This window comes from Strix uralensis, chromosome 4 (genome assembly GCF_047716275.1).
Source record: "Strix uralensis isolate ZFMK-TIS-50842 chromosome 4, bStrUra1, whole genome shotgun sequence".
Taxonomy (NCBI): Eukaryota; Metazoa; Chordata; class Aves; order Strigiformes; family Strigidae; genus Strix; species Strix uralensis.
The window spans coordinates 33903207-34043940 of record NC_133975.1 but is presented as its reverse complement, the minus strand read 5'-3'; the positions used below and the strand labels follow the sequence as shown (position 1 = coordinate 34043940).

At 39.5% G+C, this 140734-nt stretch overlaps 3 protein-coding genes across 8 annotated transcripts; 2 read left to right on the top strand and 1 right to left on the bottom strand.

Moving 5' to 3' along the window:
• The first annotated feature begins 45335 nt into the window (after positions 1 to 45335).
• Positions 45336 to 94431, top strand: MTMR7 (myotubularin related protein 7). Its single transcript, XM_074866294.1, has 14 exons — positions 45336 to 45587; positions 62364 to 62486; positions 63523 to 63685; positions 65670 to 65827; positions 67415 to 67543; positions 72337 to 72471; positions 77511 to 77643; positions 82424 to 82533; positions 84621 to 84746; positions 85522 to 85571; positions 87246 to 87446; positions 88641 to 88781; positions 91066 to 91192; positions 91667 to 94431. The coding sequence occupies exons 1-14, from the start codon at positions 45564 to 45566 to the stop codon at positions 92024 to 92026; spliced, it is 1980 nt and encodes a 659-aa protein (XP_074722395.1). The 5' UTR covers positions 45336 to 45563; the 3' UTR covers positions 92027 to 94431.
• VPS37A (VPS37A subunit of ESCRT-I) lies at positions 91903 to 113904 on the bottom strand. Of its 4 annotated transcripts, XR_012628682.1 has the most exons (13): positions 113670 to 113903; positions 109538 to 109612; positions 108560 to 108674; positions 107538 to 107638; positions 106834 to 107050; positions 105722 to 105792; positions 103677 to 103804; positions 103532 to 103590; positions 103374 to 103442; positions 101245 to 101388; positions 100432 to 100512; positions 98521 to 100211; positions 96334 to 98154 (listed from the first exon to the last, which is right to left on the bottom strand). XR_012628682.1 is itself a non-coding variant. In XM_074866296.1 (12 exons), exons 1-11 carry the CDS (start codon positions 113795 to 113797, stop codon positions 100432 to 100434), a joined length of 1188 nt encoding a protein of 395 aa, XP_074722397.1. In that variant the 5' UTR covers positions 113798 to 113904; the 3' UTR covers positions 91903 to 92123. The 4 variants fall into 4 exon arrangements, 3 of the variants coding, with proteins under 3 accessions (XP_074722397.1, XP_074722396.1, XP_074722398.1); XM_074866296.1 differs by lacking the exons at positions 96334 to 98154; positions 98521 to 100211 and adding an exon at positions 91903 to 92123 and having other exon boundaries at positions 113670 to 113904; XM_074866295.1 differs by having other exon boundaries at positions 96334 to 100211.
• Positions 113905 to 114089: 185 nt separating this feature from the next.
• CNOT7 (CCR4-NOT transcription complex subunit 7) lies at positions 114090 to 134532 on the top strand. 3 transcript variants are annotated; one of them, XM_074866292.1, is made up of 8 exons: positions 114177 to 114317; positions 114860 to 114920; positions 115188 to 115394; positions 115713 to 115906; positions 118987 to 119148; positions 125250 to 125394; positions 130033 to 130143; positions 132821 to 134532. In XM_074866292.1, exons 3-8 carry the CDS (start codon positions 115278 to 115280, stop codon positions 132947 to 132949), a joined length of 858 nt encoding a protein of 285 aa, XP_074722393.1. In that variant the 5' UTR covers positions 114177 to 114317; positions 114860 to 114920; positions 115188 to 115277; the 3' UTR covers positions 132950 to 134532. The 3 variants fall into 3 exon arrangements, with proteins under 3 accessions (XP_074722394.1, XP_074722393.1, XP_074722392.1); XM_074866293.1 differs by lacking the exons at positions 114177 to 114317; positions 114860 to 114920 and adding an exon at positions 114090 to 114151; XM_074866291.1 differs by lacking the exon at positions 114860 to 114920.
• The last annotated feature ends 6202 nt before the right edge of the window (positions 134533 to 140734 follow it).

Below are 140734 nucleotides of genomic sequence, written 5' to 3'. Positions count from 1 at the left end.
GGAAATGGAAATAGCCTTTGATTCAACTATTTTGCAAGAAATGATACAACAAAGAAGAAGATTGGTTATCTGCAGTGCTATAGGCTCCATGCAACTTAATTTTTAAGGTAAGTGAAATTTTACCTAATGATAATATGATTAAAAAGCAAGCCGCTTCTTAAGAGCTAGTTAACTATGTAATTTTGTATCCACACTGACTGAGGCTCAGGCAGAAGAGCTGTAAGATCCATGAGAAGTTTGTGCACAGTTTCTAGCAGTCTAGCACAGTCTGACTAGCTGGAGAAAGAAGAAAAAGAGGGACGAGGGAAGAGACATTGTATTCAACTTTTACAGCATTCTCACTACAGCTACAATTTTAGCTTAGAATTAGGTTTTAAAACTTAGCTCTAACATACCTTGGCCTTACTCCATTCTGGCCTGCCAAACTATGTTCCAAAACTGGTTTAACTGGAACTGTGTTCAAACACTGCTGCCAAGCTGTTTTAGCTCCAGAACAGGAGGGGAAGGAAGAGTCAGCATTTATTTCTTTAAAAAAGAAAAAGAAAATACTTAATTGTTTATCCTTGATCCAGAAATTCAAACAGTTATGTATAATCAAAAAGACCGAAATCCCTTCAAAATTAAGGGCTTTGTTATAAAAGCACTTGAATTTACTACAGATTGTAGCCACATGGCAAAATTCTTTCCATAAATACACTTTGAGTCCTAGTTAGTGAAACAAAAAACTTTTCAGCCGTGCTAAGATAAAAAATATCCCTGCAATTATTCATACTGCAGTAACACCCAGCTCAGAATCAAGGCCTGTCCAAGAGCTTAATCTAAGATTAATCAATAGTATGAGAAAAGTAGAGGTCAAACAACCAAATAAAAGTAAAGTGTGTGGGATGGTGGGTTCATCTGTCTTCCTACTGATGTGCAATCAATCTTCCTGACTGCCAAAACACAAGAAGCTCCAGTGTAGCCATTGCTGCTAATACCTTCAAATAAGAATGGAAATGGTTTGTAAAGTTCATCTTTCAAACAAAGTTCAGTTGATTCAGGCCAGAAATTGTTTTTCTTCATCTCACAATTCAAGCTTGGCTGCTTCCTGCAGAATTACTTTTTTAGTAATCAACTGTTTGTCCAAGTGGAATCCAACAGGATTGTTTCCTGCCTAAATTCTTATATCCAGGTTTCTTTCTTTGGTGCTTCTTAGGTTATGCAGATTCAATGTTTTCCATTACACAGCAATGCAACTCTTTCAAGCACTGTCTTTACACTTCCCTCTTTTTGGCAAAGCTCCATCAGCTGAAGATCCACAGTCAGCCTGGAATAAGAAAATCCCCTTTGGGTACTAAATTTCATGAGAGCACATATGCACACCAAGAACAGTCCAGTAAAAGAGTTTTTATTTGACTTAGACTTCATGGTGTCATACTTAGCTCAATTTTCATGGACTACTGCCAAGGTAGATAGAGACAGGTAATGAAATGGTGCTAGAATCTTATCTCTCTTTCTGACCATTACCACCAACACAGAGTGAATGCATCAGTCTCAGAGCTTGAGGAGCAACAGCGGGACATGATTTGTTCAAGACTAGCTGCAGAACTGACACTGGAACAAGTTTTGAAATGGAATCTGAAAGAATGAGAGAGTCATATATGACAAGTGAAACCCCATCGATAGCACAGTCAGTGCAATGATCTGACTGCAGCATGTATAGGCAGAGCTGAGTCACCCTTGGTGTGTTTACATTGGCTTTTTTGTTCAGATCAGATGCATATTATCAAAGCTATTCTCCCAGCCATCCTGACCATTCACTGTGCTTTGGTTCACTCCATGGAGCAATCTGGAACCATCCTTTTGGATTAAAGGAAATTTGAGTATATGCTCCAGACAGCATCTAATACACTCTAACTGGCAATGGAAATTCAGTCCGCAGGACCAGACAAAAGCTAAGCTGAAGTCCTCCCAGTTCTCCCACACATACCAAAACATAAGTGGTACGGTCAGTGAATCCACAGCACCAGAAGTTTTCCTCTGCAGCTTCATTCCTGCAGAGCTGCTCCAGTTGCTGAAGTAGACGCTGCCACTGCACGCAGATAACAGTCAGTCCTCAACTGCAAAGGCTGCTGGCTGGTCTGCCAACCCACCTGAATGCCCTGTGCTGCCACCGCTTCGTCAGCAGTTATGGAATAATTTGAACTAACACCTCAAGATGGCATTTCCACCAAAATAAGTGGTGTACCCTGACTGGATGCTCACTCCTGCTTTCTTCCCTTGGGCCAACATAAACATTTCTGTGGCTGCGAATTGAATTAAACTGGGGAATGGAGCCACAGTAATACTGAGCAGGTACAGAGAAACAGTCCATTTTGACCCAGATTAGTTTCCTGATAGAGCTGCACTACAGAGCTGCACAAGTTTTTGTACCAGCATTACTGCAGGGTACATATGGAGAACTGCTGTAGGCAAGTGGCATTGCTTCTTTCAGTGGCCATGCCAGCTGAAACCTTTGTGAAATGACAGACTTAAAATATAATTCCTTTTTGGTGCAACCATAAGTGAGTAAGGACAAGTTTATTCTCAAGCAATGCAGAGCTGTCAGGCAAGCTAAGAACCTGTAAATGCCACAACAGTCTGAATGGCAAGATTAAAGTCTAGAATGTAACACCACAGCAGTGTTGATGGTGGATGACTCATAATAACACGTCAAATCTGATCCCTTCACTGGCAGAAACACCTGCAAAAGACAAATCCATTTTGAGTAAACTTGGACAGGTCAGTTGTTCTGTTTGGAACATTACTGGTACATGTTAGGGAAATAGAAATATTTAGAGAATACCGGTTACAAAAGTTACTTTTAAGTCTTATTCCATTCCAAGTTCTGTGTAATGAACTGAATACTGACACCACACCCTGCACCCTGATGTGGCATTCACTGTCTGATGGGAATGCCAAATGAGCCTCTGACTCCAAATTATTCAATCTGAAATTCAAGAAGTATAATAAGGCTTCTACAGAAATAATATAGACACTAATAGTTCTGCTTTACTTCTAAGAAAATACTTCCCAAGTTCTATTTCAGCATCCCTTTATTTCAGTGTGAATACTCTTATTTCAGTGCAAACTGGAGGAAAAAGCAGCTGAGAAAGACAAGAACAGCAACCTACAGAGGCTGCATATGTATAGGAGGGGTTTATTTACTTATTTATTTCAGTGTTCAGTTTCCACAGCTGTGTTCTCAGTTTCTGGAGGAGACTGTTATGAAAGCTCATCCCCACTATGTGCTGAGATGATCTTAATACATGAAATTAGAATCCAGATAGGAGGTACTGTTGAACTATAGGGCTCATTTATCCAATTAATACTAAGTAGACTTCTCCCACTTCCCTTTTGGTATAAATTTCATACTGATAACTGTCCACCTAGTTCAAAGGGCCTAGTATATGCCTTTTAGTACACAGTATATGTCTCAGCATAGCAAATGGGCTGTGGCAGGCATCCAGGCAGTATCTTCTTCCTACCATCCAAAAGCAAACTGGTATACCAAACAAGCCTGAAGTCACACATAAAACAGTCACACACTCATCCTTGTTCTTTGGATAGTTTGCTCTTTGCATGCTGACTTTCTTGCCAACTTAAGATTCACTACAGAAAACAAAACAAAAAAAACCCATTCTGTATCAGCCAGGATCTCTTTTATTTGTAAAATTCTCCAACACTACATTGCTACATTCCCATGGTCTATAACACAATACAATGCTGCCATATTATGCTTGCTAGCGAGCAAGATCCTAGAAGTGGCTGAAGGTTCAGACATACTTTCTTGATACAGGTCTTCAATGATACACACAAGGAATGAAAGAACCTCTCTAAATAGTCAAATCAATACCAAAGGCCAGCAAAACAACCCACACAGGATGGAAGCAACATTTTTTTGATTTCCATTCTTTACTGATTAGGATGGTCAGCTCCTCCTCACTCTGCAGCCTGGTGTGGGATCATTTTCTGAAACATCAATTTGAACGCATGGTATATACTGCTTCACATTTTGCAACCTTGAGTGGGATTTTAACACTAGCATTTTGCTCTTCTTGGTCTGAAGCATATCCCACTTCTCTATTTCTCAAAGGCTGATACAATATCAAGCTTTGCCTCTTCAGGCAAGAAAACATGTTTATTGTAACGGCTTCTACCTCAGAGTCTGTGCTCAAAAAGTGATCTTTCTGTTCTGCCCAGTAATTTACCCAATTTACCAGCAATACTGAACCAAGACAAATAAATTTCAGCAGAACTGTATCAGTCACAAAAAAATGCTAATGTCAAGGACTGCAGTATTTCTGATGGGGCAATCCAACCTTTCCCCTCCTGGACTTCTGGGGTAGAAATCTGTGATAAAATATTCAGCCTTATGCAAGTTCCCTGGCTGATCCAGTTCCACATCCAGGCAGGCAATTTCTATAGCCTGTCCAATTCACAGATTTATTTTCCAAGTTGAGTTTTGTGGAGGTTTTTTTGTTGTTGTTCCTGAAATCCTGCTTGCTAAATTTGCTAAGAGAAATGCAAAAGTTCTCCACTTTCAAGCCAGTGGCCATGCTAGCTGTTTATGAGAAAGACACTTCACAGAAGTAGGACTGTGAATAAAATTGCTATATACCACTGTTTCAGGTTTTCCTCCAACCTTTGGGTGAAATTTTCAAGGGGTTTGTTTACCATCACGGAAGATTCTATGTACAGCACTTGTAAGCTTGGCTCCCTAGAAAGCAGATGCTCCACCAACTACTACAATTTTCCCTTTTGACTCAGATGATCTGTTTTCAAGGGTTTGCAATCTCCAGTGAGGTGGAGAAATTCAGTGTCGCGTATCTCACATGCCCTGCTGTGTGTTTCCAGAGTCCTGTTTCCCTGAACATAGCAGGAGTCAAAGTACAAATCTTTGCCTACAGTTCCAGGCTTCTTTCCAGCCACCACTTCCAACCCCAAGCTGTCCCTCCAGGGAACACTATCATCACCATTCACATCATTCCATGTTTCTGCTGCCTTTCTGCCATTTGCAAACAGTTGCAATTAAGCCAACTCAACATTTGACTGTGTGCTACCAGAAATGTTTGTTAACAAATCCTTAGAAACCATATGGAACATGGAAACCCACACTTTTATTAGCCGTGTTTCAGCCATGCTTTAGCATTGGAAATCCAATACTGTATTTCATTGTTCCCTAATGTAGATTAAAGGAAGATACTTATCCCACTCACCATCTTCTACAGGAGTAATTTGTACCTATCATCATGAAGTTGTTTGGACAAATACACTGTAATATTGCATGTTTTCATAAACAGGCACAAGAAAATAATTTTGAAGAACTCTGATCACTCATAATAGCCTACTAATAAATGCAAATGAGAGTTGAGAGAGTATTTGGGGGACGGGGGGAAGAAGAGCAATGTTTTGCAATGTCAGTAATTTCATTGGTTCCTATGGAAATATTCCCTATTTACAATGCCAAACAGAGATCAGAATCAGGTAAAATACGCTGTAATGGAACTACAGTTATAATAAAGATGTAACAGATGGAAAGTAGGAACTATCCAAAATCCTTCACATAAAATCAGTTTCACATACAAGTCATTTACCAAGCAAGTCTAAAAGAGCAAAAATGCACTTTTTGGTAAGTGATATCTTCTTGATTAAAAATTTATTACTTTCTTGTAATAAAAGTCCAAAGGAATGAAACTATGGAACTCAACTCTACAGGAGTCCCTATGTTGCAGGAGGAGTATGATTCTAAATGCCCAAACTTATTTCAAAAGTTTGAGGGATAACATACTCCTATGACCAAAGTTTTGCAACTAATGCTTTCTCCAGTAAAAAAAGAGATGACTATCTAAAAGGAAGGACAAAAATCAGAGAGGATAAGATAAATTACTGTATGTTTCACAGCCATGTGGAGCATATTTGATAGTTTCTCCCAATGGTGGTGCAATTTAAGCTTAGTCTATTCTCTCCTCTGTGTCTATCCACCAGTTGTGGCTGCGCAGCCATGTGTGTGGCCATGTGATAAACTGGAAAAGGGAACTGGTCCTTAATCAAAAGTATCCCAAGGACAAAAATGAATTAGTTTCCTAACCCAGTTCACTGAATGGTACCACAAACAGCTGTGCAGGCACAGAGGGATGGTTACTGAAGCAGGAACAAGAGACAGCAGCCTGGAGCACAACACAAGAGCTGCTCATGCTGACATGGCTTCAGTAAGAAATGCACAAACTATACCGATGAGCCCATCCAGACTGGGAAAGCTAGTTGTTTCACAGAGCAGAGTGGATACATTTTAATTAGTTACAATGAAATAGTGTAAACATTCACTTTATACAATCAGAAAGCTGACTTAATTTATTGTGTGTGGATAAAAATGCAACATCAACAGTATTTTACTGCAAATTTGGCTCTTTTTGCATCTGGTTCATTGAACTAAGTGCAACCCATCTGTTACCACATAAGACAGAAAAACAGTCAAAGAGGAAAAAACTCTCTTATTTAATACAAATCCAAAATTATTTGCTTAGACAACTAATGAAGTGGAGTATATAGGCAATTAGACACCATAGAAGGCTTTACAGAGTACCACAAAATTGCAGGAAGGTTTATAAAAGTTTATATCTGGGACAATTAGAAATACAAAATGGGGTTATTAAGCCTGATGTTGAAACTAATTGCCTCAGAATAAGGCACATGCGTGTAATAAATTAAAATGGTCTAATAAAATATTTCTAATAGTTGGACATTGCATGGGAGACTGCAAACAATTCTGGACTGGATACCCAGAAGCAGTGTCCCACTAAGGAATAAATGTTGAAACAATTAGAAAGGATTTCCTTCATTTAGGGAAAGTATGTTACAGGGCTGATTTTTCCCTCTCAGACAGTTTCTTCTCTCTCTACCATGCAAAAATCAGACAGTGAACACCTCGCTTCTGTAAGATAGTCATTCTACCAGAACACCTCATAGCAAATGATAACTTGGTACCACATAGTATTTTTCAGTATTGGGCTCTACAACCATGATGAAAGTTGCGTTTTCATGGGACAAATGAGATTTCTCCAAATTACATATGAGCATCTAGTTTTTAACTCCTGAAAACTTCTTCTAATTGTCTTAAAAATCTAAAGGAGTCTCGGCAATAGTTGGTTGATGTGATTCCCACAAAAAGAATGTACAACTTCAGAGGTTGGACATTCAGAAGAAAGCAGGGGAAACTAAGCAGAGGTGGAGAAATGAACAAAAAGCAAGACCTGTAGAAAAGTCATATATGAAAATCATATTGTAATTGGCAGAGCTACAATAAAACTAAGCCCTAAAATCCAAATGTATGATTTTTGGGAGTGTGGAAAATCACAGGTTAGTCTTCATGATGATCTTGGCCTAAAGCATCGATGAACTCAAGCTCTAATGTGACTGTCATGCACTTCAGCAGAATAAAATAATTATTATTATTGTTGCTAAACAGGCAAGCAATATCTAACTCTAACACTGTATTGCTTTTAGTTTAAAAAGATAATAAAATATACTTGACAAAGAAAGAAGCTGAGCACACATTAATTGTGAAGTCACACCTCCCGTATGGGAAAACATATTTATGAACTCATTCCTGCTGCATTTGAATAATTTTGGTGTCCACTGTGGCATTGTTCTAAGCTATTTGTTTTATTGTCAAGGAAATTTCTGCTAGCAAGTCAGCAAGAGTAAAACCAAAGACCACAAAGTATGCTCTTCTTCCTAAAGTTCTGAGTATGCAAACAAGCCAGCACTGAATGTTTTATTTACATCGCATGTTTAGTTTTCATGCAAGCCAGAGAACAATGCAGATCTGATACGGTTCATAACCTAAGTTCTATGCAGCACAAGAATTTATGCAAAATTTGACTAAAAAATTGAAGCTCTCAGGTGATTTGGATCTACCACATGCCTTAAACAAACCTGTTCAAACTCTCAGGAGCAAACACCATGTGAATCACCCTTGCTTCCCTATGCACCATCTCATCTTCAGCCATCACTGCTACAGAAAACAAACTACCACAGAGAACATCATAATATTATTTTTTTTGCCACATAAGTGGCATAAGTTTGCCACTGTTCGGCCTCCATATGGCCCAAAAGGTCTTTCATATACAATGATCTCTCTCAGTTTTTTCCTAGATGTTGTCTGGCACCAACCACGTATTTCTCTGAGCAGAAAACAGAGAGCTTGGCGATATAGGTAGCTCTGCATATTGTCTCAACTAAATATGATTAATGTGCTTAAATTCCACTCAGTTGTTTAGATGCCAAGAAGAGTCCGACTAGATGTGCTAGGTTTGGTTTCAGGCATTTGGATACTGAAAAACAAGAAGGATGTTGACTTTACTTTCTGTCAGGTATTTAGATCTTTCACATAAATGAACAAATGACAAGCATCCATTTGGCTCTGGACAAGAAGGCAGAAAAATACAAATACTGGGAGAAGGCAGTTATGGACCTTAGGAAAAATACTTCATCTCTGTAAATCTATTTCCAAACATTTTTTTAGCTCCAGCATGGTCAGGGTATGGGGCTGTAGGCATAGTTTGTTTACACCAGCACAAATCTCTACAGACCATCAAGTTATTCCACACAAAGTGATGTAATCATGAAGTGTAGCAGTCTCTATGGAACTGAAAAATAAGTTGGGAAATAAGAAAGACAGTACTGTGAGAATACAAGGAACAGCAACTCACCTTTGAGATTTCCTTAGGAGTCAAAGTACTTTATGAACTAACTTGAAAAGATATTTTAATCTTTATTCATAGTAACTATGTGGGTCAATTCAGAATGGGGCACAGAATTAAACTAACAGAAAGGATAAGATACTCTTCAAGGGATGGCAAGGACAGGTACACAGGTGACCTTAAAACAGTGAAAACCCCAAAGCAGTACTTCTTGTTTTAAGAAGTACTAATTTCAACTCCTCTGGACTTTTCCATCTGACAGTGAATATTATAAATGCAAATTTTATAGTATTTCTAACCAAGCACTCTGTACTTCTTGGTAATTAATATCACTGAATTTTACATAGAATTTTTTTATTGGTCTTGTTCTAGATAATGGCAATTTTTCTCTTACTAGTTTGTAAGCATGGTAATTTACCTAGTGCATATTCATGCCTTATTGAAAAATAATTTCTCTGAAAAACAAATTCATAGATGTATGAGGCGCCTTCTACAAACAGGCCTGAAGGAAGTCCCCAGCTCAGGACTTCCCTCTTCACACAGGAGGAGACCTCCTTACACCTGCAGAATGGCCGCTCCTTAGCAGTAAACTTCCAGGGCCCGCCCTTGAATCGATGTAAAGAAAGAGAGGTGGACACAGTTTGGTCAGCAGTGCATAGGTATAACACATCCAGATTTTCTAAAAATGTATTGCTGAGTTAAAAAAACAACTGCAGAACACATAAATTACCATGTACCTATTATTGCAAAAACATGCAAGAATTTTTGCTGGCTTACGATTTCCACACAATAAACCTGATGTTTCATGAATCATACTTCTTCATCACTACCCTTAAAAGTTCTCCCTCTCTTTGAATCCTTACAGCAGAACAGAGCAATTAAATTTTGCAACTGACTGCACTCAAATACTTACTGTTAGCTTTAAACTTTAAAGCAAGTTAGACTATCATTACAAGGATCAAAAATACTGCCTAGTCATCTAAACTACTGCTTCTACAAAGCACACCGAAGCACTTTACCTTTGAAAAGAATCACACATTCATGCTAATTCTATATATCCACAAGCTTTGTCATCTAATTCACAGCGCTGACAGTATTTCGTGGCAAGTCACATCCCATTGTTTTCTCTCAACTGCATGATAGTCCAAAAACATTCAAGGGCAGAATAAAATCCATATTACACCAAATCAAAATCACTCATAAACAGTGAATTCGGAGGAATTAATTTAAGTCCTCATGGGAGTAATCAGATATCTTCACGATATCCAAATGTTACATTTTCCTTAGCTAATATGGAGATGTTTCTCAATCTAAGGAAACTGAGAAGAGGACAATAAATAATCCCTTCCAAATTCCATTTCAATTATTATTTATTCCATAACCACAATGCACATGGTACTGCACAAACAAAATAAAATAAACACAATCTTTTCCCATCTTGTCAAATGGTTTGCAATCAAACTCCAGACAAAGAACTAACCTCAAACAAAATCGGCAAGGACCAGGGATTAGCTACATGAATCCACACAGCTATAGAACAGGTTATCCACATCATTCACTGTTTTCACAGTAGAGGAAATGAAGATTAGATTGCATTGAATCCAACTCCCTCCCCCCGAAAAGAGTCACATAAAGAAGAATGTTCTTTAAAACAAAAATAAATTTATTCCATATATTTCACAAAATAATCACTTTATTATGGAAAGCAAAAAACACAGGTGAAGATAAGCTGTATATTAAACACAGAAGACAGTACTAAAGTTTGGCAAAATCATTTGGTACAGTTTGTCTTTTCCTTCAGTCCAATCTCCACTGACAAATGATTCCTAGTCAAGTTCCCTGCAGAAGATCTATGAAGAAAATTTCATTTGGATTTTGACAGTTGACACCTTTCTACATTTTGTCACCTTTCTACAGCAGATAAACTGCTGCTCGTCAAAATTCCAGCAATCACTACAATTGGATGAATCTAATCAAGCACCATCCCTTTCTGGTGGTACATCTGACAAAATCTACAGCATAACTGAATCACCAACACTGACTCTGCCCATTCTGATTTCTTATCAGAAACACCAGCTGTTGTTGCACTCCGCTGCATTTCTGATGAGTTGTCACAGGGAACTGAGGTCGCCAAACACTACCTTTCTCTAGCAACTGCATGGAGGTCTTTACGGGTCACCTACATTAATTACTGGGGATGATAGGAAAAGGTAATTGAAAAAATGAGATGGAAGAAGAACTGGAGTCTGTGAACAAGCATAACAATAATGTGATGGTTTATATATGATTGTTTCCTCCATTTTTTTCCTGTGTGGCTGTTTTGCTTCTACTTGTCAGATGTGTGCAGCCATTCAGTCACTAATGAGAGGTTCTACCCTTCCAAAATAAGTTTTGGAGAAGTCATCCTATGGCCTGGATTCTTATGTAAACTAGTTCTAGATAATGTCATGCTGTTTCTCGAAGCCATAACCCAAACTAGAGTAGCTAGCTGTTACCAGAGCTGCAGGGTTCTTCCCATTGCTATTCCATACTGTTCAAAAGTTCACTGCAGTCTGGGCTACACTTTGAGAGGTTAGATCTTTCTTTGGGATTCTATTAAATTTATGATATGTGAATGGACATATACTTTATTTCTGAGGGCCTCTGTTATTGAGTTTAAGCATACTAATTACTCTAGTTTAATGCTCAGTTCTTCATAACATACGTTGGGGCTGTGTGTACATATATACACAGCCATCACACATACATGGGAGTCTATGCAGTCTAGGACAGAATCGTAATGGCCACAGTGAAGAAAGCGTAGATATGACAATTGTCTACGTGTGCTATTCCCGTAGCACCTCTCCCCTAGTTACATTCAATAAACACAGACCCAACACCAGCCCTCAGACTATCAACTTTTTAAACTGTCACAGCCTGCCCACCCTCATTTCTGCGGGGGTTCATGGTCAGGTGAGACTGATGGAACTAAAGGATATCCATCTACAAAGTTGCTGCAGATCATATCTCGACATTAAGAGATCTGCAACAATCATCTCACAAGCAGAATGCTTTATTCAAGGTAATGGTGCATTTCTTCCCCAGCTGTGTAGAACAAGATGACCCGAGCTAACTGCTCATGCTATGGTCAAGCACATGCAATACATTTCCCATCAGTATCCTATATATACATTCAGAAATCTCTCATTCCACACATATGCAAGCCCATGCAGGAACCCAGGAAGACAATGACCACATTCAGTGCACCTCTAAATGATCTTCCCCTTGGAGTGCATCCACTCAGATAAATTACAATTTTGAGATCAGGCAAGATAATATTGCGGATCTTGGATGACTGTCAGCAATGACTAAATGTAGGAATCCCAGAAGCCACTCCTACTAGTAACCTTTATAACTCTCACTGGAGTTGTACTGGCAGATCACTTATACAAATGCTTTTCCCAGCAGAGAGGAGGACACGTTTTTCATTTTCTGAAAGCTCGACTGTTTCCTTCCAACCGCTCTGTCACTGGCCTTACCAATACTAAATTGGTTAGCTACTAAACCAGTGGAATAAGGATGATTCATACTCCAACTGGATGATGCACAGAAGGTTGAAGAACTGACAAGACTGAGCATTAGAATTGTATTGTGACACTGAGGGATCAAAGGCGATGTGATAAACAAGCAAAGGTGTCATGAGGGTGGGAGCTTTCAGATACATGAAAACTTTTACACACAGAAACATGACTTCAAGTATTTTTATATACTTTTTAATGATTTCAGCAGCATACAAAATAATTTTAATATCTTAGTATGTAAAAAGCTAATGTGAATACATGAAGTTCTGCTTTAAAGTCACAAATATGCATACAAATGGCATTGCAAACTGTTTTCTACATCTTTGGCTATACAGCATTAATAGATCACTAACTGTCTGGAAAGTACCTGAGGGAAGAAAGGAAAAGAAATGGCAGAAGATTGCTCATTTTAGTATAAAAAATGAACAATAAGTCAAAGACGGGACTGGTAGCCTACAATGCATGCTATATTTTACGTTAATGCCCTACCCAATAATGCCTATGTAAAAGAAAAATTCCCTAAAGGGTTCTACGCTGACGAATGTCATCCTAGGAGCTGGGGAGAATTCTGGTTAAAAACAGTACAGCAGACAAACCAGGAAAGCATGCCATGTTTTGTTGGGGGCAGGGGCGGGGGTGGGTGTGTGTGTGTAGTGTTTGTGTCACGTATATCTGTATCATGATGGACAGATGCCAAAATATTTATAGAACACAGGTGAAAGTGATCAAAAGGAACATGAGTAAAACTGAGAGAGCTTTATGATCTTATAACCTCTGTGACAACTTGGGGAATGAGATTAGCTTAAGCTCTTTTTTGATCATTTGCAGTCTTTCCCCTTTGTTCGCCTCTGTTTTAAGCATAAAATTAACTGCAAAATGAACTAAAATCTGCCAAGGCACGAAAGGAGGAACTGAATCTTCACAGCACCTTTCAATACATCTCATTTTGCAATGAATGCATGTCACAACTTTTCTCAGATACTTTGCAGTGTGTGCAAGTTGAAAGGTAGAAGCAACGTGCATTTTCAAGCAAGCTGAAGACCGCACTGACTGAAGCTGATGTGTGGTTTTTTCCTCACAGCTGCAGAGATAATCTCTGTCCCATTTCTGGTCCCTAGACTTGCAAAAATAAAGTTTCACATCTTCTCACTTAAGATACAGGGGTTTTTGCAATTATCTCCACCTAGAGGAATTCTAAACCACTGGATCCTTGTATCCAACACACTTACCCAGGAGTGCTGTCTGATTTTAGTCATGTAACAGCCATCTGAAACCACTGATTTACAAACAGAAGCCTCCTCCTTCAAAATACATTGTTGCCAGAACACTTAGAAAGTGAAAAAGTAAGTTTTTAAAAAGTTTTAAATTATTATTCTCCTTTTGTCTTACCTGTTTTTTCTGTACTCACTGCCACTTATTATGCCAACATACTCATAAAGCAAATATCCCCATAAAACAGCTAATAAATGGCATCAATAACTTAAGACATTGACTCTGAATTCATTGACATCCTTAACTACCTTGTTAACTAGAACCTTAAGCTTAAAAAAAAGTTAGAATTATATACAGACAGGATGAAAATATGCTAAATACATGAAATTATTAAGAAAGTTGAAACTGATTTTGATTTAATCCGTAAGTGTGTACAAAGCTAGAAGCAGCTACGTATTAATGCATCTTACCAGGTACATTTTTACTGAGGTCAAGAACCTTGACCAGACCATTTATGCATGTTCACACTAGCCAGCACATTGAGCCTCATGATGAAACCTTCATTTGCATTAAAACATCACAAAGTGCCAGTCTTCATCCAAGTTTGAAGGATCAAAAGTTGTATTTTAGAAACATCAGTTAGATAGAAGATTACTCCATGCTTGGAGTAATCATCATCTTCATCGCAACGTGGCAAAAGAATAAGTGTGTGTCATTCGTACAAAAAGTCACTGCACCTTTCAAAAGATATCATTATGGTTACTTATGTCTCTGTGGGGTTGTTTTATTCATGAAACAATTTGTATCAGAGCCCAGCAGGGTTTAGAAGAATTGTGTGGACAGGAGGAGTGTCAAAGGGAATCAACTGCAGCAATGGACACCTGCTTACAGGAGTTGGGCAGGCACCATGTCTTTTCCTGTCTGACTATACAATACATTATAGATGTCAATGAAAACAAGCTTAGTTTTTGTATAGGCCTTACGCCTATTTTTAGTGTCAATCTTAATGTTTTAATGCCATTAGGTAACACAAACCAGAACTCAAAACATTTTCCACACTGTGTAATCCAAATTCTAATCCAAGTTCCATTGTGCACTGAATCTGCACAGTGTCTACATGAACTTTTCATAGAATTTGTTTTGTCTTTGTAGCATAAACAAACTGCCATCAGCTTGTTTCAATATATAGAAGTTCTATATGCCATGATCCCTTGTCTTACATTGCCCATCTCTGAAACATCCGAATGCCTCTCAATGTATTTGTTTTGGTTTTAATTAGGAAGAATACAAAGAGAAATGTGTTTGAAAGCTTTTAAAATAAATACATGTATTAATATACTTGAAGCAGAGGGTGAGCTTGACGGAGTGCCTTTCACAGGGCCAAACTTCAGGAAACTTCTATCCCTTTCACAGGTAAGTTACTTTTGCTGGAATGATGTGTTAAGCACCGGCATAACATCAGCAGAAACTACACTCACTGTCAGAACCAAGTGGTGTGATATCCCTCATCCCCCCAAACTCATTTAGTTCAGCCAAATTAATGGAGTTCACCCAGATTCAAGACTTGCCTGAGATACACAACACTCTATCATCCAAATGGTATCATAAATCTCAAGTGATAACCAATATTTTAAAATGAAGGATTTTGTTCTGCTGCTTCAGATACGTTAAATTTTAAACATTATTTTATTGGACGAGCTTTCTCCAGCTGCCAGTAGCATTACACATTGGATGACATATACTTCAAACACATTTCTATATTTAAACATGCAAAGTTGGCAGAAGGGAACAGTTAGGGACCTACACACTTCACGCTCTCCACTGAAGCATGATTCCCCCAGCTTCTCAAAATGCACTGAAGAACTGAGGTTGCATTGCGATTGTATCCTTTGATTCAGTAACAACCTGTGGGGATAGCACCTCCAGGTAAAGCCAGCGCTTGAGCGAGCTTGTCGGAGATCCAGGGTGGGCAGTTTCACCCATCCATGTCTCCAAACCCTTACTGTATCAGCAGATGCTACCCCAGGACCAGCAAATAAGCTCCCACACCTCTCGCCCACCAGCCTTCAGGTGCGTCTCTCCCCTTGTGCCCGGCACCCACTCGTGCCTCTGCCCGCGGGTGCCAGACCCCCGCCACCCCCTTCCCAGCTGCAGCAGGCAAGCACTTGCAGGGACGGCGACCAGGGTCAGCAGGGAAGAGCCAGCGCCGTTTCCCTCACGGCGGACTTTAAAAGGCAGCAGGAAAGCCCTTGGCCTCCCTTCCCCGCGCAAGTCGCCTGGCAAGTCCCCTCAGAGGCGGGGGGCCAGAGCCCCTCCAACCGCACACCGGGGCCTCTCGACTGGCTCGGGCGTGGGGGCGAGGGTTCCCCCTGGCCCTCACGTCCGAGCCAGGCGAAAGGCCCCGGCAGCGGCGCTTCCCCCAAGCCCTCGCCCACCCGGTCCCGAGGAAAGGCAAGGCGGGAGAAGGGCACCACTTACGGGGCCCGGGCACGGCTCCCTGCGGCGGCGGCGGGTCGGGCTGCGCGGAGGTCGGGAGGCAGCGGCGGGTCTCCCTCCGCGGCAAAAGCCGGGGAGCTCCTCCCCTCACGAAGCCCCCATGCCCGTCCTTCCCACACGTGCGGTGCCGGCAAACCCCACCCCGCCCCGCCGACCCCTGCCCCGCCCTCCCCTCCCCTCCTCTCAGGAGCCAGGCCACCCCCCCTCAGCTGAGCGGCGCGGTGGAGCGGCTGGGACGTGGGGGTCTTCCCTGAGGGCTCGGGCCGTGCTTCCCGCCGTGTCCCTCGGGGAAGGGGAGGCCGGGCAGCCCCGACCCGCGGCTGGGGCCGGGGCCCGCCTCGGAGCCGTTACAGACCCCCCCGGCTGTTACAGACCCCCCCCCCGCACCTCCCGACGGTCGAGGAGCGGCCGTGAAAGTCCCACTCGCGATTCTGTCCCGTTTCTCATTACCAACAATCACCGGGGTTTTCCAACCTAGTTTTAGCCCCGAGTGCTCTGAAGTTCTGCCGATGAACAGCACCCGCGGGGGGTTCAACGACCCGCCCTCAGAAACAATTTTCCACACAGTTTTACGCAGGCGAGCATGTGGGTGGATGCCTCCCCTGGCCTGGCTTTAGGAGGCGAGCAGGGCGGCTGCTTGAGTTGGCCACCTTCGAACTGCCCTTTACCACTTGCTGGATGTGTTTTCCCAGACTTGCCGGCTGAGTTTTCCAGGGTAGTTTTCAGGAGGGAGGGCTGGGGTGGCACGTCACGCACCCCTCCATGTGGGGTTTCGTGGCAAAGCTCCAGGGAGCGGTGGGAAAGAAAGGAGAAAGAGCCGTTGTGGCTGTCCTACCAGATAGTGCTTCGGAAGTTGCTTTTGAGATACATCACTGGCAAAAATTTGGCTGAGAACAGCAAAAAAGTGCCACAGGATGGGGTACAGCACCAGCCTGTCACATGTACTGTGCGTGTTCTTTTCACTCCGGTGTTGTCAATCAGCTTAATAAACCACCTCTTCCTACAAGCCTTGGCATATTGGTTTGAGATGCCTGGAACCTGGCAGCTCTATCAGTCCGCAGGTTGGAGAGTTTTTGTGCCTCCCTCTCCTTCAGCCTAAATAATTAAAATCATTCCCCTGGGCCAGATATCTTAAAAAACTCATTTTAAGGCTAAGAATAGTCTTAGGCTAAGAATAGCTAATGCTAAGAATAACTGACGTTAAGAATAGCCAGAATAAATCTTGCAATCTTCATCTCTTTCTCCCTGCATATATTCCACTTACATAAGTCCTTTCCTTTCAACACTATAATCTGAAAACATCAGATGATTGGGAATTCTTCTAAAAATTTTATTTGTGGATCTGCTCATCTCTTTTCTGTGATATTCCGTCACCATATATGGTGTGTGTGTGCATATATACATGCATACATACATTATATATACATAGACATAAATACAGGTATCCCTGCTGTAGGCTTTAAGAAAACAGAAGTTGTTCCATGAACATCAGAACTAATGATACAACTCACTTGTGAAAAAAAGTCTTCATTGTCTTTTGTGTGACATTTTTATGTGACATCTTTAAACCTAATTCTTGCTTAGATCACAACTTTCCAACAAATTTTTTATCATGATACCCAAACCTTGTGCTATCAGGGATCACACATAACTAACTTTTCACTGCTGGGGCAAATCTTATGTAAATTTCTATGAACAGGCCTTCAAATTTGTTTCAGATAATACCTGAAAAAGACCAGCAATCACATATCATCACCAACTATTCTCGATTCAAGCTAGCTACTTAGATTACATTTCACAAAAAATAAAGCTAACATATTTCTATAAAGATTTTATACCAGCCCTCCAGTGCTTCTACCCACGCCACATCCATATGATTTCCTGAAGAGACCAATGCCATGTTCTGTCAAGGATGCAGGAAAAGCCCATGAAGGTCTAGCACCCCTAGATCTCTATCTTTTTCCTATAGAGGATTTACAGATTGAATATATTCCCTTCTGTTTAATTTTTTTTTGATCTAAATGTCATTTGCTCTTTGGGCAAGGAGTTGTCCATCTTAAATATAGTTATTTCCACAACAAATAATAATATTAATTGCAGCTAAAAAATTAATACTTAATAGTGTAGGTTTCAGCTATTAGATCAATGAACTTTTCTTCTGTGAAGATTGCATCTGAAGTGGTCATGTGTATGTGCATGTCTTCCTCTGTCAATACTGCCTGTAAAGTGTGAAATTAAATATTTACCTCCAGTATTAATGGGGTTTTGAAATGCTGCCACCTAAAACAGGAGAAATGGCCAGATATTATCTCAGCCCTAACTATACGACATTGTTCTGTTAACAACTGAAGTGTCTTTCCCTGCTCTCTCAGTCACTGTGGTGGCTTTGAAATGTTGACAGATCCATAACTGTTTTTATAAAAAGCAGCAGAGTGTCACAAACCTCAGCAAGCATGTTTCTGGGAGGCCTGGTAGTCCTGCACAGCCACAGCTTTCCTTTTCTTCAATGGAAAGTCCTTTCCCACTGACTGCAGCCAAGGTAAAGTGCCTGCTTTTGGAACAGTTCCCATTTTGGGGGGCTCAAACTCAAATTGTCAGCCTTCAATTCATTGCTAGCCAGTTGTAAATGCATCAGTTCTGATCCGGATGTTTAGTACGTACTAATGTATCACGTAATTAAAGCAAATATCAGTTATTCCAGTTTGCTGGCTTTGCAGCCTCACAGGGAATGCATGTATTCTACAGTCAAACTTGCAACTGCAGCTTACAAACACAATCACAGTCCAGCTTTAAACCAGCTAGATCAGAAACTAGTATAGTCATGGAGTTAACATTGTTAACTTACCAAAGCTTCCTGGGCATGTTTGGAGTCAGCAATGAGCTCCATATCTCCATGACTACAGGTAAACAGACAAGAATTAGTCCAGGTGAATGGGATCCCTGCTGGATCACTATGCTGTTAGATACTGCCTGGACTGCCATATGAAAATACTCAAAAGTACCTTTGTTGTCCTTGTTGAGACTAGGACATTGTATAGCTCCTTTCAAAAGTAGATCAAATTCCGTCTTTAACTGGGCTAGGTTTTGCCTTTCTCCTTCTACAGGGAAACTCTCTCAGAACTACAAATCATCTATAACACTGCCAAGAATCTGTAACACTGATTCAACACTCATACTGTGTGTCTCTTACTTCATATGATCATGCAGAGGGCCAGTCTGATGAAATAAGAAGAGCAGAAATGTATTTGGGGAGTGACTGTTTAGTGACTTAACACTACGTAAGTGAACCTACAGCTCAGAGGAATGAACGATTTTCTGTTCATCTACAGAAGAATAAAACATGGACCATTCTCTTAAACACATGTTGTGTTCCCATGTTGTTGGACTACTTTTACTTTTAAATTCTCATTAGAATTTCTCATCTTCTCTTTTCTGGAGATTTCAGGAGTGTCATCAAGCCTACTAAGAAATAGATACATCATTAACATAAACAATACAGTGAAGATTTTTTTTCACAATGCACATCAATTATTCAGAGAAATTATGTTACTAATGGGAAGCCTATTCGACCAAAACATTGGCAATCAGAAAGTTATCTGCTCTTGCCCTTGCCATGTGTGCAGAACAACAATTTTGGCTAAATGTTCTAATACATATTCATAAATGATACGTGAGATGCATAAAATCTTCTGAATGCTATTGAAGGATACTTTTAGAGTAACTGGATTTGTAAATACGAAAGTTGTACTGTCTTCTATGTAATTACAGTACTTTACATGTCAGAAGTCAGAAGCTAAAATAATTAAGCACAGAAGTTAGTCTCACCAAATCTCTGATACAAAATTAGCTTTGTGAAATTTCCCGTTACCCTGCCTATTATTGCTGCACTGTATGTGCTGTTACTGCACAAATACAAGATGATCATTTTCCACCCCATTCTTTAGTTGATAATAGCAATGAGATTTTTATCACAGGTACAAAATAAAGGAAAAAATTTATGGCTCATCCTCTTTTTTTCCCCACTGTTCAGTCTTCTAATTGAGTGATGCAATAGAAATGTAGGATTGGGTTCTCATTCTGTAAATTACAGTCTTTCCCCTGTTAACATAGTCCTTTCACCTCTCTGTTTTTCCCTAGGTTGTTGAGGGTTTTTTAAATTGTTTCTATTCTCGGTATTGATTGTCCTGTGGGGTGTATTGACAGGAGGAAATGTTGAATAGATAAATATTAATATACATAATGAACACATGTTGTAAACTTAAAGTCTTGAAGTTTAAGCATGTAGTTTTCCTTTTAAAGACTTAAAGTAGCCTTATTTTCCTAGTTTTCAGTCTCATTGGGTCAGTCTGCTATTAAGCGGTTTTCACCAAATCAAATAACTAGATAGAGATCTAAAAAAATAATGGCCAGCCAGTGAGAATGAATAGACCTATGTCTATGGTGATACAGGAGATGAACCTGGAAATCCATCATATTGTGCAGGCAGTATGTATAGAGGTATCCACCTCTTTTTCTCTGAATTTCAGACTGCTCTGTACATTTCTGTGCAATTTTGAGAGCTGTGCCATATTAACAGGTGTCAGTACTACCAATTTCTACAATCTCATCATAAGTCTTAAAATGCTTTCTTCAACACCTTGAGTCTAAGTTTGGGAGAAAATTTCCTCTTGTATTGTAAAGAAAAACAGGGAAAACATATACCTTGATCCAAGTGAGGCTCAGAAAACAAGCTCTGAGCATAAATAACATAAAAGTTAACACTGAAAAACCTGATGACTTTTAAATAACTACTGCAATTTTTGGAGTCTGACATGCTTTTATCTCCAATTCATGATACTGATTGTAACTAATGTGTATAGCAGAATATAGGATATTAGCCCAGACTTATAGGTATATTTGTATTTATATTTGTATAATACATTATACAAAAAGGCTCAAAAAAGCAGAGGCAAGGTGGTAAAGAGGAAAAAGAGAGGGAAAGAATACATTTCTCTGACCAAGCCAATATTCCTAATGAAGGTATCATACCTTATAAAATAAGGTTCCCTTATGGGTACTTTGCCATGGGAGTAGGTACATTAATTCTATTAATAATGTTTCCAGGGAAAGTTTATCTGAAGAAAGGTACTTAGTGGTGCCTTTAATGTCCTTGTGAGACGTGCTGGCTAGTGATTTGGGGGGAGAAGGCTAGGCTTTAGCCTCCTCCCACTTCTCCACCTAGTTCATGGCAATGTTATTCATAGTCAGTGATTCTGTCAGGAATGTAAATGCTGTAAAAATGAAGGCGTTCTTCCTTGCAAACAGGTTAATACCCATCAGGTCATGACAGAATTATTTGGCAGAACAGAAGCTTCACGTTTTGGCTGCCTGGAATACATCGCGCCACTGGACAAATAAGGGGTTTTATTATGCAGGACAGATTGTCCTTTAAACTTTTCAAATACAAACACAGAGGGGAAAAAAGTTTGCAAAGGAAAAAAAAAAGCCAAGAAGTATTTTAAATCTGTGTTAATAAATAAAAAACACTGTCTTATATTAGACTGAACAACAACAATAAAACATTTAAATAAATCACAGAAAAGTGTATCTCTGTAAATAATTCATTACCCATTTGCAGAAAAAAAAAAAAAAGGTATAAAGGTTTAAAAGTATATTTACATGAACACTGGATTTTTATTCTTTCCAACAGTTTGGGGGTTTATTTTCTTTAGAGGTCTTGGCTATGTAGAGTCAGAAATGAATTATTGCTTTTCCATAACAGTAGGAAAAAAGTTCTGGCAGGACTTGATCTTGAGTTGCATAAAGCAGGCCTGCCATTTGAGACTTCAAGGGGGCGTACCAAGGGGCGTGTAAGGGGGAGTGGTAGGAGAGCTGCAATCATCTTCTGTTTTCCAGTGAACAACGTTGAGGTAACCAACAAGTACCTCCAGCAAGCTATGGCAAGTCTCAGCTGTTGAGCAACTGAGGCCATGTCAATGAAACTTCTAAAAGTAGAAGGCACGCATGCTAAGAAACTTGTCCAATCTCATCAGCAAAGAAAACATACTTTTTGTTACAGTTATCAGCAGGTTGCTTACATATTAACCACTGCTTTACAGTCTCATGTACACAGGCACTGTTCACAGGCTCAACATACTCCCTTCTGGGGTCAGAATTTGCCTAAGTACTTAAGGTTTGATTAGCCATAATGAATCACATGATTTGCCTCAGTAAGATATATTAAGTGACTTGCTGAAGCCGAACCAGACAACATGAGTTTTGGCACATTTAAAGAATGAAATGTGCCTTATGGGATTGTGAGGGTTGGCTTCTTTTCATTTCTTCTACTTTTCCACATGAGCTGTGCATCAAATTGACACCTTAATTTGTCTGAAAGAAATGGAGGAGGTAATCTCTTAAATTAGGATGGGGTTGTGATTCTGTGTTTTGAGTCTAAGACATGAAATAGGTGCAAGTTTTGCAGTCTGATCTGTGTAGATGGGCTTGTTGAGTTCAGAAATTGTATGCATTATTTATGCATATATGCATTACATCTATTACTTGATGGAGTTCTGCACAAAAGTAGCATCTGCCAATGGAAGTTTTTCTGGCATTGGGAGCAGCAGAAAGAGAACAATAACGTGTTCCAGCAGAAGAGAAATGCTAAGGTTTAAACTGGAACTTCTTTCTAAATATGGCCCTGCAAAAACAATGCGGTGGGGTACCATTATCGTTATCAGTTCTGCAAGCTCAGAATAGCTTCTGAGCCATAAACTTTTCTTCTTTCCCGGCATCAACAGAGCCCATAGACTGTATGACTTAATGTCTTCAGACACTTAGCTGTCTTGAACAGTCCGAACTTTCAGTTTAGAAGAGGGGAAAATATCTTGCCTGTGATTTATAAAAAAAGCTCAGATAACCAGAAACAGATGCTGTCTCACTGAGCTTCCGGGATTCCTGAAAAAAAAGTTCACACTTGAGAACAAAGCTCTATGTAAAGATATTCAGGTTATCTTTTAACAAACAAGTCTTTGATTCTGGATTCTGGTAACTATTCATGTAGAACTTTGTGTCACTGCTGTTAGATTTTTCCTGACATGCAAACTTGGATATCTTAAAGTTTGGACGGGCTCTTCTGCACTACATGCCAATTGTGCAGTGTAGACACATTGTGAGAAATACAAGCTGCTCCACATGTTTCAGTCAGATAGTTTTAATGCCAAAGGAAATTCTACATCAAAGGCATTGGTCTTCATTAATAAATAGTCTATTACTTTGACTTTCACCATATGTATTAATTTTAGTTCTGCATAATTTTACTGTATTCTAGAGTTCCTACCTACCAGAACCTTCAGCTTTCCCAAGTCAGTTCCTGTGATTCAGTATGCTTCAGTCATGCAGAGAACTGACCAAAATTTTTACAAAATCAGTTTTCAGAGTAAAGCAATATTTTTAATCAGCTTTCCCAGGAAGATTCCACTGACCTTTGGGTTGCTGTGTAGTCCCCCACGCAGCTATTCTTCCCATTCTCTGTGGCCGAAGATGTGAGAGAAGAGCTTCCCACAGGAAAAGGGTGGGAGAGAGCAGCCAGATGTGGAAGACTTAAACAGCCCTTCTGCCCTTGGAAAAGAAGGATTATAAATATATACTGACACATTTTTAAGTTCAGCTCTGCCTAGTGTGGTGGGAAGGAAGTTTTCTGAATCATTCAGTCACGGTTATACCACTGGGGAAATCATAATGTCAGCACACTCTGCTCCATCTCTGCACAACAACAGCATTCATTAATTACTGAAATATTCCCTGAGGAAAATAATGTTTACAACTTGGGCTTGTAATTGACTACAGAGAGGCCACAGATTCTATGACTAGGTACATTGTGTATGTCTTTGCTCATCTGTGTTTGCATGTGTATACTTTATATATAAGTATACGTTATACATATACGTACTCTGAAGCTGATGAAAAGGACAACATGTTTGCAGCTACTTTTTGATGAGACAAAGCTAAATTTTTAAGGGGTAAGGAAGAATGCAACACGTTCTAGATATTGCACATAATTTCTCTTCATATTTTATATCATTTGCTCTTTTGAAGTTGTTTCTTCAAAGAAAAATATCACCTAGATAACTTCCTACAACTGTCACTAGATTTTGCTTTTGACCTTTTAGTTCACTTCCTCTTCTAAGCAATGTAATATCACCAAAATGGTTGAATTGTTCCATTCCTGTGGTTACTATTCATCAATAAGAGATGACATGATCATTGAAAATGTATCCTGCAAAATTCTTTGAACCTATCAGAGGAAAGCTGGTAGTAAATCTAGGGTATTATTCATATGATGGATTTGTATGAACCACCTTTCTTCACACTGCTATTCATTTTCATGAATAACAAGTGTGATTCATACACTATTATTCTTTTCTTCTTTTGATACCTAAAATGCGGTGAGCTTAACTGAGCAACAAGTGATGGAAGACTTTATTTTTCTCATGGCATCAATACTTGTACTTTATCCCCTTTGACCATCCACATGTGTAACTATCGTCCTTCAGGATGAGGGGAGCTAATGTCATTCTTTATGCTGAGGGAAATCTGTCTTTAATCAATACTTATTACATTCATTAATCAATATGAGAGACTGCTGAGAAACTGGATAAGCTGTATCTTCTTCTAGGCTTAAATCTGGTAACTCTGGTGAACTCCTAAGTTTCTACTGGGCTCTGAAACAAATATAAGACCTGAAACTCTAGCGAGAACTTAGATTGCTTGTTTTAACCAAATAAGCTTATTTGAGTAAAATGTTTTGCTGAAAGCAAACTGTGATCGGGAGTGAAAGAACCTCATCTGAGTTCAGAGTTGCAGGCACTGAAAAGGTAGAGGACGTGATTCTGGTAATGTTACAAGATTTGTTTTGTCACTTATGCTGTATTAATGTTAAAAGTAATGTGTCCAGTGATTCAAATAGCAGAGGGAAAGGCTTAATTTGGAACATTTCCTATCTACAGTGGTACAAACAGATGCACATTCTTTAATGATGCGTTTTCACATTCGTAAGGACCTCTGTAGGACTCACGGGAAGAATGTCTCCCTCAGAGCTGATTCACAAATGTAGCCACTTATGCAGGAGGAATAAGCACTCTATAGGGTAGAAAGCATTGAATCTTGGCTTTAAATGTGAATATGGAAAAGCCTCCTCAGCACTGCGGTCACAAAAGCTGAGATTGCTAACTTTCTCAACACTGACTTTTTCATCTTCCAAATTAAGTTTGCTTGGTTTAGTACATAAATGAGTTGTAATATTTTATATGAATCTTCTTGCACATAGTAATCCAATCACTATTCTAGCCCCCTTAATTGGTTAGTGGACTATACTTGCACAGAAAGGCAAAAATATATGAATATTTGCATTATACATTTGTGTATATCTAAGTTTGCATTATAATTTCTTATTCTTTGGCTGATCTTTACACTTGTTAAAATGCTGATGCACAAGACACAACATAGTAAGCATACTAAATGTATGGAAACTGCAAAGAGGAATCTGGTCAAAGAGACTGCAGAGAGCTGCCAGCTGTCACAGGAAGATTGCCCTCATCAAATGCTGCCTTGTGATGTATATATACTGTACTGCAATCTGCAGTGTAAATACTCCCAAAAGAGTTTTGTCCTGCAAATGGAAGGCTGATGGAAGGTATGATTGCAATATATATTTCAAAGGGTAAGTTTTGGGGAGAGAGAGGAACTGTTTAGATTGGCAAAAGAAGATGCTGGCACAAGAACCCATGAATACATTTTAGCTGGGACATATGAGTCAGTATCTAAATCTCTGTAGGAGTGGTGTGTAGGGAGAAAATAAAATAACTGGTCTTAAAATGGAGCTAGCTGAATTTATGAAGGAGATCATATAATGGAGCACTTCACAATAGCTGGGGACTAAACATGATGATCCAGAAGGTCCCCTTCAGTCCTTTGTCTTTCTGAAAGGGTGAATATATTTTTAATTACTAAAGTACTTTTGGAGAGCATTGCCTATGTTTGTAACATTGCCTGGGAAACATTAGGCCTGAGCACAAGGATTTAGAGACAATTCGTATTTTTATTTTTTATGTATGCTTTTTATAAGAATGAGCACACATGGATTGGATTTATTTCCCAACAGAAAGAGCGCAAGAAAAAGGGGTTGTGTTAGTACTACCCAAAGAAGCAAGACATCCAACACAGAACAGAACTAAACTAGTTATAACAACACTATAACTATTGGGATTAGCAGCTGGGCTCTAAACGTTATTTAAGACCTAGAATTTAGCACCCTTGCAAGTTACTGTTGGACAATGGCTGTTCTGGTCTAAAAGCAATTCTTTGCAGTGTAATTTGATTCATCACTGCTCACTGTCAGAACTAATATAGAGCATGACCTATTAATCCTGGTATTGAAGGCCTTCCAGTCCGACGCTTTGTGTGTATCCAGTTTGCTTAAAAATGGCAGATTTCTAGGGCTAAAGCTAATGGCAGTAGCTAAGATGCAGTTTGTAGTCATGCAGCTATTGTGGTACCCATAGTGTCTGCAGATGTACAGGCCAGAAAAGCTACAACTCTCTCCCTGTAACTTATGACTTTTACTAAGAAATCCTGAATTTATGCAGCTTTCACAAAACTGAGAAACTGTGATCAAGAGAGATGCTTCAGGCTACATGATGCAACACAAAAACTCCCTACAATCAGATTCATATAAGCAGCTTTTCTGTCATTGGAGAACAAAAGCTCTGAGTTATCCCTCTGGACGTGTATTTCAGAACCTCACTACTCTGATGTCTGGAGATATTCCTGTTTCGTCCTCAGGTGAATCCACAGACAATTTATACTTTTTTTTTTTTTTGAGTGCCAGTACTATTCTCTAGTTTGAATAACATTCCCCCTCCCTTTTCTCCTCAAATACGTTTGCAGAAAATAATCATATCCTCTCTCCACTTTCATTTTGCCAGGCTTAACAAGCAAAGAGCTTTCAGTCTTCTCCTGAGTGGTAAGTTCTTTGTATCCCTGATCAAGCTAGTAGCCTTTTCTTACCCTCATTCAAGGTTAGTTCTTATTTCTTGAACATGGATTAACAAAATTGTAGACTGTTTCATATAGGACGTCACCAGGGCCTAGTACAGGGCACTAACACTGTGTATTTTTACATGGAATTCAAACTAGGATTGTGTTGGCTTTTTTGTGTCTGAACCACAGTTTCAAGAAGTTGATTTAATAATTTTATATGCAATTTCAGATTTGCAAAATGTTTCTCCTATAGACTGCTGGCTCATGGAAGTGTGAAAAACGGAGGGTGATTAAACCTTTGTCTTTTATTCAAGCATGAGGACATTAAGACAAGGGGATAATTGAAGCCTAGCTTCAGGCAAGATTATTTAAGGGGAGAAATTGTGAGTCTGTGCTAAAATAATGGAAAAAAGAGTTCAAACTGTTGATACTGAACCTTCAATATGACAGAACTTCAGAAATTTGGTAGGAAAATATTACAGAAAGCCTGAGTAGTGGTAAGTGAAAAAGAAACAGGATTTCACAGCAGAGTCATTAAGTTTTAGCTCTGCCACCGTCCAAGTGAAAGGAAAACTAGCTGCAGTAGAGAGAAAGCAAGAGAAAGTATATTGTTTGGTTTAGAAATCTAACTATGTTCAGGAAGAGACACCTTGGATTGCTTCGAGGAATGTTATTAGAGACAAGCTGTGGTGAGGAAGGAGAGACAGGAAACACAGAGAGTGATGTGATCTATATCTACACATCCCTGATGCTATCTGAAGTAAGGACTGGTTACTTTTGGAATCCTTAAGGTTGTGTTTATCTACTTTAACTGTTATAGTTGAACTATAAATCCTGAATCCTCCAGGATTGTAGCTCTGGGAAAAGGTGTACCTCAGGTACTGGAGAATCTGAAAAGTCAGTGGTCCTATGAGGACTAACACTCTCAGAAATGGATTATAAGAAAAAGACCCCACACCCAGGAAATGTGTGAGAGGGTGGAGAGAGGAGGGAACAAATGAAAAAAATGAAAATAATGAGGCATCTGACTGAGCCAGAATCTGTGAATGTCAATGGGACTTAGATGCAGAAACATGATGAGTACCCAGCCAAATGCCCTCAGGGTTGTATGACAATCAACCAGTAGTGTTTAAGAAATAAGCTAAGATGCTATAAAAGTTTATTAACGTTCATAGAAATTGCCACAAATGTGCTACTTTACAGGAGAGTAACATTGATAGCCATGTATTAAAAAGCCATAAACTGGGATTTTTTCATGATCCTCTCAGAGCACAAAGAATAATTCTGCTTCACACTGTAAATTTATAACCTTGGCCATCCAGTGTGATGCTTCTGTATTCCTGCTGTTATTCTACAGTGATAGGATTTCAGGAGGTTCAGTGGTAGAGGAGACATTTCTGTGGCTATGTTTCTTCTAGTAACCTCTTGCCAAGTAGCGTGAAGCTAGATTTTGAACTCTCCCAGGTTCAGGAATGTGCTGAACAGGTAAATTCCAAACACTTACTCTTAGTGGTAGTCAACAACTTGTCCCACACCAAATTATCTATAACTTCTAACACTGAAATGTATAAATTTGAATTTGACTGTTCGCTGTCAGTGAAAAGAAGGCATTATGTCAGCACCAAAAACATTTGCATCCAAGAATTTGGCAAAATTTCCTTGCCAAGTGCCATCTGTTTACTCACATCACTAGCTCTTTCTTCTCTTGTGACACCTGGAGAGCAGCCAACATTCTGGGTGTAAATTTGCAGTAAGTCTTTAAGTTCACAGTAGCTGGTGAACTATCATTGTATTTCTGTAAGAAGTTCCTGCTCTGTGAATACGGAGTGTGGCTTTTTCTGCTTTGAAAACATTTATAACATCTCTTGTGTACAGATTCTCTGGTCTCTAGTAGAAGTTGTGCTCACATTGCAGCGGCCAAAACTTCTGGGAACCAAATGATCTCTCAGAGCTCTACTGTTTTGTTTTTCTTACACCCACCCTCCCACTCCCCCAAAAGAAATCCCATTACCACATTCACACCTTGAGATGTTAGTGAGGAAAACTGACTGCCTTTGTAAATCAGACCAGGTACAGTTCCTGTCCATTACACTTTTTATAATTCTTCAGTTTTGTGGGAAAAATCTACCATCAGAGTACATAGAAATTTGCCAAAAAATCAAGAATGCTAAAAAATAGAATAGAATAAAAAAGCTAACAAAAATTTAAGACTTTCTGTATTGCTAGGCACTCTTCCAACACATCAGACTATGCAGTGTGGACTTTCCCATGCCCGGTATAGAAGCCAGAAGTGTTACTGCACATTAATAGTTAGCCTCTACAAGCTGTGTCAGTCTTCTTGTCCGCAGGGACTGATGCTCACATATGGGGGTGGGGGTGGATCTGGCAGTGCAATGTGGGAGCCAGCTCCTCTGAGAGAAATCTGAAAGTGGTGAAGGTCATCCAAAAGTGGCTCAGACTGTCACTGTCACTCCAGCTTGCAAGAGTAGCTTCCCACTGAATTTGATGCCAAGTCTTGCCTAGCTTGTTATCAGAATACATTCATAGAAGTGTGATTTAGCAATGTCAGGAAATGGATGGATGTTATTCCTCTTTTAAGCTACAGGGGACAGTATATGGGACATCCTACAGGATTCTAATTTAGCTAGTCTTCATCTCTCAGCTCCTCCAGAGCATCAGTCAGAGCAGCAGTGTAATTTAAATGCACTGAATGGATCACTCCCGCCTGTACTGGAGCTTTCCAACTTGGCCCCTTAAATCCTGGGTCTAAAGTGGGGTTGTGTGAAGTGTGGCATGGAATGATTTGCTGCAAGTTAGTTGTTTTTCTTTTCTTTTTGGAAAGGAGAGAGTGTTGGACTGACAACAAGAGCAAAAGAGTTTTGCCTGCTGACCCTTCCACCCCCACGTCATAAAGATACAAAAAGAAGTTCACTGTTGTTCATTCAAAGACTAAAGATGTAACATGCAAAGACTAAAGATTGAGGTTTGGTCACTGAGCACTTGTAAGAGCTATTAGATGAAACCTGCTGGTAAAAACGTGTCAAAGATTGTACATATCATAATACTGAAGCTGCCAACTCAGAAATCGTCATTCATTGAAGAGATGTACTAACTGCAAATGTATTCAGAGGGGAAAAAATGCCTTTTAGTTACGTTTCAATTCTGTGAGGTGCTGCATGTCCCCTAGAAAGTGCTGATACACTTAATCCTCCCATTTAAAGCCTCTTGAGTCAGGGTGAGATCAGTGTATTGTAGAATTATATTTTTTATCAAGAATAGTATCTTTCATTAAAAGGGAAAGAGTAGTTTAGGATGAAGGAGAGTGTGGGATTTTTCTGAGAGGCGAAGACTTGAAGCTACCTTATACAGTGTATCATCCAGCAACAATAACAGAAACATATTTTCTATTCTTAGCACTACTTAACATACGTCTTTTTTTTTTATTTTATTTTTTTAATACAGCTTGGAAGAGACTATGGTGTACTCCCAACAATACTCTGATGCATTTGTTATGACTCCTTCTGCTGAATAGGAGCTTTCATCCTGTTCTCATTTGCACCCTCCAAATAAGGCTAATTTTAGCAAGATGCTTTTAAAAAGAGGTCTCAGACTTGCCACTATTTAGTTCTATGCCAGAGGTTACATTTAAGAGAAGAAAGGGTGGCAGAAAACATCTGGAAAACAGCTATTTTTTTACCAGCTTTCTCTTTTTAAAAACTAGAAATGTCTCAGTTGTACAGATCAGAAACACAGAGAAAAAGCAACTACTTCACACACCACTGCCAGTAAGAACAAGCACGTGAAAACTCCTGTGCCTTAAACTGCCTTGTTGAATGCAAAGTTTAAAAAACCCCAAACCTCATAGTAGTCAGAGTACTAGATAATGCATTTTACAAAATGGGTAAACAAACTCTACCCCAAAAATGGGTATACTAACTGGTTATCTCTGACTACTGCATTTTCCATCCTTTGAGTGATATGACAGCTATAAACCCTCCGGGGAAAAAAAATCATAATGTGTACCAAACTCCAACAAATATCTAGCATTGAAATTTGTAGAAAAACCTGTTAAGTAGAAATCTGGATTTAATTCAATGTTATGAAATCAGCTTCTTGGGTGGAATCCTGGTCCTGTTCAACTCAGTGGGAGTTTCACAGGGGGAGGGCATACTTCTATCATTTTTACAGTATTTAAAATACCTGCTCCAAGATCTACAGTTACCAAGGTGATGTAGAACCTTAGTAAGAAGAAGAGAACTATGGACGAAATTATGAGAAGCAATCTCTGCTATAACCTGGTTACACCCTGGAGCAGAAAAGCTGTATGTCTCCTTGCTTACTTTTGCTCAAACCTGTGGAATAACAAGATTTGATAGGCTGAGTTTCTGCAGTAATTTTTGGAGCAGAGCTTGGTCTCAGGCAGTATGGTTTACATATACCTATGTGGAAATTGTTTTTCTGGACAATGCTACTTCAGCGTACCTTTTTCTGAAGACTTCTAGCACTTGCACCGTGCTAGACCTGCTAGCCGTGCATCTTACTAGTTTTTGAAACTTGACTCCTGTATCCATTCGGTAAAGAGGGAATTATCACACTTTTCAAGTGCAGAAGGTTACTGGCTCAGAAATCAGTTAATCCTGTAATTTGTTTCTAGTTAATAATACAAAAGCCATTTAGGAAAAGAAGAATCTGACTGCACAACTTCTGAGTACCTGTTAAGATCTCCAGATGACAGACAGAATTCCTAATCCCTTCAATATACATCAACAAAGAACATAAAACAAAGAAGAATTTGGCACTCACAAGTGGACTTCTCAAAGGTGTGAAAAAATTCCAACCTTCTACTCTTAATTTACTTTGTAATTTACTTTCTCATGTTAATAGTAGCATTGGATCATATGGCAAATAGAATTGATTGATGAATTATTAATGCTATGAATGCTGGAAAAATGAGTTTATGATGGAAGTCAGTGTAGGCTGTGAATATTTTATTTTCTAGAAATGATGGGGCACAGAGTTTATTATGTTTTATGCCTATAGTTATTGCCATATCAAAATCTAACCAAGGTCACTGTTGTGAGGGAGAACCACATGTGATTTAACAACTGGAAAATTACACAAGGTTCAAAATTACACAACCTTGGATTGCTACTCTACTAAATCCACATCACATATTTCTATTTAAATAAACCTTCAAGGGCTTGTTTGACTGGTTGTTTTTTAACCGTGAAACATACTGTTGTAATATATTTGCCAATATTAAATATGGAAAGAGATTCAGACAATAGAAATTAAGACTCTATGTAGTTTCATTTAGGCATCTGCTGATCATATTTTCCATTTACCTTTCCTATCAGTTAACAAAACTTATGTTTTGATGGTCACATTAAAATGATCACAAAAAAGTCACAATAACATATTATCCTTCACACTAAAAATAAACTTGGGTGTTAATAAGTGACAATGTAGCAAAAACATCATGTCTTCCCCAAAAGTGCATTTCTGCACTGTTTAATCAACTCAGTTAATTCTCAGACAAATCAAAGGAGGGGCCCCTTAGCTTTATAAATTTAACAGATTTTTTACTGTCATGCTAAAAAAGTTCACTTCTGAAGAGAGATCTTTGGGATCTTTCAAGTTTCACTTCAAATAAAAGTTTAACCATAAGATATCTGGAGTTTTTTTTCTACAAGTATGTTTTCAGAGGTTTGTGGCTCTTGTAAATTCCATGTACTAGGAATATTTCTTATTGTCTCTGTGTTTCGCTCATCTAGTTCACCTTTCTTTTGTCCATTTCTGATTACACTGAGAAGAAAAACAAAAGCCAAACAACAATATAACTATACTTTTCAGCAATTACAGAATTAAGGATGAAAATTTTAAGTCATTGGAATATGAAAGAAATGAATTAGCTCCTTTGCTTTGGGAAATATACCAATAAAGGTCTTGTCCAACAAAAAGTAGATACCTTGCCAAGAAAAAAGAACACCAAAAGCCAAAACTTCTAAGAGAGACAAAGTTATCTTGAATCCCAGTATTTTCTTGCATGATTCTGCAAACACTTGCTGAACTTTCCCTCTTGCAAAATACAACAGTAAGATTAAGACTGCAAATAATTCAATTAAACATAAATATTTTCTAAGATCATGAAGATTGTAATACAGAAGCTATGCTTGTACACTTGGAGATTTAGAGAAATTGTTCTCTGAAATTTATTTTCCATGTAACAATATGTAATGAACACTACAAACAGACATTTCTGAAGTTCAACATATGTGAAACAACAAGGCAGGGAATCTGTTCCCTCAACACCAGTCTGTGAAAGCACTTCTACCTTGTCAGTTTGGCAATTTGTTTTGCTCTTTCTTCCTCCCTCTTCCCCTGCCCATCAGATGTAGTCAGAGACAGTAGAGCTAGATCCACCCTCAGACTTACTGTGGGACTGCAGGGAGGAAATTTCTGTAGTGGAGCACTCCTGGACAGCGGAGAAACATGTATTGCCAAGTGCTATTCTCTTCCTCTCTGAAACAATCCCAAAATTTTCCCAGAGCATTCTGTTCTCAGGAAATCCCTGAGATGCCCTCATTCCTCTTGAGAACCACCAAACAGTATGCTATAAAACTTAAGTTCTGCATGCCAGAAAGCAGCCAGTTCAGGGTTTGGCCCTTATCCTTACTGTGCTGTTCATTCTCAGCAAGAAAGAAGGTGCCTATGGGACACAGAAGAGTGACCTGGGGACTAGACAAAAACTCACATAGTTACTCAGTTGTGTTAGGAAAAGGTTGAAGATGTTGACAGGAGATAGTCAAATAGCTTTATATTTTTGGGCATGTCAGGGTCACCAAGGGGTTCAGATTCACACTGAAGAAGATAAAGGCATGTCAGAAATCATAGCAGGTGTCCTGGGGCAGCTTGCCAAACATTCACAGCACAAGAAGCTGTGATACCATATCTGCAATAAGGAAGACACTACATCAGAGGGTTGATGATCTTTATATAAGAGTCCAGGCTGACAACTCTGGCCCATCTGGGATGTCTTCAACTTTGAGAGGCTATCACAGCAGCTGAATCAATCCCAAACACTGTCCCTGAAACATCAGAGGACAGAAAGAGGAAGAGACAGGCACCCTTTGCTGGGCAGGGCATGAATACCCCAAGCAGCCTCCAGGACTAGCTCTTCTATATACAACATGTTGACATAGAAGAGCAGGAGCTTGGCTTTGTGGCAACTATGAATGAAGTCTATAGTCACACTGGTAATTTCCTCATGAAAAATGGTCCATATAGGCATGCATGTGTCCTCCCTGACCTGATAATGTGCTTCCCTCTGCCAAAGTGACACTGTACCTTGGGATTATGGAAAATGGCTTTGCATAAATGGAAAAAAAACGCACCAGTTACAACTGGAAGGAATGCCATGTGTTCTGCTTATGAGTAAAAACATGGTGAAGTAGCATTTGCAACATCTTTCCTTTTCAGCAATGTTTTCACTAACATTTCCTGATCACACTGGGGGCTTAAGTCAGGGGTATCTTTACCCATAGTCCTACAAGAAAGGGAAACATCTGCCTGCAGTTCAATCACATTGACAAGCTCCTCAATCCAAAACTGGGTCACTCAAAGATTGTCAGAGTCCTTGCATCATTGATAGTTCAGCAGAAAAAAAGTTGAGCGTTTTGCATAGCTTCTAGCGGCTACATGACTGATGTTCAGTTGCTTGTTTGTCATGGCGGGAATGGCATTGTCCAGACAACACCCTGTATAGATTTACAGAAGGAAGGACCTGGAATGAAAGAAGGAGCAGGCCCTACGGAAGCAGACCATCTTCCTTAGGGAAGTGGCCCATCTCTATCTCTACCAGTGTGTACACTTGATGGGATAAAAATTTAAGTGTGGCGACTCATGGCAAAGATTCTCAAAGGAGCCAAAGAGGAGACAAGGTAAGAGATCAAGGCCATTGTGGAAAAGACACATGAGTTTCATGACTCTGCAGGTTAAGGCACATCAGGTTCAGTTTCCTAATCTGGGTTTATGTTAACCTTCCTCTTGGGGCAGCCACCAGATCCTTCAGGCCCTCAAGAGTCTAGAGACAGCTTTGCTACAAGCACCTAACCCCACACCAGCTGAGGAGGAGGCAATGCCAGACCATCCACTCCACAGCCCAAATGGAGTGAAGAACAGCTGTTTGGAAGTCACCTAGGACACAACACTTAGTTAAATCCTTTCGAGAAGAAAGTTTCTGTTTTCCTTTTTCTGTTCATTGGACACATAGGCCTTTGTTTATTTTACTTGGCCAGTTTGGTAGCATCTTTCTTTAATTCTGCTGACTGGACTAATATTTAATATGGTATTACATTCCTGACAGCACTTATTGGCCATGTTGGTCAAGGTATTGTTATGCAAGTACCAAACATTATAAAGTTTTATTTTGTGACTAAGTTCTGCAGTCTTATACGTATAAGGACGTTGACTCTGCTTAGGCTTGCTCCTGCCCTAAGATTCAGCTGTGGACAGCCCCTTGGGAAGGGATGTCTGAGGCCGATAAGCAGCAACAGATAAAGCGCAGTAGGCAGATATAATTTTGCTGGCATTGGACTACCAGCACCTAGTTTATCCTTCAGAGTCCTCCAGCATAAAGTGCAGTGCTGGAATATATGCTCCCTTTTGGCTCCAGAGGAAGTTGGCCATAAGCTTTCAGGCTGTCTAAATACCTCTGCTGCAAGAGTGGCTAGCTCATTGGATGCTGATGTAGCCCAGAGGGAAGAGAGTGCCAGCTTCTTGTCTCTGAAAAATTAAAACTTCAGAAGACTTGCTATCACAAGCCTATAAATGCATCAGTTAGGTGGGAACAACATGGGTGAGAATGCAAATACTGCTCATGTTCCCACTGTGAATTTTGGCAGTGACTGAAAGTTGACGTGTTCTTGGGAATGCTGCCAATTCTGACCAAATGATAGTAGGAGCTGTCCATGATGATCACACCGACAACGACCACACTATTGTGGAAACTGACTGGCCAGCAACAAGCATGACTGGGCAGTAGTGAAGGTCTACAAACTGATGTTCACCCTCTTTTCCACAGAGATAAAAGATGAGAAGGGAGTATATTGGTGCTGAAGGGCAGGCAGTAACCAGAAATAGAGGCTTTCAGATGTGAACCTTCATATCTGAAAGTTCTGTTCCCCCGATAGTCAGCTTTGGCTACAATGATACAATCCCATTCCTAGCTTTATAGAGGCAAAAACTTTACTGACTCTGAGGAGACCACAGTGGACTCCAACCAAAGCCCAGACCAGGACTCAACATTCTGCTCTTTAAGGAGTACTTCCTCAGCAGATTCTTCCAGCTGCACTAGCAGCAGTTTCTGCATGATGATCAAATCTGGATATGTGTTGGGGTCCCCTTTGGCATGGTCCAACAGCATTGGGCCAGTTGCCATAGCCTGACTTGCAATACAGCAGCAGTGGGCAGTAGCATCTCTGAGGCAGAGGGAAGGACTAGAAAGGACAAGACTCTGGAGCATTGCTCTTATGTAACTTAGTGATGTATAATGTGTACGAGGCAGATGGCTGGCAAACATAGACAAAGAGAGGTCTGCCCTGTGCGAGCACCAAGACCATGGAATAGCTATTGAGCCAGCAGGATGTGAATGCTTCTCTTGAGACTTGTACAGATGTAGACCAGCATCAGAGATGTAAGCTGGCAAGTAACAGTTTGCTCAGTTCAGTGGTTCATGTTGTGGCATGCAACAAAAGTACAGTGTAGACATATGCTTTTGTGTTGACTATAATCATTAAGTTAGTTAACCGTTAACCTCAGAGTGAACAGTTATGTACAACTGTATCTGTAGCTCTCTGCAGTTAATGATACATCTCATCTCACACGTATTTTTTTCTAGAGATTGCATCCTTTCCACTCAGATGAGGACCTTCCAAACATGAAAATTCATGCACACTGCCTATGACCAGTGAGCAAAAGTACGTTGGAACAATACTCTGGACATTCCACTCTGAGAACAGATCACGTCAAACACTGTCTTCTCATGCATAACCCATGAAAATAATTGACAGACATCAAGAATACAAATCTAATACTACACAGGGTGAGAAAATTTCAGGAGTTAGAGAAAAGACATTTCCTGAGTCTCAGAGCTTTCAGCCTGGGAACACCAGAAGCAGTCCAAACTTTCTTCAAACCCACCCCAAAATTTAATTTTTTTCCTAAACCCAAGAAGCAGTAATGGAACCTGAAAAACACCAACTGGGTGGAAGTGAAACAAAGTGAATTCAAGCATAAAACTGAACAAAATTTGGAAAAGCACACGTGAATTCAATTATAACACCCTTTCAGTCTGAACACTGAGGTCTCTATGACCCTTACTTAATCAGCTATTTCTCAAAAACTAAATTGCTTGTCAGTAGTTTAAAGATTATCATGTAATCTGAACCTCCTTTTCACAGAAGGTTAGTAAGCGAGACTTCACTGACAACTTTCACAGTGTCAGTTTATCGCCTTAATACTACGGTAGATAAGGGGCCTAGGCAATCAATTGAAATTCAGAAGGATTTCAAGAGGCACAAGTCAGCCAAAACTGATTCTGGCCACTTACTGTGATGGCTGCTTGTCAGCAAGATGGTAGGAATCACATCAGTTCAGTTCTTCTGCATAGACACTGAAAGAATCGTATTTCACTTTAGCACCTTATTTAAAAAAGACACAAAATCCTAATCTTAAGGTTTCCTTTTGAAGTGCAGAGAGAAACAAATTTTTTATCTCAGAAATATGCTTTCATATGGTGTGAACTTGGGTGATGATGCAGCATTTCAGTGAAGTTTTTCTTATGTATTTTTGGGAAACAAATGCCATCTTTTTGTTTCCCTACATTTGGCATTGGAGCTTCTGTAAAATTTGGAGAGTAATCAAAAATAATTTACTGCCATCACAAACTCATGCATAAATCTCATAACTGAAAAGGCCACATTTGCTTCACTGAATTATGGTCATCGTAGGTCAATGGGGAGTTTCAAGATAAACTAACTCTTCAGTATTTTAAACACAGCTTTAGCTAATTCTTATACAAAGACCATGGGATACAACTCTGTTATCCACTTTTTCTTTCTTCTCTGTTCTTTTTTCCCTAACTCAGATATACCATGTCCATTTCTTTTTCTTCATGTTGGGAAAAATGCTCTAGGCAGGCCATTAATATAGTCCCATAAGTTCAGAAAATTTTCTTTGTGAAAATGTTGGAAGCTGCCTTGCTATCATGATTTTATTTTTCATTGAACAATACTGCTTCAGATTACAGACAGTTGTGGTCTGCTTTGAACTCAGTAGTCTTATTTTATTCGCCTAAGTTGTTGCTGAGCCTGTGACTGAATGTTTCAATGGAAAGGGTCTGAGAAGATAAAAATGCATTCTTTTTTTAAAAAAAAATTTTTAATATCAGTTACGGGAATATTTCCTGCCTAAGATTCTGGATGAGATATTGTAAAGGTAGTCAGAGTATCATAGGTGCTACAATTTGGAGAATCCCTACATGACTCTAGGAGCTGGGATAGCTTCCTAACGCTTCTTAAAGAGAATTCAATTACTCACTGTCACGCATGGCTGATACCTGACTCTGTAGTAAAGCCCCTTGCAAAATATCCAATTCCCATTTTTAAGTGGAAGAAACACATTTTTCTGCTAGATTTTAATGAAAAATAAGTTCTTTAAAAATTAGTAAATCAGTTTTTCTTCTAAATTTTTCTACATAGCTGGAGATTTAACTTAGGAGCAGACCTGCTCAGATATATGCAAGCATAGCTAATGTATGGGGGAGGTGGGGGCCTTTCTTACAGATTTTCTGTTCCCAGTATAGTGATCCATTACAGCAATGTCCTGCTGAGAAGCAGTAAAGGGCAAGATGAAGCAATTGCTTTTCACTGGACTATCTAAGTGGCAAAAGACTGTAGGCAGAAATATATATACATGGATTTACAGAATGAGGTAAATCTCTAAGCAGTATTTACACTACTTCAAGAGATTAGGAGCTTTGAAACATCTTGTGGAAGAGTCTGTTTCTCTGCTGGCTGTATTAAGAAGCACTTCTCTCCATTTTCCCTCTACGTTCCCTGTTGTAATAACTGACCCCTTCCTTTAACTTATATACTTTTCTTTAAGAGCTATGTATGGTATGACATATCCCAGCTCAAGTATATCACAGCTGACCTTCCAACACTGTTCTCTCCAGTTGGTTGTCCTAACATGCTTTGTTATGAAAAATGCAGTATTCTCAGAGTAGCCGGATTAACTATTCTAATCTTTTTGAAATGGTCTCATGTAACAGACAGTTATCACTTTGCCAAAATCTTACCAGTTTCCTCAGTTAGGGGAATCCTCATGTGAGTAGCTGGACACATATCCTGAGTCATTGCAGAATTTTATCTGGTTTATTCTTCTACTATGCATTTCAGGCCAGTTATCATATATCTGGCCAGATATCACGTATCGTGTATCATATATCGTGTATCATATATCATATATCAGTTCATCTATCTGCAGAATAAGATCAAAACCATTCCAATTTCCAGAGATCTGCTGGTATTTTTTCCTACATGAATTTGCTTTCATAAGAATTCAATGATGTTTTATAACAAGGCAAAATCAAAGATTGCTTTGAGTAATTCTTGAAGGAAATGTTAAAAGGTCAAACCTAGTAACAGTTAGCTGAGTTAAACAATAAAGTGAAAGTTGCTCCCTGCATCCTTTACCTTGTCACATGCAGCTCCTGCTAGATTAACTGGGGGAGAAGTTTGTGTGTCCAAGTGCATTTGCCCCGAAAAACTTGCATGTTCCCTGGAAAAGTTCAAAAGTTATGAAACAAATATAAACAGACACACTGTTTCTGAATCCATGGTACTGATTATCCCGGGTGTAAACACTATTAAGACACCTACAAACTGCATGTGTGCATTTGCACGTTTGGCTGCTATTGGTAGTGGCGATAGGCAATAGGTAACAGGCAAACAGGAGTTTAGATGCTAGTGTATGAATGCCTGCCATGCCTCCTGAGTGAGTGGAATTACCCTGCCTCACCAGCCCCCAGCCCAGCTCTTCTGGGCTTGTTTTCTCATGTTTTTCATTTCCCCCTTTTACTCTTTAACTCACCTGGTTCACTGTCACTGCTCACCTTCAGCTGTCACCCTTGCCTCTGTATCATACAGGAAGCCAGTTCATCACACAAAAATAACTGAAAACTAGACAGCAACAACAAAGCAAACAGTGCAGCAAGTTCACTTTGCTTACAGACACCAAAGCCAGATAAACACCAAGTCAGAGCACAAGCAGAGAGAGCTGCAGGGCTGGAAGCAGAGGCAACAAGAAGAATAAACAAGCCAGTGCTCTGCCTTGTTTCACTGGCAATAGCTAGTTCAGCTCAGCCATACTGTGAGCCTGTTACAGATCCATACAGTGGTGTGGGGCTGAGGCATCTCTTCTCTGGGATCTTGACACCAAAGAAAACTCACCTGGAAAGAAGCTGTAGCACTGCAAAGCTACAGTGCCTGCTAAAGGCATGTGCTCTTAACGTGGTTTTGTGTTGGAAAGAGGATGGCTAAAAATCTTTTTCAAAAGGCTTCTTGTTTCTTCAGCAACATCCTTGTACTGTGGGTCTCACTAGGATTCTCATGCATTGGGATATTAAAAAAGGTGAGAACCTGGTCTGTATTAGGTCATGCAGCTCCTGTAACAGACTTCTGCTAGGAGGTTCTGCCACTCCCATTGACATCAGTGTCCAAGGTCCTTAAATAAACAAACATGAATTTATGGGGTTTTGGCATTTGTATTTCAAAAGGCTGTGATAATATCCTCCACTAGCATGTTCCTGAATAATTAATCTTTACCATTTGACAAGTGGCGTGAAAATCCTTGACAAAAGGAAACAAGAAATTACAGTTTTGTTACCTTATGAAGGAGTTAAAACAGTAGAGCAGCACTGTGAAAATGGTGGAAGAAAAGAATTTCCAAACTACAAAGTAGATATGCCTAAAATGTATATTATTATGAAGTGCTGGTATTGTTAATCCATAATTACCAATCTACAAGTCACACGATTCTTTAGTGTATTACTGGTGTAGACATATTATTTTCAAAAATGTATTAATGTATTGTACTTTATGGTAAAAAACAGTATTGTTTCCCCTTTTTCTAATATAAAAAGTCTATTTTGCCATGGATCTTACTGAATATTACCATTAGAAGAAGACTGATAAAAAAGTCAGTTGACTTTGATCCTATTTGGTTTGTTGTTTTCAGCAAATGATGGATGAAGAACTGTATGCTGAATTGCAGCAGAAAGTGTTGCTGCTCACAAATCACTTCTTGCCAGCACTGAGTCCAGAAGCATTTCCTTGGTGAGATGCCAGACAGATTTTTTTGCTTCATTCCTTATCCACAAACCCAGGGCTGCACTCAAACCAGTACTGTCTGCCTCTAGCCCCCAGTAACATGGGTTGACCTCAACCTCCTTGTCTTCATCCCACACACCAGACTGTAGGTGGAAGATTCTGTCACACTGGCTATAGCTGTCCCAGCAACAAAGCTGTTACATCACCAATTTCTTCCCTACATTATAGTATTTAATATGTCTATAAAGCTGAATGATCATCCATAGACTACACTTCAAAATAAGTATTAATACAAGTACATAATTTTATTCTTTGAATTTGTATTATATTAAAATGCAGCCTACAGGAAACCACCTTTAAACTAGTAAAATATGATTGTAAAACACAAATAAATCTATAAAGCCCTCCAGATCTAGTAGTAACAGATACAAAAATGTCTGAGCATTCAGGTGACTCCATTGACTACAATCAAAATTTTTGCCTATTGGAAGTGAAACAGGTGCTTTCAGGTTTTACTGGACAGGGCTGAAAGCTGACTCTACTGCTTATGGATATAGAAATAAATACACTGGTATCATTCTAGCGTCCTCAGTGGCTGGCCTTCTTCATGTGACATTAATCAATAACTATGTTGGCAGTTGCAGCAGATAGGCCAAAACCTATGTAGGCATGGCAAGTTAATTTTTCTGCCTCTACATCTTAGTTGAGTCAGAGAAGTAGACTATGAAGTGTTAAGGTTGTTACCCTCACTCTACCTCTACTGTGGACAGAGGATTTAATTTCCAGGATTGTTAAGACAACAGCTTCCATGAGTGTGAAATGCAAATGAAAAATGTTATTTTTAGAAGGTTGTGCTTACTGCAGCTTTCCATGACAGTTGCAGTAGGCATAACTTTTATCTAAACCCAAGTTCTGTTCATAGCTGCACTTGCCTATTAATTATTTTACCAGCCCAAGACAGGTCAAAAACTCTGGAAGGATGTTGAGTAACTGATTGCTACATAAACAGTCTCCTCTGAGCAATGATAAAATGCATTCTCACTTAAGCCTGAAAGTCTTCTTGCCGTCAACAGTAGGACTTGAACTTGTCTGTAATGAATCACAAGATGTACCAGAGAAAAAGGAACTATCTCTGGGGACTGAAAGGATAACTGTGCTTTTTTCCAACTTTACTTACTCACTGGTGGCAGCAAATGCCAAAAGATGATAATGTATGCAGTGAATCACATCAGCCATAACTACAAAGGAAACATATTTCATGGTTGGTTAATTCTTAATTTATTCTGATAGCTCTGGCCTAAAATAGAGAATGAAATATGCCACTGATCGAGAGTCTTGTGAAGTCCACACTGTATGCAATTCATGCACTTTTATGGATGCTAACCAGTGAATTTTCAAACAGCAAATGGTATTTCCAACCCTTATTTCAGATCTGAGTGAACAGAGTGGAATGGAATGACTAAAAACTCCAAGAAGAGAAGAGTTTTCATCCAGATGATGGTGTCTCAGATTATGTATGACCATACAAAACCTCATGATGCTGAATGAGCTAGACATTCCTTACCAAGAAAGTGGCAGGATTGGAGAAACATTGGCAGGACTGGAGCCAGTGCAGCTATACCTATTGTTCCTTTTCCCTTGGGGTAAAATGCATTCACATTCTTTGATAATCCCATGTTAATTTCAGCCCATATTTTACCTTTCACAAAAAAATCAAGCTTGCTCTGTTCTCTGCATGAAGGAGGATATGTAGGGAGCAGAGCACTCTTTGTGTGGCCTTTGTGTGGTTTGACAGGTCTCTCTGTGTCTGGTAAGATCATGGAGCAGATTCTCCTGGAAAACATGCTAGGGTACATGGAAAATAAGGAGGTAATTGGTGACAGCCAATATGGCTTCAATGAGTGCGAATCATGCCTGATGAATTTGGTGGCTGTCTATGATGGGGTTACAGTGCTGGTGGATAAGAAAAGAGCAACCGACGTCATCTACCTGGACTTGTGCAAAGCATTTGACACTGTCCCGCACGACATCCTTGTCTCTAAATTGGAGAGACATGGATCTGACGAATGGACCACTCAGTGGCTAAGGAATTGGCTGGACAGTCACACTGAAAGAATTACGGTCAATGGCTCGATGTCCAAGTGGAGAGCAGTGACGAGTGGCATTCCTCAGGGGACGGTGTTGGGACCAGGGCTGTTTAACATCTTTGTTGGTGACATGGACAGTGGGATGGAGTGCACCCTCAGCAAGTTTGCTAGCGACACCAAGATGTGTGGTGCGGTCGACACGCTGGAGGGAAGGGATCTGGACAGGCTTGAGAGGTGGGACCGTGCAAACCTCATGAAGTTCAACAAGGCCAAGTGCAAGGTCCTGTACATAGGTCAAGGCAATCCCAAGCACAAATAAAGGCTGGGTGATGAGTGGATTGAGAGCAGCCCGGCAGAGAAGGACGTCAGGGTATTAGTGGATGGAAACCTGACTATGAGACAGCAATGTGCACTCGCAGCCCAGAAAGCCAACTGCATCCTGGGCTGCATCAGGATAAGTGTGGCCAGCAGGTCGAGGGAGGTGATTCTCCCCCTCTACTCTGCTCTTGCGAGACCCCACCTGCAGTACTGAGTTCAGCTCTGGGGACCCGCAACATAAGAAGGACATGGACCTGCTCGAGCGGGTCCAGAGGAGGCCACAAAGATGATCAGGGGGCTGGAGCATCTCCCTTGTGAGGACAGGCCGAGAGAGTTGGGGTTGTTCAGCCTGGAGAAGAGAAGGCTCTGGGGAGACGTTATAGAGGCCTTCCAGGACTTAAAGGGGGCTACAGGAAAGATGGGGAGGGACTCTTTATCAGGGAGTGTAGTGATAGGGTGAGGGGTAATGTGTTTAAATTGAAAGAGGGTAGATTTAGATTAAATATGAGGAAGAAATTCTTTACTGTGAAGGTGGTGAGACACTGGCACAGGTTGCCCAGAGAAGTTGTGGCTGCCCCCTCCCTGGAAGTGTTCAAGGTCAGGTTGGACAGGGCTTTGAGTAACCTGGTCTAGTGGAAGGTGTCCCTGCTTATGGTGGGTGGAACTAAATGATGTTTAAGGTCCTTTCCAACCCAAACCACTCCATGATTTGTTTGTATCCCTTCATGAAACTAGTCCCTGTTTGTGAAGAATTGCTGGAATATGTTGATCAATATAGAACACCTGGGCATTTTATAAGCCTCAAAGGCTATGGTTGACCTGAAACGATATATTATCACCTCTAGTTATTTGCACATTGGCATAAACACTGAAAAGTTTCTCTTTTTGCTCAGAATATGGCAGCAATTCAGAAATGGTTGGATACCTGTTCTTCATCTTCGTGCAGGTAAGCTGGGGAAACTAGCTCTGTAGCATTTCTTTTTGCTCCAAGAGGCAACACATCTCTTGGACCAAGCAAGGCAACAGATGGGACAAGGAATTTCAGGCATAAGACTGAAAATTGTGTGTCACAAAAAATCACTCCTTGAGCAAATCTGAGGATGCAACAAAATCGTAAATTATAGAAAAACAGACATGCAGAGCTTGAGAGAAATGAAATTCAGTGCTTTAGCTTGAGTAAGTGCAGCTTTTGTCTTTGAGATATTGGACATGCTGGTCCAGGGAACAAAAAAAAATACAAATAGGGGGAGGCGATGTCAGACAGAGCTGCCTTTTATGTTTCTGATCTTGTCTTTCCTGAAAGAAAGGACAGAGCGATGTAATTTCAGCTAAGACAGCAAACCGCTGAAGAGCCAGGCTGTGCCTTTCGGTGCCCTGGGAAGCAAACCCCCGCCGCCGCCGCCGCGGGGCAGGGTCCCGGCGGGCCGGGGGGCCGGGGCCGGGGCCGGGGCCGGCGCGGGCAGGCGCGGAGCATCCCCGCCGCCGGGGCAGCATGGCAGCTGCCGGGGAGGTGGAGCCAGCCACTGACCTGCCAGCATCGAAACACGGGCACGTTATCTGCTTTGAATAAATCCTCCCTTTTTCCTTCCTACCTGCGCCGGAGGAAAAATCAAATCAAAGATTATGAAAAAAAAATAATATATATATACATTTAAAAGCAGGGCTGGCAGGAGAAAGCAGGAGGGCGGCCAGGTGGGTAGCGCTGCCTCTCTGCCGGCGGCGGGAGGTGCATGAGGAGCTCGGCGGGGCGCCGCCGCCATGGAGCACATCCGGATGCCCAAGGTGGGTCCCGGCGGGCGGGCAGCGGGGCCGGGCCGGGGCCGGCGGGGAGCGGCGGCGGGGCCCGGCCACGGCAGCACCGCCGGGCCCGGCCCTGACAGGCGGCGTTAACAGCGGCCCGGCGGGCGTGGAGCTCGGCCCGGCCCGGCCCGGCCATCCCGGGCGCGCTTGGTCGCTGCTGCGGGGTTCGGTCTGGGGGCAGTTTGCGGTTAAATCCGCCCAACTACGCCGAGGGGTGGACGCGCTGTTCTGCCCTGTGGACTGAGGATTTGTCGGGCATTTTAGCTGCGTTTTCTTCAGTCCCTCCTGTTAGCGCAGAGTGTCCCTGAGTTGCAGGTATCCAAAATGAGAGGCGTGTGATCTGCGTTTCAGACGCCTTTATTTTACCCCGGTATTTCAGACCTGGTGATGAATGTGTTTGGTGTTTGTATACCGACATTTGGCTAGTTTAATCATTCTTTTTATACAGCTTTCTAAGCATGAGGCCTGTGTTTGTTAACAAAATTGCCATCTTGCTCTAAAAAAGAAGATACAGTTTTGACACATACAAATTTTAGATTAAAAATAATAAAAAATGAACCAGAGCAATATGTTAATTTGAAGCGGGGGTGGGATATCTTTTTGTATTTGTTTATTAACCCAAACCCCTGTGATTAACTGTTTTGATTTGTGCCTATTTGTTTATTATCAATATTTAGCATGATGACATGAATTTGAGGTGAGGGCCTCCTCTTAGTTTATTTAGATTTTTGGGCCTTCAGGTGTTAAGCTGCAAATATATTAAGAAGATAGGCATTTATAACAACTGCCTTTCCTCTCATTTCATGATCTATTACCTGCCTTTGTGGGAAGGAAGAGTATCAGAATAGTAAGAATGTATCCTACTGCAGGTAAGAAACAATCAGTGAAAGTTGTCTGAACAGATGTTTCTGACCATTAGCTGAATGTTGGAAGCGTGAATGAGGAAAATAGTGAAAACAAATTATTAAGGGTAGAAAAAATCCTAAAAAGAAATGGTTATGTTTGCTGTGAATGGAAGGCTCTGGCAAGTCCTTGTTGCAGGCAATGGAAGCTTATCTGTTAGCTTTTCTACAAGCAAGTCCTTACAATGTTGCTATGCACATGTAAACCCATTTCTGTATCTGACAGCTGTGAGAAGGTACTGTACTGATGACTCAAAACATTGAAAATCTTACTCAGTGTGAGGTGATTCTGCAGTCTTGGTTCCTGGCATTCTCTTATATTATAGTTCATTCATTCATATACATAGTTCATATATATTCTCTTATAGCTATGCTAAAAGTTCTCTCTAATATAATAAAGCAGTTTAGAAGACATGATTTAAAGGTACAAGTGATACAAAAATCCTTTAAAATTTCTTACATAAATGTAGAAAATCCAGGACATTCAGCATGAGTCAGTTCTCTCCAGTTACTCCTAAATTCAGTGGCAAGACTGTATCTACAGTCACCTAGCAGAATTGGTATCTTTGTCAAAAAAACACAGCTTAAAATCAACCACCAGAACAGTGTTGGGTTGTTTTGGTTTTGTTTTTACTGTATTTGATTTTGATAATTTGGAATTTAATGTTAAATGATTTCCAGCGCCAGCAATGTAAAAATAGGTAAGGGAAAGCTGTGTGGATCTAGGGATAGTCTCACTGTATCATGTGGCAGTCTCTGGTATCACATTTCCTGACTCCATCCAATTTTGTCCTGAGAGAAATTTGACAAGCAACTACCCTACTCTTTAAAGGTATTAATCTTAGAATGACACTTTCCTTGATTTGCAAACCCAGCAAAATGGAAAATCAATATAAATCCCATACTTAGAACATTAATAAACTTAATAATATCTGAAAACAAAATTCCTACCCCAAGTAAACTCTTTTCTTTCAAAAGGCAGTAAAAACCATCTGTATCACATGATGTCCATTAGGACTTGGCAATTGCTTTTTATTTTAATTGAAATACAACTGTAGTGAGTGATGGTTCATAAATATTAAAATAAATCTTGTAAAACATAACTGTCATTTAAATTCCATGGCAGTTGGACCAGTAGTTCATTTAGGTCACTACTCTGTGTCTGACAGTGACAGAAGGAGAGTATGTAAACCTGGCCACATTCTGCACCCTTTCAGCATCCAGAGTCGTATTAGTGTCCAACCCTTCTTAGTTCAAATAGTGTCCATTTATGGGCCTCTCTGTGTGAGTTTGCCAAAGCTCCTTCTAGACATGCTGACACCCTCTGCCTCCACAGCCTGCATGGAAGCAAGTTCCAGAAGAGCATGGCTGTACAAAAGAATTACTTTCTTGTATCTGCTAAAAAGTTCATAGTAATTTCATTCAATACTCCAGGCTTCAAGAATTTGGGGAATAACAGTTCCGTGTTCATTTTATCCGTGCCTTCACCGTAAATCTTGATCACAACCCACCAGATTCTGATAATTTCAGAGAAATGTCAACAATGACCCCGAGACCTCTTTCCTGTGTGGTAACTCAATTCTGAGTCTGTGGTTGTGTAGGTGTGGTTTAGGTTGTTTTTCCTATAGGTACACTAATTTATGGCTGTCTCTGCTGAAGGTTTTCTGTGTCTCTTTTGACCACACACTCTGTTTTGCAAGGTTCTTCTTGAGTTATTGTGCCACAGATTTAGCATTTGGCTACCTAAGACAATTTATGATCATCCAGACTTGAAGATTCCACTGTTTATTCTTTTCTTCAGGTCACTGAGAAAGTTGAATAAAACCAGTCCCAGCACCAGACTCTGTAGGACTTCACTGTTGACTCTTCTCCATCCTGAAGAGAGAGCATTAAGCCTTAGTCTTTGCTTCCTGTCCTTTAACCAACTTTGTAAATGGACCTTTCCTTCATAAGTAGCATGGGAACTTAGTTTCTCTAATAACCTCTGATTGTCAGAAGCTTTTCTGGAACTCTAAATGTATTATGTCCTCTGGATCACCTTTAGCCTTGTGCTTTGTGGCAGCATCACCGGACTTTGGCAGAATTTCTCTCTGCAAAAGTCATTCAGGTTCTTTCTCAGCAGCCTGTGTGTATCCACCTGCTCAACAATCCTGTTCTTTCACATGTTGTCGACATAACTATGTAATTTTGCTAATGATACATTGTCTAATATTTCACCAAAAGACGTGATGCCTTTAAGTCTAGTTCTGAAGAATTTAATGGCTGTCTCTCCTTAGCAAGTTAAAGTAGGAAGTCAACAGCAGAAATAGAAATCAGGTCTCTTGACAGTTGTCTATTAGACAAAATGACTTTTCTTCATTATTTTTGAAATTATATTCCCTAGACCTTTCGGACCTTCCCTGGACTTTCTGAATATCCAAGTCCCAAACACACTATTTTATGTACCGAACGCTATTGTTCTATCATTATACTACTGGTAGAACAGAGTGCCTGTATGATGCGTGCTTATACATACATACATGTGCAGTAACGATGTTTTCACAATGTTAACGTCATCCTATGTATACAACATTTAAGAGTTGCTAACAGTCACTCATTGCTAAATAGAATTATATGTTATATAATTGTATATTATATATATTTTAAAAATTAAAAATTAGTAAAACCACTGTCTGCCATGAGTACGGATTGAGCAGCGAGATAGTTTAGGATAACTGCCAAAACCCAAAATGTGACAAATTGCTCATAACAGTTATAAAAAACTAATAAGCAATACGTCTCACAGACTAGAAGCACATCTTGTTAACGTGTAGAGATATGCCTGGCCATGGAGAGATTGACAGATAAAGAGCTCTGAAGATATGTTTACTTCATAGGGGAACTTTATGCATTGTTGCTAATCAGTTACTTTATTTTATTTACCGGTGTTCCGTATCATTTGTCTTTGTATATTGGCAGCAGTCCTTCTGAATGCCCTTCTTACAATAAAGAATACATCAGATTTATCCCTGGTGTAACAGCTGTCTTCAGTGGAGTTAGCCCAGAAATTAATTTGGCTCAGTATGTCTTGTTAACACAATACTTGGGATGACTTCAGTTGCTCGAGTGCTTCAATTTTTGTGATGTTATGGTAAGGTATTTCCTTTCAATGATCCCTTTCTCAGGCAGAATTTAAGATACGCTGCCACTTCTCATGATAATGACAGATCTTTTTACCAGATGTATTATTTTCCAAAACAAATTTCCAGCGTGTGTAAATGAGTGTTGTTTCCTTTTGTTTTCAGTCTATTTTCCTTTACATAGTTCTTCCTCTTCATTCAAAAAGCTTTATAACACAAGTCAACTTTCCCACTGTCTCCATCAGGAACCCTGTATCATTTACATCCACTTTATATATGACACATGTAAATGGCAAAAAATTTGTCCAGGTGCTCATCTAGGTCAAATAGCAAAACTAAACCCAGCAAGCCTAATCTTTACTCTCCAACTACATCTGCTGGTTTGCTGGATCTTCATCTACTTTTAAGCTAAGCTCTCTCTGTGCCTTCTGTTGAGATAGGAGGTGATACTAGTTAAGTTCTCCATATTCAGGTTACCATTCTTCCTGGAAAAGTTTGCTTTCACTTCAGTGATGTAGGAAAGTAGCAGCAGTCCTGAGGCACTATCAGGAACCACCTGGGGATGTGGGCTGGTTGTTTCCCCAACAAGTCAGGGAATGGAGTACCACAGGTACTTCGCCATAGCTGTCCTAGCTCTTCGCTAAACTTTTCTTTAGTTTGCTATTTAGGAAATGCAGAGAAGGTGAGGCTGACATGGCCCTTGCCTTTTATTGGTGTTTGGGGTCATCAGCTTATGGTAGACACTCTACTGCATCCTCTTTTGAGTGCCAAGTTGATTTTCTGCTTTTCAAGTGTTGTGTAAAGGTGGACAGTATTCACTTTTCTGTTCTAAGTATACAGCTTAGAGCAATGTACCTTACAGCTCAGCTGGTGCTTTCTGATTCCATAACTGTTTTCTAACTTTACATCATGGTTAGGAAATGTTTAACCTGTTATGAGGCCAGACACATTTAATGACTTCAAACATGTCATTCTACTTGACTGCTTATACTCGAAGTGATGCATTAAAACATCTACACTCATTCTGGACATTTTGGACTCTGATTTTGTGCATTATAGATTTTTTCTTGTTAATAATTTTTTCCTATTTAAAATGTGATATAGTTTTCTTTGGGTTCCATTTATTTCATCTTTGTGCTGTGGAAATCTGAGCACAAATGATAACTTTAATGCAAATGAGCTTTGTAACATACTATGCTGAAAAGTGTTCTGTGGTTTGGCATTCAAGAGTGGAGGTGGATAAAATTAAAACAGGAACTGCAGAGGATATCTAGGTGATGTGGGATTGGATTTAAAATCTCAGTTTGGAATTTGCTCCTAAAATATTTGTTTTGCATTAGAGTCATCAAGGGACCAGTTTATTAGTGTCAGTTTAGATTTAAACAGAATCTTGTAACAGCCATTATTCTCAAAAAATTTAGTCAGAAAATGGTCAAAAGGTCATGCAAATCGTGGTTATTGTGCAGTCATGATACCAGTTTAATTAAATTCCAACTCAAGGGTTTGCTTTTTTTTCCTAACCCACCTCAGAGAATTGCAGACTTTTAAACTTTAGCTACATTTGACTGGATGTCAGAACCACAGCCTGATTACAGTATGGACCACAAACTTGATACAAATTATATTTACAGTTTACCTCACCCATAGATCATATTTTCATAGCTAACCTGTCTGACCTGCAATCCAGCTGGGAATTGCCCATCTCAGCCTCAATTTTCTCATCATCTTTATCATTTAAGTCACTTAATATGTCTTTTTGCAACTGGAGGAGATCTAGAGCTGTCTTTGATTTGGGTGGGTTTCAAGATGATTTCATTATTAGTGAAATCAAACTAACTCCTGCTAAAAATAACTATTGCGGTGTAATTTCAGTGAATCACATAGCCAGAATTGCTCTTTGGGTCTTGGACGTCCTCTTCCTCCACATCACGGGTTTAGTTTGGCTCATTCCCATTGTATATATGTGAATACGAGACTTTGTCTTGTTATATGGGAAGATTTTGGCTGCTGTTTTATTCGCTGGCAGTATTTCCTTTTCCTTGTTCAGTGATTTGGATTTTTTTTTCTTTCTCCCAGGCTTGTCAGGTTGTAGTGTTTCTATTTCCCTTATTTTGGAGTGTTTCTGTTGGACTCCACCTTTCCATTCTTAATTCTGTTTTTCCTTACCAGGAACTTTTCAATTAAATAATTTTAAATTGACATGTTTCTATTTACCAGACTAAAATGAGTCACAGAAGGCTATTGTTGCTGAAGTTCTGTAAAAGCATCAGCAGGGTTCTGGTGAAAATTTGCTTGTTTTCCTGGCTGTCTACCCAGGAGATTACTGGGGATCTGAGAACTGTCCTTCCTTCAAGTCAGCAGAGAAATTGGAGACTTTGGGGTTTCCGAGCTCCACAGTCCTATGTCAGGTCTTCAATCTGGAGACCTAACAGTAGATAGCTCTTGGTTCCTGGGTCCACAGTCAATGTCCTGCAGGTCTCACAGCCCACACGAAGCCAACACATCTTAAAGATCTGGAAGACTTGCTTTTGGCTGTGGATTTGAGAACTGTGATTCACCCTGTAAGACCAGGAACCTGAGAACTTGGGTAATTCAGGCTTGTTCACTGTTAGGATGCTAATTTGGTCTTCATGTGGTAGAGCTGAAGCCTTTCTTTTTTATCTACTAGATCAGACTAGTGGTGCTTCTAATTTTGTAACCAAACATTTGATTCAGAATACTGACTAACAGGGAATGTAAAGAAAACTGGGAAAAGCATGATCCATCTGGGAAGATGCTTCCAAATTTATGTGCTGAAGCACGAACACTGATGCAGCCAGTGGTCCTAATCCAAAGGTCATTTAAGGCAATGAAAGAATTCCTCTGGCTTGAAAAGACTCAGGATCTAGCATTTTGGCTTTTATGGTTTTGGTTCTGTTTTCACTTGGTTTTCTTTATTGTACATTAACCTTAGAATTAGGGCCCTTCTATTCCGAATGCTTTTTCTTTTTTGAAACTTGGTTTTCATACGTATGCCTGTTCCCAATATGCACTTTATTTCTATTTTCCTTGTAGTGTTGTTTAAAAAAAAACTCAAACCAAGTCTTTCTCTAAATACCTTGTTTTTCCCACGTTATGTGAGTGGGAAGGCATTTGTCTTTTGTGGGATCTGTATACCGACTCATTGTATTAATTGGAAAGGTAGTTTTTCTTTAGATTTCTAGTTTTGTGTCTATTCCTTCTAGATTTAGATTGCTCTGTTAAGTCCATAATAATATAATATTTTCCTAATCCTGGAATTGGCAGATGTCCTTTTGATTTTCTATGCCAGACTTTCATATTTCAATAATGTGACCGTCAATAAAGAGGCAGCTGGATAAAGTCATAAAACAAGCTCTAAAAACCATGGAAAACCACATACTTTAATTTGCTGTCTTGGTATCCGTGTCTAAACCAGTAACTCTAAAACTTATTGCACTTAAAAATGGTACTGAAAATCATTTAGACAGCATGTCTGCAGGGTACTCTTTGATTTCTGTTTATGCATAGTAGGAGACTGAGGTTGGAGTGGAGGATTTGGGAAGTTTGGCTTTGGAGTGGTCAAGGCTGGAATCCCTAAGCCTGCTGTTAATGAACTCAAGTGGGTGGTATTCGATCTATCAGTGTCTGTAAGCTAAAAGCATGATCTATTTGCAACAGAAAATACACACTGATATTTCCTGGTGTGCAGGTGTATTCTGCTGAGAAAGACAGATCACTACCATGAGAAAAGGGAGTCCTACAAAGCATGTTTAATGCAAATTTTTTGTGGCCTGCACAGCTGAAATGGCCTGGTACTGCTGCTCTGAAATAGGCTGCTGAACAGGGCATAATTCTGAACATGCAACAGAAAAGACTGTATCAAATGGAGGAACTTAAACGGACATTTCTTTTCAGTGTCCCTTGGCTGCATGCAGAATTTCTTCACCCTACTCCAGCTTACTGGTGTGAGCAAAACAATAATTTTCTGTATATTTTTTCAGAACTAAATCTAAACAATTTTGGCAAATGTAGTAAAATTTACTGACTTGAGGAAGCACATTTTTCCCTAAATTAAAGCTGTTAGATATTTTTTTAATATCTATGTTTTTTAATAGAACACACAGAAAAATTAAGAAATTCCTCAGTTGCTCTCTTCTTTTCTAGATAAATGAGATCTAATATAGACTGAAAGAGAAAACATGGATGAGCTTTGTGTTAAAATGTTGACACCATATTGCAATGCTATATACACTTAATAGGTTCACTGCATCCATTATACAACTGCTACTCAGCTATATCTGATAATATGGTACTGACCTCCCACTTTTTATAGATCTTAGCAGACAATAGGGGGTTTTAAGCCAAATTGTTAGGTAATTTGTTCACTGTCTTGCTAACATTATGAGTCATTCCTTATATTTTTTCAGCTCTTTTCCAGTATTCCCGTTTCACTTTAGTCCTTTAGTAAATTTGACTTGCTTAGATTTTTCTTGAATATTTTCCCCCATCCTGTCAGGTTTGCCCTGAGGAAACTTTTTACAATGCAGAGCTTAAGGTGTCTTTACTTAAATTTAATGATTTTGGTATTTTTGGCTTTGGTTGATTCTTTTGACATATGCAACCATCCGACTCTGCGTTACAGATTGATTGTGCAGTATTTTACTGCACTTGGGAAATCTTTTCAGAGATGGAAATACAAAAAAGTTACATGGATCAACTACAGTTTTCATGATTCTTATGAAATAGAATAGAAACCACATTAAACGGCAACATCAATTGGCAATTCAGTTTTCCTTTATTCTTGTTCCAAGATTATGCAAAAAGGTCACTTACTGTATATTTTGTTAAATGAGTACAACACTATATCTTTGTGTGAAAAAAAGTTGTAATAGCATTTGGTCTTCTGCATGTTGTATTTTTTCACCCTCAGGAATTATGCTAAACACATGGATAGCTGGGGTCAACCAGGGTGAAGAAAGCTCAAATATTCCACTTGGCCTCATACCATACCAGCTGTGCTCCTTTTTTCTCATTAGACTCAGGCTTTTGGCTTGCACAAGCTCTTCCCTTAGCTTTTGCGTGCCTGCAGTGCTGAAGCTGGTCAGAGTCCTGTCACTAATTCCCAGGATTCGGTTTCTTCGTGCTTTTACTTCCATGTATAACATCACAAGGTGAGTAGGGAGAGGCAGCTGAAATCCCCAGGAGGTCTAGGAGCCCAAGGGAAATCGAAGTCCTGGACAGACAACAAGAAGCCTTTCTAGGGCTAAGGGGGTGCCACTAACCTAACAGGGGCCCAGCCCTGTTCCTTGGCTTTGGGTCAGCCTTTTCAGCAGCACAGACCGTTGTGAAAGCAGTCTTTTATTGCCCTTGAAGAATCATTGAAACTCCTTCATACAGTCAAAGGTCAAGGTACTTGATCAGCTTTTATCTGGATCTTGCTTTGAAAGACTTTTGTTGTAGACCAATGAATTTTAACTGGCTGAATAACGGAGAAGCTCCTGAAGATGTGGCCTGAGCTAGGACATTCCCTGCTTAGCTTTAATTAGCAGCTTTGTCCTGTCTGGGAGGGTTTTCTGGCCTTTCTTCCTTTTTTGTGATAAGGAATTAGAGAATTTAGTAACAGTTCCTCCTAAAGAAGTGGGGAGCACTTGGTGATACATGGGAGCAGAGTTATTTTGTTCTTCCACTTGTGTTCTCCTTCCAGATGCACAGTGATAATGGTAATGGACAGAACTGGCAGTGTCTTCTACTTCAGGTTAGCTAATATATGCGAAGCAAACACACAGACCTATGTAGTGAGAATATAACTCTTTGAGATGTTTTTTCCTAATTCAGAATTTCATTTTGTTTGAAAATCCTACAGTACAGACTGTTTTGTGTCAGATAGCATCTCCGTGAGTGGTGTTGTGTCAGCAAGCAGTGGGACCAGGGTTTTGCTCCAAGGCATGGTTTTGTCCAGTCTGACCAATCTGCTGTACAGCTTTGCTTCTGAACTCTCCTTTCCCTACTTGAGACTGAATCCACAATCAGAACTGATCTTACATCTATCTGAAAGAGCTTTCCCATCTGGAGTTATGAACAGCATGAAAAAGTAGCAAGAACGTCTGCATTTTTTTACGATGGTGCCCTGTGTTTGGAGATACTGAAACATCTTAAAGAAGTGAGAATGAAGCTAGCATATTCAAAAAGCATTTAAAAACAGGCCATGCAGTCAGACCTTATTCAAGAAGTAACCTATACTAAAAATGAAAACAAATTAGGGTACATGGATATTTTTAGGAATAACATTTTGGCACACCAACTTTTCTGAACACTTTCGGAGTCATATCTTTGCCATTTTTCCTCAGGTGGGAGTCCCATTGAAAGTGGTAGGAGTTGTGCCTGAATAAAGATTTGACCCATGCTTTTCCCTAATATGACATTTTTTTCTTGAATGACCTCCTGGCAACCTTGTTTGTAAGTCATTTGTCATGTTTATTCTCTGACTAAAAAGTGCCTTCCATCTGTTCCTAATCTGCATTCCCTTTACCTTCTATTTTTGCCTCCTTTTTTCTGTCATCTGTGTTGCATTGAAAATAGAATTTCTGGCCAACTTTATTCATCCCCATGTAAGGGGTTGTAATCATTGAAATAAATCTCTTGGCAGTCTTTTCTTTAAGCCTAGACAACCACAGTCATCAGGCAAAAATAAATGACGGGGACAACAGCTTCAAATAAATTATTGAAGCTTTTACTTAGATGCCACTCTCCAGACTGGCTTGGCTAATGTTTTCATTTTTGCTCCTTGAGCTCTTCCAGCTCTCAGCTTTACGGGCTGGTTTTGCTCTTTTATATTCTTTACCTGGCATTTTCTGATCTGGTGTCTCCCACCAGGTGTTCATTTCAGCCAAAGCACATATGTGTGGTGTGTATGCTTTTTCTTGATGTATGTTAGTACATACATGATTTCTCAGGTTCTCCAATAAAGTCTATAGTAGTTTTGGTGAAGAAATGGAGCACTTCTTGGAGAAAAAGTAGGAGACGAATTACTACAGTGTCTCTTTCTGATATTAAATTCAATTTTTTTTTTTTTGCTATTGCTGATTTCTCAGCATGCTGCTACTTTTTAGACAGAAAAATTCAATTTCTTCCAAAGCACTATTGCTACGTGTTCCTCTCTTGTGAAAAGAATGTATTTCCATTCCCTCTAGACCATTTAAAGACACCGTTTGACTTGGCTTTCTTTTCATGATTAGGAGGGTGGAGAAGAAGAAAGAAGGCTCATTCTCTGAATCTTTTGATCAGCAGAATGAAATCTAGCTCTGTTTTACTTTCTTTTTCCTGTCCATGGGTGAAATGTTGTGCTTTTTCACAAAGTTTGAGTACCTGGAAACTAGGCAGAAGAAACACAGACGGATCTCAGATGAAAACCATGTAAATCCATGCAGGAGGTTATGCAGAAAGCTTTTAGAACAGGCTCCTGAGAACTTAGAGACCCTTATTGCTCCTGAAGGCACTTCATTCCACTTACTCCTATAAAGCAGAACTGTGAATTTGAATCCAGGTAGAGTTTAGACTTTAGCAGTTCCCTTTCCCTTTGGAAATGATTTAGATACGTTAAGGTGGTTCATGAGGCAAGTTATTAATAAACCCGCTTTATTTTTCTCATACTACAACCACAGATTGACATATATCACATGAGAAATAGGCAAGGTTAATCAATGAATCATGCTAATTTTTACTGAGCCAAATTTTAGGTTCTCACTAATTTTAACTGACTCTTATTGTACTCTTTGAGGTCAGCAGAAATAAGGGCTAGCTAAAAATTCAGTTTGCTGCATCATCTCATAAACTACTTTTTCCTTGTTGAGCCTGGTAGGAGAGCTCAGTCTGAGTTGTACTTATCCACGCTGAAGTACTGAAAAACTGAGAAGCTCTTGTTATAATGCAGAAAATGTGTGCTCTTGTGGATGATGTGCTGTGTCACAAAAAATTGTCAGTATAAAAAATTCTATATTCTCAAGTAAGTAGAAATTGCCAGGAGTTCCACTTAACCAGAGCAAAGAAACATGGACAACTGGACCAAATATGTGTGTCTTTCAGTACAAATATTAAAAGTCTGGAAAAAAAAAGGTTGAAACTAAAGCTACTGGTGATAAATGAGAATGTTGATGTAGCAGGCACGTTAGAAATTTAGTGGAAGAAAAATAATCAATGTGTCAGGCACATCGGTGACAAATTACATGGAAAAGACAAGTAAAGTTCTGCCTGTCGAAGACCAGATCTTTTTGTATTGAAGTAAACAGAGTCAAATCTCATAGATCTTCTGGTTTGAGCTCAGAGGACAACTGAGCACCACGCAGCTGCTCACTCACCCTTTCCTCCTCAGGAATGGAAAGGAGAAAATAAAGGAAAAGGATCAGGAATTGAGATAAGGACAAGGAGGGATGACTCACCTGTTATAGTCATGGGCAAAAGACAAACTCGTTAGGGGAAGAAAAAGAACATCACTTTAATTCAGACACTAACAACAACAACAGCACCTAACAGACAGAGTAGGATAGTGAGAAGCATTACCACATCTTAAAACCACCTTCCCTCCACCCCTCCCTCTTCCCAGGCTCAGCTTTGCTCCCATTTCTCTACCTCCTCCCCCAGAGTGGCGCAGGGGGCAGGGAATGGGGGGGTTACAGTCAGTCCTGCTGCTTCTTCCTCCTTAGAGGTAGGACTGCTCGCATTCTCCCCTGCTCCTGTGTGGAGTCCCTCTCACAGGAGACAGTCATCCACGAACTTTCTCCATCATGAGTCCTTCCCAAGGGCCGCAGCCATTCCCGTGCTGCTCCAGTGTGGGTCCCCACCATGTGTTGGCAATCCTCCTGGCGCAGAACTACAACAGCAGGGACTTCTTCCCACAGAGTCCCAGCCTTCTTTGGGTGCAGACACCTGCTCTGGCATGGGGTCCTCCACAGGCTGCTCCACTGTGGACCTTCATGGGTGGCAGGGGGTCAGCCTGCCCTCTCACCCTGGGATACAGGGGAGTCTCTGCACTGGCGCACCTCTCCCCCTTCCTCCTCCTTTCTTCCACTGATCTCAGTGTTTGCATCGGTGTCCTCCTCATAACTCCTCCTCACAACTTCTACTCCTCTTCCCCAGTTACCCTTCTTAAATACATTATTGCAGAGACGCAGCCACCATTGCTAATTGTCTTGCCTTGGCCAGAGGCAGGACTGACTTGGAGCAGGGGGAACTTCAAGAAGCTTCTCACAGGGAGCCACCACTGTAGCCCCCTTCCCCTCTACCAAAATCCCCCGCCACACACACAAACCCAGCACAACACATTAACTAAATCACAGAAGTGAAGAGTCCCTACAGATTGAAATTAAAAGATTAAACAGGAAAAGCAGAACTGTAGCACCACAGGACTGCAGTACAGTATTAGGACTGTAGTACCGACTGTCCTACCTAAATAGTGGCATTGCCTGTGACAACCTAAACAAGATCAAATGGGACATGATGGCAGGAAAATGCAATAACAGTGGGAGACATCATTTATCAAATTGAGATTGGGTAAATGGGCTGGAGATGGGGAGTGATTCTGAGTAAAAGTTTAGTTTTTTTTAAAATGATTGCTTATATGGAGGCTATTTGTTTATCTTGAAAAAAAAAATAAAGTAATTCTAAGTAATTCTAAATAATTCTAGAACCTGGTCTTAGACAGCGACAGAAAGACCTGGTTGAAAATACAGCTAGAACCTCTGTGTGACAGCAACTAATGTACTTAGATGCAGTATTCTTGAAATAGCAGAAAAAGAGGGGAAAAAAATCTCCCATGGCAATGTTTAACTTCAAAGAGGAAACTACATAAAAATGTGAAAACTGTTTAAAAAGAAAGAGAGCCAAATTTTAAAATGTTTATAGGAGTCATGAAGATTGTTTAAATATGGGAGCTCACTGCAAACCGACTTCCAGAAAAAGGTTTTAAAAGACCAAAAAAAGGTTTGCATAGCTAAACAGCAGGGTAAAGGAGTAAAAAGATGTCTCTTATTAAAAGGACTTCTTTTATTAGAAGTAAAAGGGCTTTCTTCAAATTGAAGTTGTGCCTAAATGAGGAAAATAAAGAATAAACAAGTTAAATATTTGAACAAAATAAGGCAGGCCAAAAGAGATTTTAAAGAACATCTTGACAAAGATTACTAGTAAAGCCACTTTCAAGCTGTCTTTAAGTAGGTAAAATCCTGACAGAAAATCTACAGAACTAGTAAATGATCAAAGTAGGAATGGTATTTAGGGATATGCCCATTCCGGCATATTCCTCTGTCAAGAACATATCAGAAGATTTCTTTGAAAACTTAAAAATGGAATAGAGAACAAAATAGCAAACATCTACACAAACCCATTGTACACCCAAAGCTTGAATTCTGCTTGCACTTTTGGCCTCTTCTCAAGAAAAGATCTTTTGTAGGATAATCAGAAGTGTGGAAGAGCTTGTCTGGAATAGCTTCCGTAAAGGTCACAACTACATAAAGTTGGGCTCTTCAGCCTGGGAACGCAAGGATGGGGGGAAGAATCTGTAAGAGCATGTGCAGCACAGAGAAAGTAAATGAGGAACAATATTCCCAGTTTACCAAATTGTTCACCAAATGCATGGTGCACCTGCTATTGGTGACAGGTTCAAAACAAGCAAGAGGAAGGGATTTTTTAGTACAATGCATAGCTGAAATGTGAAGTTCACTCTAAGAAGGTGCTGTGGGTGCCCATAGGTTACAGAGATTCAAAATGTTATTTAACAAAACTCGTGGAATTAAAATGTGCTTTAAAACTATGGCTGTTAAAAACTATGACCTCAGCTTAGGAAACCACCAGAGCTGCTGCTTTTTAGAAGCTGGGATAACATCCTGAGGGAGCATCAGTGCACGCTCACCTCTTATACTTTTCCCTCAGCAAATGAAATTGTCCACTCAGAGAGAAACTGCAGGGCTAGGTGGATCTCTGATCTCACCTGGTGCAGCCATTATATTTGCTTTAGTGAAACTTACTGCACTTTAATGCACTTTAATGAAATTTACTGCACAGTAACTGCAACTGTTCCTGTTTATTCAGATCCAACCTTTATTTTATTTGTAGCTCTGTGTTTAAAAAAAAAGCTCTGTATTAAAAAACCAACCAAACAAGAACTTTGTTAGCATATTGAGTCATGGGGCTCTGATTGATGAGTGGGGGGAGAGGATGTGACTAGGAGGCCTGGAAATTCATCCCTCAGCCCCTGCCCTGCTGTGTGGATGCTGCTTTCCTTTCATGGCCCAAACTACCTCAGTTTGTAGGGTGGGCATGATGACTGCCTTGTGCAAGATCAGGGCCTGTACAGCAGAGTCCTTGTTGACAAACCTCACTGTTACTGTTGTAATTTGTGGGTTCCTTTTAGAGGCGCACAGCCTACATCTTTCTTTTGTACCATCCCTGGTCTTTTATATCTCCTTTTTTTTGCTTACTACCGAAATGCTTACTGGGTTAATGCTGTGTTTCTTCCATTCCTCCTTAGCCCAATACGTGACCTCTGAAGTAGATGGTCCTGGGAAAAGACTATCCATGCTTTCTAGCTGTTTTATTTTTGTTTAAAGAAGATTATAACTGGCCTTGAGGGAGAAGACTTGGTTTTACTAATTGTTTAATTTTAAGCATTTTGCTACCAAACTGGCATATTTTGGTTTTAAGGATTTCTTTATTCCTATTTTTAAAATAGTGCAATGCATTTGGGATACACATTGTAAACATGTAATTCTTAGGGGCTGGCATCATTCTGTTTCTGGTATGATTTCAGTGCAATTATTTCTGCAAAATTTTGAGAATACATGGCTACATCCCATCTCTGAGAGTATTTTAGGAAGTTTCTGTCAATCTGATCTGGAATCTCTGAATTATTAAAAATCAAATTGATTTTGCTGATCCTCTCTTATTCTTTTTTCTTTGTATTTGTTGCACTCAATTCTGCTTTCAGGAAATTGGTGCAAAATTACATTTATTTCAATGCAAAAGTGATAAGGTCTTCTTTAACTTTGTTCTTTTTTTTTTTTTTCACCCCCTCTTTCATTTTCTTAGAGCAATATTTAAGTCAGCTTCTGTACTTCAAATGCAAGACTAGTCCCTTTTGATTTTAATGGGGGCATATCTCTTCAATAGTTATCTGGTGTGACCACTGCTGTCAGTCCCAATAGGAGCGTAGGGACAAACACTGAAACATTTTTTTTTTTGAACCATCAACGGAGACTTGCCTGGAAGCTGGAGTGAGGCCTGCTGAAGAAAGACACTCTTCTACCACTATCACCTCCTTATTATTATTATGTTCTTTAATTTAACTTCTTATGTATCACTGATAATTTTGGAATGGCTTGAATGGACAACATGAAGCTAGAGTTTAGCTGAAGGCCAGGCCCTGCCTTGCAATCAGAGGGTTTTGGTAAGGTGAGATAACAGGAAAGAGCTGAAGTGGGAAATTGTCTTTGGAAGTCTTTGCTAACAGAGTTTTGGATACATAGGTACCACAAGAGGGGGAAAAAGGAACATTAAGGTAGATCTGGACATAGATCACATAATGTAATCATATTTTCTCATATAGTTATACTCTTCTGATAGTCATTTCATATGGTACTGAAAATAACATTGTTTGTAATGGACAAAATGTGGATGTTGAGATCTCACTGTGGCCAGGCTATGTCATAGCCTAATTATTTCCTTTTTTTCTCTGTCATTTCTTTGTATAGGTGGAAAATGTTCGGTTACTTGATCGTTTATCTTCAAGAAAAGCTGCACTGGGAACCTTGTATTTAACAGCTACCCATGTCATATTTGTGGAGAATGGTTCTGAAACTCGTAAAGAAACCTGGGTATGAATTTTGGTTTTTTCAGTTAGCTGTGTGTGGCACTTGATTGATGGCAATTTAAATATAAATTGCAAAACAGTTTAAACATAGTAAATTAGTTAATATGGATGCTTTTATAACTTCAGAGCATGTGAAATTCCAGCCTGGTAATTTCTGAAAATTTTCAGTGGATTTTGGATATTGCAACACAGTGAGAGGAGTATAAGGACCTTCACCGTACGAATACCAGATGTTATTAACTGAGGAACAGCAGCTGTAAACTACAGTGTTCCTCCTATTGTCTAGGAAGAACTGAGGAGAAATACTTTGAATGTGAATTACTACCTTGGCTCACTCAGCTCTTGCCTCTCTCCCTGACTGCTTGTGCTGAATCAGTGATTTTGCCGTTTTAAACTTTTTTTGTTTTTGCTTAATGTAGTGTTTTGAGTTATCTATTTTGATGGATCAATAACATATGTTGCATGTATATATATAGGTACAGATACAGCTCCGGTGTCATACCATTTGAGAGTCTTTTATGTAGCTTGATTATGAATCCTTTGTCCATTTTTGTACTATTAACTCCATCCTCTTTTGGTCCCACTATTCCCCTCCTGATTTTTATTGTAATATCTCATCTGATGCAGTATTTAAAATTATATCAGGACTACCATTCTGCCAATGAGGAGGCCCAACATTTTAGCCTTATCTAACATGCCAGTTGATCTTTTCACTGTCCAGATAGATGAAAAGAGCTCTTTTTCTGACAACTGCTAGCTTACACTAAATCAAACAAACAAAAAGCTTTGGATAGCATGACCAGGCTAATGTTTGAGCAGCTGAAACACTCCAGAAGCGCTTCTTTGTCTGTAGGTGATGTATCAGGCGCTGCTAGAGCCTGAAGCTGGAGATAGGAACAAAACTACAAGAGGAAGGTGTGGGGATTTTCTGAAACAGTAGCGGAAGCTACTGTGCTTGGCCTGGCACATCATTATAAATAATTATTTTTCTTCCTAAAGATTTGAATCACTTGGCATAACCATTTTAAATTCCCTTGCAGGTTCTTCACAGCCAAATTTCCTCTATTGAGAAGCAGGCCACCACTGCCACTGGTTGTCCATTGCTGATCCGCTGCAAGAACTTCCAAGTGATCCAGCTGGTCATCCCTCAGGAACGAGACTGCCATGATGTTTACATATCTTTAATACGTCTGGCACGACCGGGTATGGGAAGGAAACTGGCACAAAAGCCAATCCTTACCTTGAAGAGGCAGAATATAATGGAAGGAATGTAGCTGTGCATCTTTGTCCTTTGCAGGTTAAGAAAAAAGGCTTCATTAGAGATGTGTTATGAGAGAAAAGCTCTCTGAGCAGACAAGCATATTAAAATAATCACTTATGGAGCAATGAAGAAAGCACATTATAACAAGTACTTAGTTCCATAAAGTATGACATGAACTTTTGTTTAAAATAATACTCTAGAGTATCACAGGCCATAAAACATATTATAATGCTATTTTATGTGTAGCTGTTGTTTACTGGATGCCTTGTGTGTGAATTTAGGAAAATACTGACAAGTCTCTAAATCCAGGGAACTTTCATGTTCCTGCTGTGACAGAAATCTCATGATATATTTAGTGGTCATGACAAGATTTGAATTTTCCCTTTCTGTGCCGTGCATAAATTTCTGAAAATCAGTGAAAGGTTTTACAGCAAGTAGTTGATTTATTCCACTGGACTGCCTGTGTTTCAGCCTATTATTATCTATGTTTTGAAAGTGCCCTTTTTGAATTTCTGAATTCAGATCAAGATCCTTTTGAAACCTTTCCTCTTTTCAATGAAAATCCAAATATTGCATCAAAGTCCAACATCTGATCCTCTGCATTATAGCTGCTCTACTAAGAACCAGTTGACGAGGCTTCTGGATTGTTTATTTTACATGATAACTGTAGAAATATAACACCAACCTCTGTCCTTTACTATTATTTTAACAGCATGCAAATAAAATGTCTAACACAGTCTGTACAAAAATGACAACATTGGCTTTAATGATTATCTTGCTAGGAGAACACCAATTTTATCTACTCTGTAGAGGGGGAAAAAATTGCACAGTCAGCCAGCACAGCTACTGAAATTTATAAAGTACCTTCTGTAATTAGGATAGTAGTAGTAGTAGTAGTAACATGCAACTGCAGCATATGTAACAATATGCTAGGTGATGCAAGGTGAAAGTAATCAGAGAAATTTAAAAACAATGAGACCAATTCAGTCAGCGGTTCTGCTGATGTAAATCTGGATTAATTCCACAGACCTGAGCTGCACATATGTGTTCATGTATGCTGGAAGGAATGCAGTTCTGTAATGCTCTTTCCCTGGGAGCCAGGAGGAAGACTGCACGCTGCTGTGCACCAGAACAGGACACAGGCATACAGAATGATGAAGGGAAGAATAGCTGTGGACCCTGAATACAAGTTCAGCATCAGACTGCAGTGGACAAGAAGGTTCGAATGAAGAAGAAGATGCAATAAGAGCGTGGCAGAATTAGCTCTTTGCATAGTTCAGCTGTACAGTAGTTTTCCTTCTCCAGAAAATTATCCAGTCTTCATGTGAGGCAGGATAAAATCTTGCTTACTTAAGTTTAGTCCTCAAACCTAACATTTAATTGAATTTATTGGAAACTTCCCTATTTAGGGACAAAGACTTCTGAGTTAGTTCATTTTTGGAAGATTGTGCTGCATAGTCCATTGTTCAGATCTTTTGTCTTTGCCACAGGACAGATGTTACATTAATAGAAAGACTTCTAAGATACTTCTGGCCAGCAAATTCTTTTGCAGAACAAGTGCTTATTCTGGCACTGACTTCAGTTTTCTTTGGATGAAAGTGTATGATCACTGACATTTTGTCTTTGTGCTGGGGGAGGCTTTTACAATGCAGTAGAGAAGTGGTCCAGAAAAACAATGTATTTTAAGTAGCACTACTAATAAGGCACATATATTGCAACACATACAAATAATAAAAGAGCACAGTACTTTCAAAGTATACTTGAAAATAGTTATAAACCAGGATATGTGCTTTTGTATAGCAAAGCATACTATTTTAAAAGAAACTACATAAAGGACAATACTAATTCTGTTTTTGAAATGTGATTTCAGGATGAGAAATCTGAACTGGGTTTACTGTGTTTGTTTGTTTGTTTATTTTTTTTCAGTGAAATACGAAGAGCTGTATTGTTTCTCATTCAATCCAAAATTAGATAAAGAAGAACGAGAACAAGGCTGGAAGCTTGTGGACCTCAATGAAGAATATAATCGGATGGGTATTCCAAACAACTATTGGCAGATTAGCGATGTAAACAGAGACTACGGAGTGAGTTGTTGTGTTTTTTCTGTTGTAGAGGCTGTCTGTAAAGCGAATCAGCAGTCTGACTGTGGACTACTGTAGTGCTTAGATGCAGTATCCCTTTGTGCTCAGTGCTGTACACACATGTAGTAAGGTGCATTTCTTACACTCTTTCACATAAAAAGGCACACAGAAAGTGGGAGAAAGCATGTGTCTTCATTTAACACATGTGGAAATGAAGCACACAAAACATGTCCACAGTGTTTTAAACATTAGTGCTTGGCTGCCTGGGGAGAAGTTTAAATCATACCTAATTAATGTTACATGTCTGAATGAGCGTTTTCCTGATATGTAGGCTTATATAAAATTACTACACAGTCATTTTAAGAAAAAAATTACTTGAAATAGTGAATTTGGCAATATTTTTTTTTCACTGGCTATCCTCACAATCCTTTTGAAGCCTCTGTGATTGACTATTAGTGTTTTTCAGAGTCATCTGACAGGTCATATGTCTTCCTAGCTGCATGCTCTCCTGCCTCGTTCAGTCTTGTACAATTGATGTCCCTTGAATGTTAATTAATTGTGAGAAATAATAACCAAACTATTTTTGAAGGAAGTTTGTTCATGCACTCCATCGGCTCTGTTGCTGGAGCATATCCATGTTAAGGAAGGTTTGTGAAGTTCTCAGAGAAGACTGAATGTGCTGTCTGGGTTTGTTTTCTTTTTGTTAAAACAATCGGAAAAAATGTTTGACCTCTTTTAAGATAAAGTGTAGGAAAAATGGCATCATGAACAAAATCCAGTTCGCCACAGCAGCATCTGTAACCACAAGCCCTTCCTTCTCTTTCTCCTTCATTACATATCTCTGAATCCCTCAGACCCTAATTTCTTCCTGGGCATCCTATTTCCTTTAGTCATCTCAGAAAGTCCCAGGGAGATATTGGATATTCTTTTGACTCCAGCCAGAATGCCACAGGCAGTATCAGGAAAAGAAAATTAGACCAGGACCCCATTTGTGGTCCCACTTGCCTCCAGAGGAACTTCTGGGCTTTTTTGCAGGCTCTTTGGGTTGCTTTCAGAAGTGGTGCGCATTGTCAGGCCTGCTTGCCTTTTGGTATCCTCATTTCATATGGATTAATTTATTTTCTCCAAGTCTCTTTTTTTGTCATTCATTTTATTATCAGATTTGCTGGAGAATTTGGCTCTATAGTCCCCTCCCATTATAACAGAGGGGTGTTTGAGACTTTCACCCACTCCCATCCTTACTTCCAAATTCTGCTACAAAGGAATCCATAGTTGTAAATTCCACCTTGCTGTACATAATGATGAATCTTTTCTGGTATGAATGTATGTTATACCTGTCTGTTCTCAACAAGGTATGAATTAACATTTGGAAATACAGCCCTTAAACCATTCTGCTTCAGTTTTGCCATCTGTGAGTTAGAACTAATACTTTCCAGCTTCAAAAGACTTTTGAGAAATGTCAGTGATGTGTGTACAATAATGACGGAATATTCCTTGAGATTAGAGTTCCTTGGTATTTTGTTTTTGCTGTGGAGATGGCTAATGCTACTTGTATTTTGTAGAAGAAATAAGTAGAGTTTCCTTTCACAGGTCTGTGACTCCTATCCTACGGAAGTGTACGTACCAAAGTCTGCGACTGCACACATCATAGTGGGGAGCTCAAAATTTCGGAGCCGAAGGCGTTTCCCAGCTCTTTCCTACTACTGCAAGGATAACAATGTAAGTGTGAATTTGTAGCTTTGAAGTGTTTGCTTATTTTGGCCTTGCTTTCATAATTCATAAGCTTTCATAAGAAGAAATCAGTGGTTATTGTACAAATAAAATACAACTCTGATTAGTGTGGTTTGTGCATATGGACACACACTAGAATTATGATTAGTTCATTAATAGGCATTTAATGCAGTCATTTAAAGGCAGCTTCATCATCCAGCTAACACTAAAAAATGTGATCCCTGTATCACAAGGAAGTGGGAGAATAGCAGAGGTCCTGAAACATGAGTGGCGGAAGAGTGAAGGCCAGTAGCAGGCAGTTAGCAGGTGACTGGAAGAGAACAGAGCCACAGCCTGAGAGCAAGTTGAGGAGAAGAAAAACCTTACTTGCAGCAATTAGACAATCAGGAGTAGCCTTACAAGAAAAGATCTGTGAATAGACCCGAAAAGGATGGGTGAAAGAGCTACCAAATTCTGGCTGAGCAATGTGTTGTGGCTTTGCTGAAGAGACTCTCCTTGTCTGTAAGATTGAGGAGTATCATGTTCTCCTCTCCATGACAGATATTCTCAGGAACTGACTCACCTGTCTGTAACCATTTAAAAAAGCCCTGTACCTAAGTTATTGGCATTTCTGTTTCTGGCAGCTGAGGTAAAAGAGACCCTTGGACTGAAGGATCCCATGGACTGGTATTTTTACATTTGTGTCCCAGGCCCTCTGAGACTGGCTTAGCTCAGCAGTCATTACCAGTTAGGAGGATGGTGTCCCCTTTGTACTTTTAAAGGATCTGTTTGTCTATTATCTCCTCCTGTTTCAGTCACAGGCTGGCAACTGCATTGAGAGATCTTCCCTAGTGCTGGGAGATGACCAGGATTTCCCAAGAGACAGTGCTAGTGCGGGATTACAGGGCTTCTCTGGAGTTTGCCACACAGGGTAGGAGATATTTCCATAGGATGTCACAAGCAGAAATCATAAGTTACAGTCTCCATGGAAATCTTATCTTTACAGTGGCCCCTATGGTAGGTTTAAGTTTCAGAAGGAAGGAAGGAGACATTATTTTGACTTCTTTACCCTTTATTTCATCAGAATTCTGCTTCCATAAAGATCTATGAATGTGACAACAAAACAAGAGGGTAGAAAGATTTAAATAGTAAATACAGTCTCTGCATAAATTGCATTTTATCTTTAGTGTTTCATTAGGACCAAAATTTTCAAAGTTAACCACTTTGCATAATCACCTAAGTCCAAATTTAGATATCTTGGATTCAAAACACTAGGACATTTCCAAATCTCAGTGAAAGAAAAGATCTTGGGCATCTGCTAGATTCCAATATATAGTGATTCTGTTTGGATGAGTTTCATGGATTCAGCCTGAATGTTTTCCCTGTTGTGGTTGGAGTTCAGGTTAAGGTTCAGACCACCAGAATCTGAAGAATTGTGTTTACTCCTGGAGTCTTCACAGTTCAAAAGGCTAGGAAAACAGTTGGGAATGTTGGAGGAAATATCTCCTGGTGAGTTTGGAGGCTGGCATGAGTTGCCAGCTAATAGGGTGATGGACAGGAGTGGGATAAGGTTTGTGATGGTGGACATTGAACAGCTATGGTAACAGAAGGTTGGGAAGAAGTCTGCTTCATGCAGGGGAGATGGGTGCCACTCATTCAGTCTTTCATGCTCAGAGCTTTCCCATAGCTCTTTGGTACTGACAAATTCAATGATGATGTGACACCTTACTCTGCACCTTCCAGGATCTATGTGAATATGATAAGATCAAACTCCAGAACTATCTGTTCAGCCTGTGCAATAGCAAAACATGACCTCATCTCTTGACCTACTCTTAAACATAGCCCAAGAAATTTTATAGATATATGTGCTCATCCTAAACAATTGGCCTGGGTCAGCAGGAGGTGATTTCTTCATGGATATCATGCATCATGATGTCTATGGTCAGTAGGTCAGCTTATCTTCCTAGTTTTGCAGTACTGGCAGTGCAGCTGTTTCTTCAGATGGGGCTAAACATGATCTTAACCCCAAGCCTAACTTGACAGACAAGCCATTCTCTCATATTGGTGCCAGCATATACCATAGGCCTTTGGGCCCAGAGGATGATATAACATAATGGGCTCTAGTCCATACTTTCCTGAATCCTAACCTTCCTCCACAACCCTAACTTAAACCTTAATCTTGAGGTCTATATCTGCCTTGTGTATGGTATGCTATGGATGAGAGAGCAATGTGTTCCTTCTAGGTTGTGCACATTAAATCATAGAATGGTTAGAATTGGAAGGGACCTTAAAGATCATCTAGTTCCACCCTCTCCGCCATGAGCAGGGACACCTTACACTAGGTCAGGTTGCTCAAAGCCCTGTCCAACCTGGCCTTGAACACTTCCAGGGAGGGGGCACCCACAACTTCTCTGGGCAACCTGTGCCAGTGTCTCACAACCATCACAGTAAAGAATTTCTTCTTCATAGCTAATCTAAATCTACCCTCTTTCAATTTAAAACCATTACCCCTCATCCTATCCCTACACTCCCTGATAAAGAGTCCCTCCCCATCTTTTCTGTAGCCCCCTTTAAGTCCTGGAAGGCCTCTATAACGTCTCCCCAGAGCCTTCTCTTCTCTAGGCTGAACAACCCCAACTCTCTCGGCCTGTCCTCACAAGGGAGATGCTCCAGCCCCCTGATCATCTTTGTGGCTTCCTCTGGACCCGCTCGAGCAGGTCCATGTCCTTCTTATGTTGGGGGTCCGCAGAGCTGAACTCAGTACTGCAGGTGGGGTCTCACAAGAGCAGAGTAGAGGGGGAGAATCACCTCCCTCGACCTGCTGGCCACACTTATCCTGATGCAGCCCAGGATACAGTTGGCTTTCTGGGCTGCGAGTGCACACTGCTGTCTCATAGTCAGGTTTCCATCCACTAATACCCCCAAGTCCTTCTCTGCAGGGCTGCTCTCAATCCACTCATCACCCAGCCTTTATTTGTGCTTGGGATTGCCTTTGGTTTGCATGGTCCCACCTCTCAAGCCTGTCCAGATCCCTTCCCTCCAGCGTGTCGACCGCATCACACAGCTTGGTGTCGCTGGCAAACTTGCTGAGGGTGCACTCCATCCCACTGTCCATGTCACCAACAAAGATGTTAAACAGCCCTGGTCCCAACACTGACCTCTGAGGAACATCACTTGTCACTGCTCTCCACTTGGACATCGAGCCATTGACTTCAACTCTTTGAGTGTGACTGTCCAGCCAATTCCTTATCCACTGAGTGGTCCATCCATCAAATCCATGTCTCTCCAATTTAGAGACAAGGATGTCATGCGGGGACAGTGTCAAATCAGGTAGGTGATGTCAGTTGCTCTTCCCTTATCCACCAGCACTGTAACCCATTGTAGAAGGCCACCAGATTTGTCAGGCACAATTTGCCCTTAGTGACGCAATGCTGGCTCTCACAAATCATCTCTTTATTTTCCATGTGCCTTAGCACAGTTTCCAGGAGGATCTGCTCCATGATCTTACCGGGCACAGAGGTGAGACTAACAGGCCTGTAGTTCCCCGGGTCTTCCTTTTTTCCCTTTTTAAAAATGGGGGTTATGTTTCCCCTTTCCTGGTCCATGGGAACTTCACTGGACTGCCATGACTTCTCAAATATGGTGGACATTGGCTTAATCACTTCATCTGCCAGTTTCCTCAGGACCTGCAGATGCATCTCATCGAGTCCCATGGACTTGTTCCTTAGATGGTCGCGAACCTGATCTTCTCCTACAGTGGCTGGTTCTTCATTCTCCCAGTCCCTGCCTTTGCCTTCTGCAACCTGGGCAGTGTAGCTGGAACACTTGCCAGTGAAGTCTGAGCAAAAAAGCTGTTGAGTACCTCAGCCTTCTCCATGTCCCAGGTAACCAGGTCTCCCATTTCCTTCTGGAGAGGGCCCATATTTTCAATAATCTTCCTTTTATCACCAATGTACCTATAGAAGCTTTTCCTGTTGCCCTTGATGTCCCTGGCCAGATTTAATTCTATCAGGGCTTTGGCCTTCCTAACCTGATCCCTGGCTACTCAGACAATTTCTCTGTATGTCTCCCAGATTACCTGTCCTTGCTTCCACCATCTGTAGGCTTCCTTTCTGCATTTGCGTTTGTCCAGGAGCTCCTTGTTCATCCATGCAGGCCTCCTGGTATTTTTGCCTGGCTTCCTCTTCGTTGGGATGCATTGCTCCTGAGCTTGGAGGAGGTGATCCTTGAATATTAACCAGTTTTCTTGGGCCCCTCTTCCCCCCAGGGCCTTATCCCATGCTACTCTGCCAAGCAGATCCCTGAACAGGCCAAAGTCTGCTCCCCTGAAGTCCAGAGCAGCGAGCTTGCTGTGCGCCCTCCTCACTGCCCTAAGGATCTTGAACTCCACCATTTCATGGTCACTGCAGCCAAGGCTGCCCTTGAGCTTCACACTTCCCACCAGCTCCTCCTTGTTGGTGAGAACAAGGTCCATCATAGCACCTCTCCTTGTTGGCTCCCCTATCACTTGGAGAAGGACATTATCATCCACACATTCCAGGAACCTCCAGGATTGCTTGTGCCCTGCTGTGTTGTCCCTCCAACAGGTATTGGGGTGGTTGAAGTATTGTTTTAATATTTCCTTGCCTTTTTAAAAATAAGGTCTTTATTAACATGTAATTAATTTTACTATTCTGTCCTTCCCACACAACTGTAAACCTATGCAAACATCTAATGAGCTGTTTTTGTAAATGCTTCTGGATGCTAAATTATTTCTGCTTAATAACTATGTTGATTTTTTTTGTTTGTCCGTTTTTCTGTAGGCCTCCATATGTAGAAGCAGCCAGCCTTTATCTGGCTTTAGTGCTCGATGCCTTGAGGACGAACAGATGCTCCAGGCCATTAGAAAGGCAAATCCAGGAAGTGATTTCATATACGTTGTTGACACTCGGCCCAAAGTAAGTACATTAAATTTCTTGCACATGGCAAGACTGAATCTGGCCTGCATACATTAGGGAAGATGCACAGCCCAAGTGACTGACCATACGTCCGATCTTAGTTGCACCTGTGTAACTCCACAGGTAAGGCAGGATTTATCAGGGGAATCTTAACTAGGAACCTTGCAGACATTTTTATCTCTTAGAGAATTTTTTTCTTTACACTGAGCTTTTATTTTTTTTTTTTCTTAGCAAAATACTAAGCTACAGCAAAGTAAATAACTTGTAATAGTAACTGTATCCACACACAGAGGAGCTATCAGTAACTATATTACTGATGAGACTAGTGAAAAATAGTTCCCATTATAAAACTCTATCTACAGTTGTTTGTAATGTTGTAAACCTCTGCCTGCTTATACTAAAATTTTCCATACAAGATTTCTCCTGCAAGTGGGAAAATTTCAACAACCTCTGCATAAGGCTAAGGAAAGACCATTTACTGAGGTTACAAGAATTGAGGAGACCTTCTTTGAATATCTGCAGCACTTTTGTGCTTTTGAGAAAGAATCTGGAGTATGGTAAATAGTGATCTCAGATGCTATAGCTCTATAACTGACCAAAACTTTTGTACAAGATAAAAGCTTTAGAAAAAATTATGCTGTGCAGAAACACAGAAACTCAGTAATGATCTAGAAGAGGTTGGAAGCTAAAAAACCCTTGTGTCCAAATTGGCATGCTAGCAAACATGCTTGCAAAGGTGATGAGGACTAGATAGACTTCAGTGTATGGAGGTGGGAGCAGGGATATGTTCTTTCTTGACTATTGGTAGCTTCCCTGTCAAAGTTACCAAAGCATCTGAAGGAAAGAAACCAAAGGGGCAAATCTCCACAAAATCCCAAGTAGGTATAGGATGAGCTATAGTGCGGGAGAAGGAAAAACAAGAACAAAGGCTTGAAGAAAAGGAACAAGGAAGCTGTTGCAGTATCCTGAGATCAGGAGCCAGACCCTGAAAAAGCAAGATCGGTAAACCTGAGAAACATGAGGATGGAGCGAGGAAGGTCAAACCTGACAGAGCTGGGGCAGAAACAAGGAGCCTGTCTGACTGATGATTGACTGAAGACCTGGGGGCAGGTGGGAAAGTGCTGAGCACTCACAGCTGTAATGGGAGGCAGCAGCCAGAAAATTAGGGCTATAGCATGTCTCATTGCACTTTGTATTTGGTGACTACTTTGACCTTCAGTTCACCCTTTTTTGATTGGGATGGTACCACCTTACTTGTGGTCCTGAAGCAAGTGAATCGTGATGAGTACTAGGAAAGGATTGGTACCACTGTGTTCAGAACAGGCTTTAGATAGGAAGTACAGACATAGCTGCCTAAATAATGTTTGTTTATCAGTTTTTTATATGTAATAATAGTTGTAGCATAATGTTTCCTGGCTGATGATATTGGTACTCTTCCCTAATTAAAGAGGTTGCTCACCAATGAAATTTGTTACTAACGACCTACTGACTTGGCTGTTAATAATGTTTTACAAGGTATTAAGAGGAATGTCACATCCTGTAAACTTTTCTGGTAAATGACTTTGGTGAGACACCTGTGTGCAGTGAAAAAAGCCTGTACTTTAAGTGAAGGGAGTGAAATTGGCTCACTCATCCATGAATGACAGCATATTTCCAGCAACACTGGCTTCTTCAGGAGCCAGTTAGGAGACAAAGACAGTTTTCATTGAACTTCTCTGGAAAAAAAGGTTTTGGTGTCAAGAATTTTGTATACACAGATTCCTACTTCTCTCTCTGCGCTGCAAGAATGGACTGATTTACTAAAGCTCCTGTGATCCCAAGTGCTAAATACAGCCTTGTTACAGTTCTGCATCTCCTAATGCATGTATAAATCTAGAGCATGTAGGAAGTGATAGGTATCAGTGCAAGCTGTTCCTGGCATTCCTCAGGGAACCTTTAACAAATGTGAAGGTAAGATATCAAGTCTGGTGCAAGGTTTCCCATTGCTCTAGGAAGCTAAAAAACTACCTGCCTCTTCTCTCATCAAGGATTTGCCAGAATCCTTGCAAAGATTATGAATATTGATGGAACCTTCAATTCAGCATTCCCAAGTGCTCTTCATATGCTGTCCCTTGTTGTGTTTGATACTCTTCAAAACAAAAGATTTGGCTGCAGAAGAAAGCTTTGTTTTCACTTCATTTAAATATACCAGGATGACCATATGCAGAGCTTTGCTTAGGCTACTGTCTTTCTTCATTTTTCTCTTTCCTCTATGTGTTTACAGAAGAGGCTAATATAAACTTACTATTTACGAGTAAAACAAATTAGTTTTATAACTCTTTATAACAAGGCAGGACTCTGTTATCCTCCACATTAAAAAAGATGCCAGGAAGTCTGGCAAGGGAGATCTGTTCTCTTTAGAGGTTGTATCCTCATATTCACTGAGATTAAGCGAGGACAGGCACAATTTAGAGAGCTTTACAACAACTACTTTAAGAGCAACAGATAGAATTTTGGTAGGTGATGTGGAAAACTTGTTAGTAAATATTGTGGCAGCTGCAAAGTTTGGCAACTGACAATATTTAAAATAAATGAGTGTCAGAAAGTCTTGCAAAGTTAACCTTATATTTATTTACTTTTAAAGAGAGCTATTTCAGATTGTCTTTTAAGAAAGGATTTCTGTGATAAAATTGCTCTGCTGCAGAGACAATAGCATTTATTGTACTGAGGATTAGGTCAATTAGGGGCTAGATTTTTTCATTTGGGGTTTCAGGGGTTTGTGGTGGCTTAGACTCATGCATACAGATCTTTCTTCCTGAAGCTATATGCTATTGCAGAGAGAGACTGCTCAATTTTGTTTATACTAGAACACTGATGTCTACTTCAAAAGAGAAAGATTGGGATTCAGCAGATAATTTATATCTTTGTAGTAAGTCACACGGAGGACTCTGTCCTTAAAGGACATGCTGTTCACAGACTGTATCTTTCTTTTATTGTTCATTGATAGTCAAAACACCAGCAGACTGCTGGTTGATAGACAAGTATTTTTTTTCACCTGCACTTTTTTCTGAATTGCATACTACAAGTTAAAAGAAGTTTTACACAAGACTTGAATAAATGAAAAATGCTGGGTTTTTGCCTAGGTTCCAATCTTAGAGTATGGTTCCTTCTGTTGTATCATGAAATTCATGCAGTGTTTCAATTCCTAATGATGGTCCACAAATGTATTTCTGTTGCCAGGTTTTGTTCATGGAAATGGATGTGCTAGCAAGTGTGAAGATGGGAAAAAATCCCCTATCTTCACATAATAACTTGGACAGAATAAAAGAATTGAAAAGTGGCCTCATCCATTTGTTTTCTTATGCATCTAAAATGAAATTGTAATGACATATAAAAGCTTCTAGTCTTTAGCTGTTTTCTTTGAAAGTTAAGAGGTCAGATTTGGTCCATGGAAACCTATTTTGATGTATGATGTAAAAAAGCTAGACTTGTTCATCCTAGTTGGAGGTAAATTGGCAGCAGATAATCTGTCCTACTCAGTTGCATTCATTCAACTCCAAATTAAAATTGAGTGTCGGTAGTATGCGTGTTTGGGGTGGAAGACATCAGGAAGGGACACATTCTTGTATATCCCATGATATCATTAGCCGAGTGCTGAAGTACATTACTGTGAGTTTCAGAAGTGATCATAGAAGCAGCAAATCAATAGTACTGTCTGTGATGTTGGGAAATAAACTGGAAACCGAGTTATCTGCATAGTCTCTTGTCCCCTAGACAATGCCTAAGAGATACTTTGTTTTGATTTTTTTTTTTTTTTGAGCATTGGCTCTCACTGCAATGAAGGTGAGACACTTTTTGACCAATTGATGCCACATAAAGTCTCTCTTAAAGCTTTGTTAGTGCCCTCCAGTCCGATGTGCAATATCCATTGTTATTTAATTCTTAAATCTTTCCTGAGCAGAAGCTGTTAGTTGTGCTTGGAAGTGTGAAGGTTCTGCCACATGGGTTGCTTTGTTACTCCTAGAGCCTTCATATTTCTTGGGAAGTTCAAAGGCTCCCCAGCCTTACAGCATGCATTTCATAGAAGAGCTGGGACTTCAGGCAAAAAGACAATTTCTTTCTGTTGAACACTGACATTTTGCTGTAAGAAATAAATAAAAAAAATAGACTAATAAAGTAAAAGTACTTAATTCATTTCTATCAGCTCTAGTTTTCATCCCAGAGATCAGTTTGGCATAAGGGGCTTGACAGATAGTTCTCCCCCAAGAATCTGAAAAGGGGGGAAAGTAAACAATAAACTCCTTAATTTTACACTTGGGAAAACTGAACTAAAGAAGCATTTAGTGACTTTCCCATGCCAGAAAGCAAGCAACAGATTCAAAGACAAAACTCCAGCTTCCAGTTGAATGTATTTTTTGCTGAAGCACAGCAAAATATTTGATAGCGCTGCATTGCAGATGAAAATATTTGTGGTAATTTTGTCAATACAAATCTTTTGCGGTCTTACACAACCAGAGCCAAGTTACTATAAACTTAGGAAAAACTAGTCCAACTGTCTCTTCATTATTCCAAGCTTCAAAGAAGTAAGCTGTATCAACTTTTGGATGATGTGAGTGGTAAAACTTGGGCAACATTACAGCGTACATATGCTATGAAATAGTGGCATGGCAGATGAGACACTGCCACCTCCTGGGTATATTCTGCTAGTAAACAATGCTGATAAAAAATAAAATCAGAATAGCCTTTTAAAAACAAATGAAAACCTTTACACTCTTGCAGAGGAACCCTACATAAGCTGTGGGGTTTTTGTGTCTAACCTCACTAATGAAGTTTCACTCAAAGTGTGTGAAATAAAGGTCAGAGCTTCAGCAGCCCAGTGCCCTGCAATAGGCTGTAAACAGATCCCTGATTCCTAACCCGTTGTGTTGACACTGTGATAAATGCTTCCTATTTATCCCTGACTTAAATCACTCTGATTTATTGCAGTAGACCACAGGCTTTGTTTTGAAAAGAATCTGTTTGCTACTGGTTTTCATGCAATTTTCCCTACTTTTTTTCAGCTCAATGCAATGGCAAACAGAGCAGCAGGGAAGGGATATGAAAATGAAGACAACTACTCCAACATCAAGTTTCAATTTATAGGCATTGAGAACATCCATGTCATGAGAAATAGTCTGCAGAAAATGCTTGAAGGTAATACTCTTCTTTATTGACATCTAGAGGAAAGATTTGATCCTTCTGCCACACAAATCAGGATAACTACGCTGAAACCAGCAACAGTGAAAAGAGAGTTTTGCCTATTGCAGCTGCATGCATCTGCCTGCTGGCTAATGGGACTTGCACAATGCATCACAACTAGTGGTGATTTCCTAATTGTGCAAACACCTTGTTTTGTGGGTGAAATCCAGATATCATTTACTTTAATGACAAAATTCATTTGACTTCAATACACCTTACTTCTACGATGTCTTCTCTTGCAGTTTACACTTGGAAGGTATAATGAAAAAAATCACTTATACCTGACTTTGATTCTAGTGAAAAATACAGGATTTTTTTTTTTTTTTTTAAGCTCAGAAAGCCTATGGTTTGATTTTTCTGAGTGGTTAGTAAGGTAGTCATGCATTTTAGACTGTGAATGTTAATAGAAACTTACTCGTGGCCTGTATAGAGCATGTCACACCAGGTTTATTTATAAAACTCAGAGTCACTGGGTGTAACCATTCAGCACCTTCATAATCCCATGGAAATTAATAATAATTGCTTTATAAATACTTATTAATGTATAAATGAGCACATCTGTACTGCCATTTGATACTTGGGTTACATTGCTGTTTAGAGGCCTTTTGGGAAAAAGATAAGAATAAACAAGCCATCCTTGACCCTCAACAGCTTGTTGATTTTTAACAAGCAAATAGTAAATAGTGCTCACTCAATTCCACAGAGTCTCAGTATTTACTTCATGTATAACATCAGCACCTTCTGTCACCTCCTGGATCAGCTTGATCTAGCTATTCTTGACTTGGCGCTCTGCTTTTGCTCTTTTATTCCTTATCTGTCTCCCATCATCTGTATGTAAATGTGAATTTTAGATCTAAGAATTTTCAATGACAGGAGAGCTGTGCCCTGTTTTCAAATAAGAGCAGTTTATGAAAACCAGCAGTAAAGTGTGATGCAGGTAAAACAGTCACTCTCTTCATGACTTATTTTTACTTAATTCCTTGGTGTAAGGGTCTCAGGAAGGAAAACAGAAGGATTTTTAGTTCAGTACAGTCTTGTTTGGCTAGGAGACAGGCTGGGTGAATAAACCTGTCCCATTATTTGTTCAGCTAAAGACCATCAAAGTTAAAATAGTAAACAACCAGCCTGGCTGCATGGGACAGTACTGTGTATTATTTTTGAGCCAAAAGTTTGTGAGACAGGTCCATGGCCCAAACTGACATGTAACAAGGTAATTGCTAATGCATTTAACACTTCAGGCTGCTTGGGGGGCATAACTTCCTAGCATCTACTTTTAAATGAGCCATATGCTCAAAACATCTGCTTTTTCCATAGGTTTTATATTTGCTATATTGAAATCTCTTACTTAGCGACCCATCTGATAAGGTTAGAAATTAGAGAAGTTAAATCTGCTATTTCAAGCACTTCAGGCTTTCAAGTACTTTTTTTTTTTTTTTTAAAAATCTTACAACTTTCAGTGTATGAGCAGGGCTTTTCTCATGTAAGGTGCTGTGTAATTTTTTCTTTTTTCCATTTGTATCAGTATCCCTTAATCTGTTTCTCTCATGGCCTTTAAAAGGGTATTTATTACCTGACTTGCACATACAAAGGGAACCAGAACCAAAAAGGCTGTAAAGGGTGATGATAACATACAGTTAATATAGCTTTACAATTTTATCAGGGAGTACTTAAATATACCTAGGTGAATCTCTAAGGTAAAACACTACATTACACTTCAAACATTAAAAAATATGGGTGCTGCTCGTGATCTGTTGTGAGATATTATAAGGTACATAAAAACCCTTGGAAAGACAAGTAAGGGTGATCAAAACTGATTTTAGTTTAATATGTGCTGTATTATTGCTTGGAAGCGTACAGCATGGAAAAGAGGACATCAACACATAGTGGGTCTGATGTGTTGCAGGAGCGCAAGAGCAATTTTATTCAACTTACTGGAATTAAACAGAAGTGAAGGTTGGGGAACTTTTTCACATGAGAGACTGCAGATTATTTTCAATATACAATTTTAAATAACTTCCAGTGATGAGGAAATTTGAACAAAAATTGATCATTCAGTTTTCCATTGGAAAATGCACTTATATTATGAATGTATTCATTTCAATGATGTTTCTTTAGGAAAAAGCTGAAGAAATTAATTTATACTTATAATGTCAGTAATTTATTTGAGTAGGCGAAAAAAGTTTGGTTTGGCTCTGTGATTTTGCTGACTTTAATGCTAGCAGTTTTATTTATCCTAACTTTAACATGTATTACTCTTGTATAGTGTTAATTTTTGACAAAATTTATCAGCATTATAGGTTATTAAATTTGTAGGATAATAAGAATTTTTTCAGAATATGCAAAAAATGTTGAGATTTGGCTGTATTCTGGAAGTAAAATGCATTTCAACATGCTGGAATTTCCTTCCAGAAAAAAAAAAAAAAGTTTTATTTTTGTCTTTGATGTGTCATATTGCTTTAGTATAGTATTGCTTTTTTTTTTTTCATTTAAGGAGAGATATATGTGAAGATCCTTGTGATAATTTTGATCCTGTGCACAACCTCCTTGAAATAATTTTTAATATTAGAAGGAAATGTTGCATAAGGACTTTTCTCAGTAAAGATCCAAGGGCTGACTGACGCTGCTGTTTGGCATTTGTGATGGGGTGAGCTTTGCTGTACGTCCAGGAGCCAACCAAGACTTGACCCCCATTTGCTGTGCATTGAGATGATGACCCCACATGCTCCCTCTCTGTATTTAAACAGCAAATATGAACTTCTCCACCCCTCATACCAGGAGCATTAGCTGCTGATGTAAGAGCAGCCCTCTGATCCTTGGACTTCAGTGGCAGATCAGCCAGAAAGAGAGCCTGAGGGTTTGGCCCACAGCACTTACTGCTTCCTCTACCTATGGCCATCCTGACAGAAATGGGGGAACTGGCCCAGCATCCTCCTCTGGTACTTTTGTTGGTGGAAGAGGCATTTTCCACCCTGTGTCCTATTTCTTCTCTCCTGGGGAAGGGAGCACTACTGGATTGCTATGAGCTCTGCCCAGGGGCTCATGATTTTCTTGGGCCCACACAGTGGGTGCAGCAGGTCTTATTTCTCCATGATTTTGGTACCTTTTATGATGAGATGGAAACACCTTCTCCCCTTAGGATAAGCCTCATAATTGAATTCAAAATTTAACTCAGCATTAAAGTCCAGATTGGTAGCCAAAATCATGTGAAATACACAGTGTATGGCTTTAGGACAGTCTGAACTTTGCTCAGTGAAGTGGTCAGTAAATATTGACTCTAGTTTGGGAATGAGCAAAGCACTATTTCAGCCTCACCTTGGGCTTTTGTAAACAGAGACAGCAGCTTCAGCCAGAATTCAGCTACTAATTGGTCACGCTTCCATCTGCACAGGAGCATTAATCATGAGAAAAGCTGTTTGCTTTCGGTGCTGCTATCTGTGCATTTTTATAAATATCCTTCAAAAATTACTTTTAAAATAACCATCTGGAAGAGGCCCTATGTGCAAAGATTGCAAGACTTTGTATGGACACATTAGGCTGTTTTGCCTCTGAATTAAATGAAGTTAAGACAATCAGTTCAGATGTGGTATAAACTCTGACTTAATTAAATTCCAATTACATTGAAGGAAACTAGAGTTATGCTAGTGGTCATAATGGCCATAATTAATTGAGTCTTTTAGAACATTTCCAGAGGACAAGAGACCTACTAAGACATTATTAATTCACAGATCATACATTAACTCAGTAAAAACCATGGCATTTTTCACTGTATTCCTTAAATGAGTTTCACTGGTTAATATCTTTTTCCTTAAAAGACAGTATAATTCTACATGGATCAAAACAAATGTGTAGTCTATTTATGGGGTGAATTTAATATCTCACTCTTGAAAACAGAATTGCACCAAATATTATTATTTGTTTGCTGCTGGATTGAGGTATCTGAATTAGATTCTGATTGCCCTTTTTTTTCTTCTGATGTCACAAACTCTGTAATATTAAAAAAATAGACACGTGGATACAGCAAGATAGAAACTTAATCTTGTAAAAACTGGAAATTTTTTTTTCTTTAAACATGGCATAAAGCTTGGAAAGTTTTCAGGAAAATATTTTCCTTGGTGAATTATGTTTTTTTTTCTCACCGTCAGAATACTTTCTGATTACAAGTGAAGTTTTAATACGGTTTCATTCAGGGATTAAGAACTGTTGAGTGAATTGCTTTAACTCAAACACCATCGTCCGTGGTGATGCTGAAGGCTGGGTTTGGTGGGCCTGCTCTTACAGAGCTTCATCAGCAAACGTGGCTGGGAATAGGAGGCTGTGGCACCATTTAGGTGGCTGGCTGCCTGTCCGACAGCAGAAATTGTATGCTTTGTGTTGCCAAGCCCACATTATTAAATACACGATTCCCTCTCAGGGGTTTGAAAACTTCACTCCCAACACAATTTTGGAAAATCTGGGCTGCACAGAAGGATGTATTTGGTAAACTGTTTGCAACAGGCTTTGTAACAGCTTCTCTTTTTAACTTAAATCAACATACTGGGTGAAATTTGACTCAGCCCCGTTTCTTAAATATGTGCTTTTTTTTCAATGGTAAATTTTGACTCTGAAGTAGCCATTCTTTTCAAAAGTGAATGTTTTACATGGGGGATATCCAAAGAGATAACTCTTAGGTTGAACAGTCAGTGAAAGCTGAAGGGACTATAATTGCTGTACATTTAAGATGCAGCTTATTTTGCAGTTTGTGAGCTGAAATCGCCTTCAATGAGTGACTTTCTGTGGGGCCTAGAAAATTCCGGGTGGCTGAAGCATATCAAAGCCATTATGGATGCTGGAATTTTTATTGCAAAGGTAAAGTGTGTAAAATGAGAACAAAACTTGGACTAACCAGATACAGAAGGTGAGGACCAAATTCTCTGCTTGTGGGTAACTTCTGTTATCTTCAGTGATGTTGTATCTGAAAAAACCCATCTTGCAATGCTTCATCTATGAGGAGAGATGATTCATAGGTGCAGTCGTGTGGACATTTTGATAATATGGTAAAAAAAATTTGTGTTCTTTTCACTGAAGAATTCAAATGTACTAAAGCCTCTACTAGCCTGTATCTTGTTATGCCAGGTGCTTGAATGTCCTTACTTTATTCCCCAGGAGTGATTTTCACTGATTCTTTCCCTATTTCTGGACATTTTCTTTATTGAAGGTTTCTGAGGACTACTTCTTTGCACAGTAGTTGTAATATAAGAATATTAGCTACTGTGTTATCCCCTCTGAATTATTTAGTGACCAACTAAATTTCCCTCCTAAACCAACTCCTGTATATTACCATGGCCAAACGGTCTAGCAGCTTCTGCTCTTACAGACTTGAGAACTGTTTCAAAAGACAGTTGTTGGCTTTGATAAAAAATTATTTCTCCTGATTCCACCCAAAGTAATGCAGATATTTGTCATCTAGCAACAGTAGTTTTATTATCCCATCTCTTGTGCTCTGCCTTTTACTGTTTCAATTCTTATTTTTGAGGTTACTATTACAGTTTCTTATAGGCCATTTTATTCACATGACCTGCTACATAAGACTCTATGGATAAAACTTCATGGGCTTCCCTTTTCAATAACTGCTTATTTCTCTTGCTTTGCTTCTTCTAGCTCAGCAGGCAACTGTAGTTTCTTACCTCAACAGCAGCTGCAGGATAAATGCATGTTACTATTTCTCCCAGCCCTACTAGCTTTCATTAGCTTATAGAAATCAGGTCATTTACATTAGTTCTTGCCAAGTTTTCTCTGGTGGCTAGTCTTAAAATACTGTCAAAAAGATTTTATTCTTTGTCTGTATGCTTGCTAGCCTTGTGCCTCCTCAGACGTGCATTTTGATCCGTTCTTATTTGTACAGTTCCCAGTTCTCAGCTGTTGGTCTCCTGCCCACAGGGGTTCTATTTTGGTAGAATTTACTTGTCTCTTGAGATAAACACAGATAATTTATTATTATTATATGTTCCCTATTAAGTCCAAACTTAACTTAAATGTTTGTTTTTCTAAGCAGTATCTTTCCTAACCTATTTTATGTCTCTACTTTTTAAATTTAGTTCTCTTTAGAAATGACAAAGGTCAAACCCCTTAGAATTTAAAAAAACCCCTCAAGTTCCAAAAATAATGCAACACTAGACTTTGAAGAACTTAGTATGATCTCTTCTTTATGTGTTTATGTGTAAAATGGGATCCTCTCTCCCCAGTTGTTTAAAGATATTGATACAATCTCATTAGATGTGGAAGTTTACCTCTACCACAGGCTTCCCCACTAACCTTTAGAAGCATGTCATTAGTGTGCAATGCAGTCTGCTGTAATAACATCCACGCTAGCACCAGCATTGGAAGTAGACATTGCCATCATTGACATTACCAACAAAATGAGAAGTTAAGAGCTGCATCACAAGTATGGCTGTTCTGTTGCTGATATGTGAGTTGGATCATTAAATGCATTTGAATCTGCTTTAGATAGTTGTCTGCTCTGACAGATTGAAGAATTTTAACTGAAATGGATCCACACCCTCCTGTAGTGGAGCATAAACAGGTGATGCTGCAACCACCATATTACATGGGATGGGATGAGATGAGATTTAAGACTTTTCAGATAAGAGGAATAACACTCAACATAATTCAAGGACTGTCCCCTCCCTGGAAGTGTTCAAGGCCAGGTTGGACGGGACTTTGAGCAACACGGTCTAGCGGAAGGTGTCCCTGCCCATGGCAGGGGGGGTGATCTTTAAGGTCCCTTCCAACCCAAACCGTTTATGATTCTATTGAACTCTGTGGCAGAATAAAAAATGAACAAGGTTTCCCAGTTTCCAAATTAATTTTCTCTATGTTGAGCTGTCTCACTGTTCCTCTCTAACCAGTGCCTTTCTCCCTGCTTGTGAAATTTCTGACTTTTTCTGTGTCCTTAGGCTGTGGCTGAGGAAGGTGTGAGTGTGCTTGTTCACTGCTCTGATGGCTGGGATAGGACAGCCCAGGTTTGCTCTGTAGCAAGCCTTCTATTGGATCCATATTACAGAACTATGAAGGGATTCATGGTAAGCAGGTTCTCTTTCACAGAGTAAATAAAGTATTATGGCATCATTTAAGATGAGTATCTTTGGTTTTAATGGAAAATAAACTTTCCTTAAATATATTTTTTTTTTTTTTAAATAGGAAGGAAGTTTTTTATCTCTCCAAGTTACATTCTCCCAGTTTCTGTATGAAATGTTATCAAAGATGGGGATCAGTTGGGCACCCATTTAGTTTTTTTTTCCTAACCTTGACCTCGAAACTTTCTTGCAGCCAAAGGAACTTCCATGCAAGCAAGAATTTATATTAATTTTCAGGGATCAGTGAAGTTTTGAGTGTCAGAAGTGCGTGCTCCCTAGACATTTGATTGCAATGAGCAGCTACGTTGGAAAATCTGTTACTTTCCCAAGCAAATGAGCACTGGTAAAGCATCTAGGAATGCTTATCAAGTTAGTGGTCACACGTTAAAAAGATGTTTGAGATTTTTTTAGGTTCTATTTTAGAAAATGATGAATCAAGCTAATTGAAGTTGTGCTGAAATATCGGCATCCTATCTGTATCCATGAAGAGTGCTACTTTCTCTTGATCTGTCAGCAGTGCTCATCACATTAACTTTCTGCTTATTCTAAAAATTATCTGGGATTCTAATGCTGCTTGCTTACATCACTCTTGCTTGTCATTTTTCTGCTTATTCTAAGAATTAACTGGGATTCCAATACTGCTTGTTTACACCACTCTTCTGCCTGCTTCAACATGTGTCAGCTCTGCTCCACAATACTGAATGCAATATTCTCATTTTAGGTGTTAATTGAAAAAGACTGGGTTTCCTTTGGTCACAAATTTAACCACAGGTAAGGTGGTGCTAAGGTTTTTCTACGTCTATTTTCATGTAGTCAGTAACCGCTGCCATTCCAGTTTTACTTCCTTGTTGCCTTACAAAGCGTATCAACAGAATGCCCGCAGGAAACCGGCATACCCTTTTCTCCTACTATATGATTTAGCTGCCTGGAAAAATCAAAGTGAAATGTTTTCATAACAGTCTTTTCTCATATATGCACTTGAAGACTGCTATTGGGAATCCTGAGTGCTGGTCTTGCAGTTTCTAAGAGCACTGAGAGATCCACATGAGAGAAAAGTAGTATGTATGTGGCTTGCAAAATCCCTTTGGACTCCAGCAGATCTTTCAGTAGTGACATGACTCCCCATGTAAGTCCCTGTTCAACAAAGTCTACGTCTTCCAGGACAGTACTTCATCTTAGGCATCTCTGCAAGTTATCTATTATGTAAAAATATACTCTTCCTATTACACTTCTAAGGAAAACAGTAGTATTTGTTCAGAAATGTCAGGTAAAGCAAAGCAGAAAGACATATATTTGGACAAGTTATTGTCTACATCCCTTATGCAAATACTATAACGTAATGAAAATGTTAGAAGACTTTATATATTTAAACATGGATAAATATCCACATTTTCTTTCTTTCTTGTATTTCCTTCTAGTTTCTGTAAAAATAAAAAAAAGCAATCTTTATGTTGGAGTTTAATTATGTTATGTTGCTTGATTTGAATATAAATTTGTTCTAGTTTCAAAAAACACACCAAAACTTTCAGGAAATCTGTGCAGCTCTATACAACTTGTAGAATTACAGCAAGAATTACAGCATTTAATATGATACTGTCAGATGTCTATTATTATCAGTGGTGAAAGATATTATGAAATGTCATCACCACTGATACCTTTGGTTGGCAGTACAATATTGCTATATTTTCTTTGATGCCTAATAATAGAGAATTAGAAGTTTCAATTATAGATGTTTATGGAATTCCACTCTGTTGGCATATATATATGCACATATATATACACACGCACTAGACAAGCAGAATAATTGACTGAAAATGCTTCTTCCTATTATGTAGTCTTACAAAATATTTTTTACTTCTGTGTGGTTTGTATTTTCAGGCTCCTTTTCTTCACTGCAAGTGGTTCCAACAGACATTTTTATAGACAGAAAGTTTCATGTTCACTTGACAGTTACAGTAGCATGTAAACATTTCCGACTTCTAAAAATTTCACCAAGAGAGGGCAGCTTTAAACTGTTTTCTGCCAAGATTATTCTGTTCCTTTCCTGCTCAGTTTTCTGGTTTTGGGAATGATCTGCCATTATGTGACTGTCTAAGATACATTTTTGTCATTAAGTCATTGCAGTCATTCTTATGATGACTTATGTTACTGTGGTATAACTTTCTATTAATAGCATTAAAACATGGCTATGCAGCAGTCAGCTGTTAGTAGCTGTAAGGCAATAACACCCATAAAAGTTTTGTGTTTGTATTTGATAAATTCTGCTTTCATTCTACTCCATGAATCTTGCATCATTTTTGGGAAGTAAAAAAATATACTAGTAGTTGAGAATTTAGAAATGTATACCTATGTACACTAAAAGTGAGGCATTTCTTTTCGTTAGCATTAATTCAGTTTTCCTAGAGGATTTCAGGTTATCATTGACTGTATCTTGTCTTGTTTCAGGTATGGCAATTTAGATGGCGATCCAAAGGAGATATCCCCTGTTATTGACCAGTTCATCGAGTGTGTTTGGCAATTAATGGAACAGTTTCCTTGTGCCTTTGAATTCAATGAGCGATTCCTCATCCACATACAGCATCATATCTATTCTTGCCAGTTTGGGAATTTCCTGTGTAACAGCCAGAAGGAGAGACGAGAGCTGAAGTATGAAAGTCTTTCCTGTAGTAGCATGTTTACACGTGGGGTCTGGTGGTAGTGGTGTATTGGGGAGTCAGACATTTGCCAGTCTACACGTTTGTGCTTTCGTAAGGCGTGGGGTGCAGTGTAGGCTTCTTGGCTGTCGTCTTCTGGCAACGCAGATTAATACCAAGAAAAGTTGATCCTCTGCAATGTGGCTCTGCTGGGAGTGTAATCCACAGTGTGCATGACAGGGATTAATGAAAACTGACGAGAGCATTAGCCCTTCAGCCATGTGGCCCTACCTTCATTGCAGCATTAACAACATACAAGGCAAGCTGTCACTGTAGCTCTAATACAAGACGGTATTAACTCTAGTTGAGTTCTCAGTTTATGAGCCACTGCTCTTCTGTGTTTTAACCTGTCTTTGGGTCTCATGTCAGGACACTTTAGTCCTGATCTCTCGGATCCTTTCTTATAAATAGCCTTTTTGTCTGGTAGCCCTCCCTAGGACTGAGTCAGCAAACTATTCTTCTGCTGTCTGTCCCCAAAGCAATTATAAATTAATCTACTTGCCCTCAGGCCCAAACAGAGACAGTATCACTATTCCTGGCAATACTGATGTTCCTATTTCCTTCCTGGGGACCTGGCTCCTCAGGTACATCATGATACCCACCACTTTTCTCACGCATCCTGGTTGTGTCAGCAGTAGTAATGACAGGAAGGTGGGAGTTACTGCTTGCTGCTGCCATTTGGTCCCTCTCACTGCGCAAAGGCAGAGCAGCCTCAGTGCCAGAGTCTGTTTAAAATCAAAACCTTCACAGGTCATCATATCCCAAAACCTAACCGCATGAGAAATTGCAGCTCAGTGGTGTAGGAGTGCTTTTAAATGTGGGGATCCCTCTGGTGTAGAGATCAGTCTGAAAGCTAATTTTATGGAAGTGATCCTCTCCATCTCACAAAAGAACCCACCTCTCCACCTTCACTCTCCAGCTGCTCTGGCTTTAGGGGAAATGGATTGGATTTTGCCTTTAGTGACCAACAAAGGCATATGGGTCTCTATTTGTCTATATTTATAACTTAAGTCTAATTCCGTTAAGGAAGTACAAAGCTGATTGTAAACGAGTAGTACAGAGCACCAGAATGTCACATCTAAGCTTTAGATATACCTGAACTGTAGTAGAGACTTTAATATATTTTTATTTAATGTATTTTTTTCAGAATCCAAGAACGAACATATTCATTGTGGGCTCACTTGTGGAAAAATCGTGCTGATTACATGAATCCTTTGTACAGATCAGATCATAGTCAAACCCAGGGGACCCTGCGCTCACAGATGGCTCCATGCAACTTCTTGTACAAGTAGGTAGTATCACTTGTTACTAAGAATCGTAGGACATGTTAGTACAGAACAGAGTGCCTTTGTATTTAAGTATTTCTCATTCTACAAGGTAGCTTACAGAGAGTAAATTCAGTCTCAGACACAATGTGTTCATTCCTGGTGTGCTCATAGTCAGCCAACACTATTGCACCATTCCACAACAGAGTATTAATCTGAAAAGGAGCTTAAGATTAAAGCTATATTGATAATTGTGCGTCCTAATTTCATGGTTACTCACTTCTTCCACTGAGAAATGTCTCTTTCAGTTCTGTTCTTGTCTGTGGTTTCTAAATTTAAAGTTGCTTCAACTTCTTCCATTCCAAGATTTTGTGATGTTTATTTGGATCAATTGGCGTCAAAATTGACAAGGGGCATTTCAAGAAAAGGGTTGATATCATTGCTAAAACAAGTATTTAGTAAAACAAAAAGAAGGCTTTCCCCATATTGTTATACCTCAAAATATATATGGTAAGTTTTACTTGATCTTTAAAGTTTTTTCAAAATGTAACAATATCATAATTTTAGAAATGTTACTATTGACATTCTGACTGGAGTAATTAATTATGCCATTAATCTTAACAAATTTAAGGAGAACTTGAATAGAAATTCATTAAAACTGTGATTTAAGTAAAACTGATCAGTTTGTTTTCCAGTTGCAAGAAAAAGCACCTGTTAAAAAGTCAATAAATATCCTAAATGACAGAATTCACGTCTACTATTCCAGGTTACATCCACTTTAAAACAATTTAAAAACAGTTATGAATCATATTCTTTAGGAGAGTGGGATTTATAAAAGAAGTACTGATACTGCAGATCCTCCATTGGATGAGTAATCCTGTTGATTTTAATGGAATTACTTGGGTGTGTGAAGATTTCCAAGCATGAGCTATCAGATGATAAATTTAAGGGGGGTGATATCAGATGATAAATTTGACTGTTGCAGCAGGAATAATAAACCACCAAGGAGCACGCAGGTGCTCCGAAAATATCTGTCAGCTACTTGGCTGGACAGCTGCAGCTGAGGGCAGGTCTCTCGCTTATTTAAGCTGTCTGGTGAATTACTTACATACTCAGAGTCTGGCTGTGGCCATGTATTGGCAGGAGGACAGGAGGACTGCTAGAGTAATGTCTTATGAAGAGCGGCTGAGGGAACTGGGGTTGTTTAGTCTGGAGAAGAGGAGGCTGAGGGGAGACCTCATCGCCCTCAACTACCTGAAAGGAGGTTGCAGAGAGCTGGGGATGAGTCTCTTTAACCAAGTAACAAGCGATAGGACAAGAGGGAATGGCCTCAAGTTGTGCCAGGGAAGGTTTAGACTGGATATTAGGAAGCATTTCTTTACAGAACGGGTTGTTAGGCATTGGAATGGGCTGCCCAGGGAGGTGGTGGAGTCCCCATCCCTGGAGGTGTTTAAGAGTTGGGTCGACATAGCGCTGAGGGATATGGTGTAGTTGGAAACTGTCAGTGTTAGGTTAATGGTTGGACTGGATGATCTTCAAGGTCTTTTCCAACCTAGATGATTCTGTGATTCTGTAAGCTACAGACTTACAATTCAAGTCCTTTTCTCCTGAAAATGAAAAATCAACTCAGCTTTTTAACTAAAGGTTTGTCAGATAATTCCATAGAACAGGAAGAGATCTTGCCAGCATATATCCTTCATGCATTTCCACAGGCCAGTTTAAAATACCAGTTTAAATTTTAAGAGAACAGGATGTCATACTGGTTTTTACTCCTTTTTAACTCTTCTTTACAGGGGGAAAAAACCCTGTTAACTAGCTGTACCTCACCCCCTGCCCCAGCCCGAGACAAAAACAAGCTTACACAATTTCAAAGTTGACTTCATGGGAAGTTAGACAACGGTTAAGAACTAGGATTATGAAAAACTGTCTTTAACCTTGGCTGTTTTATAGGTACCACTGCTCTAAAGCCCATAGTGTAGAACAAGAAAATAATACAGCAAAAGTTTGTGTTCAGTGATCCACCTTCAGCCATGTGATCTAAGTTAAAGGTACATTCACCTCTCTATTGTGTATCAGAATCTGTGTATGTCCACAGAGTTGCATCTTCAGGGCAGAGCCAATGCAAACGAACCGTAAATCTTACCAAATATTCAGTGAACCTATGTGTATGCGCTCTAATGATGAATAATCCATGGATGAATCATTTAGGACAACATGTGCCTGGAAAAAAAAAAAAAAGTGTGTATTTGTGTCTTCTGAGGCCACCTCAGCAAGTGAGAAAATTGCTGACCTTCCCGTTAATTCCAGGTTCTGGAGTGGTATGTACAACCGCTTTGAAAAGGGGCTGCATCCTCGACAGTCAGTTACCGATTATCTGATGGCAGTGAAGGAAGAAACTCAGCAGCTGGAAGAAGAGCTGGAGGTCTTAGGAGAGGTAACGAACACTTGATCTCAATGCCCCAGACTTAACCGATGGTAAATGAAACCCAGCTCCATATGCTGCCAAGTCCCCTACATACAACATCCTTTTCTGGCATAAGGATGTTGAACCGTCATCTTTGTTATCACATAAAAATTACTATGAATGTTTTGCATTTAGGACACAACAGTGGACTTTTCAGGGATAAAACGTCACCCATGTTGGTGCACAAGTACTACACCTGAAAGAAATTTTATATCCTTCTGTAACTCAGACGGGTGTGGTAATTCAAGGTCGGTTTGTGATAAATTGTGCACTTCTCACATTCCATAAACACAAATAGGCAGTTTTAAAGGGTGCCAACTGGCTTGGGCTCTGAACTTAAGGTTTTGTTTTTTTTTTTAAAAAAAAAGAAAAGGGAAAGACACGTAAAAGGATTACTGGGCCCTAAATGTGTCCATGTAATAGATACCGTTTCCTTTATTTCAGAGATTGGCAAATCTTCAGAAATCACAATTAAATGACAATAAAGACAAGAGTAAGCAACAAGAGCGAAGCAAACAGTTAAGGCTTTCTACTTCCAACAACAGCTTAGCTAACACTCCCCAGGAGTATAGCAACGATCTGAAATCATTCCCATCCCGGAGCCCTTCACAAGGGGATGAAGAAGATTCAGCCCTGATTTTGACACAGGACAACCTGAAAAGCTCTGATCCTGACCTCTCAGCTAACAGCGATCAGGAGTCTGGTGTGGAGGACTTAAGCTGTAGGTCCCCAAGTGGGGGTGGCTGCTTGCCTAGTGAAGACAGTGGCAAGGATTCAGATGAGGCTGTATTTCTGGCAGTCTGAAATACCTTCACAACAGCAAGGATCCAGATGAAGCTGAGTCTTTCACAGTCTAGAACAGCATCTTTTCATCAGATGAAGAATGGGAGTGGTCTGTGGCCTAAAGAAATAATCCAAAGAAAGGGAACTGTGCAATTGTGTAAGTAAAGATCTAAGCAGAACAAACCATTATTAGTTTTTAAGACATAATGCTAAAGAAAGGTAGTATCTGCTGTTATATTTAGTTAAGCCATGTGGTATTTGTTTTATCAATGCTGTACATAATTATTCCTTACTTTGTACATTTCCATAATAATTTGTTGTACAAAATAATAGTTCTTCTCCAAAGATGTGAAATTCCAAAGTATTCTCTTACACACAGGGACAAGGTTGAAGATTCATTAGCGCTAGCCTTACTGGTGAATCAGTCAAAACTTATTTTTGTAGAGCTCTTTTGCCTTCAGACATGTTGTGTATATCCTTCACTTTTTTTTTTATAGGTGTTAAATTTTGAATTCCAACAATTATTTTGCATATTCTCCTACTAGAATCCTTTATGGCCAAGTAAAACTAACAAATGGACATGCTTGCTTAGGGGACATATGAAGCTTTGATCCTGCAAAAATACCCTTTAGCAAGCAGCAGCTGCTGCTGCTGCACATGAATGCATCCCATTTGTACTCAACTCTCAACCAGTGTTGAAAGTTCAGTAGTTTCTGTGAGCAAAACTGCAAGGAATAGAACAATACTACACAGCCTTCGTGGTAAAGCATCCCTTTATAATGAAAGGTGTGTTAGGCAGTATACTCTAGCCTCTTTATGTTTTGTTATCAAGTCTGATTGTTTATATCTTACTCTTGTTTGAAACTGCCTACGTGAGATATAAAGGTCAAATTTTAAAGGTAATAAAATCTCAAATTCTCCAGCCTATTATGATTCCTACTTGAAAATGTTTTGAGTGGGAGTGAGGTACATATACAGTAGAGAGAACAGGGAATCCAAAATCACTTATAACAATCACTTACGAAAGCATCACTTCAAATTCAGAATTAAAGGAAGGTTATACCCATAAAAGAACTGTTATGAAGAATACTTCTTCCGAATTTTATTGTTCAAAATAAACTAACCACAACCAAGGGTTTTTCTTTTATCCTCATACTAAATTTCCCTTTTAGTATTTGCCAACCCAAACAGAGCATGGCAATGCTAATTGAAGAAAAAGACTGATTCACCACAACAGAAAGTTTAATCTCATTTGGTTTAAGAATATTCATAGTTTTTAAGAGTAAGAGTAATAGCTCTCATAGTCATAGGTACAGAAGTAAACCACTGAAAAATATTTAAAATTTGGAATGTTTTGAAACTTGCGAAACAGGCTTCCATATCAGGATGTAATTCTTCCAAGTTTCTTTTTTTTTTTTTTAAATTTATTTAATTAAAGCAAGCAGTTAAAAATATAACTCATATGGCTGCTCTTACCTGCTTGGAGACAATGTGGTACTGAACACTAGTAAAGCAAAATGGTAGTAAGTTTACTTTCATTGCATTTCATACTACTCCTTCAAATACAGGCTTACAGGCAGAATTAAATTATATAAATATACCTCAGTTTAGAAGCTTTAGATTTTATTATCCAGTCTGCTTTTATGGAATGGCTTTTCATCCTGTTCTGTGAACCTATGTTATTAAAAATGAGTAGGTAAACTTCAGTGTTATTAATATCCTTTTAAGGGAGATGCTGTCTTTGAACAAATAATTCAATTCCTAAAAGCAAGATTTATCTTAATGTTATACTGGAAAGGCCAGATCCTCAATTTGATAAATCAGTGTAGCTTATTTGAAATCAATACCGCTGTAATTTATACTCTGTTGAGAATCTAGCCTTCTGGTTTTTAATCTTTATGAATTTTTAATAAATGAAAGCCCTGATTTTAATTGCACTTTTAAAAATGTTTCATATTTTGAACCTAGCCTGTAAAATTTATGGTATTAAAGGAGATTTTGAATGGGTTTTCTCAAACTAAAAGAAACATGCTGTGAAGTCAGCAATGAAAATAAACCACACAAATATTCTGCCTAAAAATGAATTTGAAAATGGGCAATATTATTGCACATCTTTAAAATGTAAAATTGTTTATGATGGTATTGTGTCCTATTAGACATATCTAGAAATAAACGCAGAACAGCAATATATGCAAATTCAAAGCACTGTCTTCATGTCGCTTATGCAACTCCTTGTAACTAGCTTTACAACTAAAATACTAACATATTAACATTTTATGTTAAGCCTTTACATAGCAGCCTTCTGATGTGTCTATCAGTCCTTAGAGTTTTGCATTAGCTACTACTGTTTTCATTGTAATGTATGTATTTGTGGCATTATTAGCCTGCGGAGAAATACTTTCAAATAAACAGGTCATTTAGTGTTACGTTATTTCACACCACTGAATGAAACAAAGGTTTGCTTTCCCAATTTTTGTAATACAGTTCTTCATTTACTCAAGTCACTTTGTCACTGAGATCAAGGGATTTTGTATCTTTGATACTTGAATCTAGTAGTTTAAGCTGTAGGAGAATCTACAACTCTTAACTAAGAAAACTGAGGATTCTGTTGAGTTAATGATATGGGAGCATGTTACACCCCTGTATTTTTTTTTTTAGGGAATGCAAAACAAAAAGCATGAGAAAACCATACTATGAACTACAGTGATTTCTTATAGCATTGAGGGGATCTCCCCTCTGCTGCAAATCCTTGCAAATTTGGCATAAGCCCACTGTAATTTGAAACAGGACACATGAATGTAACTAAACTGCTGGGAAAAAAGGATTAGAAGAGCATTATAGATTTCTGGGGTGTAATTTTAGCCTCACTAGGCTCAGGCAGTCCGTAGTATGAAAATGTGCATCTAAAGGACACTGAAGGCAATGGGATCAAACAGCTGAAGTTTTCTCTACAAAAAGATCACCATCTAAAGAATGTATTCGCTAGCTGCTTTTATTGCTAGCTTTATACAAGACACAAAGGTGGTAAGCTGGTAATGGATTCTGAAAAACTGAGAAATTAAAAAGTTGGAGGGCACAGCTGAGGCCAAAGGATATCATTCAAAGTAAGTAGAGGGAAAAAAAAAAAGGGAGGGAGGCAGGGAAGGAAAGCTCTTTGTAAAATTAGCAGTAAGGTGGGGAGCACCTTTGAAGACAGGGGCAAGCCAGAGCACCAGTTTACATAGCATGAAAGATGTCTGATGACACAAACTAGTAACAGTTAAAAGCCAGCAGCAACAAAAAGGTAGCCTTTGCAATGAAGATAAGTATTTTGTCACTGCTGATCAGCTAACTTCCATGCTTTTTTATGTGGATGCTGCTGTATCTGCACAGAGTCCTTATCACAAACATCACAGTCGAGGCAATGGGCTGCTTCTGCGCATAGGCTGAAGGCTGAGTGTAACTTTTAGGTTGGCTGGTCACCCTTACACTCTGCAGGGCAGAGACAGGTAAATGCCGCAGTGACTGAAAAATCCTCCAAGGACAGGTAAGTCACTGACAATTCATTTGGGAAGGGAGGAACACGTGGTGGTGTAAGTTAAAAGTAGGTGAACTTATGACAGTACTAAGACTAGTGAAAAATATGTCAAAAATCTAGGGCCAAGTGTACAGCAAACCCAGAACTCGAGACCAGAAACACTGCCAGAGTGTGGGGTGATGAGAAGGAAAGGTAAAATAAACATTCAACTTACATTATTTAAATTGCCAGTAAAGCACCTGGAGCCTGCAAATCAAATCATGTTAAATCTTAAAATAAAATTTAGTGGTCTTTTAATAGAAATCATGCTGGAAAGCAGCTAATGAAATGTTATAGGTCCATGAGAATCATTGTGACTGAATTCAGGTGAGGACTAATTTTTAAGTCTGCTGTTTGCCAAGGTTATGAGGACTAATTTTTAAGTCTGGGGGTTGCCAAGGTTAGTCAAATTAATTTATTCTGTTTCTGAAAACTAAACAACACAGTTCTTTATGTTAAGGTGTTCCCATTACTGATATACAAGCCTTCTTTGTAGCTTATTACTACATATAAATTTGATCTCTAAAAGTATCTGACCAAAACAGGGCATTTACAAAAGCAGTAGCCAGAGATGCAAGATGGTGCAGTGAAGGTGGCTCCAAGAATTACTGCTGTTGAAAGGGTTAAAGAGGAAAAGCTCAAATCACTACATGCAAAGATTAAAAGTTTGTCCTTGGGTAGCTTACTGCATCTGTTTCCAACACAACTCTGTATCCACCCAAGAAGTCCTGCAATGCCCAACTCTATCCATAAGTTAGACAATTACAAGATATATTAAAAATCCCAAAGCCTTTATTTGTAAGTTTTAACACATTACAGTATTCACTGTTCAGAATAATGTACACAATAAGGCTGTGATAACTGACTTAATTTTGTTGCCAGAGTTTTAATTCAGCTTTACCTGAAGGTCTCTTTTAGAAAGATTTATCCTAATCTTTGAAGGGAGTAGTAAGAACTTGGACAGAAACAAGACTAAGATTTCTAACTTCCACATTTGGACAAGGTCCGAAGTGGCAAAGTTGCAGGATTATGTACAGAGCAAACAACAGAACTATAGTAGATCATTAGATACTGCTTAGAACTAACTGTATTATAGTCTCTTGCTTGTAGTGGTGGCTAGAATAGCTGTACATACCTGATAATCTCTGTCTTTCAGAAAGATTAACATGCCAAATACACTGTGAAGTCTAGGAAGACTTTCTTCTGTACGTCCCAGCAAAATGTACCATTAACATCAGTGGTATACAAGATTACCCTAAAATGAAACCTGCTTGATTTCAGATTTAAAATTTCTCTGGTCTGCAACAGCATCAGTTACAATTGCTATATGGAGAATTCAGTTCTGGATTTTAGTAGTCAGTTGACTCATGGAGAAAAATAGGCCTAAGTAAACTCAGCTATAGAAAACATTTAGCAGTAAGATCAGATATTAAAATTATGCAAACCCCAGACTCAATTAGCAGTTACAATACAGAATGTACCCTCAACGCCACTCCAAACTACCACAACACCAGATACAGGCCACCTCCTGACTCTTGTATTTCTTGCTCATTTCTTGTACTTTTCCACTTGGCAGAACACTTCCATTAGCATGACCCAGTGCAAGGCTCTCCAGAAACAAGTTACTGTATGTAGCCTATTATTCCAGATTCCTTAAGAGTTCACTTGACACATTTCAAAGGATTTTAGAATATGTATCTAAGAGCAGCTGCCATTCTCTTACACTTCACAGGGAATTGTTTAAAGCTGGATTTATATCTACACACCACATTTTGGCAAAATAAGGTAAGGAATGTGCTTAACAGTGAACTACCAGTCTTCTAGAGGCCAAAAAACCTAACTCTGATGTCAGCGTTTTCAGTGTTCTACTACATCTTCTGGTGAAAGTATGAAGATTACCTATAAGGAAAAATGTTTCCATTGGTACAACCAGTGTAGGACTAAAAGAAGAAAAAAACAAAGCAGCAGCAAAGGCCAGAAACAAGGCTGGCCATTCCTGCAGGTGACAGGATACCTGTCGCTAATGCGGTACACCTTTGTTGAATACACTTCTGTGCTTCTTTTCTAGAGGATGGGTTTGTGACTGCAGAAGGGGCTAAAAAATAGGGGAAATAATCCTAAGAACAGGAACAACGATATGAGAGAGAGAACAGAAAGAGAGAAAAGAGAAGACCTTAAACTTTCATATCCCTGAACAAGAACACTGTACTAAGAACTTGCATTGAACAGTGAAATTTTCTTTTAGACTCTCTCCACTACCATCAGAAGGACTCCATGGAGAAGTCCTGAATTTGTAAGTTTGCTCACAAAAGTAACGTAAGCGGAAAAGAACTGGTACTAGTTTGTGAAGCAAATCCCCTGAAGGTGATGTGGCTAGAGAGTTCAGTCACAGTAGAGCACCATAATACACAACATAACGTTCAAGAGGAAGAGGCAGATGAGGATGGAAGTCTGTCATTCCATGCCATTACAAAATGTGCATCTCAGCAAGAGCACCAGATGTTTGGTCATCTGTTCCTTTCTCTGCTTACAAGGAAGAAAACAAAAAACCAGCCCTGTATAGAACTGTGTGTGTAGTCTTCAAGATTGTTAGCTAGAGACTCAGAAAAACATCCAAAACGACTTGTACACTCAGCACAAAAACTAGATAGAGTTTGCCAAGAACGTAACACTGATGACTTAAATCTAACTCTTCTCCAGAGCTGCAGAAATGACTCTACTCAGAGACCCAAGTCCAGAACCACCTGGAAACCTACACAATCTCATTTTTAATTAGGGCTTTAGTTATCACATTAGCAGAAGTGCTGGCCATATACAAGCAGTATTATACACAGTCAGTAGAAATACTTTTTGGAAGAAGATACTCTAAAATTATTGCTTAACCATGGCACTTACAACCTGTTTTTCAGGCACCTAAGTATTTTCTTTGATATGGACCATAGTTCTGTTTTCCTGAGACATCTAATCTCAGAATTTGGACCAGCTTTACAGAGAAAAACCCCTTCAAATACCAGTGAATAGTTTACTCACCCTGAAAGGCAGTCGCTTAAGACAGACAACCACAGTACTATAAAGCATGACAGGACTGAGACTAAAACCCCATTTGAAGATTCACTAGCCTGTGGAACGGACTTCCTGCACTTACATGATTTTTGTAACTCCAAATTTACTCACTCTCCTTCACCTCAGAATACCTTATCACATTTTGCTAGAAGAGCACTGAGTTTAGGACTGACTGAAGATTAGTGATACAGACAAGTACTCGCTTGGACTGACAAGCTTTAGTTTGAGACTTGAATCTGTGATGTTCTGTGACACTAGGTAACACAGAGGCAGTGTCTTGGCTAAGAGGTTTATCTCCAGATTGCTTCCTGACAAGAAACAAACAGGATTCCTGATACATTACTTAATCAGTGCTTTATCTTATTTATCACTCAGAATTGTACAATTCCTTCAGTTCTTGGGCAACTTGACTGCCTCCATGAAAATCTAATGCACTGACAAGGTTAAGAAAAAGAGTATGTCTTTTTGCAAGAGCAAGAGAGAACACACATGCATGTATTTTTCTCCTGTAGAATACCGCACTTGGTCCTATCCATTCTCACCAGAAATACCCCCACCCTAAAGAAGTCAGCCCACAAGAGGCAAGATTCAGTGATTAAAAGGAGGAATTAAGTCTCACTTCCAAATTCTGTCGCTGCCTTTAACATAACACGCTGTGCAACTTCAGCCAAATTAGTTTCTTTGTTCCTTAAAATTAGGAAAAAAATAACTGCTACTTCACAAAGAACTTCAGAACTGGTTTTTGTACAGTGCTTCTGAGGTCCTCACATGAACATACTCCTATTGCATAAAACAAACTGGGAGGTGAACTGATTATTTTTCCTTTAAGTAAAAACAAGTATGAAAATGAAATTGTTAGATGAAAATTGTGTTTAATTACAGTGCTAGGTACCAAGCCACTCCTGAAATCAAGTGCATCAGTGCTACTGAGCAACATACCAAATCTACGCAGAGAACATTTATTCTATTTTGATACCAATATAATTTGTTCCAACACATCCTTTGCTTAATCCAAATCAACTTATCCAAAACACAATACAGGCTATACTCAGTTTAGTATTATTACTTAAAAGTAAAAAACTTTTTCTTGAACATTTTGGCTTCAAGAAAAGACAGCTTGTGATTCCACTGACAATCTCAAATTATGAACTTCTTCAGTTTCCAAAGTCCTATCAACACTTATCCCAAACTCTTCCACAGATCAAGCCAAATCTATGTTTAAAGTTCAAAATACAAAAGATATGAATTATGTTTTTATAAAAATGTAAAAAGCTAGTCAAAATTACATGTTTAGATATTTAATCTCTGAAGAATGGAGTATAGCAGCAGGAACTTAAATATAATAGGAACTATCAACAATAAATACAAGAAATTAGTGCAAAGATTGCAATAGAAGGATTCTTGAATACAATGAGAATATAAAGAGACATTCTAATTTGTACAAAAACCATCCCAACTCTGTATACAATCTCTTCTATAAATACAACCATATAAGATGAAATGCTTATTTGCAAATAATAGTTATTAAAAAGTGTGCTTTATTGGGTTTTTCACTCGTTCTCTTGGCAGATGTAGTTTGCAGGAAGTCTGTAAAGACAAATTTCCATAATTAGAAATTTTAACCCCTCCAGAAGTTATGTTTTAAATACAACTAACAACAGATGCAGTATATACTTGATTTCCACAAAAGCACTATTAGAATACTAAGCATTCTAACATGTCTATTTGCAGTTACCAATTTGTAAGTGTGTGACAATGAGGTAAATAGTGAAAAAAGTTCACTACCAATATTAAAACAGCAGTTTACCTATAGCGGAGCATGAAATTGGCTGTGCATTGCTATTGCCTGTTGAAGTTTTTCCTCTTTGGCTCGTCTACAGTGGCAGAGCTACAAAACAAGAAGTAGAAAGACTGAATTCTGAAAGGAATTTTTTATAATGCATCCTACCATTTCTCTTTAATGAGAATTAGCTACTTTGCAGGCTCTTTAAAAAAGGAAAGGCCTGTGAACCACCTCCCTTCCAAGCTTCAGGCTGAACAACTGTCTGTATTGAAAACATTATTCCATCCACAACTGCTTACAAGAGAACTGTTTCCTATGTTAGGAAATGCATTTATTAGGCATCTTTAAAGAAAGGTACACTACCTGGTAAATAGCTCTTGTCACAGCATGAGCAAGAACTGCAGTTTTGGAACCTCAGTTGCTTATTTGGTGATAGCCATCAACTGTATAATTAATTTAAGAAGTTCAGTAAATTAAACATTAAGGTTGCTTAATATAACATGTCATTCTATGTTGACATACTGAATTTAAAATTGTCCATGGGCTATCTTCCCTATTATCTATACAGGATATAGAAGAAAGTGGCACAAAAATATCTGCAACAATATGACTTGTGTCTAATGCAGGAGTCCTTTGCACTCCGGCCTTAAAAATATGTGCCTTCAGAATGTAGATTATATTCTAAATAGACTGAAGCCACTTAGGTATATATTGTTTTTCTGTTGGAGCTTACTAAAGCACTGTTCTGTATCACAGGACTGCTCAAACTCGAAGTCTTAGATTTATTCACTTCGTGTTGTGTATGTCTCAGATTAGAATGATTTGTATATTACACACCGTTCTCTTTTCCATGAAACTACTAAGAAAGTCATCTATTTCTGTTTTGCCTTCCAAGAAGTCTTCTGCAATAGTGTCAGATTCCTCTTCAGCTTCATGAGCAGCTACTTTAAGTCTGGCTTGCAGAGCACTGGGACTGCAACTCTAAATAAAAAAAACCTCCTATGTAATATTAAACTGTTCATCAAAACCTACATTTCCAGTAAGATAGATAAATGACTGTATAAATACAGAGTATGTGAATAGAGCATTATTATTACATAAATGGCTAAGTGACCAGATGAAGCTTCACCTCCAAGAAATGGCACAGCTTGTTAAATTAGAAAGGATTCAATGTGAGAAAAGTGTTGCTAGGTTAGGTCTTGATTCACAATCATTCTCACAAATGTATAAAGCTTTTCAACTTTTACCCTACACTGTAGAAAGCATCCCACTTGGAAATCTGACAGGTTCTCAAATGCATGATTTCCAAGTAGAACTAGCGTTTCAAGTGTCTTCAGTGAACAGGGTCTACTTTTGACACTCAGTAGTGAACCTGGGAAGTATAAAAGGGTAAAAAAAAAAAAATCACTTACTCTTCAGCTTTTAAATACCCCTGAAGTGATTGCAGAGAGGAAGACAGGAAAGGAAAAAGCACCTACTCAAGAAGTAGATGGGCTGCTAATCTAAACTAGTATACTCATTCTTCTGTTTTTACAGACCTCAAGCCTTATTTCTGTTTATTGCATATAATTTCATTATTTTTCCTCTAATATGTTTGGGCAATTAATCAGAACATGATTCACGTCTTCAGTAGGACTCTGTTCAGAGCCAGAACTACAAAATTAAGATACTTACAGATTTTTAGATGCTTGGACTACCCTTCATCTACCCCATGAAAAATATTTTACTTACATACTGTAAAACTGCAATGTAATCAGAAATTTCCTGTTAAATTAATCTTGTGCAACATAAGAAGAGTTTACTCTAATAAAAGATGACTAAAATTCCAGTACAAGAAAAAAGACTTGTATGGAACTTTGAAGGAGTGGTAACAGGAGATACCCTGTAGTGCACAGTGAACATCAATACATGAAGATACAGCATGTGTGGAAAAACAGCACAAAAATCCAGCTGCAACTCCCCAGCTCTCAGCCTCCTAGCCATCTTTTAAATTGAACCAGCAAATCTAACTTAGTAAAAAGAAAAGGTAATAGAGCAGTGGGGTATTATGTCCTGTTCTTAAGTGGTTTCTTACAGAAGTAGAAAGTTTCTCAATGACAACTACCTCTGCCCACTTTAAAGCCAACTTACATCACACAGAAAAGAGGCATTAGGAGTCAGACTGTTCTAATTTTCAAGGGAGGAAACATTTAATTCATTTAAATCACCTATGAAATCGTTCAGTTTGCTGTCATGTAAATTTTTGCTTGTTATTTCACATTTTGTTACTTTTGAGGCATTTTGAAATTCAGGTACTACGCGGGCTATTTTTATGGACTGTTGTATTCTCAGGTGACAAGTCTTGCAAATAATGAAGATTTCAGTGCAGAAACTGGCTTATAAGAAGTTACATCTTCAATGCACATCCTGGTAAACTTACTAAGATATTCTCCTTCTCCAAATTGCTTTCTGAAGTAATGACTTCAGCCTATTTGTGCCTTAGAATGTGCAAAGTTTGACAGCACATATAACATGTTGCCTAAAGTAAGCATACCCAGTGAATCACAGAATTTAAGTTTCTAAAGCAATGTTTTTTATCATTTTCATCTGGTACAGTTTTACAAGCTCATTATGTTAAATGGGTACCATTAATTAAACAAGCCTTTAAAAATCATTCTGTTCTTAAAACTGGTTTGACCCAGGATTGTACTTAAGAACAGCTCTAAATGCTCATCATGCCTCCTTCTTCCAATGTTCTTGTAACATTAAAAAAAAAATCTAACCCAAAACCACAGTAGCGCAATCATAACACTGTTTTGCCTTCAAACTGTTTGGTACTTCATCCCATTTTTTCTCATACTTGATGTGAATCTATTTCATATAAAATTAAAGTTTAACCAGAATAATATTCTTTATGGAGAATGATACAATTAAAAACCTCACTTTGTTCAGAAATATTCTTAAAGGATAATATGATATAGAGATACCTCACTAAGTTCATGCTGTCTTTGCATCTTTTTTTCAAAGGTTGCTTTCATCTGTGTGAGTTGCTCATACTGGAAGGAAGAAGAAAAGATGTTTTCCCCCTGAAGAAAACAGAATATTACAACTACTATTTCTGAAAAAGATTTTACTCTTCACTTACTTTATCCAACACCATCTGTCTTTTTGCCTCGAGACTAGGCTCCAGCAACAAGTTTTTTTCTGTGAAATAAAGTCACTATTACTACTTTTTTTAAAGGTTCAGTTTGCAGAACACAGCCACAGATGTTAATGTTTTGACATCTTACTTGCCAGCTCTTCAATGCTTTTCACTAACTCATCTCTATCAGTAATGACTTGCTTCAGCTGTGGTAGAGTCACAAACTGTTCCAGTAACACTTCCTCTTGCTCATTCATATTGGTCAGCTGAGATATACTATATTCAAACAGAAAGAAAGAAAGCCGATTTGAAGCTAACAGCAAACATTACATGTAGAGTTACTCATTTCTGCCAAAAGTAAAAAGTTTGAGGCATTTATTGGGACTCTACACATACACAACACTTGACCACAACTTAATTTCCCCCTTTCTCCTGGATTGTGGGCTCTACTAACTGCAGCAGTGAGCTTAAAAAGCAGTGTGCTAAAAAGTATCTCTCATTTCAAGCCTTACTTCCTAGAAAGTGTTTTTTAATGCTACTATAGTGGTTTGACCTCGGCCAGCTACTAGACACGCACCCAACTGCTCTCTCAGTCCCCCATCCTCAACAGAATATAGGGGAAAACCTTGTGGGTTGAGATCAAGACAGGGAGATCGCTTACCAATTACAATCACAGGCAAAACACACTCAATTTGGGAAAAATTAATTTAATTTATTGCCAATTATAGTGAAAGTTGGATGGTGAGAAAGAAAGACAAAATCTAAAACACCTCATCCCCTTTTTCCCCAGGCTCAACTTCACTCTTTCATTCCCAACTCCTCTACCTCCCCCTGTCCCAAGCAGCACAGGGAACAGGGGGAATTGCAGGTGCGTCCTTACCCCTCCAGCTCTCTCCCCTGTTCTCCAGGGGTAGGGGAGGGTGAGTGAGTGGCTGCGTAGTGTTTGGCTGACGGCCGGGTTGAAACCACGACAATGTGTTTTCATAGAGGCGCCAGCCACCTCACTGATTGACTCAGCTGTCCTGCAGTGGGTCTACTGCCAAGTCAGCTGCACCTGACACAGGGGCAGCCCATGGCCCCATCTCATAAAGGCCACCCATGCAGACCCCCAGCTACCAAAGCCTTGCCACCTACACACAATACAGCTACTCAGAACAGCTGCAATACCATTTGTGATTTAACTCAACTACCACCAGAAGAATAATGGAATTTTAATACGGTCTTCTTGGAAGGACCAAACTTGATCAGAATGTTTTGTTTAAACAAGCAAATTACACTTCCTCCCAAACCCCCTAACCTTCTGCTAGAATTTATAGCTGATTTAGCTAAATTAAACAGGCTCTTAGGAAGGTGTCAAGGGAAACAAAAAAAAAAACCACTGCGGAAGTCCTTCTTGCCAAAGGTCTTTTCCATTTTGAAAGGAGAGTTTTCAATCACTAAACTGTAACACCACTATAAAGATGTGAGGTCAGAAAGAAACCAATCTCCTAAAACCCTTTCAGAAGTAATAGCTAATTTGTAATCTAGTCAATCCCAGATAACTGATCTTGGGGGTTGTCTCACTAGATCTGAGCAAATTGCTGGGAATAATAACGAATACAATTTTTCTGAATTGTGACAAGATACACTTTCGATGAAAATATTTGTGTAATATGTGTATGAAGTATTTAGTTGTGGAAGTGATTTGCACTGGGACAGCTGGCACATTTGCCACCTGAATTATCTAACCCAACCTCCCTGCATACACTGAGCTGCTCAGAAAGTGGTCCACTGTTTACCCTGCGCTACAGTCCTTTCAAATTTAAGAGCATGTGATTTGTGAACCAGTCTCAAGTCCCCTTTCCTCTTTAAAAAGTTACGCTTATTGTATTAGTAGAAATTAAGTCCCTGGCAAGGCCCCAGAAGGCAGCAGAACATTGACAGTTACGAAAAGCAAAAATAAATGCTCCTTTTTCTGCTGTTGAATCCTGAAGTATTGTTCCTGCTGAGGAAACCCTAAACAAGCAGCACATTTGAATACAAAGCTGCTTACTTTCTGACTCCACAATTTTGGTGAGTGATAGTTCTCCTATCTATAATTTCTACAAAAACCTTTCAGTAATGTATACAGACATTTGACCAAAATCAGATACAGACCAGCAGTAACTGCCTTTTAATGACTATGGAAAGTTTTGCTACCTTCTGAAAATTTACCTTAGTTCTGAGAGTTCTGGAAATGTATCAGGAACATCAGGCATCTTGTAAGTAAATCCATTCTGGCCAACCTGAACAGAAATTTAGAAGTGCTTAGTAGATTTTTGAAGACCAATTTCTTAATATTTAACCTGATTAACCCAAAACTGGAGGTGAATATTTGCCAGCAACAATAAAAGTAGGAAAAGCAGTAAAAAGCAGTAGCGCTAGTCTCCAAACAGAAGACGTCTTGATTCAATCATGGCAACAAAGTACTTGGGGATGTCTGGGATGTTGTAAGAGAAGAGTTGGTTTTGGAGGAAAGTAATTCTGTCTTGCTATGTCCTCCATTTGACAACAGTGGGATGACCCAGGAAACACAGAGGAATATAACTCAGTGATGTGAGAACAGAGAAAGAGATTTACATTTTGATCTCTTTCATGTGGTTTTCAAAGCTATAATCCCTCAGGAAACAACTTTTTAGACAAGGAAAAAAAAAAGTCTGCCTTCACAGAATGTAGAATTTTTAAATTCTACAAAGCCAGAAGTGTCTTCCAAGATTAAGAAAGCTTTTGGTTCTAAAGACAAGATTAGATGAAAGACTAAACATTTAGATATAAAGTTTTTGGAGGACATTCAAAAAAAGTCCTTCCAGAGTGCATCAGTGAGAGGGAGGTTTTTGAGAACACACATACAAGATCCATGAAGAGAAGCTATTTTAAGCATGAAAATGAGAAATACTCTACACATAAAGGCTTGAGACTGCACATCGTTCTCACCTGATAGGTTCTGGGCAGGAAATTCCATATAGACAAAAGGATCTTATTGTCTGTGGCTGGAGAAACAGTCACAAGCTGCGCTATGGGGGAGTGCAGCTCCAAAAAAATAGTATATTCAAAGATATTTAGCATAACATGGTCTCACTGAAACTCAGAAAGACGAACTTGTTGCTCTGACTTCAAAACTTTTCATCAGAGCCAGAATGACAGTTTCATCTTTCTAGTACCAGCAAAACAATGAAGTGCAGTCACTCAGACTGTTCCCTTGAGTTTTGCAGCAATGCCCCGTGTGCCCTCGAGGGAACTTAGAGTCAGTGTCTGATAGCTTAAGCAGCAAAACTCGGCACACAGACCTGAAGCACTGCTTCTGCTGTCGGAACGGGTAGTGGCAGATCAGCAATCAAGCCGTAAGAGGGAGCAGCAGGCTTGTCTGTAGTGTAGCTTGAAGAAACTGATTCAGCAACAGGCACAGCTGCCATTGTTCGATTTGTTTCTTGAGGTGGAAATGGAGGAAGGAATGGAAACCCCTGAGGAGCATATGGAGGCATTCCAGCTGGTTTGTTGAAAAGGCTAAAACCAAAAAAAACCCACAACCATGAGCAACCAACTGCTTATAGCACATTTCTTATAATTTGAATTGTAATTACTAGATCACATACAAGATGTAAGATTGAATGTTTAAATGACCATAAATTCTGCATTTTCTGTTCTCAGTTACTTCCAATGTAGTAAGTCTACTTTATGTCCTATACTGCAACATAACATACAACTCCATTAAACTACATTCTTGTACAGCAGCCAAATACATACTCACACATGCACATAAAGTTACATCAGCATGTTGATACAGTAACTCCAATGAAATCTAGTGTTTCTTCTCAAAACAATCATGACATCAAGCATGCACATGAAATTGTGCAAGGGCAGAGAATCTATGCCTCCCCAGACATCCACTACAATATTCCTTTTCCTGCCCTCCTAATACTTGGCTTCATCTCTTTTTTAAAAATGTAAGTTAATACACATAGTTCCATTCGTCATGTTTATAGATACTTACTATGGAAATGATGTTGAGCTAGGAGCCAGAACTGGAGGATTCTTCCAAAACTCATCCAGTAAACTTTGAATAATTTTTCCAAGATCTGAGTGCATTGTAAACTGGTAAAAACAAAAACCAAAACCCAATGCAAAAGAAAAATTACGTCTGGAATCCAACAGTTCCAAAATGTGCTGAACTTGACATTTATTATACCCACACAGCAGTGCTAGAAGCTATTTCAGAGACATATCAGCTAATGTAAACTCTGTATACGTAAGTTCCAAATAAAGTGATAAAGCCACCCAGAACTGAAGAGAAACTAAAAGTCTTTTGTGGATTCCATTATCAATGGAGAATCAATCAAGTACAATATTTCTGATGAACAACCAAAAAAACCCATGTTAGTTACCAAGTTACATTTGGGAAAACAAAACAAAAGCAAACAAAAAAGATTTGAGACAAAAAGCATTAATTGCACTCTGAAATACTCGTAGCCTTCCCCCCCCCCAACACCCACCCCAGAAAACTACCACATCCTTGTTGGCAGAGAAAAAAAAAAAAAAAAACAAACCAACAAAACCACACAGCAGCAGCATATTAAAATCTTGAATATTAGAGCTAAAACCTTTAAAACCTTGACATCTTTCCAACAGGATTACGGTACAAAGAACTATGTTACAAAACAGTCTTAAAGCATCCTTCTCCCTTATTTAAAATACACTGTAGAGAAACAAAACCTGTGCTATTGGTACTAACAAGAAAAAGGATAGGAACTTTCTAAGCCATCATAACTTAAAATAGTTTTAGATATATGAAATACGCAACTCAGTAACTGTAGCAGTAAAAGAATAATACTGATAATACAGAACAAATAGTGAAAGCTACTGAATTTTTGTTTTCAGATCCCTCAAAATACAGTTTGAGAGGGATTAGGATCTGTAATAGTCTTTTTTACCAGAAGTATTAGCAATAACATAGTGTGAGATGTATTAAAATTGCTATTAACAGTAGATACATGTGAAGCTACAAATTATACATACATTACTTATTAATGGTCCGGTCACATATACCCCCTGTTTGTCCATTAAATGATGTCTCACAGGTGGGAAAACACTGATGACTGGTTTTTCCTGAGGAAACTGAGGTGGAAGCAAGCTGCAAACACAAGCATAATCATTACTACAGCTAGATCCTATGATAAAGTTTGCATAAGAAGGCTTCTTATGCAAAGAAAAAGTAGTATTAATTACATAAACTTACTTTTCTATGAGAAGAGTTACAGTGAAATACAGAGTGAATGAAGCACACAAAAGCATTATTCAGTTACAAAATTAGAAGTCAGACAGATTAGAATACCAGACTTCCACGAACTGAAGAGAGCATTTACTGAGCAAAACTGTAGCAAAACAATGAAGCAATTATGTCCATGGGCAAAGAAAAAGCTTTATCATAACGAGAATATTTTCTAATATAAATGTTATTACTATAAAAACAATGCAGTGTAACCTGCAAGAATACCAGGGAAGTTATCGGGCTAAAGTAATAAAAAACTTGTGAATAGTATACCATCAATATTTGCCAGAGCAAAGTCATCCCCCAAAGCAAATTCACAGGAAATGTTACAATAAATGACTTAAGTTACGATCCAGAAGCTTAACTGGAGTAAGAGTTAGGAGTTACAGTAGATCAGTAAATTACTAATTAAGTTTATTTTCAGTTGTAGGGTATTCAAAGTCATCAGAAAGCCTCAAGCGTTTTCTCCTACTTATCTTCAACTAAAACCACACAGGTATCTTAGAAGCTGAGGACAGCAAAATACAGTTTTGCTTTCAGCTGAGCATCTGCATCTTGTATAGAACTAGTTTCACTGATATCACTACAACTACTAATTCAAATCCAGGTAATAGTTCCTGAAATTAGTTATGAGATGGGAGTCATTTATGTTCTATTACCACTTTTTTTTTTGGAGAACAATTTTAATTTTCAAGATGTGCATAGAGATATCTCACTGTACTTACATGTTAATATTAATTGTCAAATTGTTTACAGTGAATGGCAGTCGATATTCCACATCTTTCTGAATTTCTGCAATGCTGTCAAAGAAGAAATTGTTAGCATCCAATTCATGGTCAATATAACAGCTTAAAGTCTAAAAAAAGGCACGACCTCAGACCTTTGTATTTAGTTTAGTTTTGAAAAGCCTTTTAAGAATAAAAATGAAAATGCTGCAATAAGTTAATATACTTCAGAATGCTGTATTGAATGTTAAGATTAAAACAAAAAATGGTAGATTCAACTTTTAAACCTCATATGTGATCACAAGCAATGGAAATACAGCAGGAGAAACTGTGTTACTCACTGATCTTGACAACAATCTCAAGTTCTTTTTCTCCACTTAGTGGCTTAATTTAAGACATCACATCAGTGATTTTTTGTATGTACTGAATTTTATCTGATAAACATTTACTTTGCCAAGGCATTACACTTGGTTCATGACTAAGTACTGCTCTGCAACACTGCCTACAGGTCAGTATGTAGAACATACATTACACTAGGCCTTCTTCCTTAATAGATTAGATTACTATTCAATAGTAGTTTTTTCCCACATGCACCAAGTTCTATGCACTTGCACAGATATTTTCAAGAATTATGTGGAGAAGAGCTACTTGCACAGGTATTTTCAAGAATTATATGAAGAGTTACTTCCAAGAATGTAAAGCTCTGTAATCCAGCTCAAGACACAGTCCTGCCATGAAAGCACGTGTGAAGAAACATTATCTTATGAAATCTGGTAAGACTGAATCCAAATTTGCTTCTCCTGTAACAGGTAAGTTACTAAGAAAAATCTTTAAATCAGCTGCATTAATAGGAAGTTAGTTTCAATACTCAAAGCACTCTACAATTTTTATGCACAAGACTGTTTTGAAAGAGGGCATCTCAAAGAATGTGGAGGAGGAGTAGAAGACGGCTCAGAAGCAGAATTTCCATCTAATACGAACATTCCTAAACTGGGACTGGGAGAGAAAGGAGGGCAGACAATTAGCTTCATCTTATAATGTCTCAATCAAAACAAATTTAAAAAGCAGATTGATTCCTCTTACATCTATTTTTCCTGCCTGCACCTGGATAATATTATGATTCTCCCTCACCTCCCTCATAAAGGGAGGAAAACAGCTCTGGTTGGGAATAATGGCAGCCAGGTGTTCCCAGAAAGCCTCTTTGCATCCAACTTCAGAAATGCCCATCCATCCACTGCCAACAAGTACACTCCATACAATCACTTCCTCAAAAACCTTGAAACACACTACCTGTAAATGTGTGTTAAGTGTAATGCTAGGAGTGTTTTGTATCCCTCCAAAGCATTATTTGCACACAGAATTTAAAACTAGTTTTCAGAGTTTCAGGAATAAATGGAGTAAGACACAAACCTAGCTATGCACCTTACTTTCTGCAGCCCGACTTTATTCCTCTCACAGACAATCCAGTATCTGCTCTTTCCCTGTGAAATCACATGCTGTTTGAAGAAACTATCAGATATCTCCAGCACAGGAGAACTCAAATCACTTTAGGGCTCTACTGTGATACACCACACACCAAAATCACCATCTCATTCTTAACTGAAGAATCCTCTCTGGAATCCCTCACGCACCTTCCTGCCCTGTAATCATTTGTCATGCATTTTAATAGCCTGCTATGAAATCCTTTTGAGCAGGGTATATAATTATGCACCACTCACGTGCACAATCTATAGGAACTGGGGAGGAAGAGGAGAAGAGGGAGAGAGAAATGAGAAATTCAGAATCTCATTGAGCTGTTCAAACTGTTATAACCTCCTTCAAGCAAAACCTTGAACTGTTAAACTTAGTTTTCCCTTCCCCAAGTGGGAATGAGTACACTGGAAAAATGGCATATTCTTAACTTTGGCTAGAACAACAGCAAATGTAGAAAATTGTTTTTTAAACACAAAAACTTGATTTCAAGCTCCTAACCTGTGAGGGATCCTGAAAAGGAAGACTAGCTACTTTAATGAAATTAAGATCACATATACCTGGGCTTTTATGACCTAAGACAAACCTAACTTAGGTAACTACACCAGATGCCAAGAATTTTATTTTGAGCATTTCAGTGAGGAACAGCTGGGATACACATAAATTAATGGCAAAATATACTTCTTGGACAAAACAAACACTAGAATGACATTTATTTATAATCACTGCTTATGAAACAATGCTGTTGCACTGCTTAATGCATATTCCTGTCCTATAGATCTGTGCTGCTATGGAATCCATAAGCAACCACATCAGTCCCGCTCAAAAAAACCTTTGCACTTTTGAAAACTTGCACCAGTATACATACCTTTTCAAAAAAGCACAGAATTTGAGGCACTGTTACTCAGATTTTTTCAGTAATAAGTATCTCTTATGAAAACTGCACACTTTGCCAGAATTTACTCCTTTGCTTGCCTAATTTTTGGTTTTTTACGCCTATCGTCAAGAGAAATCGGGCAGACTAGTTTACATGGCTGTAAAGTTACATGTGAGCAGCTACCACCTCCCTAGCCCTCATCTCTCCACTCCTGGCTGCAGGGTCCATTCCCTGTCTGCCTATGCTTGAACTGGTGCCTGCACAAACAGGTAGTAAACCAGTTCAGCAAGCTGACTTTGACAAAAACTGATCACTTTTGAGGACTTAGCTTGGGATGAGCTCATCTCCCTGATAGAGAAAAAAGGTAGAAACAAAAGGCTAAGTAAGGCCAGTCCAACAAAAACGTCTAGTTACGTAAGCTGCTGCGTACCCACAGACACAGCTCCTCAGAAAAGTGAGCTGTCTTTCAAAACTATTTGCAAAATTGTCTCTGAACAGATTTAAGTTTAAGCAAGCAATAACACTTAGCAATACTGTCATGTTTCCTGTGTGATAATTTAAAATATTAGGGTAGTGAGCAATCTGCAATTACTAAACTTGGAAACACAATAAGTATCGCTTCCACTCCTGGTCTCAGTCTGCCATAACAGAAAACATTCTCCTTCCTTTTTCTGGATTGTTTTGGAAGCATCTATCGTTCAACTTCAAGAAACACCCCAGGAAGCACAATGAACACTTCCACATTCACTGAAAATATAACTTGGAATACATGAAGCCTGGATCTCCTTTTAAAATATGAACACTAAACACAAAAGATGACTAAAATTTAGGCGAACCTGATCAGCATTCTGACAAACTAGAGTTTCTCAAGGATAAAGGATGATGTTTCACTGCAAAAAAGTGTGGCTGCTGAACAGCAAAAACCACATCTGTCTCTGGTGAGCGCCTAAATAAAACAGGTTACTCCGGAACAGTCGGTTATTATCAAGTTAGCACTGTACACCAGAAAAGGTTTGTGGGGCCAGCAGGGCTCCTGTGCCACTGCAGGTAAGACCACTGCGATGCACAGCGCCTTTACACCGTACGTCTTATTCTTAACTTTTAAAGAACTACGCTCCTATAACCAGTTTCCAGAGAGAGAGCTTTATTCCGACAGGCGCAATCTGCACTTTGTAGTCTTTAAAAGCCATTAAATAATTTTGCTGACTTCCCGGCCCAGCGGCCAGTGTGACCGGGTACGACGAACCGCGCCTGATGCCCCGGTCGAGCCATGCCGGCAAACCCGCAGCCGGCGGGGGCAGACCCGCCACCGCCGAATCTTGCTTTCGATTTCTAAGCGCAACCTCCCGCCCCACCGCCCACGGAGGTTTCTCCCCGCCGTGGACCTGCTGCCCGCTCTCCTCCGGCCGCCCACCCGCGGCCCTGCCCGGGGCCGCGCCGGGACCCCGCGGCACGCTGCCCCCGGCCGCCCCCGCCCGGCGGGACCCTTCGCCCCCGGAGCACGGCGGGGTTCGCCCGGCCCGGGCTGCAGTGGCGGCTCGGTTTCCTGCTTACCCGCCCCGGCGGCGGCCGGCGCCGCACACGGCCCAGGGCCGGCGGGACCCAGCCGGGCCTCACCGGGAGGGGACGGGCCGAAGTCCCGTCCCTGGGTGTGCGTGCGGGGACACACGACACCCGCCCGAGGCGCGGTCCCAACCGCGGCCACCAGCGGCGCCGGGCCTGGGTCAGGCGACACAGGCCGGCCAGCCGGCCCCGACCTCCCCCCGCCCGGCCGCGGCCACTCACGAGGCGTGGGCGCCGCGCAGGGACTCAATCTGCCGCTGCTTCTGCTGCTGCAGGCTGGTGAGGGCGGGCAGCGGCGCGGCGGGCGAGGAGGAGGCGCCGCCCTTTGCGAGGGGGAACAGCCAGTTCATCCTGCCCGCGGCAGCCCCCGGCGGGCGCGGGGGCACCGGCGGCTCCGCGGCCCGGCCTCACTCCCTCGCGCATGCGCACGGCCGCGGCGGCGGCGCCTCCACCTCCCGCCCGGCCCGGCCCGGCCCGGTCCGGTCCCTGCCCTGTCCTGTCCCGCCCCGCCCCGCCCCGGAGCCGCCCGGCGCCGCCCCGCCCCCGCGGCAGCACGCAGCCTGCGTCACCGCCGCGCGCCCGTGACCCGGGCCGTGGCGCGGCGAGGAAGGAGTGGCGCGCGCCCGGGCGGGAGGAGGCGGGGCGGGGCGGGGCGAAGGCAGGGCGGTGTGGCCGGCCATTGGCGCCCCCGCCGTCGGTCAGAGGTGAGGGGTGAAAGGCCGTGGCGCGGCGATGATGTAATGGCTTTGTGCGGCGGGGGTAGCGCTTCCTGCGTCTCGCGCGGCGACTGGCGGCTCTGGGGCGTCGGGGGCCGCTGCGGGGCCTCGCCAGACCCGCCGCGGCCCGGCCCGGCCCGGCCCGCCCGAGAGCGTGAGTGAGCGAGGGGTGGGGGCGCGGCGGCGGCCGCGGGGAGCCGGGCGGGGGCAGAGAGGGAGCCGAGAGCGGTCCGGTGCCCCCCGTGCCCTGCTCGGGCCGGGGGCAGCCCCACCGAGGCGTTGCGCCCTCACCGGCGGTGGTGACGGCCCGCTGGGGCGGGGGGCGTTTCCGGGGACCGCGCGGCTGCTGCCGGAGGCGGGCTTGGGAGCGGAGCCTCTCCCTGCGCTGGGTCGGGGCGGGGGGGTAAGCCGGGGCGGCCTCTTCCATGTTGCGCTTCATCGAGCCGCGCAGGGCGGGCGCCGCGGCTCCTCGGGGCGGTCTGAAGGGCCTTGTAGGCATCGGGAGGCGGCCGGGAACCTAGCCGGGGCGTGAGCCCGGTCTGTCGGGGCGAGTTTCGGGGCCCCAGCGCCGCTCTCTGGTTTAGCGCGGCCCGTACGAGCAGCTCTGCCCAGGGAGGCCGCCTGCCGTCCGCAGCGACCCCGAATTTGGTGTAACGCTAATAGTTACTTTGCCGCTTCGTTTCATGTTGCACGCAGCCGTGGGATCCACAGGAATGTGCTCTTCTAACCCGTGGGGGAATAACGCTTGCGGGTTCAGGTATCTCTTTTATCTGTTGAACTATAGCGCGCCTTGCCGGTTTGCCTGGCTTTGTGCAAGAAATAAAGTTACTAATAAAATCGTAAGGTTTTCATTTCAGATAGTAATCTGAACTCATAGCTGAAATTCACATGGCTTTGGTGGCTCTGTCGTGCTTCTTTTCTGAAATTCTGAAGAATAAAGCTTGTTTCTGGTGTTTAAGCATTTTTTCAGATAAATGAAGAATAAAACCTTACACTTTGGTACTTCACTTTCTTTGTCTCTTAGGTTAAAAACCCAAATAATTTAAGTCCTTTCTATGAAACTGATCCTCAGTCAAGTGTAAGTTTTGATGTATGGTCTCTAAAGCCCCCCACTATGCCAGCAGCTACCGTAGACCATAGCCAAAGAATCTGTGAGGTTTGGGCTTGTAACTTGGATGAAGAGATGAAGAAAATTCGTCAAGTTATACGGAAGTATAACTATGTAGCTATGGTAAGTGTGCACTTGATGTTTAATAAGCAAATTACCACAAAAACTGTGATTACTTCATTTGCTGTTAGTAAATTAAAACTATAAACTTGTTCATCCACACTTATTGAAAGAATAATGGAGTCTTAATATTGAATTAATGCTGAACGAACATTAGGTTCCTAATCTATTACTTTTTAAAAGCTAAATTTACACACAGTATGTCTCAGCAGTGAAACTGTTAGAGGCTTGAAATATGTTTTATTAAAAATGAGCAACATAAATTTTTATGGGTTGCTTTTGTTGAAGTTTTAATTGGAAGCTTTAATTGTGTTCCTACAGGATACAGAATTTCCAGGAGTAGTTGCAAGGCCTATTGGAGAATTCAGAAGCAACGCAGACTATCAGTACCAATTATTACGCTGCAACGTAGACTTGCTAAAAATAATTCAACTAGGACTGACATTTATGAATGAGCAAGGAGAATACCCTCCGGGAACTTCAACTTGGCAATTTAATTTTAAATTTAATTTAACGTAAGTGTTAAACGTCTGTGCTGTTGAATGTATGTTTCTGACTTACTGAAAATGTATTACAGGTTGTGAAAGCTATAGCAACTCTTTTTATCTATATGATTGGAATACCGTAGATACTTTTTTGTTTGTCAGCCAAATACATGCTTTCTTTCCTCATTTCTATGCAGTATGTCATACTGTTGGTAAATTGGTCATAAATGTTAAGCAATTTCAACAAGTTTTGAAAAGAGGCATTTACACTTAGTGCAAGAGTTAGGTCTGCATTTTCATATTTAGCATTTCAGAGTGCTTCTATCTTAACTTAGTTTAACTCTTACTAGCTGTTATAGAAGTCACATGTTTTTCCTTTGCATATTTTTAAATGGAAAATACCAACACTTGAAGAAAAAAAGTAAAGTTACCAAAGTGACTAAAAAAGAAGCATGACAAATATTACCAGCAAGTTCTAAAGCAAGTGTGCTCTGTGCTCTTCAAAATAATGTTGTTATTGTTAAAATACTCATAAGTTCTAGACAATATTCTCAGTAAAATACTGTCAACTTTTTAATACTGCACAGTTTTTCTTGTGTTTTCAGAGCGACTATTAAGCTGCTGTATTTTAATTATCTTCTATAATAGGTTGAAAGGGATTATTGATTGTATAGCATAACTTCTGTGGAAACTTTTGTTCTGGATCATTTTATGTAAAGTGTTGGTTAAAAGGCAAGCTGATTTTTACTATCTGTTGGAATAGTATTGTGAACTTTATTTCAGAAAGTGATTTTTATCAGTGATAAACCTTTAAGTGTAAACCTAACTTTTCCAGTGGGATGAGACAGTGCTCTGGAGTTCTAGTTATATCTTTAGCAGGTAGTCGACAAGGTTGCTAGTATCTTGAATTTTCTCCTGAAGTAAACATAATTGGTCTGATAGGTTTTCGTATGGCCTGTATCAGTGCAAACAGTCCTCGAACTTAAAAGTGTTGAAAGCTTGGGTTTTTTTGGCAGTTGTGTTACAAGCTGATCACTGGACAGCTTGATATACGTGAGTCAAAACTGCTGCCTACAAAGCGGGTTTAGAGAACAGACCTTTTCTTCTGTAGATAAAAAGACTTGTTTTCAAAGTAATTCAGGTTCTTACAAAGGAAAAAACTGCTGCTGTCTCGCTTGATCTTTCTGCTTCTCTAAATAAGCAGTGCTGTGGCTTGTCACAGATCAGTTTGGTCAGAGGAATGACATGCTCTTTTTAGTGTTGTTTGAAGCGCCTCTTGAAAGAAAAGGAAGCGTGGATTTGATACTTTGGTATCTAAACTTACCTGGCCATACAAATGCTGGATAAAAGTTATCCATTGTCTTAATAGAAGAATAGACTAATCCTGCTAAGTACGGGAGAAAGAGGAGGAATGAATTAATAACTTCCAAACTGTGATCTGGGAAGAAGAGCCTGTGTTATGTATGTTTATTTTTTCAGCTTCAAAGGTCTATTTAATGTCAAGCAACTAAAAACAAAAGTAGTTTTCCATCCATTTGTGCAAGATACTGCATAGATAAGACAGCTTAGTAAGGCAAGATATAGGTAGTCACATAACGAACTTGTTACTAGTTCACTGAGGGGATTTCATACAAAAAGGTAAGCTAGGTAAGTGCTGTGTGAAAAGTGAATATTTTTTTTTACATGGATGGAGAAATTACTTTTTTTTGTCTGTTTCTAAGCTTCCTTTTGGGAAGTGGCACTGTGCCAGGTGTTCTGCTCCTAAAGCAAAACAGCTGTTGGCTGTTCCTAGAAGGTAGTTCTTTCGTGTGTGGTTCCAGCCAGGTCTTGTTATAGTGTGCTTCTAAAAAGCATAAATATTTCTCTAAAATAACTATCCACCTGATTAGTGCAGAGCAACAAAATAGAAGTAAAAGTTCTTTTTGTAAAATAGGCATGTTTGTTTTGGATGAGTTCTTTAATATGTTATGGATAAGGACAGGTGTTGGGAAGCTGATGCCTTAAAGCTGGAGAACTAATGAGCAGCTGTGTGGGAGGGAGGAAAAAAGATGCAACACATCTTGAGAATGTATCTCGATGTTCTGATGAATGATGACTTGCTATTAGGAATAAGGAATAGAAGTCTATGACTGAATCTAATAGTCAAGTTTGATATATTGGTTGTTTTGTCTGGTTTTTGTGTTTTGGTTTTTATTAAAATTGAAAACTATATACTGAAGAGACTTTGCAGACTAGTATATTGTGGACAGTAATATGAATATGATCTTCTAAGTAGAGCCACATTTGGGTTTTTTCAGTTAACCATTCTATGTCTTTGTTATGATGATATAGATTCAACTTTAAGGAAAAAGAAGCCATCCACTTCATCACAAAGTCCTTAAGACTGTACGAAAATGTTAGTGGTAAGGGGAAGAAATACAGGTATAAGAGGAGATCAAACAAGGCATAGAGGAATTTTTTTCTATCCTAAAGATAGGTTAAATTTTAGGTCCAAAATATGGCTTTTGAAGTTGGTTGTTTAGAAGGAAAATGTTAGACTACCTGAATTTTAAGGATTTACTAAATGGAGCAAGTACTCACTTTCCAGTTGTAGTGAGAAGGAGGCTTTGATGAGCACATGTCTAAACATTTACTTAAGCTTAAATCACAAGAAATGTTTGGGAAATATTATTCACAGAACTAATACAGCACTGGGATCTGGAGGATACTCTTCCTAGTTCTATAACGTAACATGTTAGTGCTCCAACTGTTATGTTTAATTTGTCACAGTTCAGGTAATAGGTCTCATTCAGTAAAACACCTGTATTCATACATTCACTTTTGTCTGTAGATCTGAAAAAGGGGAGTTCTAGGTAACCGGAAGAGGAGCAGGAAGTAGATTTTTATGAAGGAGGTGAGAATGGAGGTGCTGGGAATGGTGAAATGCTACTGAAGATTAACAAAATCTATGAAAAATGGTTGGTTTTGTCATTAACATGGAACAAAGTCAAGTTGCTCCTGCTTTATGCTAGTGAAGTCTGTGGAATGAATAGCAAAATGAGATGCTACCAGGTTTATAATCACTGATGCTTGTAGATTTTTAAAATTTGCTTTTCCTCTCTTTTTTTTAGAGAAGATATGTATGCCCAGGACTCTATTGAACTGTTGACGACATCCGGTATCCAGTTCAAAAAGCATGAAGAAGAAGGAATTGAGACGCAGTACTTTGCAGAGCTGCTTATGACATCAGGAGTTGTACTGTGTGAAGGAGTCAAGTGGCTTTCCTTTCATAGGTAAATTCTGCATGTTAAGTATTTGAGTTTTCAGTATTGATTATTGAATTCTAGAGTTTGCATTTTACATCTCGTCTTAAGTGGTACACATCCAACAGTGTATCTAGCACGTATCTTGGTTGCTAAGACTTAGAAAATATTTCTGCTGTGATACCTGTAGCACTGTTCTGTATTGGAAGAGTAGATTGTGCAGGATGGTAGTGGTGTTTTGGTGTTTACACTATAACCAGAAAACTGTAAACCAGAAAAACATGAAACTCCTGAGCCAGCAGGTGGCATTGTATCTTTTAATGTCACACACTGAAGTAATGATAGTAACAATGATAAAAGCAAACTATTCCTAAACAATTCTTGAACAAATATGTTTGTCTCATGGGAGAGACCACAGAATTATCAGTGAATAGTTTTATAAAGCGCTTTTAAATTTGTTTTAAATCTCCTGGTAATCTGGGCAGTTTAAAATTACTCAGTTTAGGAGGAGAGTGCCGATAGCCTTAATTTGAGCTGCAGTAATGAGTATATTTTACTATTTATTCCACCACAGGAACTCATCATCCAAGTAGAAATAGAAATGCAATTGCTAAATCTCTATGAATCTGTCAAGCTACAAAAGATCTTTGGGTGCTAATAAGGTTTAACACTTTAAAGCTTATGCAGTAGTCATTGTATAGGCAACTACGTGCCAGAGATAATTTGCACTTTTTGCAAGCAACAGTGGTTTTAAAGGCTTATTGCTATGTAATACCCACAAGTTGACATTTTAAATGCTGTCTGCTAAGCAAGTCAACAAAGGTAGAGCAAATGTTTTAGCTGAGACTAGTACTACCCTTACAGCCTTACTCTTGTTTATCATACATGCTACATTGATGGGTGGTAGTATGTATATGACAAAATAACAAAAAAACCTCAAATTCTTCATCCTTAAGTATTAAATCTTGGAGGGGAGGTTGGAGGAGAGAAAGTCTCATGGAATTAGAGAAGTATTTACATTATTAACCAACTGAAAAATAAGGATTGCTTCAGCAAGGAATGTATGACAGTAGTAGAAGGGTGCATATAACAGCCTGTTGCAGAAGTCATCGTTTTGACTTGCTTTGTAGAAAGCAAGTGTTAGACTGACTTTCAAAAAGGAGAAGGGGGGAAAAAGTAAAGACAGTTAACAAAAAAAAAAAGGAGGATCCTCTTTGAATATGCTTGTCACCGAATCTGCCTACATGTTCCACTTGCAGCTCTCTCGACTCGCAATGTAACTCCAAAATAATCTTACTCTTGCTATCTTGCTACTAGGATAGCACCTTGGGGAAAAATAGTGGAACAAGAATGCCATAAACTGTGTCAAAATAACTACAAAAGCTGAATTAGTGAATTAAGTTTTTCAGCTTCTTAAACCCATTATTATGGGCTCTTACATGCATATTTGTGATTTACACTTGACTACAGTAAAATAACTTGTATGGCTCAGGAGAAGGAGGGGGAGGCATGTTATGCATGTAACTGGTACATCAACAGACACTGCCATGTAGAAGCAGCTACAGCTACAAAACAATGTTTTTCCAATATTGTCTAATAACTTTAAGGGTCCAGTGTAAGCTATGCTAGCAAAAGAATACCTGAGCCATTTCTACACTAGGGATTCTTTTTAAAGCATAATTATATTGATTGTGTGATTCCTGACTAATAGCTGGTTAAAGTACAGTGCAAACTATGTGCAATAATGCAATAGAGCAGCTTATGACGGGTTTTTGGAAATGGTTTTATTAAAGTCCAGTTTCATCTGTGCTAAAATGAGTTTCTGTGGTGGACTTCACTGAAAACGTCTTTAGAAATCCTCCTAAGACAGCTATTTCAGCAAATATTTGTCAAACACTGATTATCCACAACTGAAGTCGGAACATGTTTAAAGGCTTTTGTGCTTGGCAGAGCATGTTGATATTGAGCACAAAACTGTGGAGTAGTGGGTTAAGTTCTGAGGAAGCTAAGATTGCACAAAGCTATAAATGAGCATGGGTCACATAAAATGTGCCACAAAGAATAGTAAACAGCTGTTTCTAAATGTATTTTAGGTTGATTGTGATTATATTCTGTCAGTGGAAACTTAAACAGTGGGACAGCTCAGCTGACAATTTGTTTCATGTAGGCGCTTCATGCAGTAGTTCTTTGACTACAGAAAAAGCTGTGCTTGATAGTTGCTGACTGCCATTGCTTCTGTTTCCTTAAAATGCTTTAATTACTACTAACCCTCAAAATTTATGAGTCTCTTAGGAAGTGGGCAGAGGGGAATTACTCCTTTCTCAGAGTGTGAGGTTATGTTCTGGTTTTGTTTCGTTTCCCAGTCTTTGATTTCCTTGAACTCTTATGTAGTTTATTTCTAGGCTCTTAGCTTCTCAAATAGTTTTCTTTGTGTTCTTTTTATCTCTGCATTTGATGTTGCTGCCTTGGCATCCTGACCTATTGGCAAATCTGTGTGGACCTGCAGTTCTGCCAGTCATGAGCGAAGAAATGTTTGCACTGTCACCAATTCTTGTATACTGCAACTTCATAAGCAACTCCATAAGCAACTCCATCAAATCTTTTGTGTGTGTTTAAAATGTTTTTGAGTCGATCAGAGAGGAGGGGAAAGCCCTGAATTTCTGATTCTTGTCACAGTCAAGAGAGCTGAGTGCTTGTCAGTCTAACAAGTTATAAAACAAAACAGCTCAAACAATGTTTTTGTGTGTGTTCAACTGACTGATCTGCTGAAGCTTTTGAGTGTCCACCTGTGTGCACCCTCCTCAATCTACCTTTGGAGGCTCTGTGCAAACATGCCTCTTAACCCAGATGTTTTTGGGAAGCTGGAAATTTCCAAGCTATTGTATTTCAATAATTGTGTCTAGCTGATTTTAGTAAAATTTAATCTGTTGACTCATTTCTACTAGCCAGTTATAAAATGAAGTAAAGCTTTCTCAGTTCTGTCAGGTTTCGATTTATTTCAGAGACTGTTGGTGCTTGAGTAGAATTCATTGTTAATTGGCTACCTGAATTCTTTCTGGATAGTAGGGGAAAGAAACACAGGCATGTTTGACTTTTTTGATGGTTTTGTTGCTTACAGCTGTCCATGTTTGGTAAAAAAGAAAAAAAAAAAAAAGTAGCTGTAAGAATGCTTATATTGCTGTATAGCTCCAGGGATTGTGGCTAGCTGCACTAAGTAACTTCAGGTGATTGTATTAGAAATGGTGAAAGCCTTTTAAGGAAAGGAAGCCTATGTGCTTCAGGGTATAAACCAGCCACTAATTGCCTGTTAGAGGATTAGAAGAAAACTTCTTTAATGAGCTGGTAATAATATAATTGCTCACTGTGGACTTACTTACCTTTCTGTTAGCATTTAGCAGTGGCCACTCAAATTTTTGAACTAGATTATCTTAGTCTTGAATTGGAGTGACAGTTCTTACATCTGTAAGCTTGGATGACTGGAGCATATTACCCGTGAAAAGTATACGAAAAAGATTATGTAAATGCCTTGATACTGCATTGTGATTAGTAAAATGTGGTTTGTGATGATTGTTATGAGCACAATGGGACTAAGTGTAAGCAGCTGGAATTTAAGGAATGTGAAGCATCATTTGGTTGAGCTGACTAAAACTAACCCATGTTTAGAATTCAAGAACAGATAGCTGACTGAATACTGTCATGCAATGGAAGGGTAATCATGCCTGTTCAGATACCCTGTTCCCTTCTTCTGCATGAGGATCCCAGAATGAATCTACTACAATCCTCAAGGGGGGGAAAAAAAACCCCAGATAATTCTTAATTGAAATTGCAGATTTATGATAGCTTGTTCCCTCTCAGTACAAATAGTAAATGAATCTTGACTTTTCTTACAGTACTTCCTTCTTAATAGAAATTGGAAGTGTTTGATAGCATCTGTTTTCTAGTAATTCAGTCATGTACATAATTTGTTTTGGAAGATGATGGGAGTCAAAAACACTTTTGTTTTTGGAAGAGGAGGAGCACAAATACTGTTTTCCTCCCTTTAAAAGTTTTAATATGGCTGTTACATTTGAGCCACAAGGATGACTGATGTCAGGAATTCAGTGAGTTAATAAGCTCTCTGATCTGTAGAGGAGTAAGTCTCCTTAATCCTGAACAGTCTTTTTTGCAGCTTTCTGAACAGCCCTTTTTTGCTAATGTGGCTTGTTTCTTTTCTTTTTCTGTAGAAGACTTTATGCTGATACAGGCTTCCCCACTGCTTCCCCCCACCCCCCTGGCCCCAGGAATCTAATAAAATTAAGCTTCCAAGCTACTGTTTTGCCGAGAATACTACAGGTTTTTACTTTGTAAGACTCGGATGAAGTCCTCCTTTATCTTTGGCTCCTTTGCTTCTTGGCCAGTAGCTGCTGCTGTGGAGTTTGGAGTGCTGCCAGCACAGCTTCAAAGCACCAGATGCAGTGCAGGATTCATTCAACATGAAATTCCTGTTCAGAGCACTGGAAACCCCCATGGGAGAGCTGCAATAGTCTCTACCTTTTGTGTCTCTTGTATTAATGGACTTTTAGCAGACAATTCATTCATTCAGAGTACGTTCAAGATTTTCTACCCTCTGTCTAGAAATTCATAAGATAAAGATGATGTAGAGAACCCCATCTTATACAAAAGGTACAAAAAGCAATCCCTTTTACATTGAGTACACAAGCTAAAACCTTAAGCCTACATCAGAAGTCACCAGTCTTTGTGGGTGCTAAATATCTGCAGGATCAGTAGTACAGTGCTCTTAACTGATTTGTCTTCTGTATTGCTCACCTCACAGTTAAAGATCTCAGTCAGTGTTTACCAAGTTGTAAAATTCTTGGGTTTGAGTCTGATTCTCATGTAACCAAAAACAAACACGAAGTCTTAAACTGGGAATTTGGAGTCTGTGGTGGCCACCCGCTCACTTGAGCTGTGTCTCACCTAGATGCTAAGGTTCCGTGAGCAGCAAAACTGGCGCAGCCTTCAGTAGAGGCAGCCCTGCTGTGTGTTTTCATCATCTTTGTTAGTACAGGCATTCTTAAAATTGCATGTCCATAAAAGCTAGGAACTGATTTGGTTCAATGCAAACCTAGTAACAAAGATGAGAACGTGTCAGTCCCCCGTCTAGTTCAGTGCATATGTGTATGAGCAGTCCTGCAAGTACAGGGGATCAGAATGGATTGGATTCATGATCATATCATGAATAATGTGGTTTGTAATCTCTGCCATCCTAGGGAAAAGGATAATGAGTCATTGCTGCTTTTTGTTCTGGTGTTCAGTCCTGCTTAATACCTGACATATGTCTTTTCTATGGTTTAAACCCTCTGTTTCCTCTCCTAACCCTTTGTAAAAGTACATGGTTTCCCCTTTTACTGCCACACCTCATTCCTATGTCCTCTTTCTTCTGTCAAGCTATTGAGAAGGAAGTCTTTCCAAACTCTTCTCTCCACCACACACATACTCTATACTCAGTTTCTTCTACCAAACCTGTACGGCTCAGTTATCTTACTGCCTTCTGCTGACTTACATGTACACATGAAAATTTTTCTAACTTACTCTTTTTGGAGGCGAGGATAAAGTAATAGTCTACAAGCTATTAAATTTTTTGGTTGTCTGTGTGCTGATTTAATTGGGAAAGTTGAAAGACAATACGCTCTTTGTTGCTGAGGGTGAAGCTTGTCTCCAGGCACAAACATGTGTTGGCTCTAGAAACTCATGAATCTTTTGGATTTCAGGAACTGTAGAAGTGTCTGTGTCTCAGTTTGTAGTGAGAAAGTCCAGTTTGTGTAAAAGGAACCAGCTAGGAGTCTTTCTGGTGTAAGTTCTTGTTATCAGATGAAGCCCCAGCATCACTACCTTGTTTCAGGATTTAGAGAAACTCCTCTAGACAGATCTTTTTGCTTCTTCACTTGGCCTCATTCAGACTAAATTAAAATGTTTTCTCTGGAAACTGCAATGTGGCCATTTACACTGAGGCTTATACTTCTGCAAGAGTCAGTCTTGGTCCATTGAAAATAGCAAAATGTCCTGTTAATGTGTAAGAAAGTCTTGAAGTTGGAAGTGAGAAGGATGCTTCTAAGGTGTTTGCTTATATTGTTTTTGTTACTAATTTGCAGTGGATATGACTTCGGCTATCTAATAAAGATCCTGACAAACTCTAATTTACCTGAAGAAGAGCTGGACTTCTTTGAGATACTGCGATTGTTTTTCCCTGTCATCTATGATGTAAAATATCTGATGAAGAGTTGCAAAAATCTGAAGGTAAGTAATCTATTAATGGCTCAGAACAAGTTTTGGGTTTGGAGACAGAGTATTTTCTGCTTAAAAATACTTATTTTCAATATTTTTGTTTTCTGGTTTTGCTTTGATAGTACCTATTAAACTTGTTGTGATATTGTTGTCTCAAGCTTTATATATTTAATATTAAAGGCTATTGATAGAAGTAGGCAGGAGCACACATTAATTTTTATAACTGCTTATCAGTTAAAAATAGCATGTTGATACTGTAATTACAGTGCCCAGTGTTTTGACAGATGATAAACCCATGTTTGGAATTAATCCTTCACTTTTTGAGCCGTAAGAATTGATGGGTTTCATATACTCTTATTTCCTTATTGTGCAGTCCACTAAAGGACTGCGGTCGTCTTGGCAAAGGTAATAGCGACGGTGATGCTGTGGAAGTGTCTTGGGAAGAGGAATGGAGCGAAGAATGTTTCAGATGGCCCCATAAGAAAAGATAAACAACCCCATAAGGAAAGATAAACAACAACATATGTTCAGGGACAACATTCGACTTCTAGGAAAAAAATACAGTACTAGAAACTAATTTCTCATGTCAGGCCAGTGGGGCTACTAATTGGCTTACTCTATCAGGCATAAAATTTGGATACTTTATTGGACTGGAGAATGAATGGAAGCTGGAACTAAGTATGTGAAGGGGAAGACAGCAAGCGAAAGAAAGATGCTACAGGGATTGTTAACCGCTTTACTTGCCAAAGAACTGTAAGAGTCTGGACTGCTGCTGGAATGAGGTGCATCGCTCATCTGAGGCAATTAATGGCTCGCTGCTTTTGTGGAAACTAACTTAATTCTCTAGGCTTTCTCAATGAGAACCTGCAGGAAAAAGAGAACACTGCCTGTAGTACAACCAAATCCTAAGGGATGGCTTGCCACTTCGTCGTGCTGAACTAGTGTGGGGTTTATAGTCCTCTGTTTCTTTCTGAGATAAACTAATAGAATGTGTCACTTTTAAGTAGTAGCCTGCTTGTGTGGGAAGTAAATTGTGTAAATCCTTTTGTTAATCAATGTTGAAAATGGGAGACCTCTCTCTGAGTTAGTAAGAAAAATACCTATCTGTGTTCATCTAGAGTTGTTATTGCTATAATCAGCTGGGCAAATAGCTGACTATTAGAGAACATGTTAGAAACAGTTTTCTTCCACAGAGGCTGGAAGTAAAAATGAAATGTTCGTGAACTTCAGGAGTCTTAAAGGAGAGGGGCAGGGGTGGAACCCCAAACAAAAAACTCCCTTACTTTCTCACTCCTGGTGAAGTAAAGTACAGCATCTGGTGTCTTTATGGTGGCAACACGCTTACCAAGAACAGAATGTATAACCCAACTTTAGTGATGTAGGAAAGGTGACAGAATGAGGTTCAGTGTCACCATTCCAGAGGTCGCGTTCCCAGTGAGTTTGGGGAGAAGGAAATTGTATTTCTTGTCATTTCATTAAGACATAGTTGTGTGTAACCTGCATTGTTTTGAGACACTAATGTTTTTTGGAATACGTGAAAAAACTTTGCAGGTCTTATTTCAGTAAACCTAAGAACAAGGATGTTTTTTTCAGAGCTGAATATGGAGGTCAGCTTTCCTGCAGTAAATCTTGATCCTGTCACCTAACCTGCAGAGTGGTGATGACAGCAGGGGAAGGGATGTGGACTACCCTACCCCTCCAAATTTAGCAGTGATGAAATGATGGTGGGCTTATGCTGTGCTGAGAGCAGCTGTCTGAAACAAATTGCTAATCAATCAGTGTTGTGACTCTAAAAATGCATGCACTGTCTCCTAATGTGTGTCACTTTCAATATTAAATTGCAGTGAATTGAACTGCTGTGCAGTTGTCCTTTATTGACTTGTCTAAGTTATTCTTCGTATGAACGTCACTGACTTGCTGTAGATACCCCACTCCATGCCCCCACACACCCAAAAAAGAATTCTTGGCATTAAGAGGAGAAATATGCGTCATGATTGGGGAAACTGTTTGATGCTCTTTTTCTGGAATTAAGTAGTCTGTGAATTTACAGTATGTTACTCCAACTTAAATGGACATAAATGTACTTTACTGGCATGCAGATTGGGAGTTAACTTGAGACATTAATGTAGTATAGGTTAAACTCTTGCTTGTTCTCTAGAATTTTTCTATGTAGACAATTCCAAACCTTTTGATAGTAATGGCAACTTTTAGGTAATGTACATCTATAGACCTTGTTGGAAACTTGCTTTTAATATGGGGGTTTGTACAGAACAGTGAACTCTGGTACAAATGCCATGAGATGAAAATTTGAACTGGATTGACTATGATTGTGTGACTATATAAATCATTCAGTGGCCTTTTCCTTGAAAGACTGATGCTCTGAAAACTTGGGAAGAATTTGTCTCTCCTCCAGGAGTAACTTATCTGGAGTGCAAAAGTCTCGCCTGAAAGAGAATATCAATAACCTATTAATTTTCAGAGACAGCCACATTTTATTCCATAATTATTGCAGTTGTAGACCAAGAAGTGTCACACAGGTGGTGTGTGATATATTTACAAATAGATATATACCATTAAACCACTAATTTCAAAGCATTCTTCTGTAGGCTGCTGTTACTGTAAATTTTGAATTACTAAGTCTACATTCCAGAGCTTGCAGCTGCTGTGTAAATATAGATTTTTATTCTGAAATGTTTTTTCTTCAGTTATTTGAAGCTAGAGTAGATGGTCTTAGAGCTAGCAGAACCTGATGATGAGGCATTGCTGATTCGCAGTTTGAGGAAGTAGAGGGTTTTGAAGCAGAAAACAGTGCCTTGAGAAGGGTGTGGGCCTAACTGCTGTTGCTAATTCTAACAGCTCATTATTGGAGTTAGCGGAGAACATGCTTTTATCTGAGATGCACTTTTTTCCGCTGCCCACCAACTTTCAGTATGCTTTTGAGAGTGTAAATTAAATAACTGAGCCTGTTTGCAGTGTTCAAATGTTGTATCCAGGCACATAAAGAAAACAAGTTAGCTTCAGTGCTTAACTGTACAGTGTGTAGACTTACTCTTATCTTAAACATCTATAAACTATATTTCTGCTACTCAAGCTACAATAAAACTAGCCATACCAGTACTCGTTTTTCATCTTGATTTGTAGATGTTACTTGAGAATGTTACTACTGAAGCTTCCATCTCTTTAAACAAAACAAAAACCTAGACACAAACCTGTTGCTATAAGATTCACAGGAATTTTTGTAATGTTTGATCTGATTTTCAGGTCAGACTTTATTGCTCTGTGACTTTTAACCTGCAAAGGTGACTGTTACACCTTTGCCTCTTACTGCTTCCCTTCCTGTACCTTGCAAAGGTTATGACAGCACTAAGGATTTTGTCTTTTGTTTTTTTGATCTTTCTAGGCCTTAAAGATTGTGCATGTGCTTTAGTCTATTTCTAGTAGCTTTATGACTTAATGATTGAAAAGAAGAATTGATGTACAAAATTATATGCTCACAGTGTGTAGTTTACAGCATTAAAAGATTGCAGTTACAGTATGACGTGTCTATCTTTCAACTGATCTGTGATATCTGTAAAACAAAACTGACTTCTCACGGATTTGTTTCCACATATAGTGGTTATTACCATTTTGAGGGGCACTAAAGAGGTTTATTTAATCGCTCTGCAGTTAAGGGAATATTTTTTCACATAAGCTTAATGGGAAGAAAATTTGCTTCAAAACTGGAGAAGTTTTACCTTTAAGAGCAGATAGATTTGCAGCTTTGGAGTGATGTCTACAGCTTTGCAGTCTGTCCTTTTTAAACCATGTATCAGCATTCAAAGCAGAAAATTACGGTTTTAAATTGTTCCCTTTTGTATGCGAGAAGCTTATATACTTTTTTTAAGAAGTAGGTTTCATTACACATGTGACTATTAAATATACATCTCTTAACAGAAAAACCAGCTGTACCATTGGTTTTTAGTATCTTAGAAAACTAGGTGCAAAATGATGGATTTCCCCCCCCCACCCCCTTATGGCAGCTAATGAAACAAACTTTAAAGAACGGTAGAATGTCTTGTAGAGATGGAGTGAGCCCTTACGTCCTTTTTTGACTTTAGCACCTGGTTTCTAAATGCCTGCTGTGCCACATTTTCCTGGACTCCCTGTAGTATTCTAGATACTTAAGGATGCTCTCAGTTTTTGTGAAGGGAAGTGGAAAAAACCTCAATTGTTTAAAGGTAAGTGTAAAAGGAAAAGGTCTGTTTCAAAGCCTAGATACTTTAACACATGGAGGCATATGGGCATCTCATTTGTAAGCACTTGAATTCTTGTGTTTGTAGAACAACTTTTACCTTTTAAACTTTCATTCAGATAGGAGTACAGGAACATCTGGTTTTGTTCTTCAGCATTGCCATTCCTTTCAACATCTTGAAGGAATTGTTTTGTTAAATAATGACATCTGGTTAGTGGAGGAGCTGTAACTTGAAGGAGTAGTAGTTTTGTTGGTCACAGATACTGCTTTATTTAATCAATCCTGACACAGAACTACTGTGTGAATGTTAAAATATACCTGAGGTTGTATGACTTGTGTAACAGTTTTTCCCAAATATAGCTGTTCAGTTTTCTGATAGAATTTTTTTCAGCAGTTAACAAAAATTTTTTCTTTTTCAGGGTGGATTACAAGAAGTGGCTGAGCAGTTAGAGCTGGAAAGGATAGGACCACAGCATCAGGCAGGATCTGATTCTTTACTCACAGGAATGGCCTTTTTCAAAATGAGAGAAGTAGGTGGATGTATTGGCTTTATCTCCATGATAGTAACGTGCTGTAATAGTCAGATGGATGGAATTGCTGATTCTAATAAGTCTGCTGTATTTTAAGGAGGCCTTTGAAGGGCTTCAGGGGTTGCTGCTTTCTTAACAAAAATAAGACCATCTATATTTTCTTCAGAGTAAGTGTGAACCAGCCCTACTGATTCCCTGCTTAGTTGCTGTGAGTGAGTATTGCTTCCTGTTTCCAGCCTGTGCCTGGCTTTTGGATTTTTTTTTTGTGGGTTTTTGTTTTTCTTCCCTTCCCTGTTCTGCAAAGTGCCTTTTTTTAGGTGGCTGCTGCAGTGAATTATGAGCTGCTGGAGCCAGATTCTCTTCTGGGTGATGATACTCAAGCCAATTTTTCTGGAGCTTCTGCTCAGTGTAATACCCAGCTGATGTACACTGCTGCTTGTGATAGGCCCAGAGGGGGGAAAGTGTTGGTTAGCCACTTCTGGCTAAACTTGCAGGCTGTAGGCATATTAAATAATGACCTTCATGCTGCTGTGGGGAATGTCCATGCATTTGTTCCTTACCATTGAGTAAAGCACAGATTAACTCAGGTTCTAAAAGACTGTACATCGGTCAATTAATTCAAGGGAAATAGGGTCTTACAAGCTTCACGTTTCCTTGCTACTTGTCCGTGTACAACGGGAAGATATTAGGATATTTTGCATTAGCAGAACAAACATGTTGAATGGGCCTCTTCTGGAAAGCAGTGTACTGGACAAATGCTAGTGCATCTGAACATGGCATTCTGCCAGCAATTCAGTGTCACCATGTCAAAACGGAGGGCAATAGCAAACCTCATCTTTTAATAAGGTTTACTACTGTGTGCTGAGGTGTCTACCTTCTGTAATCCAGCTTTTTGTGTAAAGGAGAAGATGACCATGAGTTTCTGACAACTACTGGTGAGACAGCAATGAAAAATAAATGCTGTGATTTAAGCATCCTAACACTGTTCTGCATCCACTGGAACTGTTGCAGTTGTCAAGCAGGTCATGGGCTACAGATATAATGGAGAAGATTGTGTTTCTGCTATGATCTGAGCCCAGTGTGGCTAACTACTGTCTGCCCGGTTATTGTAATTTTTCACCCTTGAATGTGAAACAAAATCTAAAGCAAATAAAGGGAAAGGGGAAATACATGGTAACCATGCCTAAGATACTGCCTTTCAAGTTAGTTTTCTAGAGGGAGAGGTTCAAACTCACAATCGTTTCTCTAATGAGATACAGTTTGTGTTTGGCAAATTAGCTTCTTGAATTTGTTTACCAAAAGCTCTTATTGGGTAAAGTAGAAATTTTTGAGGTTTGTTTTAGTGCAAAACACTTCCTTAATTAGGCCAATAAAGATGGGTTGTTTACCATGTTTTTTTCAGTACTTTCAGAGATTCTTTGCAAATACAGCATTTCTAAGTAAGGACACAGTAGTCAGCAGAGAGAAATACATTTAATGTGCATTTTTAAAGCCTTTTCAGTAGAGTTCACTGTTTAACAATGTATTTCTGAGTGAAAAAACTTCATTTTACAATGCTTTCAGAGCTACAAAATTTTCTTCCTGATTGCCATGAAGGAATTGCAACTTGCTTGCTGGGTTTTGGAGTGCCAGCCGAAAAAGTTACTGATCCTTTTCTTCCCATCAGAAATACTTAAATACTGATACTACAACAGTAGAACTGTTGTTTTGGGGTTTTTCTACCTGTTTATGTCTTTAAGTACTGCTGGGGGATTTAAAACTTTTAATTGAGGTTTCCAATTCCTGCAGTACAGAACTTTCCTTCCAGACTGTGCCGCTAAAGGCAAACCTTGAAGTTTTCAGCCTGTGTGGTATATTCAGTCCTCTGCATTTAGACTGTGTATTGCATCTGCCCTGCTCCTGCATCATTCTGGCTGTCTTAGATTTCTGATGTTGATGATGACTCAGAATGTCAACCACTGGGACGTCCAGGGTTGCCGTGAAGTTTTTAGGGTGAAAAATTTTTGTGTATGCATATGTCTTTTATTTTTGCAGGGTAGTTCATGGCTTTGCTTGAAAACCTGGGGGTCTAAAATGTAGAATCGGAATATCACGGGGTTTCATGTGTCTTCCACTGAAAGGTTCTGTTTATGGTTAAGACTTACAAGGTGTAAATGCAGTCTTAGTACAAAATTTACTTAGTACAAAATTTGCTGTTCCTTATGAAATGATTTATAACTTAAATTAGGACATATGTCCATTTCAAGACAGTGTGATGAAAACCCCACGCTGAGGAGTAGGTAGAGTATGGGCACTGGTGGGAGATGTTAAGCATATGCCTGTTGTGAGAAACTCCACAGAAATCAGTTGGACAAACATCTTCATTGCACTTTTAGAAAAGTGAGTGATAACTGATAATACAAAATTATCAAAACATTTTATTTGGCCATTTCATCAGGAAGGGTGCACAGGAAGACTCATTGTATTCCTTGACAAATTTACTTAAAAGAATCGTGTCATATAGCACATTTTGATAATATGTTGAGATTAAGTGTGTTATTATGTTAATTATATCATCTTTTGCACCTTGGGATTTGATATGCTAAAAAGAAAGTAACATTTTAAAGCCTTCCTATAGTTCTGTTTAAACTGAGCCTTTTCTTTGGCAATAATTTGTGTCTCTCTTTTAACTCTTTAGATGTTCTTTGAAGATCACATTGATGATGCCAAATACTGTGGCCACTTATACGGCCTTGGTTCGGGGTCATCTTATGTACAAAATGGCACAGGAAATGCATATGAAGAAGAAGCCAACAAACAGTCATGACATGAAATGAAAGGCCATCTTTTTGACCTCCACATGCTTGTATATAGGTTTTATCTCTGGTTGAACCCCTTGGACAATAAGGCTTTTTTCTCCCCTTTCTCAGCACACTTTCTTTCCTGCCTTTCTATGTACTAAACTTGACTGTTCCTATCACAGATTTTGATCTTACTATTGATATGTAAAATTTTCTGGGTTACATTTTGGCCTCATACCTAGCCCATTTGTGAAGCAGCATGTATAGGATCAGTGTGGCAGAGAGAAGGGAAAGTTAAATCATAATGAATAGTCTGGTAAACCTACCTATACTGATCTTCTAGTTTTTTGTCTCTTCCCCTCCGTTCTCCAAATCAACTGGCACTGATTGTAACTAACTTCCCCATTCATGTCTGTTCCTTCCAGTATGCAGGCGTTTTAGCTATTCAAGATTGTGGACCATCAAATTTGCACTTTAGAGAGCGACTCTGACTCAGATCCTCTGTTTTATTTGAAGTTTTATTTTTTCTTTTGCCCTCAGCTAGAAAACAATCATCTGCCAAGTTCAGCAGCTTCACGCTGTATTTCCTTGGTATCTCAACCCACAGAAAGTGACTTATTTGCTGCATAACCTCTGTCTGTTCAAGCAAACCAAACTACTGAAATCATAGTAACTGCTGTTATTTTACTAGTGTTCAGTCATCTTCAAACACATCCTGCACATGTCAACTGCTGGTTGGCCTGCTGCTTTTGAACCGCTCTGTGACGGGGAAAAGAAGCTTGAAAAAACAGCTTTACACCCTTCAGGAAAAGAACAGCTTATGAATTTAGCATTTTGCCATTAAGCTGAGAGTTGAAGGCTATTGGAATAGTAGGAGTTTTGTAATGGCACACTTCCGTTGATTAAGTTCCTAGCTTTTATTCTAGTAATGTACACCTCACATTTTTTATGAAGTCATATTTATTATGTACTTGATTTGATAATTTTTGAAAGTCAGTTTAGTTGAAGATAAAACCCAAAGATCTGAAAAAATACTATTTAATTGAATTATTGAATTAGAAGAACAATTAAATCGTGCTTTTTTGTAGTTGCTACAAAGACAGATGTTACAGATATTTGTTGTAAAACAACAAAATATAAATAACTTATAGCTAATAAAGTTACCTGAGGAGTGTAATGCTAGTTTATTTTGGAGTATATCTTAGCAATATATTTTAGATATATTGTTTTAAAGGACCCTAAAGTATGTTCTTAACTCTGCATAGCATGTGTACAGAGCAGTTGTGCAGGAAGGATTTTTGGTATTGAATAGCTAAATACTAGCCTGAAATGATGGAATGTGTGACATCGTGTGCCTGTGTGTGCATGCGCGCGCGTAAGTGTGTGCATGTTCGACACGGAAATCAATAGTAGAAAAATCTCCAAATGTTCACCAAATTACTCTGTTTTACCTTGTACTTAAAAACAAAAAGTCAAACACCTTTTTTTCATTGAGTTACAATGATGTAACTGGGTGGTCCTTTTTAAACAACAAATAATTTGCATAACAGAGGGTATTTGTTTTTAAAGCTTTTGTAAATAAAGGCCTAAGAAATGTTTTCTTACATAACCACAGACTGGTGATTTTGTTGCAGAATTTTTCCTGGAGTGTGTGTATTTAGTCAGTTCAATTCTGTATTGTTTTGTTTAGGTGCGATAGTTCACTTCCACTAGCTTATAAAATGATCTAACTCACTGCTCCTTGACTGATTCCACTTTCAGAGCAGAATTTTGTTCACGGGTTTCCAATCACTTTGTTCCTACTCACCCGAGTTGCAAGAGTGGTGATTACAACTTACTACTGAGACGTTCAAATCCCATTAGTAATTTACTTTTAATACCATTATGTATTAGATGGTGGTGACTTGTTTTAACTCTGGTTGTCTTTGGCTTTAATAAGATAGGGACTATCTGACAAGAAGATAGGATGGATTCTTACTGTGGCATCAATCTGTGTCTTTTCACATTTGAACGATAGGCTTATGTGGAATATTTGTATACACATGGAATGAAGAACCCCTGAAGTTTGATGCATTTGCCTTAAGGTGTAGTAGCTTTGCCTAAAGTGCACTGATACAGCTATCTGTGGTTAACTGTTGAAGGGAATGACTTTGAAGAACTTTGGGGTTTTGGTTTGAAGTAACTTATTAGTTGCGGATCAAAAGAAATTTTTAGAGGCTTCTTTTACTGTAGGCACAGATTTAGTTTTAGTTCAGATCGGGATGCACTTACGAAGCGACTGCTGAGCATCCCACATGCTTTGCTTCCTGTCATGAAGCTGTCAGAGCTTGGACTCCTTTTGGAAGAAGCTAAACCCAAAAATGCATAACAGATGTGTGTCTTGTGTCCCAGCTGCTAATGAGCATGCAGTCTGCAGGACCAAGCTGAGTTTACTTAAACCCTAGCCTAAAATATTCTCATGGGGCACTTGCTTTTAGCAATTGTACTCTTCTGTTTTCTTCCTGTAAGAAAAGCTTTTCTCAGAAACCACCACCAATCAGCATGAAACTAAGGTTATGCTTTATTCTGTGTGAGAACTCTTGGTCATCTGTGTGATCTGTCCAGAGCTGATTACAGCTGGGGAGACATCTGTGCATCATTCAGTTTCCGTGACAAAATTAGATTTAGTTTCCATTAAGGAATGATTTAAATGGTCAGTTGTAGATATTATAGAAAAAGTAATTTCTTATGTGTAGGACTTGTAAACTGCAGAGCCTGAAATCTGAATCTCTTTCCAAAGTGGAGAGCTTTAATTGCTTTTGCAAAACTAAATGTGCAGGCACAGTTCCAGGTGTCTAGACATGCACCTTTTTGTTTAGAGACAAGAATTTTCTCTCCAGTCCTCTGCTCTTCCCAATCCATTTAAAATATAATGTTGTTTGCGTAGGTTTGTCAAAAGAAATGCAATATCAAAAACTGTTATATTTGATCTTTTTTTTATTAACTTGTATTTTTGGCTTCTGGAGTCAGATGGGTGTTCCAGGGACACTATGTTCTCTGTCACTTCTATTTAATTTTTTTAAGCATTTATTCCCTTTGCTTATTGAAACTAGGCAAGAAGGATTTTTGAGATGGAAGAAAATAGGTCTGGAACATATTCAGAGAATTTTGGGCTTTTTCCCCATATGAATTTGGGGATGACCTATAACCTCTTACATCCAAGAACTTTGTCTAATCATACCTGACTGGTTCCTCCAAGCTCAAGAATGGTTCAATTCCCTCATGCAGGAAATCACATTAAAGTTGCAGGAAGCCTGCATCCGTGAACAAGGGACAGGTCATGCTGTCTTAAGTGTGTAGGGTTTGGGTTAAGAAAGCCAAAGTTTATCTAGAGTTGAATCTGGAGAGGGACAAGAAAAGCTTATACAGGGACATCAGGCGCAAAGAAAGATCAGAGAAAATGAGACCACTGCTGAATGGGGGCAGGAGACCTAGTGACAAAGAACATGGAAAAGGCCAAGGTACTCAGGCCTTCTTTGCTTTGGTTTTTACTATTAAGACTTGCCTCTAGCAATCCCAGGTCCCTGAGATGCCAAGGAGGGTCTGGCACAAGGAAGACTTATCCTTGGTGGAGGAAGATCAGGTCAGGAGCATATAAACAAATAGGACATAAAGAATTTCAGAGGACTTGATAGGATGCACTCACAAGTGCTGAAGGACCTGACTGATGTCATTGTGAGGCTGTTCTCATCATCTTTGAAAGGTCGTGGTGATAAGGGTAGTTTCCTGAGGAGTGGAAGAGAATAGGTGTCACTCAAGAAGAGCAAGGAGGATGCAGGGAGCTGCAGGCCAGTCAGCCTCACCTTGATCCTTGGAAAGGTGATGGAGCAGATAATCCTAGAAACCCATTTCCAAACATGTGGATATCAAGGTGATTGGAAGTAGTCAGCCTGGATTTATGAAGGAGAGATAATTCCTGACCAGCTTGCTGTATTTTACCCTCCTTTGAGGTACACTGGACTAGACGATCACGACTGGTCCCTTCCAGTGCTATCTCTTCTATGATACTAGTGCACACTGATGTAGACTGCACTGGATCCCTGTGTCTGAAGTAGATGAGGCAGGAGTATGGGTGTTCTGCACCCACAAGGCATATACGCTTATTGGTCATCCAGAGGACTGTCCACACAGGGGAGACTGAGAGGTTACTTCATGTTGTATAGCATAACTGGAAGACATAACTCAGGCAGACAGCCAATTTTGTGTAAGGTCCATGTTTTGCCTCCTCATGTAGGCTTTTGCTCTTGCAATGTTGTGTTTTGCTGAAAGAAGAGAGACGTGGTTGGTTCTACTTTCAGGTAAGGGGGCATGTTAAGCTCTTGAAGCAAAAGGAGACAGTGTGCCTTGGGGTCTGGTTTTCTTTAGTTTAAAATTACCATATCAAAGATAATTCTGCTAGTAGTGCTTGAAATGAGGGAACCTAAACAATTGCAGAGAGCAAACACTGGGTCTGAGCAACATCTGCGGAGGATGATTAGTCAAGCTGGTTGGTAAAAAGTATGTTTAGCTGTACATAAATCCAGTTGAGAACTATTTCTGCTGGGTTACAAGTTGTGTTTCTGTTAATTACTGCACTGATGGTATTAATTTTCATGTGGAGGGAGTAACCTTAAGTAGTAACCTTAACACTGCCTTAAGTAGCAGAGCACTTCAGAACCAAAGTTACAGAATCAAACCTATCTTCTGAGGCATCCTTGTCATAGAAACCCACATGGCAGATAGTATGATTTTACAGTATTTTCGTTTAATAGGTCCAAGTAAATTTTCCTAGCTTATAAGTAGTAGTGCTTAAAAGTGTTGCATTTAATCATGTTGGCTGAATGTTCTTGAGCAGTAGTACTTGTTCAGCTCTAGAAAACTCTTTTGTGTAGTCCTGCTTTTGCAGTTGCTTAGAAAAATAGGTGAAGGGTTAACAAAATCAGCTGGCAAAGTGAGTGCGTTAGTCTAATACTCTCTGACCAAGTTCTTCTAGATATTCCACAAGGAGGGCTTCATGCTTTAGTACTGAACTTAGTTGAAGATACTTGTTGCTATGTGGGATTTTGATTTAGAAAAGTGATGCAGCAATATACAGAAATCACAACACAATACAGCAGTTGTATATACAGTCGAACATCATTCCCTTTACTAATCTCTACAGCATGCTCACTGTCACGGTGCTGCATGTTCCCAGTTGCCAGGAAGGAACACATGGGTTGAAGGAACACGTGGGTTGAAGCCAGCTCAAGCCTGTTGCTCTCCTCAGAGTTGTTTTTTCAGGGTGTTCAGATTTTATACTCTCTGTTGGACTGAGCCGAATACACACATCCCCATGTGGGTGTGACTGACTCAGGAAGGTAATACTTCCTGTAGATTATTTTAGGGAAGGCCATTTATTTACATAACCAGTTGACCCACTCAACTTGATACATTTGATTGTTTACGGCAAAGGCCATCTCTGGTCCCCTTGGTGTTGGGATCAGTTCAGCTGCTTTGGTGACAGGTGTGGTCACTGCCTATACTCTTTTCTGAGCTTCATGAGCACACCATGCTTGCCTAGCTTCTCTGAGCCCATTGAAGGGGTTCATTGACGAGTCACAGGATGAAGGTGGCTTTACAAGGCCAAATGTTGCGAGTTTTATTTATTTTAAATGTGCTACACATTAACAAATGCCAGTCAAAGAAAGGAAAAAACCCACAAACTTAAGGCCCTGCATCTTCACTTCGCCTTCCCAATGCTGTTTGTTTTTGTTTTGCCGACATGTTTTTCGGTTGCTTTTTCCTCATTTTTTTGAAGTGTGATTTTTATTTGAGAACATGTGTTTCTTTGTCTTCTGTTTTAAACTCCCAGTTGGTTTCTCAACCTTGAATTAGCTAATAACTCACCTAAATTAGTTGAGTGCATGGAAAGGAAGAAATTGCTTCTGTAGTGAATCAGTTTTTAGAGCTTCCCTGGAAGCTTAATATTCATGAGATGTTAATGGCTTTAGGATAGTGTGGGTTCATTGCAATTTATTGACTTGTAAAATAATTATTCTAAGAAATGAATTTTTAAATAAAATAGACTTCTTGAGATTTTTATTTAACAACACCAAGTGATGAGAAAGAGAGTCAAAAGCCTCCAGTAGAACTGTTGGTATTTTTTTGACTACCACAAATTGTAGAGTTTGAACAAAATCTCACAAATAATAAAACCTGATTTTTAGATAGAGTAAAACACATCGGTTGTCTCAGTGTACTTTCCTATTCATACCATGAAGTCCTTTTTCTGGTATATCTGAACTTTAGTGTACCTTGGTTGGTTTATAGGAGATTGTTTTGGTGTTTTCTTCCCTCCTGCCTGACTAGGTATGGTAGAGAAACGAGCAGGGTTCTCCTGCATTATTTTAGCAGTCTTGGGTTGGGAATGAAATGTGCTCATTGATGCCAACTGTGAAGATCTGATTTCTGCAGAGGCTTGTCTTGTCCTTTTTCTGCCAGCACAGATTTTTTTTTGGCCTCTGCTGAAGTGGGCGAGTTGTCTTTCCTGCACTCATGAGATGCTTGCCCCAATTAACTGTGTTGGGTCATGGGAGGGAAAGAGATCATCATAGATACCTGTACCTCAGGTAGCAATTGGCAAGAGCTGAACTTTTTGAGCTGCATTACAGAGAACATGCTTTATCTTTTATGGGGTAGCAAATCAGAGCTATGGTTGCAGTTGGCAGTATCTTTTATTTACCTTTCATCATGTAAGAGCCAAGCTTTGCAAGCTCCCCATTTTCCTTCATTCTTGTCCCTCTGCAGTGTATCTGTGCTCTGTGTGTATCTCTAGTATCTGTGGTAGTGTTTTGTATGAAGGTTAATTGTTAGTGTGCTTATATCATTACTAAGCTACTGATTTTCTGTTGTATCTGTTTGAACTACTGGCCAGTGTAATATGACAGAAAATATCTGGAAACAGGTTCCTGTTGTTCAGGCTGTGAAACAGTTTGTATATGTTACGTATTTTGTCTTTATAACTGGGGCTCCTTCTTAGGTGAACTGAGAATTTTTTCATTTTCAGAAGAAAAAAAGGAAAATGACTTCATAAAATGATGACTGTCAGGAAGTGCTGGGTCTGTTCCAGTTATGCCAATCAGTTAAACTGTGAGCATGCAGGAGGTGGGAAAGGGGACATGGCTCACTCTTCCAACTGCTGCAGTCAAACTGTTGGGCCCATCTGCCTGAGAGGATCACAGTGATCTAGGATGGAGCATGTATTCATTGCCCCAAATACCAGGAACTACGCAGCCACGTTGGGGGATGCCTGAGTTACTGTATTTCAGTGATGGGGGCCATTAGGAAAACTCGGAGAGATTAAGGAATTATCTACCTAGAATAAACCTTGGGAGGAATAAGGAGGATGTAGATATTGATTGTACATTTCAAATTGAAAGACTTTTCAATCTGGATTTCTGTGGAAGGGAAGGGGAAGAGCGAGAATGATGATCAAAAATTTAAAAAGGAAAATTAAACTGCAAAGGGAAAGTAGGCAAGGCTTTCCTCAGGATAACCTAAGAATTTCACCCAGAAGGCTGCTGCTTTTCCAGTCCTCTTACCAGGTCACTGATGAACAAGTGATAGCTGCAAGTGAAGTGGCAACAAAGACACCCCACCACCCATACAGTGTAGCAGCATGTTCTTTTTTAATCTTGTTTTGGATGAGAATGTTTGTATGTGGTTCAATACAAGTATTTATGGAAGGGTTTTAAATAAAAGATGGGAAAAGCTGCAGGTTAATGTCTGGACTGGAACAGGTGAAAGCTGCTTTC

What these genes read in the sequence shown, in the direction of transcription:
- MTMR7 (XM_074866294.1), top strand. Translation starts at nt 45,564, where the DNA reads ATGGAGCACATCCGGATGCCCAAG. An exon ending in TCTGCAGAAAATGCTTGAAG is followed by an intron (nt 77,644 to 82,423) that starts GTAATACTCTTC and finishes CTTATTTTGCAG; the next exon opens with TTTGTGAGCTGAAATCGCCT. An exon ending in CCATGCAACTTCTTGTACAA is followed by an intron (nt 88,782 to 91,065) that starts GTAGGTAGTATC and finishes CGTTAATTCCAG; the next exon opens with GTTCTGGAGTGGTATGTACA.
- CNOT7 (XM_074866293.1), top strand. Translation starts at nt 115,278, where the DNA reads ATGCCAGCAGCTACCGTAGACCATAGCCAAAGAATCTGTGAGGTTTGG. An exon ending in AAGTGGCTTTCCTTTCATAG is followed by an intron (nt 119,149 to 125,249) that starts GTAAATTCTGCA and finishes ACTAATTTGCAG; the next exon opens with TGGATATGACTTCGGCTATC. An exon ending in AGAGTTGCAAAAATCTGAAG is followed by an intron (nt 125,395 to 130,032) that starts GTAAGTAATCTA and finishes TTTCTTTTTCAG; the next exon opens with GGTGGATTACAAGAAGTGGC.
- VPS37A (XM_074866296.1), bottom strand. Translation starts at nt 113,797, where the DNA reads ATGAACTGGCTGTTCCCCCTCGCAAAGGGCGGCGCCTCCTCCTCGCCC. An exon ending in CTGCGCGGCGCCCACGCCTC is followed by an intron (nt 109,613 to 113,669) that starts GTGAGTGGCCGC and finishes CTTCTTTGACAG; the next exon opens with CATTGCAGAAATTCAGAAAG. An exon ending in CAGCAGAAGCAGTGCTTCAG is followed by an intron (nt 105,793 to 106,833) that starts GTCTGTGTGCCG and finishes ATTTCTGTTCAG; the next exon opens with GTTGGCCAGAATGGATTTAC.